Raw genomic sequence first — 111,716 nt, forward strand, 5'->3', positions numbered from 1 at the left:
CTGATTGAAGGGACTTGTTGGAAAGAGTATTGCAACTTGAGTAGAGGCAAAAGAGTATGGATAGGTCTAGAGAAGCTAGAGTATAATAAGGAGAATGCTCATGCTATTTGCTATGTTTCTTTAGGATATTAAGTTGAGTGCTAGGAAGTGTTACTTTTGGCTATGAGTTCCCACCTTCAAACTTCTTTCCCTCATGAGTTCTTATAAAGTCACTTGAGGACAAGTAAAGAACAAGTTTGGGGGAGTTGATATCTTGCATATTTTCATTGCTTTAACCATTCATATTGTACATAATGATCATATAGATTAGGAATTTAGCAACGTTAGGATCCATATTGCATTCATGTGTCTTTATCAGGTATTAGAGTGACCTATGGAGTGATTGGAGGTGTTTAGAGGCATGGGAGTTAAAGAAAAGATGAAAATGAAGTTAGTTCGAGTTCAAGCCAGTTCAACTCGAAGAGAACCAGTGCGGGTTAGTTTACCGCGTCGAGATGTCGAGAAGAAGAAATGAAGAACTCCTCGCGGGTTGAGCAACTCGGGAAGCAGTACCCGCTCGCGCCGAAAGCCACATCAACGCCAGTCTCACGCGGGTTGCAACACCCCGAGTCCTTTTACCCGCGTCACGGAAAGACCAAATCGAAGGAGCCACGCGGGAAGAGGCACGCGGGGTCGACTACCCGCTCGCACGAGCTAGAAGGATTGTCGACGTATTCACGTGGGGACGATGACGCGGGTGATATCCATCTTCCCTTACCCGCGTTGCCGAAGAGCTTTGTTCGAGGAGTCACGCAGGTGAAGCAGCGCGGGGACCCTTACCCGCTCGCATGAAGAAGGAGTGTCGTCGAAGGTCCAACGCGGGGAAGGCCACGCGGGTTGGTGCCGATCGTCTTGACCCGAGTCGAGACTTTACCTTAGTCGAATTTTAATGTTTTCAAGGGCTTTTTAGACTTTTTAATGGAAACCATTAGGTTTACCAAAGACATATAAATACTTTATAATCCCAAGAGGAGATCTTATTTTGTTTTCTATCTAATCACAAAGAACTTTTAGGTGAAAAATCTTATCTTGATCATTTTCTCTTGTGATTGCTTGATTATTGGGATCACTAATCATGATTAGCACCAAATCATCATTGATTCTTGGGCTCATCATGAAGAGTAGTGAGTAGTCATCTTTTGATTCATGGGTTAGGGAGACTAAGGGTGATTAAGCTAGATCTAAGGTGTTTTAGTATAGATCTATCTTGTTCCTTGCTAGTAGAGTGCTTTTAATGCAACTCTAGAGTTGGCCTCTCTAAAGTTGAGCTCTAGGCATTTCATGCCTGAAAGGTGTTTGATGAAATGCCTGAACCAACTCTCCTAAGCTTTTAACATTATTTACCAAAAAGATTTGTTGTTAAAGGTGTTAAGATTGCTAGTAGACTTGAGATTAATGATTACTTAGATAACATTCAACCAAAGAGATTTGATGCTTGAGTTATCTTAGTAAATGAACATTCATCTAGAGATAGAATTTGTTTAGGATGGTGTCTAGGTCTAAGGTAGATAGATTGGTTGAAAGTTAACACCTTTAGATTGAAACTTGATCACCCAAGGTCAATTCCTTTAGTCCATGAGTTCTCTTATCTCATAAGAAAGAAAGTTTTGTCCTTTATTGCATTTTAGTAGCATTCTAGTTCAAAAATCATCTCACCAATTGATAGCACTTAGATTAAGCATGGTCTTGCATTCCCTTTGCTGTAGAATAACTTAGAACATGTTTGACATCATTTATTCTACAACATTTGATTGGGAGCCTTGAAACTCCTAACATCAGTTTGTCAACTGATTTAAGGAGCTTATGAAGTTTTACTAAATTAATTGATAAAAAAATAGAATGATGCCCATGTTACCATGAAAGAGAGTTTAGAATACATTAATACAAATGTAGAATGTGGTCAAAAATTTTAAAATAACACTAAAGATTATAGGCTTCAGTATATAAAGCATTTACCGAAAAACTGTATATATTGTAGGGGTTAACACATAGATTTTGAGAAAAAAAAATGGCAATATTGTTTTAATGCATAGATGTATCATGAACTAACATATGATGATGGTCAGAGAGGTTTAGAACATTTTTTGTCTCCGTTTCTTTATAATAGCTATTTTATTGTGGTTTGTCAACTGATTTAGGGAGCATATGAAGTTTTACTAAATTAATTGTAAAAAATAGAACGATGCCTATGTACCATAAAAAGGATTTTAGACTACATTAATACAAAAGTGGAATATGGTTATAAATTTAAAATAACACTAAAGATTATAGGCTTCAGTATATTATCCATTTTCTTAAAAACTGAATATTTTGTAGGGGTTAACACATAGATTTTGAGAAAAATTCAAAAAATATGAAAATATTTTTTTAATCCATATTTGTATCTTGAACTAACATGTGATGATGGTCAGGGAGCTTTGGAATTTTTTTGTCTCCGTTTCTCTATAATAGCGATTTTATTGTGGTTTGTCGACTGATTTAGGGAGCATATGAAGTTTTACTAAACTAATTGTTAAAAAATAGAACGATGCATATGTACCATTAAAGAGAGTTCTGAATACGTTAAAACAAATGTAGAATGTGGTTAGAAATTTTAAAATAACACTATAGATTATAAGCTTCAGTATATAGAGCATTTACCAAAAAACAGAATATTTTGTAGGGGTTAACACATAGATTTTGAGAAAAAATCAAAAAATATGACAATATTATTTTAATGCATAGTTGTATCATGAAGTAACATATGATGATGGTCAGAGAGGTTTGGAACCTTTGTTGTCTCTGTTTCTCTATAATAGCGATTTTACTGTGGTCTGTCAACTGATTTAGGGAGCATATGAATTTTTACTAAATTAATTGTTAAAAAATTGAACGATGCCTATGTACCCTGAAAGAGAGCTTAGAATACATTAATACAAAAGTGGAATGTGGTTAGAAATTTTCAAATAACGCTGAAGATTATAGGCTTCCATATATAGAGCATTTACCGAAAAATAGAATATTTTATAGGGGTTAACACTTAGATTTTGAGAAAAATTCAAAAAAATGACAATATTTTTTTGATGCATAGTTGTATCATGAACTAACATATGATGTTGGTCAGAGAGGTTTTGAACCTTTGTTGTCTCTGTTTCTCCAGAATAGCGATTTTATTGTAGTTTATCAACTGATTTAAAGAGCATATGAAGTTTTACTAAATTAATTGATAAAAAATAGAATGATGCTCATGTATCATGAAAGAGAGTTTAGAATACATTAATACAAATGCAGAATGTGGTTAAAATTTTAAAATAACACTAAGGATTATAGGCTTCAGTATATAAAGCATTTACCGAAAAACTGAATATATTATAGGAGTTAACACATAGATTTTCAGAAAAAAATTAAAAAAATATGACAATATTGTTTTAATGCATAGTTGTATCATGAACTAACATATGATGATGGTCAGAGAAGTTTGGAACCTTTGTTGTCTCTGTTACTCTAGAATAGCGATTTTATTGTGGTTTGTCAACTGATTTTTGGAAAATATGAAGTTTCACTAAATTAATTGATAAAAAAAATGATGCTCATGTACCATGAAAGAGAGTTTAGAATACATTTATACAAATATAGAATGTTGTCAGAAATTTTAATACAACAATAAAAGTTATAGGCTTCAATATATTATCCATTTACCGAAAAACAGAATATTTTAATGCATATTTGTATCTTTAACTAACATATGATGATGGTCAGAGAGGTCTGAAACCTTTGTTGTCTCCGAATCTCTCGGATAGGGATTTTATTGTGGTTTGTCCGGTAATTTAAGGAGCATATGAAGTTTTACTAAATTTATTGATAGAAAAATAGAATGATGCCTATGTACCATGAAAGAGAGTTTAGAATACATTAATACAAATGTGGAATGTGGTTAGAAATTTTAAAATACAACTAAAGATTATAGGTTTCAGTATATAGAGCATTTACCGAAAAATTGTATATTTTTGTAGGGGTTAACACATAGATTTTGAGAAAAAATAAAAAAATATTACAATATTGTTTTAATGCATAGTTGTATCATGAACTAACATATGATGATGGTCATAGAGGTTTGGAACCTTTGTTGTCTCTGTTTTTCTATAATAGCGATTTTATTGTGGTTTGTCAACTAATTTAGGGAGCATATGAAGTTTTACTAAATTAATTGATAAAAAAAAATAGAACGATGCCTATGTACACTACAAGAAAACGTTTCTATAACAACGACGATTTACGAGGAAATTATTTCCTCAAAAATTTACATGGCGTTTACAACGAAATTACGAGGAGTCCAAAATTCGTCGTAAACTCGATGTAACTTTACGACGAAACAGTTGCGTCGTAAAGTCAATGTAAGTTTACGACGAAAGTACGTGGAAAGATAAATTCGTCGTAACCGTTACATTGACATTACAACGAAACATGTTACCATTATATTTAGGTGAAAACGTGTATTCTATGTGCTTTAACTTAACTAATTTCGTTGTAAAGTGGTTGTAAGTTCATGTAAAATCGTTGTTATATTCATGTAAAACATCCCTTGTAAAATCGTTGTTATATTTCACCTATCAAACTCGAAAATTTCTCTATATATATGTCATTTCCCACAACTCTCTTCCTCACAACACACAAACGAAAAAAAAAATCAGGAAAAAAAAATTTTGAAAACAAAATCTAAGAAAAAAATGGTCGGTGGCGGTAGTATTTACGAGTTACGGAATTGGATGTATTTGCACAAATATTCCAATGGGAGGCTGACGAACGCATTTCTTAGCGGGCTAGAGACATTCATGCACCAGGGGGGCTGTACACCGATCACGCAGGAAAGCGGTAAGATGTTCTGCCCCTGTCGGAAATGCAAGAATTCAAAATTTGCACGTAGTGAAACTGTATGGAAGCATTTAGTAAACAGAGGATTTACACCACAGTACTACATTTGGTATCAACATGGAGAGGGTTATGGGGGAAATGAAGCTAGTGGTAGTAATAATAATTTTGAGGATGCTCATCATAATGAAGAACCGAATCATTTGCATAATGAATATAATTATCATCAGGAGGGGCAGATGGTATATCATGATAGGGTTCAAGATATGATTAGTGATGCATTTTTAGAAATAACTACAACAATAGCTGATGGAACTGGAAATGTATAAGAACCTAATTTGGATGCAAAAAGGTTTTATGAAATGCTAGATGCTGCAAATCAACCAATCTACACTGGTTGTAGAGAAGGTTTCTCTAAATTGTCTCTAGCAGCTAGGATGATGAATATTAAAACGGATCATAATTTACCTGAGAATTGCATGGATGCATGGGCGGAGTTGTTTAAAGAGTATTTGCCAGAAGACAACGTGTCTGCTGAATCTTATTATGAGATTCAGAAATTGGTTTATAGTCTTGGGTTGCCTTCGGAGATGATTGATGTTTGCATCGACAACTGCATGATCTACTGGAAGGAAGATGACAGGTTAGAAGAGTGTCGATTCTGCAAAAAACCACGATTCAAACTGCAAGGCCGGGGGAGGAATAGGGTACCGTACCAAAGGATGTGGTACCTACCAATTACAGACAGATTGAGAAGATTATATCAATCTGAGAGGACTGCTGCGTCGATGAGGTGGCATGCTGAACATGTCCAGAGAGATGGCGAGGTTGCACATCCATCAGACGCAAGAGTGTGGAAACATTTCAACAAGGTATACCCAGATTTTGCTACAAATATTCGGAATGTCTATCTTGGGTTATGCACCGATGGATTTAATCCATTTGGAATGTCTGGTAGACAATATTCTTTGTGGCCAATCATTCTTACGCAGTACAATTTACCGTCAGATATGTGCATGGAACAAGAATTTCTATTTTTGACCATATTAATCCATGGGCCGAAGCATCCAAAACGGTCTATTGATGTTTTTCTTCAACCGCTGATAGAAGAGCTAAAGCAATTGTGGTCGGATGGGGTGAGTATGTACGATTGTTCCTTGAAAAACAATTTTACGATGCGAGCAGTTCTGCTGTGGACGATAAGTGATTTCCCTGCTTATGGGATGTTGTCTGGCTGGACAACACATGGAAGATTATCTTGTCCATATTGTCTTGGATCGACGGATGCTTTTCAACTGAAGAATGGTATGAAGAGTTGTTGGTTTGATTGTCATCGTCGCTTTCTTCCAATTTCCCATCCGTACAGAAGAAATAAGACATTGTTTCGGCACAAAAAAAAATTGTCAGAGACAGTCCTCCTCCATATCTCACCGGTCAGCAGATCGAAGCGGATATTGATTATTACGGAGCTCAGGAAACAGTTAAGGTTGGAGGAAACTGGCATGTTCCTGGAAATATGTCTGATGGGTATGGTGTCTCTCACAATTGGCATAAGAAGAGTATATTTTGGGAGCTACCCTATTGGAAGGATCTTCTCTTACGCCACAATCTGGATGTCATGCATATTGAGAAGAACTTTTTTGAGAACATAATGAATATACTACTTAACGTCCCTGGGAAGACAAAAGATAACAAAAAGTCAAGGATATACTTACCTGATATTTGCTCAAGAAGTGAGTTACATATCAAGAACAATGGAAACGTTCCTTTTCCCATCTTCTGGTTGTCATCAGTCGCCAAAACAACTTTGTTTGACTGGGTTGCATCAGAAGTTAAGTTTCCTGATGGTTATGTTTCAAATCTGTCAAGATGTGTTGAACGAAGTCAAAAGTTCTCCGGAACGAAGAGTCATGATTGTCATGTGTTTATGCAACGACTACTTCCATTTGTTTTTGCCGAGCTTTTTCCAGTAAATGTCCACGAAGCACTTGCAGGTAATTATAAATTTATAACATATATACATATGTTATGAAATGTTATTAATTTGATTACTTTTGCAATATACACCCATCGGAGCATATTGTGCAACCTGGAGAAGATATTTCCTCCTTCATTTTTGACGTCATGGAGCATCTAGTTGTCCACCTACCGTATGAAACATTGCTTCGTGGACCTGTTCACAACGGATGGATGTATCCGTATGAGCGACAGATGAAACATTTGAAGGGGAAAGCAAGAAATCTTGCAAAGGTGGAAGGTTCAATAGTTAAGGGGAGTTTGGTTCAATAGTTAAGGGGAGTTTGACAGCAGAAACATCTAACTTCACATCATTCTACTTTGCTCCAACTGTTCGTACGAGAAAAAGAGTTCCTAGAAGATATGATGATGGTGGAGTATCGACATCATATCCAATTGATGGTGTTCCTAACATTTTCTGCCAAATTGGACGGTTTGGTGGTAAAACGAAACAAGTATGGTGGTCATGTGAAGAGGATAAACATAGTGCCCACACTTATATTCTGCTCAACTGCGAGGATGTAGTGACCCGTTACTTTGAAAGGTAAATATTTTTGTGAATGTTAATTATATGAATTGAAGTTAATTATATATGACTTGATCATTTGTTTAATTTGCAGCATGTTTGTATCTCAAGTTGAAGAAGCAATACCAGGAATATCTGCAACTGATGTGGACACACGGAAAGATAAGCACTTTGTCAAGTGGTTAAAATCACAGGTATGTAATATATCTCATACATTGATTAATTAAGCAAGTGTTTTGATACTTCAATAGTAATTAAGAATATCTGTTTTTTCCAGATTGATTATGACGATCCATATTATCCCGTATGGTTTCACGATTTGGTTCAAGGTCCAGTTGCAAAGGTCACCACATCACCTATGTATTTCACACGAGGATTTACCTTTCACACATACGAGTATGGGAGACATCGAGCAACGAGTAACTACGGAATATGTGTGAAAGGTGAAACAGACTTTTACGTGATCTTGCAGGAGATTATTGAAGTGGAATTTCTGGGGTTATTGAAGCTAAAATGCGTCCTCTTCAAATGTGAATGGTTCGATTATGTTGTGAACCGAGGGATTCAGTATAACAAATTTGGTGTTGTGGATGTCAATTTTGGGAGAAAATACAACAAATTTGAGCCTTTCAGTTTAGCTTCACAAGCCGAGCAAGTTAGCTTCCTTCCTTATCCTCGGCTTCGAACTTCCGGGATAAACTGGTTAGCTACTATCAAAATTACACCTCGTGGACGCATTGTCGCTGGAGAAGAACCGCCCTTGCAAGAAGAAGACGCTATCACTGAAGTTGAGGTACCATAACAACAAACTGATGAAATCCTTTTGATCGACCCTGGAAACTTTCAATATGAAGATATTCCCGAAGATGCGACAGATGAAGCACGTGAAGACGAGTTCGAGAGAAGCGACGATGATGATTGTAATGATAGTGATGAGAACGAAAATGATTTAGAGTGATGTAATATTGATGAGAACGAAAACGATTTAGAGTGATGTAATATATGTAACAAATGTTGTATTTCTCTGTTGTAATGTATATCTAAAGAAATATTGTTTTTATATCATCTTAACGTATGTGTAACAAATGTTGTTTTATATAATATGTATTTCTTTAGTTTTTAAAAATTTATTTGGAGTTTTAGAGTTTAAGTTGGAGAAAGAGTAAGAAGAAGTAAAGAAGAAGATGATGATGTTAGATGATATGTGACTTTGGGGTTTAGGGATTTCATTCTCGGGGTTTAGGGTTAAGCGTAGTAAAATCCTTGTAAAAATAACACGGGCCTGGTAACTTCGTCGTAAATGGTTAAATCGATTCCACGTAATTTCGTCGTAAATGAAAAAAGACGAATCCTGGTAACTTCGTCGTAAATGCAAAAAGACGGGACTGGTAACTTCGTCGTATATGAAAAAAGACGGGCCTGGTAGCTTCGTCGTAAATGAAAAAAGACGGGCCTGGTAACTTCGTCGTAAATGAAAAAAGACGGGTCTGGTAACTTCGTCGTAATATTACGTGGAGTTTACGACGAATGCCTTTCCTATATATTGAGACGCCGCAGAGCGAGGCTGCCTCGTTCATTCCTCCCAAACTCCTTTGCTCTCCCTCTAAGGTAAACTTCCTCTCTCTTCTATTTTTTTTTAAGTTAGTTTAGGTGATTAATTAGTTAGATAATTAGTTTAGGTGATTAGTTAGGTGATTAGTTAGGTGACGGAATAATAGTTTAGGTGATTAGTTAGGTGACAGAATAATTTTTTAATTATGTCGTAATTGATTAAATTTATTTTAATTTTTTTTAGATGGCTCCTAGGAGGAAACCAGCAGCACCTACTTATTCTCAGTTGTTTGGCGATGGTTCCGGTACATCTTCTTCCGGTCCATCATCTTCCGATGCAGTTCCAGACTCTCAGACTTCTCAGATGCCTCCACCTCCTCCTCCAGCGGCTGCACCTCAGCCTGTCCCAGAAGGTGCAGTTCATCCAAATTTGCTTGTGCCTTCATATGCACCATTCGCGAGATATACGGTGGAGGATTTGCTTGCCCAACATGGACGGGAGGGTTTGGAAGTTCTAGACCCCGATAGACCCCGAGGAACTTATTGGTAAGTTATTAATTTTTATTACATTAAAATTTAAATTATTTTTTTTTCTAACAATTAAATTGTTTTTTTCAGGTTTGGGGCTAACAACCGTGTTAGCCGGAGCGTTTCGGCGACGATTAAGGGTTACTACGACGAGGCATATCCAAACTGGAGCATGACACCAAATCACGTTAAGATCACTTGATTTAAATGTTTTGCGGTAAGATTTTTAAATTTAATTAAATTTTCACTTTTAAATATTACTTTTTATTTTAAAATATTTATTATTAATTGTAATTTCTTCAAAATTTTGTGTTTCAGCAAAACTGGCATTGGTCTTTGGGAATCACCAAGAGGGTGAAGACGGAATTCGTTGCAAAGGTAAAGATACGCCTTTGCAACACAGTCTCCGATTGGAAGGACAAGTGGGAGATCTACGGGTATGAGGGAAAGCCCACTGAGCTCACGAAGGATGTGTGGGATGGCCTCATCGCCTATTGGAAGCTACCCTCTTCGATCAAAAAGGCCAATTCGTGCTCTGATTCTCGAAGAACGAAGGATAGAGATGGTCATTTGCCCATGCTTCACAGAACCGGACAAAAACCTCATGCAGGAGTCCGTCTAGAAGCTGTAAGTTTTGTTTTTAATATTTATTTTAAATTTTCAATTAATTTAAATTTTAATATTTAATTTAGTTTTTTTTTTTGTAGTTAGAGAAGACGGGAGTCTTACCATCTCTGCCTGATCTATTCAATATGACTCACGCCACATCCGACGGAGTTTTTGTGGATCCTGCATCTGAGAAACTCTTCCATGCAGTGGCTGCTCGGATTAAAGAACGGGAGACGCAACTAACCCAGTAGTCTCCCGATGGATTACCCGTCACATTGACCACCGAAGAGGCCGACAAAATCTTCGAAGAGGTACAACTTAAAAATTTTGTTTGCATTATTTTAACATAATTAACTATATTAATATATGTTTTAATTTTATAGGTGGCTCCTAAAAAGAAGGGACGGACAGTCGGCATAGGCTCTGTTAACGAAGTTGCAAGGCCAACTTCGTCATATACTTCGAGACGGGATGAAGAGACTTCTCAGATGAAAGCTTGAATGGATAGCCAGCAGGTTCGTTTAGACTCTCTTGAGGATCTGCTATACGTGATGGCGGTGGAAAACCCGACTATGCAGAGAATGTTGAGTGAGAGACGAGCCGCTCTTGGGTTGCCAGTACGAGATCCCGAAGAGTCTTATCCAAACCGTCAACAGCCGCGCAACCCCACCGACTACTTCGAGGATATGTAGTTTTTTTTATATTTATGTTTGTATTATGAATTTAAATATTATTGTATGATTTTTAAATGCTTTTTTTAAATTATGTTTTTCATTTTCATATTTCGTTTTAAAATTTAAAATATTTTAAATTCTGAATATTAAATATAAATTCAAATTTATTATATACTAATTAATACTAATATAATAAGAATCGATGTAAACTCCTCGTAAACATTACATGGAGTTTACATCGAATGTTTACGAGTGATTAACATCGAAAGATTTACAAGTGTTTTACATCAAAATGTTTACGAGTGATTTACAACGAAAGTATTTACGTGTGCTTTACATCGAAATCATTACGTGGGTTTTACCACGAAATCTTACGTGTCGTTTACGACGAATTCTTTCCATGCGCTTTACGAGGAATATATTTTGTCGTAAATGTAAAGAGTCGTTTACGACGAAACCTCCGTTACGACGGACGTTTAACAATGAATCGTCTTTCGAGGTTAATTCGTCGTAACACTCCGTTTACGACGAATTTACAACGAATACTGCCCTCGTAAAAAATATGTTTTCTTGTAGTGGTACCATGAAAGAGAGTTTAGAATACAATAATACAAATGTGGAATGTGGTTAGAAATTTAAAAATGACACTAAAGATTATAGGCTTTAGTATATAGAGCATTTACCGAAAAACTAAATATTTTGTAAGGATTAACACTTAGATTTTAAGAAAATTAAAAAAATATGACAATATTGTTTTAATGCATAATTGTTTCATGAAATAACATATGATGATGGTCTGCGAGGTCTGGAACTTTTGTTGTCTCCGTTTCTCTAGAATAGCGATTTTATTGTGGTTTGTCAACTGGTTTAAGTAGCATGTGAAGTTTTACTAAATAATTGATAAAAAATAGAACGATGCAGATGTACCATGAAAATGAGTATATTATACATTAATACAAATGTAGAATGTGGTTAGAAATTTTAAAACAAAAAAAAAGATAATAGATTTCAGTATATTAACAATTTACCGAAAAGCTGAATATTTTGTTGGGGTTAGCACATAGATTTTGAGAAAATTTCAAAAAAATGACAATATTGTTTTGATGCATAGTTGTATCATGAACTAACATATGATGATGGTCAGAGAGGTTTGGAACCTTTGTTGTCTCTGTTTCTCTAGAATAACGATTTTACTGTGGTGTGTGCACTGATTTAAGGAGCTTATGAAGTTATACTAAATTAATTGTAAAAAAAAAAATGATGTCCATGTACCATGAAAGAGAGTTTAGAATACATTAATTAAAATGTAGAATGTGGTTAGATATTTTAAAATAACACTAAAGATTATAGGCTTAGTATATAAAGCATTTACCGAAAAACGGAATAATTTATAGGGTTTAACACATAGATTTTGAGAGAAATTCAAAAAATATGACAATATTGTTTTAATGCATAGTTGTATCATGAACTAACATATGATGATGGTCAGAGAGGTATGGAACCTTTGTTGTCTATGTTTCTCTATAATAGCGATTTTACTGTGGTTTGTTAACTGATTTAGGGAGCATATGAAGTTTTACTAAATTAGTTGTTAAAAAATAGAACGATGCCTATGTACCATGAAAATGAGTTTAGACTACATTAATACAAATGTGGAATGTGGTTAGAAATTTTAAAATAACACTAAAGATTATAGGCTTCAGTATATTATCCATTTACTTAAAAACTGAATATATTACACATAGATTTTGAAAAAAGTTAAAAAAATATGACAATATTGTTTTAATGCATATTTGTATCATGAAATATCAAATGATGATGGTCTGAGAGGTTTGGAACTTTTGTTGTATATGTTTCCCTAGAATAGCGATTTTATTGTAGTTTGTCAACTGATTTAAGCAGCATATGAAGTTTTACTAAATTAATTGATAAAAAAATAGAACGATGCCTATGTACCATGAAAGAGAGTTTCGAATATATTAATACAAATGTGGAATGTGGTTAGAAATTTTAAAATAACACAAAAGATTATAGGCTTCAGTATATATAGCATTTACCGAAAAACGGAATATTTTGTAGGGGTTAACATATAGATTTTGCGAATAATTCAAAAAATATGACAATATTGTTTTAATGCATAGTTGTATCATGAACTAACATATGATGATGGTCAAAGAGGTTTGGAACCTTTGTTGTTTTTGTTTCTCTATAATAGCGATTTTATTGTGGTTTGTCAACTGATTTAGGGAGCATATGAAGTTTTACTAAAGTAATTGTAAAAAAATAGAACGATGCGTATGTACCATGAAAGGAAGTTTAGACTACATTAATACAAATGTGGAATGTGCTTATAAATTTTTAAAATAACACTAAAGATTATAGGTTTCAGTATATTATCCATTTACTTAAAAACTGAAGATTTTGTAGGGGTTAACACATAGATTTTGAGAAAAATTCAAAAAAATGGCAAAATTGTTTTAATGCATATTTTTATCTTGAACTAACATATGATGATGGTCATAGAGGTTTGAAACTTTTGTTGTCTCCGTTTCTCTATAATAGCGATTTTATTGTGGTTTGTCAACTGATTTAAGGAGCATATAAAGTTTTACTAAATTAATCGATGAAAAATAGAACGAAGCCTATGTACCATGAAAAAGAGTTTATAATACATTAATACAAATGTGGAATGTGGTTAGAAATTTTAAAATGACACTAAAGATTATAGGCTTCCGTATATAGAGTATTTACCGAAAAACGGAATATTTTGTAGGGGTTAATACATAGATTTTGAGAAAAGTTCAAAAAATATGAAAATATTGTTTTAATGCATAGTTGTATAATGAACTACATATGATGATGGTCAGAGAGGTTTGGAACTTTTGTTGTCTCCGTTTCTCTATAATAGCGATTTTATTGTGGTTTGTCAATTGATTTAGGGACCATATGAAATTTTACTAAATTAATTGTTAACAAATAGAACGATGCCTATGTACAATGAAAGATAGTTCAGAATAGATTAATACAAATGTGGATTGTGGTTAGAAATTTTAAAATGACACTAAATATTATAGGCTTCAGTATATAGAGCATTTACCGAAAAACTAAATATTTTGTAAGGGTTAACACATAGATTTTGAGAAAAATTCAAAAAATATGAAAATATTGTTTCAATGCATTTTTGTATCATGAACTAATATATGATGATGGTAGAGAGGTTTAGAACCTTTGTTGTCTCCGTTTCTCTAGAATAGCGATTTTATTGTCGTTTGTCAACTGATTTAGGGAGCATATGAAGTTTTACTAAATTAATTGTTAAAAAATTGAGCGATGCCTATGTACCATGAAAGAGATCTTAGAATATATTAATACAAATGTGGAATGTGGTTAGAAATTTTAAAATAACGCTAAAGATTATAGACTTCGGTATATAGAGCATTTACGGAACAGAGCTTCAGATTGCACTAGGCCAAGAAGAACAGGTTTGTTTGCCTCAGGTTTTCGTAAGAGGCATCCACATTGGTGGTGTTGAGGAGATCAAGAAACTGAACGATGAAGCTGAATTGGGAAAAAATCTTAATCAAGATTCAAGAATACCTGTATGGTAAGGAATTATGATTTGGAGAAGATTTTGTCTTCGTTGGTGGTGGAATACATAATATAATAAGTTGTTCCAGAACCAACCAAGTTCCTATGTTTGGATCACTCCTTACTTTTATAAGTTAGTTGATTGTGAACCCAGTAAAGCTTACAGGGTTAATATGAGTCAACAAAATTGAATGTTTAGATCATATTTTGATCTTCATACAGTAATTATATATCGAAGTTCGTTGATTGATAATTTATAGACTATTCATTTTCTTACACCTATTTTTTTTTTTTGCCTTAGTTGATCTTTCTTGCCCTGGTTTGATCTTTTTATGGTTTTAATTATTTGGTTTTCTTTATATCAATAACTATGTTTACCTTTCGCTTGATTTTGAACGATCACGTTTAATATTTTTTTATTATTTTTGAACCGATTTTACTTATGGTTTGGTTACAAAATAAGCACAAATCAAATACTTTAAAACCGAATAACCGATTGGGACCCAAATCCGAAAGTACATTGGGTTGTACCGGTTTTTTTGAAGATTTACTAACCCCGATCCGAACTCAATAGAACCCGAACCGGTACCAAACCGAAATTTCATATAATCCGAATGGGACTGATTTTGATAACCTGAAAAACCAAGATCCGATTAGACAAAACCGAAATCCGATTGAGACCCCGAATGTCCATGCCTACTTTCTGCTGTAAATAAATAATAATAATAATATGATGGTAAATTGTAAAGTATCATGTGTTTATGGTGTAATTATATTTTTGATAGTAAAAATAATTCACTGCATGCTGTCCAAAATAAGACAACCTCGCACAAAAGTCACAAATCACTCTTGAAATAATCTTTCAAATGGTTATATTTATAAGTAATTTTGACATTATGGAATTGGTTATTATTTTTCAATTATTGTTTTTTAAAATATATTTTATTGTATTTTTTCAATTGTTACATCTTATTTTCTATTTTCTGGCTAAATATAGTCCTGCAAATGCTTTTATTTGCAATGAAAGCAAAGTATCAAAGAACACTGACCGAAGACACTAGATCGGATTGATTGGGCTCAACATTGTTGTAATGACAATGACACTTCCGTAAATACTGGCTTTTCTACTTTTCATTTGTTTCTCTCCTTTTTCCTTCACATGTATATCTATATCTATATATATGCCCATGTGTCTGGATGTTTTAATATGATCAAAGGTGTTTTGTCATGTAATGTCCCAATCCCACTGTGCTAATCTGTACACGACAAAGGATATGATGTCTCAAATTTGTTATTAGATATGAAAAACTGATTGCTTCCATTCTAAGTCTCCCCATCAATTCACATGATTTTAATTGTTTGTGTTATGAACAACACGTCCGAAATAATAAATAAGTGATGATATCAAGCGATAATAGTCCATGTGGAATTCATTTGCGAATTCCATACGTCGATGGATAACAGCCACACAACATATATATAGAAACTATCTGAACTTTTCAAATGGATGAAAAAAAAAAGAATGATATATTTGTGTTGTGTATATATAATATGGTGATACTCGATAAGACATTGCTGATGCAAATACATACAAGAACTTCAATTAAAAGACAGTTCTCGAATCAAGGATACAACAAAATAATGTGAAATTATTGTCGCGATACCTTTCTGACAATTTTTTTAACCAGACTGAACATCTTTGACTATGTTAATTGTTAAATAAATTTGAAGTGTCTCCAATAAAATTTCTTAATTGGTACACAAAAAGACTTGTAAATAGCAAGAGACTAGGGTAGAAAGATAAGGAATTAACTGATGACAAAATTAATCAAATGACTAATCAATACAACTCTAGAGAACTAGATTAAATAAACCTAAGTCTTTTAATTATATAATGCATGAACTCAAATTCCTTCATGCTACTCTTCTTCGTATGTCCTCAATTTCCATATACAAAAGTATATATAGAAAATATAATAACTAAATTAATAAATATATTTTTGAGTTTTAATGGTCGAGATAGAGACTAAAAGAGAACTAGAAGTGATGCTGATGATACATAGTAGATGGGTCATGATGATGCCGACTCATACCTTCCCTCTGACTGTTATGGTCGTCTCCATGATCCCTACCCGGACCAATCTGACCCGCTCCAAGATTGAGATACACAAATCTTGAATCCAAATTGTTATTACTTCCTCCACTACTTCCACTATTGCGCTCATCGTTCATCTGAGGGTAAATCGCATTGTTGTGATCATTATTGTTGCTATTGTTTCCTTCTTCTCGTGATATCACCATTGCAGCGGATTGAACAAGCTCAAGGCAAAGCCTAAGCTTGTTAGGTTCAATGTGAGTCAAACCAGGTACTGCCCCCTTGAACAAGAAATCCGAAGTTAACGTCCTAAGGATATCAAGAGGAGTGATTCCACCGACCGTCCTTACATTTGGATCAGCATGGTGGTCTAACAGAACAGCCACCATGTCCGGAGAGACCATTTCAGCAGCGATGTGCAACGGTGTTTTCCCCGCGGGACCTGCCGGGTAATTCACATCGGATGCACCGAGTTCAAGCAAAGCCTTCACTACTTCTCTACTACAGCTTTCAACAGCATAGTGCAGTGCTAACGACTCGTCAAGATTGAGTCCTTCTCCCATAACCATTAGCTTCACTAGCTCAACATCTGATGAATCCAAAGCTCGTCTCATCCTCCTAATCTTTTGATCTTCGAGGTCTTGAGCGGCGGTGAGATCATGGTGGTGGTGATGTGGCATTAGAGAACGTCTAGCAATTGAATATTTGAGACGAATCTCTTCAATCTTGGCAACAACATCTATGGTGAGATGTTTGGCAAGAATCTCCGGAGGGAGACCTGATTTTGCTACTAAGTGAGAGCAAGTGGTCCACAACTGATGCATGTCTTGCTTCCTTGATGCTATCAAAACTTTCATCACATCTTCTATTGCGGCTTTCTCCACCATGCTTACTAGTTGTTTCTGCCAATAATACAAATAGTTTATTTGTTAATGTTAAATACAAAGAACCTACATATTTTCAGCAAGTGGGTATAATTTCCTTTTCAGGTTATGTTTGTTTTTTAATTTTCTTGTCATCTCAGATGGATGCTTTGATGGTGGAGTAGGTTTCATTCGTTATGTATGCATGGATTATTATCATAACACACAAATGAGGAAAGTTGAGGGAACAATGAGTTTGTATACGAAATTGAGACTACAAAAGTGAATAGATCCAACTAGATAATATAGCTCTTCAAAGTTTCTCCTTTTGGGAAAATTAAATGCTCATCCGTGCAACTAAAACCAATGTTTTATAATTTTGGAAAAGTTAGGAAGATGGTTTCTTTAAAAAACCTCATTTATACATGAAATGAAGACAACAACAAAGATTATAATATGTATGGATACATATACATATATAATCAAAAAGGATTTTGAAATTAAAACAAATTTAAGCCAAACTCATGAAAAAAAAAACTAAAAGGAGTAGAACAACAACAAATATATTCTTGCCTTAGGATGTGCATGATGAGTGAAGAGAGAGAAAGAAACCTGAGTGAGCAATGCAAGCTGCTCGACGCCAAAGTAACGAGAGGCGGCGAGAGTATCAAGAGCAAGATCGACGGCGGCTGAGCAGTGAATGTGCCAACATCCTCTCTCTCCACAGTTAGGTGTCGGTTCGTGTTTCTGCGGCACGATCGAGACTTGTCCGCTATAAAGAAACTGAAGCAGCAAGAGAAACACCTCGTACCCAACTGAGTTCACTGGTATGACTCCAGCTGGGGCCTGGGAGCCTCTTGTTGAGCTCACGGGTACTGATCCGTGTCGGGTCGGATCTATGCCTGTGCCGGGTTGTGGTGAGTCGGTCCCACAGAAGAATTTTCGGAAGAAAAGACTCCGAGCGGCGAGGATGCAACGGTGAGCGTGGACTAGACGACCATCGACGCTGAAGGTTACGTCGGAGAAAGCTTGACCGTTGATAAGTAGGTTTAGGTAATCTAAGGACAGAGATCTTAGGGATTCCTCGAGGCTGCTCATTTCTTGATTCTTTAAGTTTCTTTAGAAAAAAAGTTAGGGTTTGAGAAGTCTTTGGCAAAAAATAAAAACCAAAAAAAAATAGTTGCCTGCTTTGATTGATTTTGTTGGTTGGTGAGAGGAGGAAGATATGGCTTATCTTTTGTATTTGAAAAAGGAGAAAAAAAAAATTACCAGGGATAAAAGCTGAAGCTTTTATGAACTTTTGAAGTTTCTTGTTTTTCTTTTTTTTTGATCAAATAAGTTTCTTGTTTTTCTATGAGGGAGAGAAAGAAGGATTCTTATGCTTGGTGGTCTTAGATATTTTTGGTCGTGATGAGAGAGAGAGAGAGAGAGAGAGAGAGAGAGAGAGAGAGAGAGAGAGAGAGAGAGAGAGAGAGAGAGAGAGAGAGAGAGAGAGAGAGAGAGAGAGAGGGAGAGAGAGAGAGAGAGAGAGAGATTTTGAATGGATGAACCGGGCGGCTTACATATTTAAACTAAGATGGTTAAAAAGTGTTAAGTGTTAACTGTTTTGTCTTAATAGCCACTAAAAAGAGGGTTAAAGCATTAGTCAATGGGGAGATTTAGTGATTTGGTTACCAAAAGAGGAAAAATAATTATTAAGAAGTAAAGAAGAAAGGGTGGCCAATTCTACTAATAGAAATAAATATATATAATGAACATCATTAGCATCTCACTAATCAAAATCCTACTAACCTTTATCAAACATTAAATTTCCAAAACAAGACGTATTATTGAGTAGGATAATATAATAAAACCAAAACCCTCGGCAATTGTCTTTTTGGCTTGATACAGAACATGTGAAAGCCTGAACAACAACAACACGGGTGGTAATATGTAATGCAAGTGTAAGGATGTGTGCATGGAGATGGGATAAATTGGTAAAACTGGGAGGATAAGAACATAGACCTGTTATTAAAGTAAAAGACAGAAGGAGTAAAATAAATTTCCTCACTGTAGTAAAATATGATTTGATGGTTTTCTGTTTGACCGTTGGACCAATCCTCCCACCCCCTTCTCGACTTTTCTCCTGTTCTTATTTAAATTCGTTTTATTTTTCTGGCCAAGCATTCAATTATAATGAGAGAATTTCAAACCAAAATGAGACTAATCTCCATATTCTATGGAAAAAGCCGACTTCTTTTTTACAATTATTATCGTCAACAGAGTGGTAAACCATGATTGAAATAGTTGTAATACGATTACTTTTGTAACAATCAAAATTTTGATGAATTTACATTCTCGTGTGTGATACTAAAAGGCATATACAATCACTCGTTTTCATGTCCTCATAGCAACGTAGCAAATTTTTATTTGTTTGATTCAAATTTGTAACTATATTTGTATAAGTACGCACCCTACTCTAATGAAAATACCAGTAATCATAAAAGTAAAACACGGGCTGTTTATTATTCGTGTAAAATACCAAGAATCAAATCAATCCGCAGGTAGAGAACCGAATTAATATGAAACATCCAACCACATAAGTCAAAACGTGGCTCTGATAATGGCGCAGTCGTGGTCCGAACCCACATATTCACCAGCTGAGAAAGCTGTATTTCACAAGTGAGACCAATCAAAATAAAATCCATTCTTGTTTGACAAAAAATACTAATATTTTCCAGTAAAAGAAGTTAAAAATGGATGGGAAAGAGCGGGAAGGCCATGGAGAAGCGTGTCGGCCGGATCGATGCGGTCCTTCTGTTGGTTTTACTTCTATTATTATTACCGAACTCAAGTAACCAAACCGGTACAGAACTCTATTGATATTAATCTAATTTATGATTGACCAGAAAAAATTGATTTGTCAGGTTTTGACGAGATGATTGGATGAATTTTTCTACAACTATTCTATCTTGTACGAACTATTTCTCGATGGTATATCCACCTCATGCGCACGAGTGAGAGTTTATTTATTTCTTCCCATTTATTTTTGTTTTGAATATTGCTATTTCTCTTTTTTTTTAACACAAAATATTGCTATTTCTCTCTTTGCTTAATTTAGGGGTAAAAGATAGTGAGGAAAATAAGAGAAAAAAGAATGACAACACAGAAGAGTACTGACAGTCGTATGATAAGGAAGTGGTTCGATCTGACGTTTGACTTGTCTTTTCATTCGCTCTCTTCTTTTCATTTACATTTTCCTCTCTTTTTTCATCAGTCCATCCCCTTGCATCAAAATGTATTTTTTCTATACATGAAAATAGTTTTAAGGTTCAACAATTATTTTCTTACCTTTTAACATTTGCATTATCTTCTTTTTACAGCTATTTTATTTAATAAATTTTAATTTTATATTTCACTAATTAATAGTTATTATTTTATCCAAATAAAATAAAGATAGTTTCCATTTATAAAGAATAAAAATAAATAATTTAATCTATATTAAAATAGTTGATCTTAATAATTAAGATGATGTGAAAAGGTTAAAAAATTAAAAAGGCATGTGGGGTTAGTGATCCCAATTTTATTTACATCATCAAATTTCATTATTTAATATACTCATTATCATTCAAACATCAATTCTTTTATTCAACATTTTCCTTGTAACTAGTCTTAGGTGAATCATAGTATTCAATAAGTGGTCTACTACTAGCTATCAGTAGTGTTTTATAAAGGAAATAAGATGTTGTTATATAGTAATATAGTATGTACTTACTTTAATCTTTAAACAGAATGATTACAGATTTAAAGTGTGTGATTTTTTATCAACTCATAGCTAGTATAATCTGTGCAAATGTAAGAGAGTTTGGAAACTAGTTATCTCGAAACCTAATTTAACTGTGTTTTTGAATCAGCCCTAATGCTTATTTTCTCAAAACCCTAGCATCACTATTGCATCTTAGTTTTGGTTTAAAAAGGCTTTACAGAAATGTCTTTAAATTTTGTATTTCCAACAAAATAAAACCAAATAGCTCAATTTGTTTGAACAAAAAAGCATCTCGTTATGTAACATTCTTAATTTTCACTTTATCTTACAAAATATATAGTATAAAGATTGAGACATCAGCCCTATCTCAAGTTTACTTTAGGTGAGAATGAATAATTACTTTTTGCTTTTCAGTTATATACTTATATATATACCATTCACATACGCACGTTTCCAAGCTAGAGTTGCACACTTTTCGGGCTTTATGAAACTTAGAGGCAAGAGCAACTTTATAGGTAAGAACTCTTATGAAAAGCAAAAATTATTATTTTAAGATTATTTAATTTTCTATGTAATTTAAACACCTTTAGAAAGATTTAAAACACTGAAAATAACATGTTTCATTCGATTATTTTATTATGAAATACTCCATTAGATAATACTAATAGAGTTGCTCTGGTATAGTTTTGCCGAGCAAAACTGTTTTCTTATTATGAAAGCTTTGTTTACAAAAAAAAAAAAAAACTGTTTTCTTATTATTATTAAATTTACATTTAAAAAAACACTGTTACAAATCACTAAATCATAAATCTGTTCGCATATTATTTATAGACTTTTTTTTTTTTGGTAAACTATTATTTATAGACTTGATAATCATGACGGTTATTTCTTTGTACACAGCTAAACATATTCACAATTAAAGATTGTTTTAAATTATCTACAATATGTTGATGCATGCGGATGCTTACGCAAAACATGTAACAAAAGTTTATGATCAGTGTGCATGTTTATTATTCTCTACAATAATAACTAATACAAAAAACTTTGACAAGAAAAATAATTAATTCGTAAACCCTTTCTCAAAAAAAAATGAAATTAATTCGAACATCTTAAGCTAAGTACAAAAAAAAAAAATTCGAACATCGTTTTATCAACAATGGAATGGTACTTTCCTTCAAAAAAAAAACAATGGAATGGTACCGACAACTTGCATTTTATCCCCCACTTCTTTTCTTCTTCTCTCTCTTTTCTTATCGCAAGAAAATATTTTCTGTCATTTACAACAACAAAAATGATTTTCTGTCGATTGCTTACTTTTTGTTTTTCATTTCCAGACAGCTCTATTTTTTTATTAGATATACAAGATTGTGGATTTTTTTTTTAAAATGCCACCTAAACACTTAAATATTAAATAATTAAGATCGATACGTGGAGAAACAGAGATCATTATATTTCTAAACCACTTTTTTTTTTTTTTTTTTGTCAACCAAATTTCACTATAACAGCCCAATGGGCATGTTTACAGAAGTCGGGCTTTAAGACATCGAGGCCTAATAACAAAATTATAATTAGTCCATCATGAACCGACTACTCTAGACCTAAGCAAGGACACGTGTTTAATTTCTGGCATCTTGTGACGCGTAATGGACACGCGGCTTTCATGCGTAGCTTGAAGTCGCCGGCACCGCTCTGCCACTGCTCTGCCGTTTGCAATACTCCTCCGCCTTGATGGTCGTTGGCAACGATCCATACTCAGTTTTAGTGCCTCAGTCTTCCCGATCTTAAGATACTTCCACCACAACCGTGACCTCCTAATCAAAATTGCTCTCTTTCACCGTTGAATTAATAGCAAAGAAGCCTTAGTCTGCTTGAAGAGTTCATTCGTTGGACCGCTATAAGCGCCAACTCTTCTTGAAACTCCTCCGAAGTGACCGCAAAACTCCATCAAACCCAGCCAATTCCCAAACAGAGATGCTTTCTTCAAACGCCATATAAGGCTATAATCAACAAAGAAAGACTGATTCCCTTGAAAATTAGTTAAAGTGAAGCGGTGAAAACAAAGATTCCGATTCGTTGGCCATCGGGATCCAAATAAAACAAGTGGAGAGTAATCTGAACGTTCTTCGTTGAAGAAAGAGGAGTTGATTGAAGATCAACTTCAACGAAGAAACAAGGAAACACAACAAAAAAACATCGCCATAGCGAAGGTATTAGATCCGCAACGGAAGAGAAATTCGGCTAACCGAAAAGCATGGATCTTTATATTACAAAAAACAAAACAAACAAAAGGGGTGGCGACCGGCGGCGAAATTGCTCGCCGGCCACCGAGCACAACTTTAGATTAGCTGAACTTAGAGAGAAGGTAGAGCGTTTAGAGAGAAGTTCTCGATAGTTGTCGCAAATAACACTTAATAATTAAGATGTCTCACTTGGTTTTTTTCTTCTTCTTTAATTATTTTATTGGAAACACTAACATTTATATTATTCGTTTTCCCCACAAATTTGAAAGTAACTCCTCCCGTTTAATTTTATTTATCATTCAAAATTTTTTACACAGATTAAAAAAATCATTAAATTTCATCTTTTTCTCATAATTATACATTATTCGATTTGATTAAATTAATTATCGAACTAAAAATAAAAATAAAATTGGAAAACTATCAATTAAATGCATGAAAACATAAAACAACATTTAAAATAAAACAAATTTTAAACTTTAAAACAACAATTAATCTGAAACAGATGGAGTTTGATTTAAGAGGAGACAAGAGCACATAGAAATATATGTGGATCAGGAATAGTTAGTTAATCGTACTAATTTAATTATATAAATATTAAGAACAAAAGGAACAATTTAAACTATTCACATGACTAGTTAATCCCATATAATTTAGCAATTACCACTGTTATAAACAGTGAACAACTAACGAATGGCTACGACAACATGCCATGTGTTATCTTCTCTAATGGTTTAGATATTTTGTACAGCTCTCCATATCTTTATAATGTTATAGAGCATGATTAACAGGGGATTATTAGAGTAAGATTCTTAACGGATTATAAGAAATTATTTGTTAACTTTTAATTAAAAATAAAAAATAAAAATCGGTTTTTAAATATTATGTAGGCTACAAGTTTTTCCAAATAGATGACGGCCGCTTTGAGTGCAGCCGAAAATACCATATATGAACCCCAATAAGTTCCACTCTTCAAAGTCATCTTCAAGTGGAACTCCTGAAGTTGTAATATCAAATAACTCATGTAATAGGTGTCCACCAAAAATCCTTCTCTATGCTTAGAATGCAAGCCCATTGGCTGAGGTCGATCTAACTTTTTGACTTGTAGCCACAAGTTGTAGGGTTATTTTCTAAATGATATAGGTATGTATAAATGGCTATAAAATGTTTCATATATTCCGGTATTATATATACAATAATAGAGAAAGAGAGAGAGAGATTTAAGTGGAACCCAACTAAAGTTGTGAGCTGGTGATTCGAATGTTGATAGAAAATCCATCGAAAACGAGAAGTGGATGAGCATAAAAATTAGGTTCTTGTGGAAGGATCTTTGGGTCAATACACAACTTAAATTCTCTTTTAAGTGGTTGTGGTGGAAAATGTATATATATATATATTTTTTTTTTTCAACATGGTGGAAAATGTATATCATTGTGATGATATTGTCTCTCTTAATGTGTGTGTTGGGGAAAGTCACCAAATATGCCATCCATCTCTACCATCCATTCGACTCTACTCCAAAGATCAAGACCTAATGGCAGCTGCAAACACCATTATATGCCATTATATGGAACTAATTACTATATAAACAAAAAGTTAAATATCTAAATAAAGTGTAAAATAATTACTGATAATATGGGTCCAAAACAAATATGGAAGTAACATGTCATATCTTGGATTCTTAAAGACATTATGTAGTCTAGTTATATAGCAGTATTTTAGATAAAATAAATAAACAATATGGGGTTTATAGTACTATGACACTTTTCTCTTTTCTTATAATTTAAGACAATCTTAGGGATTCAAAATAAAATAAGCTATGCGTATGTATATGTTAATTTAATCCAATAAAAGGATGGCAAAAATCTGACTTTGTTATAAATCATTACGTGGATTGCCCATAACCAAGACCAAGACAAGGCCCAGCCGTGTACAAGAGGAGAGAGAGTCGGCGGCCAAGTTCCTAGTCGGCCAAGACTTAAGATGTTTTCCATTTATCTATTTTAGATCTTTTCCTATTTCATGTTGTATTAGTTTTTGGATAATTTTCTTTTTCCTATATTTTGTAATCCTTATATGAGGAACCTCTATTACTCATTAATAAGACACACGAAATATTCAGTCTCAAACCCTTCGTTTACAACACATTATTAGCACGATAGACTCCAAAACCCTGAGACAAAATCTAACCTAAAATCCGTCACACATAAACCCTAATCCAGGCGTAACTTAAAATCGATCTATCTCTCAAACCCCGAGGAACCAGACGACGAGCTACATATCAAATTGAAGCTCTGGACGAGACGAATCTATCAACGAAAACCGTTTGTCAATCCGATCTCAGACGCCCCCACACTCGCAGAAACAATAGACAGCGCCGCCTTGGTCTTTTGGAACCCTAATCCCGAAGAACCCTAATTCGTTCTTGATTCCGTTCCAGCAAGCATTACCGTCTCAGCTTCATCCCGATCTCAGCTCAGACGAACCCTTGAACTCAATCCTGTCTCGCGTTCCCGTCTCTGCCTCAGCTCGATCCGACGATCAGCCTCAACCCGTTCGCGAGAGACAACCAATGCGATCGCGACCTAACAAACCTAACCCGATCGCATCCTCTCAGCTCCGATCCCGAAGCAGCCAGCTCGCGTCCGTTCGAGGTTCAGCTTGGTGGTCCGGTTTCTACAATCTGCAAAACAAAGGTAATCCTAATTCTGAGAACATGAATTGAACCTGGTTGTCTTGTAAAGATTGAAACCCTAAAAGATAATCTCTAAAACTAAAAGCCATAGGATAATAGATCAATACCCTATGAGTAAATCGAAGCTCTATAAGTTCGATCTAAACCTAAGAAAGAGATTGATCCATTGATCAATTAAAATCAGAGCCTTAAAGGTTTTTGAATCTCAATTCAAATCCCCTTGATCAAAGATCAAAGTTTTCGAAATCCCCTAAAACCCTAATTAGAAAATCGGTTTTAAATTTTGATTTGAAACTTGAGTGTTTTTGATTGATCACCTAGAGCTGTAATTAGGATTGTTTCAAAACTTGAATCTGAATCTTGTTTAAACTGAAACCCTAATTTCAAAGTTAAAGATCCTAAGGCCTTGAAACCCTTAATCGGTCACTTGAATGTTTTAAAACCCTAATCTCGATTTTAAAATTCTAAAAGCCTTGAAACCTTAATCTTATTTTGCTAAATCGATTTCTACTAAAGTTTAAATTAAAACCCTATATTTTATAAAGTAGAATCCAATTGATTAAGGTTGCTTGCATAAATGAGAGTTAGGTTGCTAGATTACTTGATACTAAAATCTAGTTGAATATTACCAAACCTTGAAATTAGTAAACCTAATAGAGATGCAACTATGCAATAGGATTAAATACATTTAGATTAATAATCCCCTATTGTATATAGTCGTATGGCCTAAAACATTGTACACACTTGCGGCCTTGTGCCCTTGATTGATTAAAAGCCGTGTTGCTTAGTGTACATCTAAGAGGCCGTGTGGCCTAGCATCCGGATAGTCATATGACCCGGACTGCAACATGATCCGATCCTTAAGATCGTTGTATCACATAATAATCGTGAAAGTCTAAGGCAAAGCCGTATGGCCTTATATCCGGATTGATATATAAACCGGATTATATCATGAACCAATCTCTAGGATTGTTGTATCACACTAACATGGCCGTGTGACCTAATTGGCACCATGATCGATTGTTTTCATAGATGCGTAAGACTTGTTTGTGGCTGAGCTTGATAAATACCATGCGGCCACATGATCACATTGTGAACCTAAATTTTAAATGACAATATGACTCAGATATCGAAAAGGAACTTGGTGATACAATCACCAAGGAAAACAATGAGAATGAATCGGTACAGGGCTATAAGCATTATATTCCATCATCTCATTGAAAGTCTAAAAGATCAGTACATCACTATAGAAAATCCACTAGACTTTTGGGATACTTTACATCATAGAAATTACCACCAGAAAACGGTGTTGCTTCCAAAGGCTAGAAATGACTAGAAGAATCTAAGATTCTTGGATTACAAAGTCATGGATGAGTACAACTCAGTCTTGTTTAAGACAGTCTCGATGCTGAGACTTTGTGGTGAAGTAGTAACCAAGGAAGAGTTACTAGAGAAGTCATATTCCACATTCCATGTGTTTTAAGTCATACTGTAATAACAATATAGAATAAAAGGCTTTGCCACTTATACTGATCTGATTTTCAAAAGGACCAAATTTCGATACGACTAGTCTTATTGCTTTATGATTACATTCGTGTTTACTTTAACCTAAGGATCATTCACGATTTATATGGAATTGGTTTTAAGTTTATTAAATCTTGCCTGATCTTACTTAAACATATGAATGTTTTAAAGAGTTGCCTAAAGGGCATAAAACCAAGTAAGAAATCATGAATGGTATAGAAAGCCTAGTAGGAAACTATGGCTAAGGCATTTGCCTATAAGGCATTATATACACCCAAAGAAATGTGGTCCATTGAAGTTATAATGAATGGTTTCCAAATAAGAAACAATGGGCAAGAAAGGTAACAAAGTTCCTTCAGATCTTTAAGAATAAAAACGCCTAAGACCTTTGAAAGAAAGTGGTCGAGACTATACCAATGATCTCTACTGATTTATACTATGCTAAGGATCAGTATGATAAGAGGCAAGAGATGTGGTGACCATATTGAGAAACACCACAAAATTTTACACTATATGACATGATAGAATTAGCCATCCTAGTATAGAACTTGATGCAAAAGATTAATATTGAAAAGGCACAGAGTTATCCCGTAAAGATCTCACGTTGTGAAACATGTACACATAGGGAAACTCATTAGGCTTAATTATCCCAAAGCACCACGACCTTATAGTATGGTCATGAGGGGGAGAGAGGATAAACCCATGATCAATACTACAAGTTCGTGTACTATGGTCTAAACACCATGATATATGGCTCGGCCATTACTAGACCATAAAGGGCCATTACCCGGCCAAAGAAGCCGAAGAGACCATGAGAGACAACGGTCTGGCCGCAAAGGCCATAACCGGCCGGAAAGGCCATTACCTATATGCTTGGGGACATTATGAATATACATGTACAAAATGATAATAAGCATCAGGCCATATAAGTGAGCATAGATATTCCCATCTAAAGAATGAATACGGGTCATTAAAACCAGACAAACCATCTTAAGAGATTCTGAGATAAAACCACCACATACATATATGTGCCGTCTAAGATGGAACCTCAGAAGAGGATTGGGAATATATGTTGGATAGGAGTATTACTTTCTCCCCGAATTCAAAGAAAGCTTGAGCCAAAACATGGGTGATTAAAATAGTGGCCAAGTACGGATTGCATGATCAAATGAATCCGACTATCCAAACATTAAAGGAAAAAAATTATAAGATGGATAAAGAAAGAGTAAAGGAATGATAAGAATGGTTTTAACCATCATTGTCTTGGCAAGATCCTCGGACTATACATTATGATATAAGACGTCCAAAGAAAGATAATATAAAGATAGCCAATTGAGAAGCTAATCGAAATGCCAGACACTGACCCGAAAAAGAATGACTAACCAGCTTAGCACCAAACGAAATTTAAAGCCCTAGAAGAGACATAATCAAGTTGCTATAGAGTCTATGCAAGATAGACCAAGTGTTCCATAAGAGTAAAGAAACTCGGATAGAAAGAAAAGGTGCATAGACAGATCCGAAGTCATGATAAGAGAAACCATACCAGACATAGAGATAAAGGCTGGCCAGCTACACATCTAAGGTACCAAACCAAGTAGTCTTGGGGCGCCAAGCTGCTAGGTAACAAAGGTCCTGGATAATGAAATCTCAAAGTGATCAGATCATGTCTGGAACATAGTGGAATCACATGAAAGTGTCGACACACACATTTGTATAAAGATACATAAGAGAATAGCACTTGAACATAAGCGAGGATCATGTACCCACGAATGAGTACTCATCATACAATCATAGAATCATAAAGATTATAAAGAATAGAAAGATAAATGTGGAGGTTCAAAGTATCTAAAGAGAGATGAGCGTATTGGCCATGTACATATACAGAAACGCCATCTGATAAACCAGTGAAATAGATGGATCTTGTGAGATAAAGAAACCGTGAGAGAGGACACATGATCACGTGGCCTAGAGTGTCTATGTCTTCATATTAACAGCATTAGATCATAGCTTGTTTACACAAGGTACTCACAGAGATCAAAGGAACAGATTATAAGGAGATGAACTCCTATGTGGTGATTGCTGCTACAGATTTTTCGATATTAAACCAAGTCTGGTCATAAGAAAGAAAATAGATACACTAAATGTAGTAAGCAGCATATGGATCACTGGATAAGATAAGATAAGAGAACAGCTTTGTTCCTAAGCTGATTCATGGACTGAAGCAAAAGCAGCTGCATAAAGTATATAAAACAAATTGATCACACATGATCATTAATCTTGGAGTTGTGTAAAAGACAATCCAATAACAGTCCATATACATATGAGAATTTATAAAGAAATTCCTTGTGCTTATACTAAACCTAAAAGAGGTTAGAAGAATGATACAAAACATATCTGTAGGCGTCCAGCACATTGGCTGAGAGCGTCCGGTCCTTCAAACTAGAGACGTCCGACTCTGTCCGTCCAAGGGCGTCCAGCTCTTCAGCAAAGAGCGTCCAGATTTTCTAGACACGTCCGGCTTTAGACCTAAAAGGCGTCTGACCTTTCTTCTTGGTCACGGGCTAATAGAAACTAAAGATCAACCATCAGGTTGCAATCCGACATTAGATCCCTTAAGGATCCAGCATAGCAGAATGGTCTGCTGCTATATGAACTCCATAAAGCTTTGTCATAAGATTAAAAGGAGACATCTAATCTGTCGGATACCAAAGAAGTATTGTAGCCCATAAAGCTTATGAGATATATGACCTAAGGTCATTAGGCGTCATTAAAATATGAACGCAAGGAATAAGATATTACTTAAAACAAAGGAATTGATGTCCACATGTGAGATACATGAGAGTGTGTTCGGCCGAAGAGCCATGATAAGAGATTATAAAACCTCAAAGCAATAATCATTGAACACTCATAAGATTAATAAGTGGACATGTATGGACGTGGTCTATGGACTGTACATTGATCGACCAGATTGAAACATGGCAGAATGGTTATCATAGTTAACCAAAAGTAAAGAGTATAGAAGTAGATGATCACGTCTGAATCATGAATACATGCAAACACGTTTTGCAAAGACCAACATGTGATTCTCGAGGACAATGTGGTTCACATTGCTTAGCACACATGCTTTAAACGGGATACTCAATGTCAAAGGATATGAGAAACGACCTAAGAGGTCTAAGTGGTCTTAATTAAGGTGCAGTAATGAAATTGGCGGATTACTCTCTTCCTACACAGACAGGATAGATCACGCATCAAGATGCGTAGTATGTAGAACCTACACCGAGGTTCACATCAGGGAGAGTAGTGCGTGCTGTACTCTTTTTCCTTCATCATGGTTTTGTCCCACTGGGTTTTCCTGATAAGGTTTTAATGAGGCAACATTAAGCGTACTACAAATCCTGTATGCGCCAGTTGAAGGATCTTCGGTGATGCCTTCATCAGGGGGAGTGTCATGTGTTGTGCTCTTTTTCCTGTCTACGGTTTCCATTTTTTCCCACCTTGGGTTTTTGGTTTTCCCAGAGAGGTTTTAATGAGGCAACGTCGTGCATGATACAAATCCATATGGTTATGGCATCCAAGGGGGAGTGTTATAAATCATTATGTGGATGGCCCATAACCAAGACCAAGACAAGGCCCAGCCGTGTACAAGAGGAGAGAGAGTCGGCGGCCAAGTTCCTAGTCGGCCAAGACTTAGGATGTTTTCCATTTATCTGTTTTAGATCTTTTCCTATTTCATGTTGTATTAGGTTTTAGATAATTTCTTTTTTCCTATATTTTGTAATCCTTATGTAAGGAACTTCTATTACTCATTAATAAGACACACGAAATATTCAGTCTTAAACCCTTCGTTTACAACAGACTTTATATTTTGGTGATATAAGATATTAGATTTCTCGAGGGAACTTTTAAAGTTGACAAACGTCACTTTGAAACATTTGACCAAAATATTTATATTGGCCGCATGATATATAACAGGGATTTTTGGATTTTGTAAGAAAGTCCAATACGCTTCTATTGTGCAATTAGGAATGTCAAAGGAAGGCTTGGCCCGCGGGATAAGCCTGTTTAAACCTGTGGCAGAGCGGGATTGGGCCTAAGATCTGTTATTCCGCAATGTCGCGGGCCTCACGGGAATAGACCTGTGCGGAATGGGCTTTGTGTGGGATGGACCGAAGAAGACCGCGGTTAACCCTAATGTCCCACAGCTTTTTCTCTCTTCATTTCATCCGCCACCTGAAAAACAAAAGAGAGAGAGCTAGAGTGAAAGAGGAGTCGCCGCCACAAGAAATGGAGCTCCGGCCATGGTTTCTTCATCGATGATGTTTCCTGTCTACCCTTCGCCTTCTATCTCCTCCAGTGAAGCTTCTTGGAAACATAACAAGAAGTTTGCGAAGTAACTCTCCATCGAAGAAGAAGATCCAGCTCCGGCCATGGTTTCTTCATCGACGGTGCTCCTGGGCTCTCATGCAGTCCATGCATGTACGTCTTCTTCTCTTTCTCTCAAGTTTCAACCTTTTGTTTCTCTCAGATTTCATCATAAAAAAAAAGACTTTTTTTATAGTTGGAATCCGTGAGAAACAGAGGATATTAGCGATTATGGGTTCCATCACTCTGCCCATAACGAGACTTCCACTACTCAACCTGACTTCTTCATCATTTTCACTTCCTCCTCCTCTCTCTAATCCTCGTCGTCGCTCCAATTTTTGACCGTTGGTCATCACCGCATCTGCCGTCTTCGCAGCTCCTTCTGATGTTAATAACTATGTTCCGGTTAGTGCGCTTGTTCACCCTTTTCATCTTTAAAGTTTGAAACTTTGCTTGTTTGATCGTGTGAGATTTGTTTCAGGCTAAAAACAGAGGTTACACAGTTGGTGATTTCATGACAGGGAGACAACATCTGCATGTTGTTAATCCCTCAACATCGGTTGATGATGGTAATATTGCTAAACATGACAACAATCTTCCTTGTAATAAATTAATAATATCTACCGAACATGTAGTCCCTATGATTTGTATTTATCCTTGAAATTGTAACAACATTGGAACTTCTGGTGGAGAAGAAAGTCACAGGATTGCATGTAATTGATGATGATTGGAATCTGGTATTGCTTTTCTCTTTTTCTCTTTCTCTGCTTATTTATTTGAAGTATGCTTTACCGGTTTGATCACATATTTTTCAATAGGGATTATCTGTATGAGATCTTACTTATTCCTCTGTTGTGATTTCCCCTTGCAGGTTGGCGTTGTTTCTGATTACAACTTACTTGCACTCGACTCCATCTCTGGTAATGTTTACAAGTTTTTTTTTAATCTTCTGTTGGTTTTCTTTTGTGAGATGAATCACCAAAGTATATGGTTTCTGTATAATTTTACCAGACAATGAATATTTTAATCAGTTAGTAAGAGGAGATAGGACTCATAGTTCGTTTTGTATGATCTCAGTTCTGGACTATAGTTGGATCTTAGTACTGTTTGCACATAGTTTTCTTGCTTAGTTCGGTTTATGGATATGTTTGAATTCAGTCACTGCTTGTCTTAACTCGATTCAGTCACTGCTTGTCTTAATTCGGTTCAGTTTGTTCTTGTATTTGTGTTCAGTCTTTGATTAGTATTTTGTTTTTGTAGGTGAACAAGGAGCCGGCTGGTAATTACTGTGAACGCAGAAGTATGCTCAAAACGATATAAAATGTTAAATTGTTGACTTGATGTATGGGTTGAGCGCACACCTGCGTGTCTAGTAATTACCAGCCGAGTTTAACTTGTTCAAGAAAAGAGTATACAAGACAGATTTGAAACTTGAAAGTCTTGTAAGTTGTTAGTACTTTGAAAATTGCAAGTGTATGCTTTTGTAATCTGAAATCAAGTCTCTTATATGTTTTTTATTTATGTAGATGGAGAAGGAGGCGGATGGTACTCACTGTGAAAGCTGGTGTAGGCTCAAAACGATATAAGCACACCAGCTTGTTCATTGATAACCAGCCGCCTCCTTGTTCAAGAGAAGAAGATACAAGACCCAACTAAACATGTATGGTCTTACTTTATTTTATCCCTGCTTGTCGAATCACTTTGATAACCAGCCGCTTATAATTTTCTTCTTTGCATTGTGTACGTGGATCATACTGTTTACACGTCTTCTTTTTTTTGTTTTCTGTCTTGAGGTATTGGATTTATCACAAGGAGAACAAGAGTCCGTAGAGCAGCTGCTCCAGTAGTTACCAGCTTCGTCCGATGTAGGTGCTTTAATGACCTCAGGTTAGTAAGTTGTCCATAGAACACATTCGAGATTATATGGCTTTGCGTAGGTTATCGAATCACTGACTTGTTTAGGTTGCTTTCGTAGATGATAGAACATTGACTTGTTTAGATGGCTTTGCGTAGGTTATCGGATCACTTGATGTTTACGTTGCTTTGCTTGTTTACGTTGCTTTACTTGTCGAATCACATTGAGTTGTTTAGAACGTGATTTTAAACCAGAGATTTGTTTTTGTGTACTTGTATAATAAAATTTGGAAATTTGAAAATAAACAATTGTAACAGATTTTTAAAAATATATTAACAATTTTTTTAAAAAATAGAAAAAATTTAGGAAACCCTAAAAAGGTTATTTCATTCCACGGCGTGAAAAAAAAAACACAAAACTTGAGAGCGAGAGAAACCATGGGATCAAGGAGCGAGTCCGAAGATCAGTCGACGTTTGATCCGCATTACTCCCCACCAAATACCGTGGACTTTGCCACTCAGGAAGTCTAAGCTACTCTTGCTGCAGCAGCTGAGGTTGCTGATCAGATCACTTCTCAGGAAGCTGGTGTAACTCGTGCTGATGGGAAGCAGCAAGGAAGCAGAAAAAGGCTTATCAGTCTTGTCGATGATACTGATGATTCTGATGTTGAAATCAGTCAACCAACCCAAAAAACCAAGCCTTGCAGACATACCAGTTTCGGAACAGCCACGAGGAAACCCATGTTGCAATCCACTATAGATGGTGGTGTTGGCTCGTCTGCATAGGCGTGTAGTAAGGGAAAGTCTGTTCCTATGAAGTCTGTGATTCGTGGAGGGAGAAGAAAGTCGCCTACTAAGTCGAAAAAGAAGAAGGTTTCGCCTACTCAGTCGCAAAAGAAGAAGTAGAAGGTCGCAGAGGACATACCGGAGCTTGGTGATGAACTGGATGAAGAAGAGGTTGATGAGGATGAAATCGGTGAAGAGGAAAGGGAAGAAATTATGAAGTGTTCTGGAACGGCCTGCAGTGTCAAGCATTATCGGACACACTGCATTGACGTATGTCCCGCGGGACAGCCCGCAAAAAAGTGTGCATTTGGCGGTACGGGCTTGGGACGATCTTTAGAAGACCGCAGCCCGCGCGGGCCTGACCCACCCTGACCTGCAAAGAGATGAGCCCGATGCGGTACGGGACGGGACGGGACGGATCAATCCGTTTGACATCTCTATGTGCAATGAATGACTCGCATTGTATTTGCCCTAAATCATTGGGATTTGATAACAAGTAATTTCCATTCTCAATTTGTCTTTTAGTCCAGCTATCACATCGACCGGTCTATATATGATATACACCCTCCTCCGCATATACGAAGAATTGATTATATGTAAATTTGTTTTTCCTAATGCGTTTTGGAAGGAATGCAGTCTTTGTGGAATAAAAATAGTTTACCTAATAATCTCCAAGACATTTCGAATCAAATCCTTTGTAATCAACTTGTCTGGTAGTCATACGAACCGGAAAAACTGTGTACACATAGTTGATTCCCTGTTATAGCATTCTTGCAAAATTCCCATGAAACTAGCCATTAGAGAGGAAAAAAACCAGATGTATAAAAAACCGCAAAGATATTTGTCCACATTATATTGTCCAATATGATAAAGATTTGTATAATATTTTTTCTTCCACATTTAAATATTCGGTAAGTTTCTATTCAAATTTAGATACATTTTCTACTTGGAATCTACAAATAACATTGACTTTCAAACTTCAATCGGTTTCAGTTTTTGAGGGCAGGAAATTGACCCCATTCAAATATTTTTAAGTTTTATTCGGATTCGATTCAGTATGTATTGAATCCATAAGTAATTCTGCCTCTTTCTTTCCAAAATCTTGAGTTGCTAATAAATTGACATTGATCGATTTAGAACATCCAAACACATATAACAGATAGTATATGCATTATGCACTAGTTCATGATGTGCAAACGACAAAGTAGTGATACATATGTTATTATGGGGCACAAGAAGAGGCCCCTCTCTCAATGTCATCCAGAAGAAGGATAAGGACAAATTAATCCATCATTTCTTTCTTCTTTTTTTTGATCAAAATTTAATCCATCATTTCTACCCTCTCTTTTTTGTCATATAAATTTTTATAAAGTACTTACTCTTTATCGATGAATATAGCCAACCGTAAAACATTATAAAAACGATAGGATCAACAACAATAACAATAAACACGGAGAAATTCTTTATTAAAAAACACATTCATAGATTAAGCGTATCTTTCTTATAATGGAAAAGGGACTTGACAAGAGAAAGCAAATGTAACTAGAGAAAAAAAGTCAAATCTAAACTATTAAAACCTAAGTAGATTTAGTAATTATCCCTGATTTTTTCTTAATATTTACAATTGATTGCTACTGACCTTTTTGTCATTTAACTACATTCCTAATCCATCCAAATTAGATTTCCTTTATAAAATTAAATATCTTCTTACCAATTAAGAAACTAATCTGTATATGGGATTTTAAATATGAGGATATTCCTTTTATTATAACACAATCTTCATCGTAAGCTTTCTTATAATTAAATACAAATCTAAAAATATAATCGCAACTAACCAAATAAGTTTAGTTATTAAATTAAATGTTTATTAATAACTTCAAAATACGTACATATATTATTTATTCAAAACAAGATAATCATGTCAATAGATCAGTTACGATTTATATAAAGCTCAAAGAAAATGCATATATAATTAAAAATGACAAGAAATTAACCAATTTTATATAATATAGTTTAAAATATAACATATTGCACAAAGTACTTATTTATAAGAAAATATATATGATAAATGTGTATAAGTTTATAATAAAGATATCATCTAATATTTATTTATCTAATCTATTAAGAACTAAAATGTATATTTGACATAAATAATGAATTATTGTAATAAATAAATAATACATAAACAACCAAATAAATGATAATTGTTATATATTTATATTTCAATTATTTTTATATACTTTTATTTATTTAGAAACAAGCAAAACGAATGACAATTTAAAACAGCTAATAAAATTGATGCATATAAATTATAAAATCATATTAAACATCTATTAAATATTGGTAAGAGGTAAAAAAAAATATTTACAATCAATAATGTATTAAAAATTTTGAACAAATATAAAAGATTTAAAAAAATACCGGTACGGATGTGCGGGTAAGAATCTAGTATGTGTTTAAAAAAAACCAGAGAAGAGCACGTGTTCAAAAAAAATTAGAGAAGTGCATTTAATTATTTAAACTTGATGAAAAGAAGAAAACATTTAATTATTTAAACTATATTAGTACGTATTAGAGTCAAGTGGAAATTCTTTTGTGTTAATTTGATAATTTGGTCCATGCGTCACAAAAATAAAGTTTTTGGTCCATGAGTTAAATATGTTAAATAAAGTTTTTTTTTTAGAAAGGGCTAGTTAAATAAAGTTGTAACTGAGAGTTAAATCTTCTTATATTCATAATTAGTTCACAATCGATCACTAATTTTTTTGTTTCATGGATCCCACATTATATTTTCTCTCAAATCATCCAAAAGGAAAATCTTTGGCAAATGTAGAGAATCAGATGCAAATAACGAAGACAGAAGACAACATTAGAAAGAGCAACCAATTTTTTTAAAAAAAATAATACTAATAAATAACGAAGACAGAAGAAATGAAGCATCATACCTTACATATTTGTTTGTACCAATGTACATGTCTTAATTATATAAACCTACGTATATTTATCTATATTAATAAAGTAAAACATACGGAAGAACATATAACTTATAGAAACACGGAATTTTACTCGATGTGAATCAGCATTGCATTCGGAGATACAAGGACTGCGATGAGCGATGGAAAATATGCTTCAACACTCGCCGTGCTATAGCTTTGGAACTGACTGCAAAGAACTGATTACAATAATAAAGGAGCCCCATGAGTGGCCAAGCTTCGCGACAGAGTTGTAGAAGATAGAAACGCTTCAGATTTGTTTTCCGGAATTCAAAATCACCCATGTGCCACGAGTGCGCAACCAGATTTCTGATTTTTTAGGTAAAACTGCTAGGACCTTTCGCAGAGAGTTACTTTTCATTGATTGTTCTATTCCGGTCTGGGTAACCAGACCACCTCAAGATTGAGTAATAGAATGGTCGTTCGAGGTAAAAAAAAAAAAAGTAAAACATACACTTTTTGAGAAATAATATATAATATAAAACTAAACACTAAAAACTAAAAACAAATATAAATTAAAAACTTAACCAAAACAAATTCTTGGCACGAAACGCAGACTAATCCCTAATTTAGACGAGACAACAACAATAGGCGCTTTTTTTTTTGTCAACAAACAATAGGCGCTTAAATGATCATATTGCAGGCCTTTGGGAGACCACTAACGCAATTGTATAAATTAACCCAAAATTGTTCTTACTGCTTTCTTAACTACATTAGTTATGTATAATAGAATAACTAGAAGCTTGATTATTTAAATGTAAATGTCGTGTTATTTTAGTGTTATACTAATTTAACTTCTTAAGAAAAATTGCATAAAAAAGATGTAAACCTTATTGAGTTTGTTTAACAATTGGAATACACCTCTTAATAAAATTTTAACATAATATTAAGGCATGTAAACATGAACCAGCAAATATACTAAATTCTAGTGCCCAAATGATGGGTAAAGTTTTCATTTGTTTACCGTTTCACTGTATACATGGAATTTGAACTTAATCTATATGTAGCCCTTTGCAAGCTGTTAATTAAGAATAGATTAGCAAAAACCCCATCGGGTTTTACATAACGGTCTCAAAAGTCTTTTTCGTTTTGCGTTCAAAGATCTAAAGGTACCCACATGAATTCTCAAGACCATAACTAAAATAAATTAAAAACGAGAGCAAGTAGATGAAAACATGTATTAAAAATTTAGATAATTTAATTTTAAGTATATGATTAAAATTTTGCCGGGATGCAAAATGATACTTGACAAGACAAGACAATGGTGTGTGTATGTTATTGCATGTGAAGAGATGTGATGTTGACTTCAATGACTTGACCCCTCAATCTCTTGCTCTCTCTGTCTCTCTGCTCCTCCTCTCTTATTTCTCTTCTTCTTACATGTATTTATACTTCTCACCAATTATAAAATTATAAATAACGCTTGCAGAAAGTTATTTCCTTAACTTTTTTTTGTTGGCAACCTTTATTTTTATTTTTTGGACAACCCTTAATATACATAACTGTTTTTGGTGTAAATAATATACATAACTTATACGCATGAAATTAAACTGCAGTTTATATTATGTTCGTTTCTTTGGTTGAAAATGTATAATACAGCGGATAATTTGAAATGCCATTGACTTTATTCCCTAAATTTATTGACAATAATATCATTATTTCGCTATTATTCTAATTTCAGTATTATTGTTTTTTGTAGGTAATCAATCTATCGCATGAGAGGTCTCTTCATAGTTATAAAGGCCATGCCAAAATAGCGGCCTTCAGTATAACGGTACGGCAGCAGCGTTTTTTTAAACAGACTCCGTTTCCCTTCAGTTTATTCCATCTTGGCATTAGAGACGTGTACTAATTCACTATCACTTGACTAGCTTCTACTGCCACATTTCCCTGAAAGAAGTCTGGGAAGAAAAAGTAAAACCTCAAAATATATTAAGTATGAAATCCAAAAAAAAAACAATATTATTGTTAACTTTTTTTTTTTTTTTTTTATCATCAACAATACAGATTCATATTGACTCTGTAAACCAAACCGGGTGATCTGCATCCATGTGAACGACGAAAGACGGCTGTTTTCTAACACTCCGTGTTAGACTATCCGCCTTTAAATTTGCGTCTGTAGTACATAGATGATCTCTGATCGGGTGAAACTCTCTTTCAGGGTCTTGATATCTTCCAAATATGTTGCAAAAGCTGATCATTCTTCTGGTTCCGAAACCATCTTTACCAATTGAGAACAATCTGTTGCAAACGTAATCTGAAATTGACGTAAGTTCCTCATGCATTCCATTGCCCATAAAAGTGATTCCATCTCCGCATGAAGAGGCGAAAAACTAGCCCTTACATTCCTCGCCCCCAGTAATCCATCGAAACCTTCCAAAGTACTAAGCCAACCTTGTCCTGAAAACCTAACACCCTCCTTCCACGAGCCATCCGTAAAACACCATCTTCCTGAGATCGACGGCAATACCGTGTCTATTCTTGGTGTTGGCGTCCTCTGGTCATTTACTACTTGTGCCTCAGCCCATAATGTTGATTATGTTTCCGCCAATTTAATCGTATCCATAAGATCTATATCCAAGTTGCTGAAAACTTTATTATTCCTACATTTCCAGATATACCATAGAATCCATGCAAACTGGTGATCCTTCATCTGCGGGAAAACTCTCCAGAATAGATGATCCATATTTGTGAATAGGGAACTTGTTGGAAAATATACTGGATATTATTGTTAACTAAAAACAATATTATTGTTAACTAAAAAAAAACAATATTATTTTTTGGACAACCCTTAATATACATTAGGCGTATGAACATTGATTATTTCTCCATAAGTATTTCACCACAAAATAATTCAATAAAAAATAAAAAGTAAATTAAAATTTCATTTTTGTCTATAAAAAAATTTCGGGTAAAATTTTCAATTTTTTTTTTTGAGAAACTAATGTGCTATATGTTTATTTTTGGGTGGTCTATCTATTTTGTAAGATTCAAAATTTCTTAGAAAATTAACTAATTTAAAATACTAATATGTTAATGTTTAGAAATCCTCTACGAGTGATGATGCTCTTAGTCACAAAAATGTATTTAAACAGTAAAAGTTTGATTTGTTCATAATTTTTTTATTGTTGCATATAAGAACAACAAAAAATATCATGGTAGGTTATCTCATGATAAAAATAATTAATTAATCTCATGGGCTCCATTGACATCAGACCTTGCAATGACCTAAGAAACCAAGTCGAACTTTAAGTTGTGTTTTGAAAATGTTCATGTTCACTGGTTTGGTGCTTAAAGTTAAAGCTCTCTTAAATTTGAGTTAACTAAAAGTAGATTTGCATTATATATGATTCAGTTCGGAATGTGTTATGGTGTTGAGCACTGATTTCCACATGCCATGATTATGGTCTAGCTAGAGCTTAAGTCTCAGTCTCGTTTTGATGCGTCTCTCACAGTCGATGTAAATATTCAGTAGTATTAAATGCATAATGATGCGTGCCTTTGCATAAAACCAGAGTAAGAGACCTCTGGGTTGAACCAAAAGCCCTTACAAAATTCCTTTTGTTTCAGGATATATAGGGAATTCAGAAGACAGCAATTGAAACTTGGAAGCTGGAGTTGAGAGATACCTGAAACTCTCTGTTTCTGTGATGACTGTGACCATTGAGCTTTGCTGTTCTCTATCATCTTTGTCCTCAGGGTTATTCTGGACTTTTCTTTATCTTGAATATAAATGTTCATTCAACTATTTATTTGCTTGTTGTCATCATTTACACTGTGCATTTGCACGAAACAAGATTTGGATTCGACTTAAAATCTACAGTAAAACTAAGTGCTCTAATGTAACATCTCATTTTCATTATACATATAATATAGTATATACTGTTATTCTTTGTCAACTTATTTTTGTTTATTAATTCCTCACTGGATTTGTTTTTATTTCGTATCTTCGGCTTCTTTCTTTGACAAGACGTATACTTGTCTGAATAGAAATCATAACAAGAAACACGTACTTGTGTGATTGATCACTCCGTAATAGTTTTTTGGATCATATCATCCATATGCAAAGACATTCTTGTAGCTACTGTGCTTTATAAATGAAAATGGTCTAAAATAAAATAACTAGACAATGGCCAGAGACTATTCAGACAGAAATTAAATTGTTCGCATTGCTATATATCAAAACGAAGAAAGCTTTGTATTATAAAGTTGAGGGAGTTATGTAATCAGCAAATATCGAATGTGGAATTAACTAATTGCATGCAAAGAGTCATCTAGCCCAAAAGTAGAAATTTGTAAAAGGGGAAAGCATATTTCCATTGATGCAAAGATAATTACTGCATGCAAACAAATTGCTAACATTTCAGAGGAATTAAAATGCTGTGTAATTTCCCAGCAGGGAGACTAAATATATACTTTTGTAAAGAAACAGATTAGTGAAGATTAAAAATTTCTCTAAATCTACATGTATATTCGACTGGTTATGCATTTTATATTTTCATGTATATCCTAAAGTTTCACCCAAACTTTGGTAACAAATGAACTAGACAATGGCTAAACGATATTTTTAATATTCAAGTTATATAGAAGATAAATACCAAATTGTATAGGTGCCATAGAAGATGTATTTACCATTAACAAATATGTTTCACCTAATTTGGATTTTTTTTAATTAGATATCATTTCCAAATAAACCCAAAAGGGAAATGTTTACATCATTATACAGCTAAATCGGAGGTAATCTATATATAAAAGATGAAACTCATGTGAAGCAGTTTGTTACCGCAGAGAAAAAGGATATTCTTTTCAAGCTTGGTATCGATCAAACCAGGTAGAATTAATGAAGGACTCGTGTCTACGCAATGGAACCTGAATAGCAGAAGGTTTTTCCCTATCAAGACCAAAAAGTATATATGCAATGCAAAAAGAATACCCCCACCCAGTTCTTATTTAGTTCTGATTCAGCAATAATATCAATTTTTTTGATAATTACTATCTTTAACTTTTTTCGTGGAAACTGAACAACTTGTGCTAAGTCTAGGATATAATGTTAAATAAACATTCTTATAGATTAATAATTTAAGCTATATGTAATGTTAAAACTTACTGGACGCGAGCAGAAAATAATGTTTCGATAAGTAAAAATCAAATAATTGAGTCAATGGTGAAACAAGTTGGCTATGATTAGCCATATTTAATCGAGGGACCAACAAAAGGTGAAATAATAATGGTCCGACAAAGGAAACTCGACATGCTTTTAATGAGGATTTACCATTAAATTTGTTTGTCACTTTCATAGACATTTCACCAATTTCTGGATCGCTCACTTTCTTTTCTTTTGAGCAACCAGATCGCTCACTTTACCCTTCAATTTCGAGGAATTTCATTATTCTATTTTTAAGCGTTAATCATCCCTGCCAGGAATATCATTTTTTTTCCGGGGTTTTTTTTAATTGATAAAACGGGTCAAACCCAGAGTACACAGCTCAAAGTCCAACTACATAATCAAAAGGCCAGAGGCCCAAAAGCCAAAAGACAACAAACGGACCCATTAACCGGGCTGTCGGCCCAAACATTAAAAGCCCGTGCGACGTCGACCGAGTCACGCGTTAAGGAAGCTGGCTGCTAGACACGTGGGAGCATCTATGCCATCAGAACGACACGCGTCGCACCCGCCTCGACTTGACCGTCCCCGCCTCGACTCACCGCGGGAACCACATCACCGCAACTTCATTTCGTCGGAGCTCATAACCCGCAGAGCCTCCGCCGAAACCATCTCTATTATTCCAACTCAGGGGGCGACTGGTTTTCCCGCTACCACCCGCAAACGCAGCTTTTGCGGTTGGTAGCGGTTGGTAGCGGTTTGCAACAATCACTCAAATCGCTCTAAACCGCTTCAAACCGCTCCGAATCTCATAAATTCAAAAGCTGGCTCCAGCTAGCGTTTGCGGTTGCAGGCGGTTGCGGGAAGGTAAAATTTTTTTCTTTTTTTGAAAACAATATATATACAAAAGTAAAAATATTTAATAAAAAATTTAAAATTGAAATTATGAAAATATTAAAATATATCTATTATATTTTAATTAATATTATAAAATTTTATAATAAAAACAATTTCAATAAATTTTCAAAAATTAAAATTATAACTTTTTAAATATAAATTTTATATTTATTATAATTTTATGATTTTTGATATTTTTATAATTATATTAAATTTAAATATTGTTTAATTTATTATTTGACTGTTACCGCATTTGGTAGTTAACCAGTCATAAGTCACCCGCAAACGCACCAATTTTTAACCGCAGTACCAGTCGTACAAATCTCTTAAAACCGCTAGAAACCGCAACCGCCCGCATCCACAAACTCCCGCAACCACAACCGCAACCGCTGCGTTTGAACCAGTCAGACCCTCAGTCTACCCGTCAGAGAGCTTCATCGCTCTTCGAGATCTCATCCGACAAGGCCAAAGCTCCAACACTAGAGAGACAAACAAGACCCACTTGATCCATAATCGAAACCCAAACTCTAAGAACCGCAACGAAATACCTAAAGCCGGCGACGCAAAGCTGTTGTTAGCCTTCACCCCCCGGAGACTAGAGCCGACGACGGCGAAGCTGAAGAAACTATCACCTCCCAGAAACAAAAGCCGGCGGCGACGGAGCTGTGGAAACCTCCATCTCCCGGAATCAAAACCCACACTACGAGCGTCTTTACCACGCCATAACCTCTAAGCAACCGCGTCTTCATTCCAAGAACAGAGACACCACGGGTGGTGGTTGGCCAGAGCTTAGACAAGGCGGACGCCGAAGACGACGAAGAGGAGACAAAGGCCGAACAATTTATGCTGAAAAACAACGGGCTCCGGCGACGTTGTTTTCATATGCCTAACAAAAGGATTTCTACCAAAAGGACTAAACTCAACCATCTTAGCGCTGATTCCAAAGAAGGAGGAAGCAAGAATGATGAAGGATTATAGACCAATTTCTTTATGCAATGTGCTCTATAAGGTAATTTCCAAAATCATTGCAAATCGTTTGAAGGGTATTATGCCGAAATGTATTACTCTTAATCAGTCTGCATTCGTTAAAGGAAGATTATTGATGGAGAATGTCCTTCTAGCATCAGAGTTAGTGAAAGATTACCATAGAGAAGATATATCCCTTCGTTGTGCTATGCAGATTGATATATCAAAAGCATTTGATTCGGTCCAATGGCCTTTTCTATTGAATACACTGCAAGCTATGGGATTCCCGGGGAAGTTTATTCAGTGGATTTCTCTGTGTATCACATCACCGTCCTTTTCTGTGCAAGTCAATGGCGAGTTAGCCGGCTATTTTCAGAGCAAACGAGGTTTTAGGCAAGGCTGCTCTCTATCTCCATGCCTCTTCGTCATATGTATGAGTGTGTTGTCAAGAATGATTGATGAAGCTGCGGGTAGAGGAGAGATTGGTTATCACCCGAAATGCAAACACATAGACATTACACATCTATGTTTTGCAGATGATTTAATGGTGTTTACTGATGGCACAGGAAAATCAATAGAAGGGATACTGAAGGTCTTTGACAGATTTGATAGAATGAGTGGGTTGCAGATAAGTATGGAGAAATCGATCTTATTCATGGCGGGTGGTACGGATCAAAAGAGAGAGGAAGTTCAGAACCAGTTTCAATTTGCATCAGGGACGCTTCCGGTACGTTATTTGGGGCTCCCTTTGTTAACTAAACGCATGACTGTCAATGATTACTTGCCATTGATAGAGAAGATTAGGAAAAGAATAAGCTCATGGACAGGGCGTTTTCTTTCCTATGCGGGAAGATCACAGTTGATACAATCAGTTATAATGAGCCTAACCAATTTTTGGATGGCTTCTTTTCGACTTCCTAGTAGTTGTATTAAGGAGATTGAGAGAATCTGCTCTGCATACCTCTGCTCTGGTCCGGAACTTAATGGCAGGAAGAATAAGATTGCTTGGAAGGATATTTGTAAGACAAAGCAAGAAGGTGGGCTGGGGATTAGGCCGTTAAAGGAAGTAAATTTGGTGTGTTGTATCAAACTGATTTGGAGGATATTATCATCTCATTCTCTTTGGGTAAATTGGGTTCAAAGCTATCTTATCAGGAAGGGGTCTATCTGGATGGTGAAGGAAAATAATCAGTCTGGGACTTGGATGTGGCGGAAGATATTGAAATGTCGGGATATTGCGAAAATGCTCTATAAGGTGGAGGTAAAGGATGGTAATAAAGCTTCTTTCTGGTTTGAAAGGTGGTCTTCTTTGGGTTGTCTGCAAGATGTCTTAAGTGGAAGAGGTCACATTGATTTGGGAATACTTGCTAATGGAAAGGTTGCGGCTTGTAGGAACCATAGAAGAAGACAACATCGCATCCCACTCTTGAATAGAGTAGAGATGGAGATCGAGCATTATAAAGCAAATTGGGTTCAAGAAGAAGATGTCTCACTGTGGAAAACGGAAAAGGGCAAATACGAAAGAGTTTTCTCTACAAGAGAAACTTGGAATATAATCCGAGAGAAGAATATCTTATGTGGCTGGCACAAAGCTGTGTGGTTTAAACATGCAACTCCTCGATACTCTTTTATTCTCTGGACTGCGATTCATGGAAGACTCTCTACTGGTGATCGCCTGAGAAGTTGGAATTTAAATGTGGATGTATCTTGTGGGTTCTGTAGTGAGCCAATAGAGACGAGGAAGCATCTGTTTTTTGAGTGCTCTTACTCTAGGGAGATCTGGGAAACACTTGTAAGAAGGGTGATGAGGAGTTTGTATACGACGAATTGGGATAATCTCATTAGGCTACTGTCAACTAATTCCACATGGGACGATCTCAGTCTGTTTATAGTGAGGCATGTGTTTCAATCTGCAGTACATGCTATTTGGATGGAGAGAAATAGAAGAAGACATGGAGAGAAACCTGTTCCTGCAGTGCTTATTACCAAGAGGATTGATAAAGAGATGAGAAACAAGTTTACAGTGATAAGAAGGAAGGGTGATAAGAAGTATGAAGGAGGAATGGTACAGTGGTTTAGCACAAGATAGAAGTTTTTTCTTTTCGTTTGATGCAATTTGGGAGAGATAGAAGTAGAAGTTCTTTTTTCTTTACAAGTTTGAAAAGCTAAAATAGGTTGCACTTGTTGTAATAAGGGTTTTTTCTTTTGAATTAAATTTAACATTCAATTCAAAAAAAAAAAAAAAAAAAAAAAAAAGGACTTCAAATATTTTACAACTCCTACTTAAAAGATAAATGGACAAACAAATAAATGTAATAAGAATGAATCATTGTGATGTAAAAAAAAAAGAGAATGAATTATTGACTTCGACCAACCAAATTATCTGCTTTATAATATGTTTATGCATCTCTCTGAGGTCGACACTTGTTTTCATATGCCTAACAAAAGGACTTATGTCTTAAGAAACGACAAACAAGTTTATATGTTTTTTTCAAGCATAATTTGGATTCGGGAATCCTTATCGAGCTATTATCTCATTTACCATGTGAATTAATATGTCAAGTATTTTGAACATCTCTCTAGACGAAACGCTCCATATATCTTCTCTCTAGTTCTCCGATTAGAGCTTGTGTAATCTGTGTGTGTGTGTGGCTTGTTGGATGAGATCTCGACGTTCAGTCGATTGAAGCTCTCCAAGAAATAGTATTCAGGCGATGAAGACGTAGGCCTGAAGTGGTGTTGCCTTAGTGCTGGTTCTGTTTCCCGATTATTTTCGAAGATGCCCTGTGCAGTTACGGTGGCGATTTGCATGCTGGTGAAGACGTTGGCGATTTACGCCGTCGAGGCGGTTCTCCGGCGTAAAACTCTGATCGGTGGAAGCATGGAGGCGGTGTCTTGATGTTCGACGTGTGTCTCTTCTTCCCTTCCACTGCGTACATGTGTTGTTTACGTGTTTTTCGTCCGGTGTGGTTTGGCTGGAATTTTTCTGGACCTTGCCCTTGTGTTTATATGTTGCCCGCTTGTGGGCTTTGGCTTGTAGTTTTTGTCGTTTGGGCTTTTTTCGGCTTTTGCTTGTAATATATGTTGTTTGCTTAATATAAATATCGGATGGAAAAAAAACAAGAAATAGAAGCTAGGAGGAAAAGCATTAGAAGAGAAAAAAAAATCTCATTTACCATGTGAAGTGCCATAATTCGACTAGATAAAAAGTACAATTTGTGGTATTTCAAAAAAAATATAGAATCTCATCAAAACTTTATAACAGAACTCAAGCTGCTTTCAAATTATTCATGTCATCTGTAACATTAATAATAACTTGATATAGTATATCACTTTAGCTAGAAAGCATTTATACTTCCGGCACAGTTTTTGATTCTTTAGCACAATCATTCGTCTGCACGTTGCTTATAATATAGTATGTAATACATTAATATAGTCCATTTACCAACCAACTAATATGTAGAAAATCTTATGCTGGTCCAAATATTCCACGCCTCTATGTGTGGTTACGACTTGAGAAGCGGCGCAAATGCCTTTGTTTATCTCACGCAAATTCAACTGAGACTCGGCTTTGTTGTGGACCTTTATGGTGCATGTATCTTTCGTTTACTTCCAAATTTAGAGTTCGGCGGAATCTAATTTTATTGAGTAAAAACTCGTAAAGGGTAAATAGATTTACATTTTATAAAAAAAGTGAAAAGAAGAAGAAACATTGGAGATGGGGAGGGTCCATGTTCCATAGGCCTCGGTTCGAGTGGAGGACAGTTGGTCGGCTCACGTTCTTGACAATGCTTGTGGACACAGTTCCTCGAATATGTTCATTCTTTTTAGTCTTTAATTTCATATCATTAATTTTATCGATTAGTCTAAACATCATTAGCAATATGCAATTTTTGCGGCGGTTATATACATGTAGTTAGAATGGTTAACAAAATAAAATTTGACGGTTATATACATGTAGTTAGAATGGTTAACAAAATAAAATTTGATGTAATTAATTAGAACATTGACCAACATGTATAATGCATTTATACTAGTTTAACCAAATACAGTACATATAGTTAATGGTTAACAAAACTTTTAAATTTTTTTTTTTTGTAACTACTATTATTTTTTACTTTTTTATTTTAAAAACATAATATAACTTGACAATATAATTTTTTTGAACATAAATAATAGAATTTATAACTTGACAATATTTTGTTTTCTTTTCTAAAAATTATCGAATTTAAAATAACAAAATTCTATTAGCAGGTGAACCCAAAAATAACTCATAAAAGACCCGCTCAAAAATCGGTAATATAGAGCCTACCAGTAAATTTTAAGTGGTTGCGATCTTTTCATGTGGCATTATTAGCAGAAACCGAGTTTTTAGCTATTTTCAAAACAACCGTTAATGCATTAAACTAAACCGTAAATTTAAGTTTTGGCTGGATGCATAGCAAACACAGTCAACACACAAGTTTAGTAAACGGTTTTACAACCTCTTAACATTGAACTAAACTAAATAACTAATGTTATTGAGATTTTTAAGACTTTAAATGTTAATTATACTATTAGCTAGTTTGAATTCTGTCGCAACCAATACAAAAACGGATAGGTTGTTTTGTAATCCTTGGTATCGCATTATCTCTTGCACAAAAAGTTTTTAAAATGGATAAGTTAACACATTATGCTATGCTTTGATACAACCATTGCATTTTTTTTTTTGTAGTTTTGAGATATCCTAATTATTTTTAAGTTTTTAATTCAGTTTGCTGATAGAAAAAGAATGAACTAGTTGGATGAAAAAGAAAGGTAAGGGTTAGTTGGATGAAAAAGTAAGGTAAGGGTTGTGCAAGGGAGATTGAAGAGGGATTGGTTGTTTGGTTTGGAGCGAGAATGCAAGGGAGTTCTTGATTGATGATAGAGATATTTTTTCATTTTATGATTTTGTAATTAAACAAAGATGATGCACTTGATGTAAAACAGTTTTGATTGAATAAATTTTACATTTATTCAAAAAAAAAAAAAAGTAAGGTAAGGGTCGTGCAATTTTTATCATATCTTAAATTCAATAGTTTTTGAGTACACAAAAGATTATCAATGGTATATGATAAGTAAACTTTTTTAATCCAACCGGAGAGTGACACATGTGCATGAGTAAAATTTTAGAGAAACCGACGGTTAACTTGCTTTCCGTCACGAAATTAAAACCCACCGCAAAATAGAAATTACAAGTAATATTAAGGCAAAAAGAAAAAGAGAGAGAGAGAGCATGGCACGATGTCATTATCATTTCAATCATACAACATGACTCAATGATGATCATTCATCGCTGGAGCCTGAAGCTCCATCATGCGGCAAAAGTCATCGAACCGAACAAAACCATCACCGTTCCTATCAACAGTCGCTATCATACGCACACAGTCCTCTAACGTGCAACGCTCGTCTCCGATAACTCCAAAAACTCTATGCAACTCCTCCGCCGAGATTCTCCCGTCGCGGTCCGCGTCGAAAAACTCAAACACCTCTCTCATCTCCTCCGTCTCTACACACCCTTCCCCCGAGGTTGAACCAGCCACGCGGCTAGCAAGCTCCTCGAGGCTGATACAGCCGTCAGCGTCTACTTCTCTGAGCATCATACTCACCTCTTCTTGACTCGGCGGTTCAGGGCTGAGCCTGCTAAGAAGCGCCGCGAGTTCTTTTCTTGAAACCACACCGTCGTCGTCTCGGTCTATCAACTTAAACGCTTCGACCAGCTCGGAGTAGAAATCACCGGAGCTTTGCGGGAGAACACTGACGGGTGTAGCGGCGGGGCCTGGCTTGAGGTTACCGTAGGAGCCACCGTCGGAGGAGGAGGAAGAAGCGGCGGAGCTGAAGGAAGACGGTTCGGATCTTGAGACAGAACCTTTGGACTTGGAGCGGAACACACGCTTGAGGCTAGCGGCGAGCTTCATGTCGGAGAAGAAGATAAAAGGAGGAGGAGATGTTGTTGTTGAGTATCTTGTTGGTGTGAGAGGAAAGAGCGAGGAAGGAAGGTATTAAATGGGGAGAGAAAGAGAGAAGCCATGGCAGCTTCCACGAAGCTTCGTGGATAGAGTGGTTCGATGATTTTGATACTTAAATATCCTAAAACACTATCATATCATATTTCATTCATTCCTCTATTTTCTTCCTTTTTTGCTTTTATTATTTTAAATTTTCCTTATTTCTAGATTTTCATTTATTATTACGATGAGTCGATGACTAACCAATTCAAGTTTTATTTCTTCTTGTATAACGTACACATGCAACGTATCTACTGGGAGAAAAACACAAACGTATCTATCTATCTACTGTTTTTAATCTAATACTAGGGGTTAAAGAGTTTAAGTTAAGAAACAACTACGTACTTGTCTCGTTACATAGGACTTTGTTTGTGTCTGGATTCGGTTTATATCTATGGTCTGACATCGTCAGAGACACATGCAGGCCCAGAGTGGTCGTCTAGTCATGAGTCATTTACCTAATTTTTCTTTTTTTTTACTTATCGATTGGTTGGGAATTACGAAAATGTTTTTCCTTTATAGCGATCAGTTTCCTTTTTGATTTATTTTTAATGAGTTTATTTACTTTAGGCAATTAGCGTTAAGATTGGTTCAGAATCTTTTTTCCATACCACGTGAAAGAAAATCGGTAAGAAAAAAGGTTGTTGTTACTTTTATTGTCAATTTGAACTCGATACTTTTCTCAGCATTTGCATGAGATAGGCTTTAAAACAATAACAAATAATATTGGATGACTTTGTATAACATTCTTTTAGTGCTAAAGTAAACATCGGCGTGGCCAAACACGTTGCTTGTTTATGTTTTTCTTTGTTAAGGATTTATGAACCAGAAAGTGTCAAATATCATTAGCAAGACGTATTCAATATTTCCGGCTACATAAAAATAGTAGAATTTCTTCACAGAACGTAAGACGCACTACTTGGTACGGCCGACTCTGGTCTTATAAAATAATTTGTGTAGAACTGATGACATAAGTTGATATAACCGAATAGTTTTAACATTATCTATTGACATTCAAAAATATTATTTTAAGATTGCAGTAATCATTCTAGAACGAATACGAGGCAATATCGATAGTGTTTATGTTGTTGTTGCCTTCTCAGTACCTGAAGAAACTTTTACAAATCTATAACTAGGAGCAGTCTTATTACCGTTACGTAACGGATGCAATAACGAATGACAATTCCCCAAAAGACGAAAACACCTATACAGATCACATCATCGATGGTCATAAAAACACTTTCACCACTAACCCCAACCTCAACCCCAACGTCATCTTCAGATCTCATATTTCAAGAATCATTATTCATTAATGGTCATAAAAACACTTTCACCACTAACCCCAACCTCAACCCCAACGTCATCTTCAGATCTCATATTTCAAGAATCATTATTCATTAACTGAGCACACCACATGCATAATCCCGAAACAGAGCCAAATGCGCACACATTGTCCTGGTCAGAGTCAGAGCTTATATGTGTTATTTCACCGGAGTATGGGCTCTAAATGGTATCTAGTTTAACTATAATGGGCTTGTAATATACTACCCCGTTCCCGAAAGGAAGATGTTTTAGGTTTTTTTCTTGTTTCACAAAGATATATTTTCTATATTGTTAAGATACTTTTTTATATTTTTGAGCAACATTAATTGAGAATATTTGAATTGATTAAATTTCATTGGTGGAAAGTTATTGGAAAGTGTATAATAAAGTAAAAAATAAATTAAATTATAAACATTTATTAAATTCTTAATAAACATGCATACTCTAGAAAATCTTACTTTCAAGAACAGAGGGAATATGTATTATAGCCCCATAGGAGTGAGTACAAGTATCAGATCCATGCATGATCCAAAGGGCGATATGGAAACTTGTAAAACACTGGTATGGAAAGTATCCATAAATAAACAAATAGTAATATGGAAATCATGTGTTCAAAAGTAATATGGAAAGAAAAATTCTTGGGTTGAACCTCTAGATTCACCAACCATTAGTGTTTGAGTATTTAATATTTGATATTTTTTTAAAAAGGAAACAAAATTGAATTTCCAAATAAAATTATATTTTTAAAATAAAACAACAAAAATACATAAAAATAGTTACAAAAAATAAATAAATAAATATTGTTAAACCGTTAGCAAAATACTAAATCCTATACCCTAAATCCTAAACTCCAAACCCTAAATTATAAATCTTAAATCTTGGATAAACCGTAAACCATTGAAAAATTTTAAACCCTAAATCATACATTAAAAACTAAATCTTAATAACACTAAACCCTAAACCCTAATCACTAAACCCTAAACCCTTGGATAAACCCTGAATCCTTGGATAAATCATAAACTCTAAATCAAAAATATTTAAAATTAAACCCTAGAGTTTATGATTTATCCAAGGGTTCAGAGTTTATCCAAGAGTTTAGTGATTAGGATTTAGGGTTTAGTGTTATTAAAATTTAGTTTTTAATGTATGATTTAGGGTTTAAGATTTTTCAACGGTTTAGAGTTTATCCAAAGTTTAAGGTTTAACGTTTAGGGTTTAGGGTTTAGGATTTAGGGTATAGGGTTTAGTATTTTGCTGAAGACTTAACAATATTAATTAATTTATTTTTTGTAACTATTTTTATATATTTTTATTATTTTATTTTAAAAATATAATCTTATTTGGAATTCAATTTTGTTTTCTTTTTAAAAGATATCAAATATCAAATACTCAAACACTATTGGTCAGTGAATCTAATAATTTCTCATTTGGAAATCATTGTTCTAGTAGTTAAGAATATACCTGCCATACTTCTAGACGAGTTTTAAAGTCAAAACGTCAAAGGCAGAACAAAGACTCTTCAGACCCTAACCAACATAGACTTGTTCGTCAAGTAAAACTCGTAGAGCCCAAGAACCAATGTTCCAAAACCGCTCCTTATTTCCATTATTCCTCTATAAATAAAGCAGATACGTTAACACACGACAACTATCTCTGGTCACAAACGTACTTTGAGTTTTCGATTTGATTGGAAAAGAAATACAATGTCCGGTCTTCTTCAGTTCTATTTTTTCCCAACAGATTTCTATTATCCGAAGCCAGGTAGTGTAGAAACCGCTGACAAGTCCCCCAAACCTTGTGTTCAGTCATTGTCTTCACACGGATTCAAGAAAGAGATGGCGATCGTTGTTGGAGAAAAGAACCAAAGTGGTTTGGTTCGTTATGTCAACGGCGAAACAAAACGGCGTGGATCATCTGATGCTGCTGCTACGTTTCTTGAGTATTGTGACTCTACCAATTAGGCTTTCTCTCTTTTTTTAAATAGTTTTGACTGAATAAGATCTTGCTATTTTTATTTTAATACTTGTACTGGAATATTATCACACATAATTTGTAATGAATATTCTAATATTTGAAATTTCATGCCCTGGCTACTAGTTTCATCTAGGGGCCTTTCATCCGTAGCATTGATATGTTTGAACTTTGAAGAGTGTTTTGTTCTCTCCCAGATTACAACAGTTACCTAACAACATTAATGGAAGAATCAATCCATGTGGGCCATGTGGATTGGTTTGCAGAGAACATGGCCACTTGAAAACGAAACTACATTTTTTGCAATAATATTATATATGAATTAATGAAGAATCAATGATATACGGAAGTAACTAAAATCATTGAAGATTTGATAATACGAATTATGAACACATGTAGAGAGAAAGCAATAGACTGAGGCAAAGGAATAGTGCATTCATTCATACCAAGCAATTTACATTCCCATTAGTCTTAAATCCAAACCTGAGCTAGAACGTGGATAGAAACATAATTTATGAACTCAAGAAGACAAAAACATAACGAAAGATAGCGAATAGACAAGAGATTATAGTATCAGCAATTCATCATTTTTATATCCCATAAGTTACTTAAGGTTCTTGTGTTGCTAAACAGTTTTCTTGCAAATAAATCAAAAGCTCTGAGAGCACATACTCCAATCAGAAGCAAGCATCCAAGAGACAGCAACAGCACAGAGCAGCAAGACTGCAAAAATAAAACAAAACATTTGTTAACAACAGTAGCTATAAGTATGTCTAGTTTCAATTAAGCGGGCAATGTAGTAACCGGTAATATTTAAATGGTTGATGCAAATTAACAAGATGGCAAGCATGTTCATCCTAAACATACGCAATATGGATGCAATTTCACACTCTTTAATTAGGATGCTAGCTATACAGAGAAATATTCTAGGTGTAACCACATTAGACTTTTTTTTTCCAAAGAATCTGAACGTTAAATAATCAAACAGTGAAAATAATTAATAATATAGCCAGTCTACATAGATATGATTAGATCGAGTGTATTTTTGGACATACCATCCTTCTAGACATCCAGGACCGGACTTTTGTGGCTGATGCTGCTGCGGCGGTGGCGGAGGATATTGAGGCGCATACGGAGGAGGATAACCTTGCGGAGGATATCCCTGCTGTGGTGGATATCCTTGCTGCGGTGGATAGCCTTGTGGTGGATAGCCTTGCGGCGGATATCCCTGCTGCGGAGGGTAGCCTTGTGGCGGATATCCCTGCTGAGGAGGATATCCTTGCGGTGGATAAGCATCTTTTGAATATCCCTCCGGCGGATAACCTGATTATCAGATCTCATCAAAAGCTAAGCACGGAGATGATCAGATCTAAAAGAAATATAAGGATGGAATGGGCGAGAGAGAACCTTGAGGAGGAGGAACACCGACGGGAGGTTGGCTCATTGTTAGGTTTCTGGTAACCTGTAGAAACGTGTACGTCAAGAAACAAATGTAGACGATAGATAGGAGGAGGAGATGATGAAGCACAGTGCACACCCCTAAGATCCACAAAAGTGAGAGTAGTTATAGGAGGCGTTAGAGAAAGTGAAGGAGATGGAAACGAGGAGGAGAGTGTTTTAAGTAACACGCGTTTTTATCCCAATCGTTAATAATAACCATGTAACCAACCACGTATAGTTAGTTATATGTTAAGTATCACAACAACTTTCACGAGGTTTCTGCCCTTTCCAGATATTATCTCTCTGTTTGTTTTAAGTTAAATTAAAAAAACAATAATACCAATTTCGTTGGTTGTTTCTTCTTAGTGCTAAAAGATGATTTTTTTTTTTTTTTTTTGTTTAACCTGGGGTATCCCGGACCTATGGAAGGGCCCAGACTAATCTCCAAGGGGAGGTGCAGCCCACAGATAGACCCTCTCTCCGGGTATGCAAATGGACCCTAAAGCATGAACCCATATCCGTGTGGGGTGTCCAGAGACATCATGAGGTAGTTCCCTCCGGCAGGATTCGAACTCGCAACCTGGGTGCAGGAAAGAGCCCGTCCTTACCATTGGGCCACGATGTTCCGGACGTTAAAAGATGATTTTCCATGATTAAATGTACATAATAACCATAATTAATAGTCTGCATTATAACATAAACATCTTATTTATTCTCTCAATTCTTGATATTGACGTCTTAGCTACTTTTCTGTTTCCATAATCAACAGTCACAGACTACTACTGGTTGGTGGGTAAGAAAAAGATGTTGAATACATTCTACTTAAATAATTACTAAACCTAGTGCGGGTATGAATTTTCAGTTTTTAATTATTTATTTTATTAAATGATGTATTTGTAATATTCGTTCATATTATATTCATTAAGTAAATATTTTTTTTTTGCATCTTAAACTATCTATTTTTTTACGAATGTGTGATATCATATAAAAAATATAAAAAAAATAAGTATAAAGTTAATTAGATAATTTTAAAAACAAAAATTTTTCTTTCGTGTGCGATATCATATAAATAATGATCCGTCCAGTTAACAAAAATCATGATTATTTTATGTGTAGTTTTTTTATTTTGACCATTTCCTTAAAACTATATTAAATTTTACATATTTTAATTAGAATATTTTTAATATCTTTATCTTTTTATTTGAAATACAATTCAATATTTTTTTTAACAATTATAACAAAATATATAAAAAATCTTTTTAGAATTTGTTTGAAAAATATGAAAATTTAAATTTAAATTAAAATCATCCTAAAATATGATAAGTTTTGATGTAAACGAAAACTCAATTTACGTCAAAAATAATGATATTAAATGATAATAACAATTTTAATTGATTATTTTTAAAAAATACATTTACAAAAATATTGTTTGAAAAAAAATTCATTTATCTTTCAAATATAAAATGAAATATTATAATTAAATAATAAAAAATATAAATAAAAACCATAAATTTAGCAAATGACAACTGAGTTATATTATGCTAAAATTTTCTTTCTAACAATTTATCAAATGACAAATGAGTTATGAGCAAATAATACCATATAATTTTTACAAACATAGCCATTCTTAAATATTTTTTGAATAAATAATTATTTTTAAATTTAATCAACTGAAAATAATATCCGTACAATTGTGTGAGTCAAATTCTAGTTTTATTGATGCATGTTATATATTAGTGCTGCATGTTTTAGATAACATTTTAATGATGCACGTTTTTAAAAATCTCCATTATTAAAATTATGCACGTAAGGATAACTCATGAGTTTTTTTGGTTGATTAAATGACATTATATCCAAATTTATTTAAGGATATTTCATTAAGGTAACTGAAAAATACAAGCAATAAAATAGAAAGTTTAAATTCATTTAAGCATATTTCATTAATGTAACTGAAAAGATAAATAATAAATTAGACAATTTTATTCGTTTTAGGATATTTCATAAATGCAACTGAAAAAGACAAAAAAAAAAAGAATTTAATTAATGAAGTAAAAAAAATTTCAAATGGGTACTTCTCTTTTAATAATATAGATGCCCTGTTGTATTCATACCAAACCAGGATTCTAACCCAGCCTAAGTGTACAGAACGTTAAGTGTACAGAACGTCCGGTGTCTGCATGTTGAATTGCCTTCAAACACTGTCCAAGTTTATTAGCTCCTTCTCTCATTCGAATCATATCAATGTCTATCATCATCATCAGCATCAATTCATACTAGAAAAAACCTAATCTTCAAACAGCAAACTCAATCTTCCAAGTGGGTTATGAGAACCCACAAACCAGACCAGAAGAACATGTCCCGAATTTAAACCGGAATTAGTAAAAGTTACCCAAGAAGAAAAAACAAATGAAACTCTGGTTTTGGGCCTTTTAGAAGATGGGCCTTGAATGCACTTGGTAGGCATATTTAATAGCCTCGACGTATCATTTCCATTAATATTTATTTTTCTTACTAAAAAACTTTCAAAATGGCGCCGAAGAGAGCACCGCCGCCGATGCAGTCGTCACTCCACCGTATCGGTGAGAAAGCTCGAACCTTTACTGATTTCTCCGGTCAAATAGAATGAAATCTTCGGGTGTTTTTGACTGATCTCTCGATAATTGATTGTGCAGAGAAGGAGACAATCGTTTCTCCTTCTTCTTCAGCTTATCCGAAACAACACATGTTTCTTCTTCTCAATCCTCGAGACGAAGATGATTTCACCAAAACCCATCTCGAGGTTAGTCTTCTCTCACCAAACCCACTTGAAAGTTTTGATCTTTACTCGTTGTTTTTCTCGATTCAGCAAGTGCTCAAGTTGTATAGTAAAGAGCTACCTGACATGAACTACGCTTCCAACACTCGAAAGCAATCTGCTTTCCTTGAGAGATGCGTCTCTAAAGGGTAATATTCTCCAGCTTAGCACTCTCTCTTACCGATTCAAAACCAAATGTTATAAGTTTATTTAGCCAATTAGGCTTATAGAAATGGTTCCAATCTTCAAATATTTTATTTGTTCCGTTACATGCAGCAAGTATTGTTCATTGGTTTTGAAGTCCGGAGTCTCAGATAAGGTAAAATAAGCTTTTAGCCTCTGATCAAAAGCAGCCTATGCCTTGGATGAATCTTAAATAACTACGTGGCTTTATTTTTTTTTTCACAATTTGATTGAAGATTATTTGCATTCAAGAGTTTGCTCTTTTTGTTCCAGTACGAGAACAGATTATGGTCTTAGTTTGTGTGCAACTGTAAAATTTGATTACTATTGGTGTGTGCTTTTTGTAGATCTTTGCTGCAATCACCTATCAGATAGTCCCTTCTGATACTCAGTATGCTGAGATACCTCTTGCTGCTGTAACATCTACACACCAGAAAAAGGTTCGTTTTTTTCTTTCTCTTATTCATTTTAAATAGTAATGGCTTTTATTGCTAAATGCTTTACCAAAGGTCTTGTGTTCAATAGTTGCATACTGGCTTTCAAGTGTTTAGTAGAGTTGTAAAGTTTATCTTCTTCTTTTTGCAACTGGTTTTTCTAAAGATAGCAACCTAATCAAAAACTAAACAGATTGCGGTTTAATTGATACATTTACAGGGTTTTGGTAAACTCGTCTATGAAGAATTAATGAAGAGGCTTCATAATGTTGGCATTCGGACTATATACTGTTGGGCAGACAAAGAATCTGAAGGCTTCTGGGTTAAACAGGTGATTATGTTTGCTTTCTCTTCCATTGTTTATTGGATTCAAACTAAGCTATATTTTTGAAGTGCTTTGGCTGTGGGCTCTCTGTAATTCTACTGAGTACATTTTCAGGGGTTTACAACATTAGCAGAGGTAGACCAGAAGGGAAAAGCAAAGAGGTTACTCATTAAGTCTAACATTCGAAAAGCCTTGTGTTTCCCCGGCGGTTCAACTCTCATGCTTTCTCATCTCAAAAAGGAACTTTCTGTTAGTCCTGTGCCTGGAGATTCAGTTAAACTTGGAGAGAGCTTTGGTGAAAGCGTTTATGTTGACTGTAAGTCTTTTAATGACATATCACAAAGCATTTTTATTTTATTGAGAAGCCTTACATTTTTGTTACAATGTTCCATACACAGGTCTCTCTACTATCAGAAGTCCAATGGACTCAACCACCACAGGAAAAGAACAAGAGAAAGTGGTCTCTGATCAAGCTACCACAGCTGACAGTGATTCCACACCTGGCTTGAAGAGATCTTGGGAGGAAGCTTCACTGTCTTCTCTACAATCCAAAAGGATCAGAGCAAACCGCAATAATGACACTAAGATAGCTAAACAAGATCTGGCTATCACTTCTTCCTTCCAAGTGGATTCAACCAAGAACCCTCTGCCCACAATTTGCAAAAGAAACAATGGTGAAAACTACAGAATCTTGTTGATGGACATTGGAGATGAAAACAAACGAGCTTGGTTAACAGAGGTACTTGGATAAATATAATTTACTCAGATGTGTTTTTCTATTCGCCTTATGTTGTCTTCTGATTCCTCATTACAGGTAATAAGAAAACTAGGTGGGGATGTGACCTTGGACGGCAACATGAGCACACATATCGTCACCGGAAAACTCAGGAAAACGCTTAACTTCTGCACTGCTCTTTGCTCTGGGTTAGTCTCTAAACTTACTAGCATCATGTTTGACTGTTACCAAACTATGTGTTTATCATAAGAATGGTTGCAGGGCTTGGATCGTGTCTCCAAGTTGGTTAAAAGAAAGCTTCCGGCAAGGCAGCTTTGCTAGTAAGATGAACTCTCTCTCTCTCTCTCTCTCTCTCTCTCTCTCTCTCTCTCTCTCTCTCTCTCTCTCTCTCTCTCTCTCTCTCTCTCTCTCTCTCTCTCTGGTGTGTTGTTATTAATATAATATTATTGTCTGAACTCTTCTGCTGATGACACTATTTGTTGCATTAGATGAAGCCTCACACATACTGCACGACGAAGACTACCAGTTGAAGTATGAAACCGATCTGAAAAGCACAGTTCTTAGAGCAAAAACTAGACCAAACTCGTTGCTCAAAGGATACGACGTGTGCGTTGGACCTCACGTTCGGTTGCCTATTGAAACTTCATCTGCTATCATAAAATCTGCTGGTGGAAATGTAAGTTCTCTCTAAGTGTCTTCTTTCACAAGAAGCTTCCACATTCTAATCCACCTTTTGGAACTTTTTCAGGTGATTAGAGGAGTTGATAAGGTAAAAGAGGCATCTAAAACGATATACATAGGGTGCGAAGAAGACACAGCAGAGGCTTTAAGGGCAGCAAAGAAGAGGGTTTGGACATTCAGCAGTGAATGGTTAATGAACTGCGTCTTGAAGCAACAACTTGAGCTTCAAGTTACTCAGTTTGTAGAGTCCTTGTGATTTCGAACTCGAGACCTCTCTCTCTTTGCCTTAGGAAATCTCACAATCTTTTACTTTTAAGTTTGTCTTCTGAGACATTTGAGTGGCTCAAGTTATATAGTAAAGAGCTACCATAATAATATAAATTATTTAAAGGGCTCAAATAATATTTTTTAAGTTTTTGTCACAAAAATAGTTCTCCGAAAAAAATTATCAAAATAGATTTTTTTTATTTTAAAATTTTTAATTTTTAATATTTATTTTTTACTCAGTAAAATTTGAAATCTTATTCCTAAAACTCTATCCCTCAACTCTAAATCCTAAGTCTAGATTACTTAACCCTAGAATAAAAATGTATATTTATTTTTTAATAAAACTTATTTTGATCATTTTCTCAATTGAGGACTATTTTTGTGAAAATAAACTAAAAAAACATCATTGAGAAATTTTCATAATAAACTAAAAAGAGTTATCCCGAAGAATTTCTCATATTTAAATCAAGGCATTATATAACATGCATGTTTTTCTCACAAATACACATTGCAATTCCACAGATAATCAACCATTTGTTTTTTTTTAAATAATCTTTATATAGCTGCAATGGAGGCTATGATGGGTTGAGAAGACTTATCATTGGCATTGGCAATGCCGTTGCAGACGTTGAAGCCGTACCAAACGGAGTTAGGCAAGAAGAGGTTATAGTAGAAAGTGACTGATCTGATGTATGAGCCATAGATCTTGACGTTCTCTGGTTTCCAGCCGTCGTATCCTTGTCTGAGTAGGTAGAGATAACATACGTCGCGCATACACGGTCCTGTTATCCTGTATGTGTCGGAAGAACACCTTTCAAATGCCCTTGAGTGTGGATCGTCTAGTCTCTTCACGTATACCTTAAGCAAAAAAAAAAGGATATCTAAAAGAAAAGGTATATTGTAACTATCAAAATGCAAGTTAATACTTAAAGTATACTATACTTTTATTTCATTTCTGTATGGTTTGAAAACATGAAAAAGATAAATAAATAAACAAAACCCTACGCTTAATTTTTACGTTCCTGACGTCACATGAGAAAATATAATCGTTGACCAAGAAAATAGAAACTTTTAGATCTAATTTTCTCAAATTAGCTGTTTTATCTGATAATCTGTGATCGGAACTTAAACCTAAGCCAGTTTGTTTGCATCTTAAGATAGCACTACAGAAACTTTGTGAACTTTGTTTGAAGGTTAAGGAACAATGAAACAGAAAGAAAAAACAGTTTACCTCGTTGCCGTACACATCACCAAAGGCAATACTGATCTTATCTCTGGTGTAAGACACCGAGGAACAGCTTGTCTTAATGATCACCGTGTAAGAACACACACCCGCATTCTGATTTATTTATTTTTTGGAGCCAAAATGCACAAAGAAAACGAATCAATCGACCATCAGTTGTAGCTAGGTTGTTTTCTTAGCTCCTGGATCAAGAATCTTACAAATGATTCATGATTTGTTATTACCTCTAGCTTTGGTTTAGGGAGAAACGAATCAACCGGCCTAGGTTTTGTGGTGACGAAGGATCTCGCAGAGGAAGACGTTGTGAGAAAGCATAATACAAATAGAAACAAAGCTAACCTGAGCATCTTTAGTGAGTTGAAAAGGTTTGGAGATGAACAAAAAGTTCAGATCTCAGTGGTTTGGACCAAGTGGTTATTCTAGAGAGACCGACACGAGGATCACGTTCACTTAAATAATTGAGACAAGTTTTATTCTAGTTTTATTTTACTGTCCTGTCTTTTTCTGTCTTTATGCATAGTTTTCCTCAACCACTATATAAACAAAAAACACACATTGATGAAAATAGAATTTAGTAAAATTAGGTCGTACTTCGTCCGTTTCATATTAGTTGTCGTTTTAGAGTTCAAATTTTGTTTCATTAAGTGTCATTTTATGTTTTCAATACAAAATTTATCAACAATATTTTCTATTTTATTTTTCTATTAGTTAAAATATGGTTAGATGTATAGGTAATGATGATTTTTTTTGGAAATATATAAAATTAAATATTTTTTAATCTGTGTGCATAAACCTAAAATGACAATTAAAATGAAACGTAAGGAGTATATTAGTAATATTGTAAACTATTATTTTCTGAAATCATTTCCTAAAATTATATTATCTTCCTAATTTTGGTAGCCTTGTAAATATCAGTATCATTTCAAAGCAAAGTTCATTTTGGATTATAATTTTTCTGGTTTTGTTTCTATTGTTGTGTTTCAAATCAGGTTCTTATTAGTGTGTTGGGTTACTTGGCCACTGGGCCTTAGGCTCTGTAACTCTACTGTAATTTATATCAAATTCTTAATCCAAAGCAAAAAACATTATTTTTTTTCCTAAGCAAAATTTCTCTTAAATTCATTATTTTTACCAATTCTGTTTTTCTATATTTTTAAACTCAAAGCCTAAAATTCACTGTCTTCATCACAATGTAATATCATCAAAAAACTTGTATTGATGTTTCCCTTAAGGTTAAATCAAAGAGGTTATTTGCTAGATAGCCAAAAAAAAAGAAGGGAAATTAGATTTAGAGAGAGAGTAGAGAGAGATAGGAAGAGAAAGTAAGAGAGAGGGGGTGTTTTTAGTTAGGTAGTGAATTTTGTTTTCTTTTGTGTCTATTGGGTGCAATTTCCCTAGATCAAATAACCTCTGAGTTGGTATTTGTGTGACTTTTAAATCGTAAAATCATACGTGGATGACACGGTGTCGTATTACACCAAACGGCAGATTCCTATTGGTTCCGTGACGCCTGAAGAGCACCAAATCTTTCAGCGAAACGTGCTTAGAAGCAGACGCGGGGAAAGTAAACGAATTCAACCGAACAGATCCGCCATGGCAGCTCGTAAGCGACCTTCTCCAACCTCAATCTCCACTAAACCCGACCCATCGGATCAGAAGACAACCCGGAACACTCCCGACAACAACGCATTCAATCTATCCCCTCCCAAACTGGGATCAATCTTCGTGATCTCAACTCTCCTCTGCTCGCTCCACCTCTACCTCCTCTGTTTCCACTACACCGTCGACACCGAGCTGAAACGCTCCATCCTCATCAACGCCGCGCTTAGCTTGGTGGGTTTCTTCGTCACGCTCAAGATGATCCCCGTAGCTGCTAGATACGTTCTGAGGCGTAACATGTTCGGTTTCGATATCAATAAGAGAGGCACGCCTCAGGGAGAGGTTAAAGTGTGAGTCTTTGATCGAAAGTTTCTTCCTTTCAATATGTATTCTGGAGATTAAAGTGTGAGTCTTTTTTCGTTATTACAGGCCTGAGTCGTTGGGTATTGTCGTTGGTGTTGTGTTCTTGATCGTGGCGATTATATTTCAGTACTTCAATTTCACTGAAGATTCGAATGTAAGTGTGCTTGACCTTGTCCTGATTTGCCTTATCCAATGGTTAGGCGATAACTAGGCGCTCAGAGGACTAACGAGTTTATATAAGATATGTTAGTTTGTATGTTTAATTATAAAATTATTCGGATGAATCATCAAATTCGATATACAAAACAAAAGAAATTTGACAAATTTGTGGATTTATATAATATTTTTGTTTAATTTATCAGATTTAAACTAATTTAGATCGATTTAAACTGATTTAGAACACTTATAACCAAGTTAAGTCGTATAAATCGGATTTTAAAAAAAAAATTGTTTGTAGGACCGTGTTGCTGCCTGGTGTGAATCCATTTGGAAGGAAGAACTGTCTTTCGATTGTTTGTAGCTGATAGAGAGGTCCTCTTTCGGAGTAACTAGGCGCTTAGAGGACTAATGACTAGACAGATTATTTGGGTCTATTCATTTTATAAGATATTTTTGTTTTTAGGTTTACTTATAAAATTATTCGGATAAAAGAAATTTGACAAATTTGTGGAGTTGTATAACATTATTGTTTAATTTAACAGATTTAAACTAATTTAACCGATTTAGAATATAACCAAGTTAAGTTGTATAAATTGGATTTTTAAAAAATTGTTTCGGGTAGGACCGTGTTGCCGCCTAGACTGATTTTTAGAATCATGGTCTTATCAATGTTCTTGAATGTGGTTGGTGATTCTGTGTAGTGGCTTGTGGAGTATAATGCAGCACTAGCATCTATCTGCTTCATGATTTTGCTTGGGTTTGTAGATGATGTTCTTGATGTTCCTTGGAGAGTGTAAGTTCAATTTTTTTTTCTCTTTCTGTATTTGGTTTTGATGATATTTACTTGACTCTTTGTTAATTTTAAACAACAGGAAACTTGTGTTGCCGTCTTTTGCTACTCTTCCACTGTTGATGGCTTATGCTGGACATACAACAATTGTTATACCGAAACCTCTAGTTGCTTATGTTGGCTTGGAAGTGCTTGATCTAGGTACTGATTCTTGTTGCATGTTACCATGTTAAGGTATAATGATTCATGATTAGCTCAATAGATGTTTCAATGTTGCAGGAAGGATATATAAGTTATATATGGGGTTACTTGCCGTCTTTTGTACAAACTCTATAAACATTCACGCTGGTTTGAATGGCCTTGAGATTGGTCAAACTGTTGTTACTGCCGCTGCGGTGAGTCTTTTGTCTCTGAGTTTCTCTCTTTCTGTTTCCTTTTTGGGTTTGAGATGTGATGCGTCCCTGTTACTTGTAGATCTTGATACACAACGTTATGCAAATCGGATCATCTACTGATCCTGAGTATCACCAGGCTCATGCCTTTTCGATATACCTTACTCAACCGCTGATGGCAACTTCCTTGGCATTGCTTGCTTTCAATTGGTAAAGAAACTTTTTTAAACTTATTTTTTCTTTTTGTTGGAGTATTGCTTTTTGTCTGACCAGTTATTGGTATCTTATGTTGTTAGGTATCCTTCTTCAGTTTTTGTTGGAGACACTTACACAGTGTTTGCCGGAATGACTATGGCAGTTGTTGGCATTTTGGGTCACTTCAGGTATATTTCCAAATCTATGGCCTTTTCATAGAAAATATTTTCCTTTTAGATTCTTATTATTTATGCTCAGATTCATCATTTGCATCATGTATCTAGTTAGTGTATGATCCTGCAACTAATTACTATGCCATCTTACTCTTCTGAATGCAGTGAAACCCTCCTTATATTCTTTCTTCCTCAAGTTCTGAACTTTCTGTTGTCGCTTCCTCAGGTTCATATCTAAGTACACACTTCTCCAGCATACTTATAATCTTGTGAACTCATGTGTTTAACCATCTAACATACTACATATAACTCTTCAGCTTGCTGGCATTGTGAAATGTCCACGCCATCGTCTCCCAAGGTAACCATCTTTGTGGATTGATTAAAGAACAGACACATAAACTCAACTTGTCTTTTTTGGAACATACAGGTTTGATCCTGCAACCGGATTACTGACCGGAACAAAGGACGGGACGCTAGTCAACGTTTACTTGAGGTTGTTTGGCCCTAGATCAGAAAAGTCTCTGTGCATCCATCTTCTCGCTTTCCAGGTAGCTCTCAAGATACATGTGCATCACCATTTTTATAGAATGAAAATAATGGCTACTGGTTTTGTGATACTCTGTTTGTTTCTACTACAGGCTCTAGCGTGTGCCTTCTGTTTCTTACTTCGACACTTTCTAGCTGGCTGGTACAAGTAAACTTGCATCCCGAAGAGTCTTCGGAAGATCCTGTCTCTCTGTTCCTGAGACAAATCACACATACAGAACATAACTTATGTTCCTTGTACAATCTAATATTGCAATGTAACTTGTTTTGTTAACATGTGTCAAGTAATAGTATCTCAGAGAATCAAAGTTCAGACAATGTATCATAATCCTGAGTTTGGATAATCCTCAACAAGATTACAAATCAATACCCTTTCAAAGATTCTCTGTAAAAAATTAATCTCTAAATCCTTCTTGCGAAATATGATGAATAAAGAAGTTAGAGATCTATGTCCATTGTTTCTCCGCCTTGGTCTTCTTCTTCGTTGCTACTGCTTGTCCAGAGCTTGATAGTACGGTCATGTGATACAGTTGCGATACACGAGCTGTCTGCAGTGATATCTAGAGAGGCGACTTTTGACTCGTGTCCTGCTAAGCTTTTAACAAGCGAGAAATCTCTCCCTGACCATATCTGGTTATAGAAAACAGAATCAAACTATAAGCAAATGAAACAAAAAGACTGATTTTTAAGGAAAACTTAGGCAAAGGAGTAGAGAAGGACTTACATTGACTTTCATATCGTATGAGGCAGTGGCCAGGAAGTAGCCTTCTTGTGGTTCATACTTCACTTGAGACACGAGGTTAGCATGAGCTGGTATAATGTACAATGACTTTCTCATTCTTAAATCCCATATACGGCATTGACTATCCTCACCACCAGATGCTAAGTGATACCCATTCGGAGAGAAGTTCACTGAAAGAACCTGTAAAAGCATAAATAACAGAGGAGATTAACAAAAAGTTTAATAAATAATAAATGATCAAAAGGAACAAAACTTGGTTCTTACCGGTTTGATGTGTCCTTGGAAGGCCAGAATACTCCTACCAGTGCGTAGATCCCAAACCCGTGCAAGCGAATCAAGCCCAGAGGATGCTGCTAATGCCCCCTCCTGCTGAAACGCAATTCCGTAGACGCTGCGACTGTGACCTTCTTGCAAAAGCAGCTCTGCTCCTGTGTTTACATCCCACAGTCTCCATGTTTTGTCAAAGCTCGTCGTCCCGAGGTACTTCCCAGATGGGTGGAAGGCAACGCGTGCAAGACGGTCCCAATGACCTTCAAAAGTTTGTAGGAGCGTTCCATCGGTTTTCCACAGCTTTGCAGTTCTGTCAGCAGAAGCGGTTGCTAGGCAATCGTCCACAGGGGAGAAGACTACGTCAGTTACACGCTCTTTGTGATCTTTCAAGATAGCGATCGTGTTTGTCACTTGAGGCATCTCCCATAACGTAGTAACTCCACTTAGAGAACTAGCCAAAGAAAAACAAACAAAAATTTACTAAACAATTGTGAAACTATATAAAAAGTATATGCTTGAGAGTGAGAATGAGACATTACCACGTGGCAAGTATTGTTCCATCTCTTGAGAAGGAGCAGCCAGTAAGAGGACGATCATCTCCAAAGCTACTGCAATCAAGGACCATGCCTTTAGCCTGCTTCAAAGCCCACTTAGTCTCTGCATCCACATCTTCATCAGGATCATCCCTCCTCCTCTTCGCACGCTGAACCCTCACAGCAGCTCTCTTGATAGAATATTTAGCAATGTCTATTCTAGCCTCTCTAAGCTCCTTTGGCCCCTCAGTGAAAAAAAGGTACTGAACTTCTTCTTCTTCATCTTCCACTTCCTCTTCGTAAGCTCGAAGCAGTCTATCCAACTGCCCGCCGATATCGAGCCTGGCCATAAGCTGAGCCAGCCTAGCTCTCCTCTCCATCTCCCGTTCCCCAAATAGAGTAATGGCATCCCCAAGCCGTCTAAGCCGGCCTCTAACGGATTTGTCGTTCGTCGGCACTGCCATAGCAGCAGCGCGGCGCTTTCTCAGCAACTCCTGCATTGCCCTTTCTTGTCTTTCTCTGACTTGCCTGCTCTCTTCAGATATCACGTAACGCTCATCATCTGCTTTGGCTCCACCGTTTTGTGGTGGCCTGAAAGCAGGTGGGCGTGCAAGTGGAGGGTGTCGAACCATCGGTATTGGAGCCACTGGTAGTATAGCAGAGACGCCTGCAGTTATAGTAAAGGTGAAGAATTTATCAGCGTTAGGGATTGAGATCACCAAAGCTCCTTAGATTAATAATCAAGATATAAAACGTATCCTCCTCACAAGAGTCAAGGGATCGTTTGTTTATATAGCTAACTAATAAAAACCCTATTCCTTGTAAGAAAAGGAATTATAACTAAATTAAGATAAACATGAAAAAAAAAAAAGGATATCACCAAAAGGAAAAGGAAAACCAAAGCCAACAAAAAAAAGGAAAGTTCCATATTCAGTTTCTCAAGGAAGTGCATTGTACAATACGTCCACTAAATATTCTCTTGGGAATTTAAACGAACAGTTAACAGGCATAGGCATCAAGCTTCACTGTCACCAACTTATATCTATAAAGGATAGATTTTTTTACCAGGAATCTTCGAATTATGTTACTATCTTCGAGACCTAAACACGAAAAGAGGCTTCGCAGATGATCTGAGCTTTGTGTTTCCTGAGGAAGAAAACGATAACCTAATCAACAAACGAGCGATTAGAACTCTGAATTGCTGAGAAACAGAGAGAAGCGAAAAGAGGGAGACTTTTGGAATCGGAAGAAGCTTTCTTCTTCTTACCTTCTTCTCGCCGGAGAGAGTAGCAAAACGGAAGAGAAGCGAAGAAGCCGAACTTTACAAAAACTAACTTCTCTGAAAACCCGGTGGATCCGGGTTAAACACGCCTTTTCATTAAATTGGGCCTTAATGGGCTTTATATTTTCGGTTAGCGGATGGCCTTCGTATATTAACAAAATATTTAGAAAGCCCCATAATAATAAAGTAAAAAAGAGTAAAAAGAATAGAAATTTGGCAATGTAATTTTCCGTCTTAAAACCCCGGTCTTAATAAATATTACCGTTAGGACAATGTACCCCGGTCTTAATAAAACCCCGGTCTTAATAAATATTACCGTTAGGACACTGTACTTCCGTGTTAAAACGCTGGTATTAATAAAAAACTCAATTTTTTTTCCAAAAAAACTTACTGTTAAGACAATGTACTTCTGTATTAAAACGCCGGTCTTATTAAATAGATTCAATTTTTTTAAAAAAAATTTACCGTTAAGACAATGTACTTCTGTGTTAAAACGCCGGTCTTAATAAATAGATTCAATTTTCCATAAAAAACCAACCGTTATGAGAAACGCACGCTTGTTGTCAAATCGAATGGACTCGAAACTTGAGAAATATTACCGTTAGGAACGAGTTTGTTTACTCACGCAACATTAACAGTGTCTATAAATACACTTCTCAGTTCCACCCTCACTCTTACACTCACTAACTCTACTCTGTAAAAATATAACACGCAGAAACACCAAAACTCCAACAAGAACCAAAGCCTTCTTTCATTATTTTGTTGATCCATGTCCGATCAACTCCAAATCAGTGATCGATTACTTGGCGCACCATTCCTAAACCCGTACGATCCCAACGTCAACACTAAGCCGTATCTTATTTCTTCGCAGCAACAAACCTCCACGTACCGGCAACAAGTACTCATCCTTCTTCGTTGATGGTATATGTTTCATCCGCATGTCTTGGCTCTTCTTCTTTGGATTTGATTTTGCATATTCCGGTTCATGGTTTAGTGTTGACGCGTGTTGTCGAATCGAAACGGAATCGAAACTTGAGAAATTTTATCGTTACGAACGAATTTGTTTACTCACGCAACATTAACAGTGTCTATAAATACACTTCTCACTCCCACTCTCGCTCTCACTCACTCTACTCTGTAAATATACAACACACACAAACACCAAAACTCAAACAACAACCAAAGCCTTCTTTCATTATTTTGTCGATCCATGTCCGATCAACTCCAAATCCATGATCGATTACTTGGCGCACTATTCCTTAACCCGTACGAGCCCAACGTCAACACTAAGCCGTATCTTATTTCTTCGCAGCAACAAACCTCCACGTACCGGCAACAAGTACTCATCCTTCTTCGTTGATGGTATATGTTTCATCCGCGTGTCTTGGCTCTTCTTCTTCGGATTTGATTTTGCATATTCCGGTTCAAGGTTTAGTGTTGACGCGTGTTGTCGAATCGAGACGGACTCGAAACTTGAGAAATTTTACCGTTACGAACGAGTTTGTTTACTCACGCAACATTAACAGTGTCTATAAATACACTTCTCACTCTCACTCACTCTACTTTGTAAATATACAACACACACAAACACCAAAACTCAAACAACAACCAAAGCCTTCTTTCATTATTTTGTCGATCCATGTCCGATCAACTCCAAATCCATGATCGATTACTTGGCGCACCATTCCTAAACCCGTACGAGCCCAACGTCAACACTAAGCCGTATCTTATTTATTCGGAGCAACAAACCTCCACGTACCGGCAACAAGTACTCATCCTTCTTCGTTGATGGTATATGTTTCATCCGCGTGTCTTGGCTCTTCTTCTTCGGATTTGATTTTGCATATTCCGGTTCAAGGTTTAGTGTTGACGCGTGTTGTCGAATCGAGACGGACTCGAAACTTGAGAAATTTTACCGTTACGAACGAGTTTGTTTACTCACGCAACATTAACAGTGTCTATAAATACACTTCTCACTCCCACTCTCACTCTCACTCACTCTACTTTGAAAATATACAACACACACAAACACCAAAACTCAAACAAAAACCAAAGCCTTCTTTCATTATTTTGTCAATCCATGTCTGATCAACTCCAAATCCATGATCGATTACTTGGCGCACCATTCCTAAACCCGTATGAGCCTAACGTCAACACTAAGCCGTATATTATTTCTTCGCAGCAACAAACCTCCACGTACCGGCAACAAGTACTCATCCTTCTTTGTTGATGGTATCTGTTTCATCCGCGTGTCTTGGCTCTTCTTCTTCGGATTTGATTTTGCATATTCCGGTTCAAGGTTATCTTCTTCTTCATCTTCAATTCTTTATCAACGAGTGAGGCGCCACGATGATGCAATCACGAACGACTCACCTTCTTCTGGTATGTGCCTTGAGCAAAATTTAAAAATATGCATTTTCTTATCTATTTACCTAATGTCTTAGTAATAGAAAAATATAAGTTTACAAAAATAGAGGCTGATTTTTTGGATTTTTAAAACTAGTTTTTGGTTTTTGATTTTTTAAAATATAATCTACCGAATCATGATTTTGGTAAAGTAGATTTCCTATTTTACTAAGGAAACTAGTTTTTAATTCTTCTAACTCTTTTCTACCTAAAAGCCAAAATCCCATTTTCTTATATTTAAAAAATATTATTAAATTTATATAAATAAAGTAGTATATAAAAACCTACACTTATCACTCTATAACAGCGACACACAAAAAAAACATAATACAACATTACTTTTCTAAGAAATTGGAAGCTTTATTAAGGTAAATTAATTTATTAATGTTTTAATAAATATTTGGTACACAAATGTTATAGCAAATTAGTTAAAGTTTTTAATTATAAGTATAATAATTTGTAGTAATTTATATAAACTATTATAATAAAGTTTGTTCTTTTCCTATTGTTTAAAAAATGTAATTAAGTTTTAGTTTAGTAAAAATAAATAACTAATATTATGTACTATACCATATGTACTTATATTTGCCACAGTTTTAGAAATAGTTGTCAGTTTTTTGAACTGGTTTTGGTTTATGATTTTTAAAAATATAATCTACCCAATCATGATTTTGGTAAAGTAGATTTCTTATTTATTAAGGAAACTAGTTTTTAATTCTCCTTACTCTTTTCTACCTAAAAGCCAAAATCCATTTTTCTTATATTTAAAAATATTATTAGATTTATATAAATAAAGTAGTATATAAAAACATACCCTTATCAATCTATAACAGCACATAAAAAACATAACACAACATTATTTTTCTAAGCAATTGGAAGCTTTATTAAGGTAAATTAATTTATTAATGTTTTAATAAATATTTTGCACCATAAATTTTAAAGCAAATTGGTTAAAGTTTTAAATTATAAGTATAATAATTTTATTTGTATAAAATATTATAATAAAGTTTATTCTTTTCCTATTGTTTAAAAATGTAATTAAGTTTTAGTTTATTATAAATAAATAAATAATATTATGTACTATACCATATGTACTTATCTTTGCCATAGTTTTAGAAATAGTTGTCAATTTTTTGAACTAGTTTTGGTTTTTGATTTTTTAAAATATTATCTACCCAATCATGATTTTGGTAAAGTAGATTTCCTATTTATTAAGGAAACTAGTTTTTAATTCTCCTTACTCTTTTCTACCTAAAAGCCAAAAAAAAAATTCTTATATTTAAAAATTATTATTAAATTTATATCAATAAAGTAGTATATAAAAAAACCTACACTTATCAATCTATAACAGGACATAAAAAAACATAACACAACATTATTTTTCTAAGCAATTGGAAGCTTTATTAAGGTAAATTAATTTATTAATGTTTTAATAAATATTTTGTACCATAAATTTTATAGAAAATTAGTTAAAGTTTTAAATTATAAGTATAATAATTTTGTAGTAATTTATATAAAATATTATAATAAAGTTTATTCTTTTCCTATTGTTTGAAAAATGTAATTAAGTTTTAGTTTATTAAAAATTAATAACTAATAATATTTACTTATATTTGCCACAATTTTAGAAATAGTTGTTAATTTTTTGACCTAGTTTTTTGGTTTTTGATTTTCTAAAATATAATATACCCAATCATGATTTTCGTAAAGTAGATTTCCTATTTATTAAGGAAACTAGTTTTTAATTCTTCTTACTCTTTCCTACCTAAAAGCCAAAATCTCTTTTTCTTATATTTAAAAAAAATTATTAAATTTATATAAATAAAGTAGTATATAAAAACTTACACTTATCAATCTATAACACCACACACAAAAACCATAATACAACATTACTTTTCTAAGCAATTGGAAGCTTTATTAAGGTAAATTAATTTATTAATGTTTTAATAAATACTTTGTACCATAAATTTTATAGCAAATTAGTTAAAGTTTTTAATTATAAGTATAATAATTTGTAGTAATTTATATAAAATATTATAATAAAGTTTGTTCTTTTCCTATTGTTTAAAAAATGTAATTAAGTTTTAGTTTATTAAAAATAAATAACTAATATTATGTACTTATATTTGCCACAATTTTAGAAATAGTTGTTAATTTTTCTTTACACTTTTAATTTAAATTTGTAAATATTTTTTATCTACATTTATTTAATTCTAAGTTTTTACATAAAATTTAGTTAATTCTACACTCATTCTTCATCGTTCATGGTTTATGTCTCATGTACGTGTCTTGGCTCTTCTTCTTCAGATTTGATTTCACATATTCCGGTTCAAGGTTTTCTTCTTCTTCATCCTAAACAACTGTAGTCATCATCATCATCATCAACGAGGGAGCCACCACGATGATGCAATCACCAACGTTCCTCCTTCTATTGGTATCATCTCTTATTAGAATGAATAATAAGAAGGCACATTTTTTTCTTATAATTTTTTTTAAAAATTTGTGTGTTTTTTTACGTTGTACTTTCAAACTTTTTTGGGGAAAATAATTGTATTACATGATTAATATGGAGGATTAAGTGTTAGTATATAATGTGAAAACTCATCAAACATAGTATTCTGTCAATTTTTCATTGATCGTTAGAGGTAATATGTTTGTTTTGTTTTGTCTTTACATTTATCTTCTCTTAGTTTTCTAATTGATATATTAGTACCAATTTTTTTTATCAATTTTTTTTTGGAGAAATTTTGTATTATATGTGATTGATTATGGACGTTTAAGTGTTTTATATAATGTGAAAACTCATCGAATATGTTGTCCAGTCAATTTTTATTTATCGTTAGAGGCAATATGTTTGTTTCTCTTCACATTTATCTTCACTTAGTTTTCTAATTGATCTATTAGTACCAAATTTCTTCTTTTTAATATTTTTTCAATTTTTTGGGGAGAAATTTTATATTATATGATTGATTATGGAAGCTTAAGTGTTAAACTGTTTTATAATGTGAAAACTCGTCGAATATGTTGTCCAGTCAATTGTTTGTGATCGTTAGAGATAAAATGTTTGTTTTGTCTTCACATTTATCTTCATTTAGTTTTCTAATTGATCTATTAGTACCAAGTTTCTCTCTTTTTTTAAAAAAAATTGTTGTCTTCACATTTATTTTCCTTGTTATGATATAAGATGATTGTTTGTAATCTATTTTAAAATGTTATAATATAAGATTTGGATTTTGATATGATTGTTATGGTTTGTAAGATTATAAGATTTACAAGTGTGTGAGAACAACCTAAACAAAATTGATGAATGAAAATGTTTTGTTAATATGATGATTGTTTGTAATCTACTTTAAAAAGTGTTATAATATAACATTTGGATCTCGATATGATTGTTATGGTTTGTAGCATTATTATATGTACAAATTTTGTAACCGAAAGTGACCTCAGTTTTGACATATACTTGTTAAAAATTAAAATTTTGCCAATTAATTTGTAATAACATTTAGTAACTTCAATTTTTGCAACTTCATCGTATCATAGAAGGGGAGAGAAGAAAAATCGGGGATTGGGAAGAAGATTATCTGTGAAATTAGGATTTCAAGATTAGTTTTGAGAATTTTGTTAAGGGGAAGTGTATTTATTATGTTAGCAGGAGCGTATTTATTAAGAGAAAAAAAGATATATCCGTTGTAATATCTCGAGACGCATATTAACCACGACGAATTATTTGCCAATCTCAAGACCAATTTTAACTATTTTTTTTTTTAAATTATATTTCTTTTAACTTGAATTATTTGCCAATCTCTAATTATTTTCATTTGTTACAATGAAGTTGAGGAACCATGATAAAAAATATAAATATAAAAATTTCGAAAAAATTATGGTTTTCCAAATAGAATAGTTATATTATTAATAAACGAATGTAAACAAATAAGTAATGCAATCATCTTTAATTTTCTTTTAGTTTTATATTTACTTCTTTTGTTGCATTACATTTACAATATTTTTTCCTTGTTAATCTTTTCTTCTAACTTTTTTCCCTGAGATGGATTTATATTTGCATATTCTGTAATTTCATCTTCACATGTATCATTCATGTGCTGTTAAAATTCCATGTTACCTCTTTTCTTAACATCTTTTTCATCATTTTCTCTGTTTGTCTTCAAAATTAAATATTTAAGTTAAATATATAACTCTTTCTGTTTGAATGAATGTCTTATATCTCTTCACAGAAAACAATACAAAAGAAGAAAAATCAATATAATTATCGATGAGTAGAAGACAAGAAGTAGCTATCTTGAAGGTGCACACAAGTGGTGATTTTTAAAATTAAAGAATTTCCTAAGTTAAAAAAGACTTTTGATGATTTTTTTTAGATTTTTATAAAATTAGTTGAGGAGTTTTGTAGATTTTATTTCACAAAAGAAAATTATGTTGTTATATTTGTTGTTATCCAAAATCCTTATGCTATCGACAAACTTATTATAGATAAACTTTATGAAACTATATATTTGTATGTTTATGTCAATTTGAGCACTATTTTTTTAAAAAAATATATATAATTTTTTGTATGTTTATGTCAATTTGAGCACTATTTTTTTTTTTAAATATATATAATTTTTTGTATGTTTATGTCAATTTGAGCACTATTGGTTTTATATCATTGAACTTGTGAGTCTTTCAGATGAATCATGAAATATTTGGTCTCATTTGTTTCCTTTCTTTATAAGTAAGTCTTGAACATTGAACTGTGAAGTGTTTCGATGTACCTCAAGCCTCAGCCTCAGCCTCAGATTTAAAACCAAGTTTCACTCTCCAAGCACATCACAAACCAGCCACCTGCGTCTCATACAACATTTCAGCGCCTAAGGTAATAAGTAAACGATTAGTAATATCCCTTATTTATCAGATGGCAACCAAGGCTTACATAAGAATTTAATGGTATCAAAGTCAGTGTAATAGTTTTATGACAAACGCCATCGCAGTATGAGCCATCCGGGCATCTCTCTCCGCCACCAATCCGCCTCCGTTCAGTATCATCGCCGCCGTCATCCCTTCCGATTTACTCGGCCACTCTCTCTGTCTTTTTACAGATGAAGTGAAGACTAAACAAATCTCCGTTGACTATCCAAGTATAAATGATTACAAGACACAACACAAAGTCAACATTATACATGCACATTATCTTTCTTGTAAGTACCACAGTTGTATTGATTTTTTTCAGTTTATGTCTCTTTGAACTGTCCTTATGTAGATAATTCTGCGCAAATAGCACATATCACCTACTCGTGAAGGAAAATCATGACAAGGACTTACTTGGTATGTCATGTACCACCAATAGAACAGAATAAGAATCTTTTCTTTTTTTTGATAAAATTTATTAGAATCTTTTATATGCCCACTTTATAATATGTCATTCTGGAACCTGTGGCAACAGAAGATACACGTGAATAGTATCGGTCACGCTGTGATGGAAACATTTATATGGCAACAAATTATTATTTTCTCCAAAGAATCTGGAAAATTAATTCTTGGCCACATCATGTGTTTCAGACAGCTTTCCATCCATCCTGCAAAGAATAATAGCCAATGATGATGTGTGGTCCTAAGAGGGTGTGACGTAGTTCCAAGCTTAACAGTCAAACTCAAATGCTGCAAGAAACTGACAAGATAAACTGATGCAACAATGGTCAAGCTTCACTTTCCTCAACCTGAGCTCAAGTACCATGAGACACAAGTAAGGGCCCTACTGTATACATGCTCTAACAGTAAGTAGAACTTAAGTAACAACAAGAGACAAAACAAAGTAATGACAAGTAACCAGAACACAAGTAATATGACTGTACCGCCCAAAACCTTTCCTATAAGTTCCCTTCTCTACTAAGTTTACCTCTACTTCCTTCCTCTCAGTCTTTTCAATATCTCTCAAGAAAGTAAAAATGAGATTGACCTCATCCTTACGGTTCCACAGACAAAACAACAAGACTTTCCTCGGAATCTTCATGATCTTGGTTCTTAGTTGTATACCAGGTAGAACCAATCTTTGTTCCAATCATTCAGATACTCGTTCCTCATTAGATTCACTCGATTTAGAGGGTTACATAACCTTTGATGATGTCCACAATGCGTCCAAGGACTTTGGCAACAGATACCAGTTCCCACCTTTGGCAATTCTCCATCCCAAGTCAGTTTCTGATATCTCAACAGTGGTGAGACATATCTTACACCTGGGATCCACCTCAAATCTTACAGTAGCAGCCAGAGGCCATGGTCACTCGCTTCAAGGACAAGCTCTAGCTCATCAAGGGGTTGTCATCAACATGGAGTCGCTTCAAAATCCTGATATCAAGATTTATAGAGAGAAACAACCGTATGTAGATGTCTCAGGTGGTGAACTATGGATCAACATTCTAAAGGAGACTCTAAAACACGGTCTTTCGCCAAAGTCATGGACAGACTACCTTCATCTGACTGTTGGAGGTACTCTATCTAACGCTGGAATCAGTGGCCAAGCGTTTAAGCATGGACCGCAAATCAATAATGTCTACCAACTAGAGATTGTCACAGGTAACTTCATTTATACTATATATATGCACCTGCAAAGTATATGCATCTCTGAACACTTAAAATATGTTTTGACATTAAAATAAATAAGAGTGTGTAGTCACCAATGTGTAAACATGCAGCACACACTTGTAACTTTTAGAAAAGAAAGATTAGATAATATTATTTCACATATTGAATCAGGCAAAGGAGAAGTTGTGACCTGTTCTGAGAAGCTGAATCCTGAACTTTTCCACAGTGTTCTTGGGGGGCTTGGACAGTTTGGCATTATCACACGGGCACGGATCTCTCTTGGACCAGCACCACATATGGTAAAGTCCTAGCCATAACATATACACAATATGATTATAAGTACTAGTTTCCTGACATAGTGAAATGATTTTTTAAATAGGTTAAATGGATCAGGGTACTCTATTCAAACTTCTCTACATTTTCAAGTGACCAAGAACACTTAATTTCTAAAAAGAAAGGTTTCGACTACGTGGAAGGTTTTGTGTCAATAAATAGAACAGATCTTCTCAATAACTGGAGGTCATCATTTAGTCCCAATGACTCCACAGAGGCAAGCCAGTTTAAGTCTGATGGTAAAACTCTGTATTGTCTAGAAGCGGTGAAATATTTCAACAAGGAAGAAGCTAACTCTATGAATCAGGTGAGATGTGAAAGCAATCACTACACTCTCTTAGATCAGATTATAACATAGAAAGAGTGGTTGCTTTGTAGGAAACTGAGAAGTTACTTTCAGAGTTGAGCTATATACCATCTACTTTGTTCTCATCTGTTGTGCCATACATAGAGTTTCTGGACCGTGTGCATCTTGGGGAGATAAAACTAAGAGCTAAGGGTTTATGGGAGGTTCCACATCCCTGGCTGAATCTCCTGGTTCCCAAGAGCAGCATAATTGAATTTGCTACAGAAGTTTTTAACAACATTCTCACAAGCAACAACAATGGACCTATCCTTATTTATCCAGTTAATCAATCCAAGTAAGTGAGCAAAACTACTTGCAGTGAGTCTGAAAAAAAAAAAATTACTAACAGTTTTTATGTGTGTTTTCAGATGGAACAAGCAAACATCTTTGATCACTCCTAGTGAAGATATATTCTATCTTGTGGCCTTTCTCCCCTCTGCTGTGCAAAATGATCTGGAGCACCTTCTGAGACAAAACCAAAGAGTGCTTAACTTCTGTGCAGAGGCAAACATGGATGTGAAGCAGTATTTGCCTCACTACGAGACTCAAAGAGAGTGGAGATCACACTTTGGAAACAGATGGGAAACATTTGCAAAGATGAAACATGAGTATGACCCTCTAGCGATTCTAGCACCTGGTCACAGAATTTTCCAAAACGCAACACAGTTATATCCTATTCAACTTCAATAAGCCAAGAGGGAAAACATACATACATTCAAAGGTATCATAAAAAAATAAGCAGCAAGAGAGTGAAATTGAATTTTTTTTTTTTTAATTCTTCAACAAATGAAATAAACTGGGACACTGCTGTATAGGATCCATGAAAGCCTACAAAAAATGTTTCTAGTTTCCCAACAAGTAAAAGATCACGTGTTTTGCTACATTATAGCATGTTGTCTTGTCTATGATGTCCTGAATGAAATGTCTGGATCCTATGTCTTTAGTTCTAACCAAACAATAGAAAAGCTATTTGTAATCTATATTATTAAAAGATAATTACCCATTAAAAAATACCCCTAAGTTTTTTAACTTATTTACACTTCCATGCTACTGAGAATTAAATTAAACTACCTATTTTAATGCTTATCTTTTCCAGTTAAATTAATAAGTTTTCCTTAATCAAATTTAAATTTAATGTCATTAAATGAACCTACCTATTTTAATGCTTGTCTTTTCCAGTTAAATTAATGAGTTTTCGTTAATGAAATTTAAATTTAATGTCATTAAATGAACCTAAAAATACATCATATTTAACGTAGCTTATTACGGACGAGTACAACCCAATAATGAACTTGAATTTTATTTTTACGAAAACGTAAATCACTTGACTTATGTAATATTTAAAATATATTAACTACAATATAACAAATGCATATAACCTACCTATACTTTAGTTTGAAATGATCATGCTCAAGTTTTATATAATCAACTTACATCATGCATCGATCGATGTACAATAGTCAAACCACCTATAGTTTTCGTTTTCTTTATAGGATGTATCAACCAACCAATCATCCCACTGATTTTCTAAGCTTTATAAAAAAAAATCAATAAATACAAACTCAAAATCCAATATTTTCTATTAATCAAAACAAAATATTTTCAAAGTCGTATCTTTAATGTACCTATTAAATATAAAAACTGTAACCATAATTACACTAATTATAAGAATAGATTTGATTCCAACCAATTGATCTATTACTTCGGTAATTGATTTGCTTGCAGAAGAGGAAACAATAAATTTAAAATTTATAAGAATATAAAGATATAGAGATTCCAACGAATTGCTTATATTTGCGTATGATTTTCGCATAATAAGCTTCAAATTGAACATTGAAAAAGATAGAGAGATTTTTTTTAATCTTTTACCGACACAGAACTTAAACAAAACGAAGAGTTAAAGGTAATTTTTTTTGGTTACATTTCCCTGAAAAAACGGTTACAACATGAGCTTTCATAATATGATCTTTTAACATATTAATGTTATGGACATTTAATAATTATCTTGACGAAAAAAGACTATAAATAATTTATTATTAACAAAAGTATGAAATTATTTACAATTTGATGACTAATTCATCACCTTTTTTTATATGTTAAATTTTTCATAGAAGTTTAAAAATCATTTTATTTTCTTTAAACATGTATAACTAATTTATAATCTTTTATGCCATACTAAGTCATGATATAATATTTCTTCATATTTTACATTAATAACCATTATTTTTATATATCGTCTACAATTCTCTAATTACGTCTATTTGTTCAATTTTGTATATGATATCGAATATTCATCATAAATAGATGGTTTAAGATGCCAAAAAAATTATTTACTTGGTGAATATAATACATCAAATATTACAAATACATCATTTAGTTAAATAAATAACCATAAACCGAAAATTCATATCCGCGCGGATCAGTGTCTAGTTCTCTTAAAAAAAAAACCACTCACGTGTGAAGTAACAACACATACGACACACACGTGCGTATAATAAATATTATATTATACTTTTATTTATTTTTTCCAGGGCGGTCCGGTCCTCAGGCGAAGCAAAGACGCTCCTGGTTAATGGCGAGGAAGCAAGTTTGGTAATAAGCAACCCTCACCCACAAAACCCTAAACACACACAACTACTTCAAATCAAAAGGAGATTCGTTTTCCAGATTGATTCCTTTCTAAAGCTCAAAACTTTGCACTTCGATTTTCGAAAGTTTCGAACTTTTACTTTTTTTGTTGGGGGATGTCTCCGGCGGCGGCAGTAGAGATTGGGTCTCCTCCTGTTGAAAAGGTCTCTTCTTTCTTCAACCCTTCTTCCTCCTCTGCATTTTTCCCGGAGAGTGATCAACGAAGCATGGACCCTTCCTCTTCCTTCCACTTCGGATTTGAAGCTGGTTCAGGGCAGAAGACGAAGAGCCGGCAAAAGCCGAGGCTTGTCAAAGTGAGGAAGAACGGTAGAAAGGTGAAAGGTGCCTCCTTTTCCGGCGAGTCTCCACCTGGTTTCAATCCATTTGCGCCGCCGCCAAGTAGAGGTGAGTTTCTGTAACGTTTCTGCAGTGTTTGGTTGCCTTAAAGATTCAATTTTGATAGTTTCTCTTTTGTAGTTTCTGTAGGTAGTCTCCATATGAATGGCGAGTCACCTGGGGATAAAGATAAGTCTTTTGTTTTTGGGGCTTATAGGAACAGTTCTAGTGCAAAAGCTACTACAAGTCCAGCTTATGCTGCAGTGTCTGATGAGGAGGAATTTAGCACACCTGTAGGCGACTTTGTCTTTGGTTCGGAGTCCACACCGTGTAGTGAAAGCAGACGTTCAGATGCGGAGAGTGGTAAGACTGGAAGGGAAGCTTGTCCTGAGCCTTGTAGAGAGCCTGACATTGCGCAAAATGGTGATGGTGAAACTAGAGATGATGATTCTGAAGCGAACCTGTTTGCTGAGATGAACAAGCTTAACATCAATGAGGAAGCAAGGGAATTTAGTAACGCGCCTCCTGCATTTATCTTTGGCAGCTCTGGAAAAGGCGATGCTGCGGCAGCATCAGGGCCATGTTCTTTTAGTTCCAATGGTTTTCGCCAAAGTGATAATGCAGCTGATGATCAAATACCAGCTTTTCATCCCGGTGCCACCAACATAAACAACTTCACAAGCACTACCTTTGGTACAGAAACATCCTGTGATGGTTTCAAAGTACCATTGTGTGATCCTTCTTCGCTTAAGAGCAGTCTGTTTCCGGAAATAGGCAGGACTCCAGTACATGTGAGAAGTAAGCGTTCATCCAAGGACCAGAGATCAAACAAAGTCAAGGGGAAAAAGAAACAGCATGAGCCGAATCTATGCAAGGAGCAGACTTCCAAGGGGAATGATCCTCAAGAAAAGCTCAGCTCCCCTGGATACTCCTCACCCATGGATTTTTCTCCTTATGAAGGCGACAAATCCAGCAATCAGTTTCCTACAGAAACTCCTCTTCATCCTTCACATTGCTCTACCAATGCCAGGGATCCACCTGTCTTCACGGCAGAGGATCCTGGAAGTATTCGGATGCCGCAGTTTTCTTTCTCAGCGTCCACCCCTCAGGGAGAAACATCAACTAAAAAGCTTCATGCTGTGAAGAAATATAGGAGGAAAGTTAATAACCTTTTTCCTAAGAAAAATCTTAACACTACCATGCGAAACAATCAAGATAAGCAGGAGCCAGCTTCTACATCTGTGATGCCTGGTGAATGTGAGGTTTGGCGACTAAGGTATTATATTCTAACTCTAGAGCTTCAACATTGTTGCCTTTTGAATACTTATGTTTCCGAGATTTGAGAGAAGTAATGTTTTGTTTCAGGGGAAATCAAGCCTACAAAAATGGTGATATGCGTAAAGCCGAGGAATGTTACACTCATGGTATTAATTCCTCCTCGTCGTCAAGTGATAGCTCGCAGAATGATACTGTAAAGCCTCTTGCGCTTTGCTATGGCAACCGCGCAGCAGCAAGGATCTCTCTTGGAAGATTGAGGGAGGCTATAAGTGACTGTGACGTGGCTGCTTTACTCGATCCAAGCTACATTAAAGCATATATGAGAGCTGCAAAGTAAGTTTACTGCATACCTTTCCAGATAGTTGTCTTGTTTTTATTCGTATAAAATAATTTTTTAACAAAGGAACTTAGTATTCATGTTCATGCACATAAACAAGAATGTCTTCATGTCCTTAAGTGGGCAAGGAAGTGTCCATCCTAGCAAATATGATCACACACTGTATCTAGAAAATCAATGATATGTTTTTTAATTGAATTTGATGTATTCATATGTTCTTCTATGTTTGCTTTAGTTGTTATCTTGTGCTGGGGGAACTTGGATCGGCAGTGCAGTACTTTAACAAATGCATCGAATCTGCCTCTAGCATCTGCTTGGATCGACGAACTACTATAGAATCAGCTGAAGGTTTACAGCAGGCCCAAGTATGCTTTCTCTCTTCAGCTAGATCACTTATCTACCAGGCTCCAATCAAAATATAGATTTGTACTATACCAGTTCATAAATGATAAAATTTTTAGGATGTTGGTTTCTTATTGAATACTTTTTTTTATTTTAACTTACCGGCAGAGGGTAGCTGACTATACGAACAGTGCATCCATATTTTTAGAGAAGAGAACACCTGATGGCGCATCTGACGCATTGGTTCCAATAACTAATGCCTTGTCAATTAGTTCATGCTCAGAGAAGCTTCTTCAGATGAAGGCGGAGGCCATGTTAATGGTACGTCGTCTTTCCTTTTTTAGCTCTCATTAATTAAAAATTTGCTGTCACTGAGCATGAGCTTTCCATGTCAATGTTCAGATCCGGCGTTATAAAGAGGTGATCGAGCTCTGTGAGAACACCCTTCAGACGGCTGAGAGGAATTATGTATCAGCAGGGCCTGATGGCATAGGGTCTAAGCATCAATCACTCATAGTTTGGAGATGGAACATGGTTTCCAAGTCGCACTTCTACTTGGGAAACCTTGAGATAGCTCTTGATACATTGGAAAAGCTGCAGCAAATGGGATCTAGCCGCAATGAGTAATCACTTTGTCTCTGTTGTGCAATATTGAACTTTATTTGTGATCCTTGCTGAAAATCTCCTTTTTTTTAATCGCTAGGAATCAGGAAGAGTGTCGTGACTCACCAGCTTCTTTAGTGGCCACCATATCTGAACTTTTACGTTACAAGGTATGCTCTATAATGGCCCTAAGTGATTCTTCATTGTCTTTAACAAAATTGATTTTTTTTTTCCTGTAATTTTAGAACGCTGGCAATGAAGCTGTACGGGCAGGGAAGTATACAGAAGCAGTGGAGCAGTACACTGCTGCACTATCAAGAAACGTGGACTCACGCCCTTTTGCAGCTATTTGTTTTTGCAATCGTGCGGCTGCTAATCAAGCCTTAGTCCAGATTGCTGATGCCATTGCTGACTGTAGCCTTGCCATGGCTCTTGATGAAAACTACACAAAGGTATGTGGACACATGAACCTTTCTCTGAGATAGAACAGAGTCCTTATAAAGCTCATTCCTGTTTGTTTTTTTTTCTTCTGTTTATAGGCAGTTTCCAGGAGAGCCACACTACATGAGATGATTAGAGATTATGATCAAGCAGCTAGTGATCTCAAGAGGCTTATCAGCATCCTTGTAAAACAAAATGGTGAGAAGGCAAAAACGTCAGAGACATCATCTGCTGATCGTTCAAGCACCAGGAAAGAACTAAAGCAGGCCCGTCAACGGTTGTCTGTGATGGAAGAAAAATCTAAAGAGGGCATTGCTCTTGATTTCTTCCTCATCATGTATGTATGCTCACTTTTAGCATTTATTCATGTAGTTCCAATATAATTGTATGCTGATGATATTCATGCTAATCTCTTTTTTCTTGTTTTGCTGATTTGCAGGGGAGTGAAGGTATCCGACACTGCTGCTGATATCAAAAAGGCATACAGGAAAGCAGCTCTTAGGCATCACCCAGACAAGGTAATCTATGGACTATGGTTTGCTTGATGACAATGTTGCAAAGCAGTATTAAGTTGTGCTGATATTCCCTCTTTGATTTATGTATTTAGGCTGCACAGATTCTCGTCAGAAGCGAAAGCGAAGGACCGTGGTTAAAGGAGATATTAGAAGAGGTTCACAAGGGTGCGGATAGGCTCTTCAAAACGATTGGAGAGGCATATTCAGTTCTTTCTGACCCAACTAAGGTTTGCTTTCTCTCTCAGCAAGGCAACAACTTACTAGGAATATAAAACATCCCAAGACTTTAAGGTTTTGTGTTTTTTAACAGAGGTCGGACTATGAACTTGAGGAAGAGATTAGGAAAGCAAAGGCATCTAGAGAAAGCTACAGAAGCAGAAAGGCTGCAGAAGCAAGCACCACCTCTCCATATCAGACAAGTCCAGTCAGGCGATATTGGAGGCACAGCGAGAGGACATACAGAAGCACCTCTCCTTGGTGGTAAAATTACCAGCTTGCATGCAGGAGTGAGAGAATTGTTTGTTCCCAATTTTGAAAAGGGAAAGTGATGTAACTGAACAAATGTTTGTTTGCTTTTTTACGGATTGTACCTTATTTAAAACATTCAAAAATATCAAAGAAATGAAAAACATTCAAAAACATACAAAAGATTTAATGTGTCAAGAAAATGGAGATTTAATTACTTTTACTATCGTAGACAAACACACCACACACAGAGGAGTTATTGAACGAACACAAAACATTACAAATCCACTTGCTTTATTGATATAACTAATATTTGGACAAAGGCAAAGCTGGAGGACGAAGCCTAGCAACATGAGTGAGCTACAACGCAAGGGCTTGAGCATGGTGACTGATGTGGTCTTCGATGAAAGTTGCAATAAAGTAGTAGGAGTGGTCGTATCCTGGCTGAAGACGCACTAAGAGCGGCGCATTCACTTTCTTGCACGCCTCTTCAAACTTGTTGGGCAGTAACTGATCAGGGTAGAACTGGTCGTTTTCTCCCTGCATTGTGATGGACCATGAGTGTTAATAAGCTACAAGTGAAGACTGAAGAAGACCATGCTTTAAGAGGATTTTTTTTATTACCTGATCAATTAGAATTGTGGCAGAGAGATTGTTGAACTTTGAGATAAGACAAGTCGCATCGTATTCCTGAGTTTCATCAATAAAATCAGTATTGTGTGGTGTGGCTATACGCTTATTAAAATCTTGTAAGATTATTATTTTTTATTTACCTCCCAAGCAGCTTTGTTGTCACCTAGATAGTTGGTGAATGCTTTTTGTCCCCATGGGCAATTTATGGGATTGGCAATTGGTGCAAAGGCAGACACAGACTGAAAATGCCAACACATATAAAGTGATTTAAGTTGAAATATAATTATCTTCACGTTCCAAGCATTGTAAATGGGAATTAATACCTTATACTTATCGAGGTTCTTGAGGTAAATAGTAAGAGCACCATGTCCACCCATGGAATGTCCAGAGATAGAAGCCCTTGTCGTGTCAAGCTGAGAAAAGTTCTCACTCAGGAGTTTAGGCAACTCTTTGACAACATAGTCATACATACGCCAGTTCTTCCACTTCTCCTGAGTAGCATTGAGGTAGAATCCAGCTCCTACTCCAAAACCAAACAGGAAAGAAACAACAAATGAATCACCCTTCATTACAACAAGTAACTAAATACTATATTACATACCTACACCGAAGTCGTAACTGTCTGCTTCACCTTCGATATTAAGTCCTCCTACAATATCAAAAACCGTCACAGAATGTTAAAAAGATACAAAGGGTCAAATGCTGTTTTACAAACAAATGTGAAAAAGACTGTGTGGCTCACTTGGAGAAGTATCTGGAACAACGAGAGCAATGCCGTGGGAAGAAGCAGCACGTTGTGCTCCGGACTTGATGATGAAGTTCTCGTCTGTACAGGTGAGCCCAGAAAGCCAGTAAAGAACCTATCAATCAAACAAAACACGTAAAGGTAAACGAGAATAGTGAAAAAGATGATAAAAATCAAAACTTTATATGACAGGTGGATTGATGATGATGAAGATAAAAATCAAAACTTTACATACAGGGGATCTGTGGGAGGAAGGAGGGAAGTAGATGGAGAAGGTCATGGAGCAGCCAAGTGTCTCACTGTTGTGTCTGTATCTTTTGTTGTAGCCATCGAACATCTTCGTGCTTCCGATCTCGCTTAGCCCACTCTCCATTTTCTCACTCACCTGACTCTTTCTCTCACACACGGCAAAATGAATATAGACCAAAAAGACAGATGCAGCTAAGTAGATGGAAGATGAAGAAGACACGTTTGGTCTGTCGCTTTCAACTGTGGAACATAGACCACTAAAATGTTTCCACTTTAGTCCATTAACGTATATGTAACCTTAGGCCCATTAACAGAGTGTCTTCAAAGGCCCAACTTAGTAATAAAGTCCAGATGTTTAGTCAAGACAAGGTTCTAAAAATCCGATTTATATGATTCATATCCGTTTAAATTATTCTAAATCGGTTAAAATCGATTTGAATTGGTTTAAATATATTAAATTAAACAATAATATTAGTATAAATCCACAAAACTTTCTAATTTCTTTTGTTTGTATATTTGTTTTTAATAATTTATCACAATAATTTTATAATTAAATATTAAAACTAAAATATCTCATATAAATATAAAATGTATATAAAATAATTTAATAATTTGTTAATGTTTAGGTCTCGCCTAGACTCCGAATAATTCGCTTAGACGCTAGTACTCTATAAAACGCCTAGTTACCGCATATAGATTTCCTGAACATTGGTCAAGAGCCTCCGCATTGTCTAGAGTTTTGGTTTCATAAAGAGAAAAAGATGTAACATGTACACACAAACGCATACATATGCGTTGTATGTCAGTGTAGCTGAACTTAATTTGTATTTAGAGGAAGATGTGCTGCCAATTTTTTCTCAATACAATGATTTATTAAATGTTTTTTGTCTTTCTTTGTAAGAAAAAAATGAAATATGTTGTTGGAAATAAATTTTATTATGAAAGTGTGTTGTGTAGCTAGGTGCTCAAAAATCATTTATACATATGTGACATATCACAAGATAATGCATGTTTTCTTCTTCTTCATTGCGGCGGACCCATTTATTAACTTGAATCTGGTTGTGATTCGGTGTATGTATTAATAAATGTTGGTATAATAAAAGTATAACTAAAAAGTTCACCAAAAAAAGAGAAGGAAGAACCGAAGAAGAGTAGTGCACATTGTCCGAAGTTAGGCACCTTCCCGTAAATAATACTCAGTCTCTCCCTTTCCTCAACTGTACCCATCAATGCATATGTTCGTTCTTCTCCCTTTGACAAAACCTTGCTTTGCTGTATTAATTTTACTAAACTTATTTTCATGCAAGTTTTATGATTTTTGTGATGAGTAGATAAATATTAATACCAAAAAGAACTTCTCATGCGTTTTCTATTTCTTGAATTGGCAATTCTCACATGAGTTGATTTGGATTTGTTTATGGTTGCCTTACACGAGAGGTTTGTTCTTTGACTTGAGTTGTTTGTTTACGAACTTTCTTCTTCTTCTTCTTCTTTCTTGTTGGGTAGATGAACAACTCTAAGACGGAGCTAACAAAGTTTTGTATTCTACTACTAAAACAATACTTATTTATTTCTTGATTTTTCTTCTCTGTAGCTTGTAACATTACTATTTATAGGTTTTTCGGTATCTATATATTACATTCTCGTCTGGTTTTTTATTTCCTCTTTTGTTATATGGTGAAAAAATCTGAATTAGCAAACCAATAAAATCTTATTCTTTTGGAACACGAAGCTGATTGGTAATGCTCAAATTGATTTCTCTGGTCTTAATGATACAAACCAATATATAAAATCTCTAGTGGGTTATTTATAATCATTGTTTATCACCTTTGGTTTTGTGTTTAAGTTTCTTGCTGTGGAAATAAAGAAAATGGTGGGAAGCATTGAGGCCAAGAGCTACCTAACAAACGGGTCTGTTCAACTTCAACATAATGGTCTTAACTTGGAAGAGAAACTCGACGAGTTTCGTCGTCTTCTTGGAAAATCAGACAAAGATCCGTTAAAGATTGTGAGCATCGGAGCTGGTGCTTGGGGAAGTGTCTTTGCAGCGCTTCTCCAAGAAAGCTACGGAGGTTTCAGAGACAAGTTCCAGATCAGGATATGGAGAAGATCCGGGAGAGCTGTTAGTAGGGCAACAGCAGAACATCTCTTCGAAGTGATCAACTCTCGTGAAGATATCTTGAGGAGACTGATAAGACGCTGCGCTTATCTCAAATACGTTGAGGCAAGACTCGGTGACAGGACGCTCTATGCGGATGAGATATTGAAAGACGGGTTTTGTCTTAACATGGTGGACACGCCTCTTTGTCCCCTCAAGGTCGTGACTAATCTTCAAGAAGCTGTGTGGGATGCTGATATTGTTGTTAATGGATTGCCTTCAACGGAGACACGACAAGTGTTTGAAGAGATTAGTATGTACTGGAAAGAGAGAATCACTGTTCCTGTTATTATCTCTCTTTCAAAAGGTATTGAAACTGCTCTTGAACCAGTTCCACATATCATTACTCCAACAAAGATGATTCATCAAGCAAGTAAGCTTCTTCTTCTTGATCTTTTACCCTTTGTATTGAGTCTATTGACATGAGAAGTACTCTCAAATAACACTAATCATGTTATTATGACAAAACTAGCACACAAGAGAATTTTTTTCTTAAAATAGCATTAATTAAAAATTAAAATATTTGGGGTTGTGTTTAAACTTCCTCTGTTTCATAAGAGAATTCCTTAAAAACTTAAAAAATATATTTTTATTTTATATTTGAGTTTGGGTTTATTGATTAGTATTTATGCTTTAGTATTAAGGAGTATGTGTGGGATTAGGATTTAAGAATTAGAGTAATTTGGTGTATTTTTGTTAAATTTTTGGATAAATTTTTTAAAATTGCTATTTTGGAGATTTGTCTGATTGACATGTCTATGGTGTTTGTGGATTTTAGCTGGTGTGCCAATTGAAAATGTACTGTATCTTGGTGGACCAAACATTGCTGCTGAGATATACAACAAGGAGTATGCTAATGCTAGAATCTGTGGAGCTGAGAAATGGAGGAAACCACTAGCGAAATTCTTAAGACAGCCCCATTTCATTGTTTGGGACAATAGTGATCTTGTTACACATGAAGTAATGGGAGGTCTCAAGAACGTGTACGCCATTGGAGCTGGTAAGTTTCTGCGTGTAACACAAGGATACAACCTTCAGGCTTGATCCTTCTTGTTGTTTTTTTCAGGAATGGTGGCAGCGCTTACTAACGAGAGTGCTACAAGCAAATCAGTGTATTTTGCTCATTGCACATCTGAGATGATATTCATAACTCATTTACTAGCAGAAGAGCCTGAGAAACTTGCAGGGCCTTTGCTAGCTGATACTTATGTGACCTTGTTGAAAGGGCGCAATGCTTGGTATGGTCAGATGCTTGCCAAAGGGGAAATAAATAGAGACATGGGTGATAGCATAAGCGGCAAGGGAATGATTCAGGTACTCTCTCTCTCTCTCTCTCTCAGTCCTACGTGAGAACATAACTTCTGGTGTCTTATCAATGCTTATGTGAATGTTTGAATAGGGTGTTTCTGCAGTGGGAGCGTTTTATCAACTGCTTAGTCAGTCTAGCCTGAGCATAATGCATCCTGAGGAGAAGAAACCTGTGGCTCCGGTTGAGTCATGTCCTATTTTGAAGACACTCTACAAGATACTCATCACAAGGTATAATCAGAATAGTTTACATAGAGTCTATTTAGGTACTTGCTTCTTAGATTCTCTAATGAACTATGTTTGTTCAATGCTGTGTCTGGATATTGTAGAGAACAATCAACACAAGCGATTCTGCAAGCGTTAAGGGATGAAACACTGAATGATCCTAGAGACCGGATTGAGATTGCACAGAGCCATGCATTCTACAGGCCTTCCCTTCTAGACCAGCCTTGATTCGTCAGCTATTACTCATATAATCCAAACTGCAGATTCTGCTGCGTGAAAACATCATGTCTTAAAATGGATTGCTAGTCATTGTATAATCCTTGTACTATATCCTTATCTTTATGATCAATGAGGCTTTTATTTGCTCAAATCATTTACTACAACTTTCTACTCTATAGACTTTTCTGAAATTAACTCCGTGTGATTAATACAAGCTAATGGTTGTACCACTGAGTCCAAGAAACAAAGAGAAGGCCTGTTCTGTAAGGTCTAATGTTAAGTATACCAGTGAGATTGGTTATGACTCCATTCTATGCTTTTTACAGTCAGTTAGCTGAAAATTTAGCTGCATGAAACAGTGTTGAAGCAGATCTTCTTTAATGTGTTATTTTCAGCTCCTTTGCTATGCTTCTTAGTTCCTTACCCGTCTTGTTGTTCAACTGGCTTATTAATATGATCTTCCCACCTCTGTCTAATTCGGCCTATCAAATCCAGTGTTGAATCTAATTGGACTGACCCAGGATTCAGCAATGCCTTGCTCTCTGCCTTTATCCTTGCCTCAGTAAGCATGTTTATGATCATCTCGTCCTTAACAACAGTCTTCAGTCTTCACAGCTTCATGCTTTGATCTTTTGCTTTTCTCATCATATGGACAACCAAAGCTGACCTTCACCAGAACCTCTTCCCCCAAGCAAAAAGTACATACCACTCACTCAAGTTTCTCTGCCTCTGTTGATCCACGTTACTTCTTCAAGACCAAGCTAATAGTCCTCCACCTACAGTAACAGCAGCTTGTGCATAGATAATCTACTGTCACTTGGAGATCTCCATGATGCAGAAACATAGACCCATATTGCCTAATCATACTAAATGCTTCAGCATTAGCATCCATCATTCCCAAACCCTTCAGACAAAACAGAATGATCCACTAGAGAACTAGCTATATGAACAGCATCAATCTTAAACCCTCCGTCTCCTGCTTCTTTTGATAAGTGCATGATAGCAGGAAGTAACTTAACGCTGAGAAGCAAAACATATGGATACACCAAGGGTTCTTTTCCATTTTTTTGAACTATGAAGGCTCAAATTTATTGAGATAAGCCTGAAGATATTCTCAACTGTAAAAGACTTATGAAGCGTGGGGAATAAGAGAGAAGAATAGAAAGACCTCTTTTCTTACTATGAAATTTTAATATTTCTTTAACAAAAGGACTTAAAAAAAAAGAATTGTAAAAAAAAAAAAAAAAACCAAAAGCCTCTCTACTCGAGAGAACAACTGCTTTGTATCCTCGTCGGTAGACAGATATATAATAAGATATAAAGAGTTTCTATTGCATAGAAGAAGAAGAAGAAGAATAAAAAAAATCATTTCAAGGACTTGAGAGGTTCTTAAGATCCTCTTCCTTTGCATACCAACTTGGTGCTATCTTTTGAAGATGAGGATACAAGTCCTTGTATGAGTTTCTTATGGTCCCTTCTGCTACTCCTGTCGCTATCGCTATATCTGCACCAACCCACAAAATATTATTCAGTCTGAGATTATGATATAGTTTGAATATATGTGACCAAACCAAATAAAGCAAACCTTTGAGAGGCTTCTTATCATCAGAAAGCTGGGTTATGATGTAGATAACTACTGCTGCTATTGATATAGGACTCCTCCTGCAAGATATCAGATTAAACATCTGTAAAGGTTCTGCTCTGTCTATCTATAGGTTACCGAACGAATAAATGAAGCAAGTACCTTATATCAAATTCCTCAGATTTCTTCACAGCTTCCTCAGCAGCTCTAACCGCTTGATGAGACATTCCAAGGTTAGAGCAGAACCTTTTCTGTAATATCCAGCAACAAGACCGCAATGTCAAGTACCAAATCAAGTTTAAGGTACTTGTACGAAAGTGCAAACTCACCATGAAATCACCAGCGTGAATAGCGCCCATTTCAACAGAGTGGCCGGTCTCCAGCCCCAATGTCTTAACTATGAAGTCTTTTGCTCTTCCCATTTCCTTCTTTGTCGCTCCATTAGCAACAGAGCAGATTTCTATTCACAAGTTTCCGAGAATTTGATTGACTTATGATGTCAAAGCTTTAATATCAAAGACTCTCTCAAAACGAGAAACCTATCAAAAACCGTACCCTTAATAGTTCGCGGCTTGTCCTCTTGTCTACACGAAATGTACAAGCAAGCTGCCAAAAGCGCATCCTGGTTTCTTCCCCTGGTTGACTTCTGATCCTCCAGCCTCTTGAATATCTCATTAGCCCGATCCTACAACATCACCAAAAAAAAAAACCACCAAACCCGTAAATGATAGGCTCCAATAGCACAATACTAAACAAAACACATTAGCGTTCTAGTAAACAAATCCGCAGGCTATGAACATATCAAATCGGATTAACAGAGAGACGAACAAAATTACCTTGATAGTTCCAACAAGCCCCAACCTGCAGAAAACAAAAAAATCAACCAACAAGCAACAAGTGAGTAACTCTCACACGTAATCACAATGAAGCAGGCAACATAAACAAACACTCCACACCCACACCCACACCAACAACAAGGACAAACCTTTCAATGTACAAATCAAAAAGGAACATCCTTTTTGTTATGTTAGTTGACAATGTGATCCCACACCACACGTAACCACAAATGAACACACAGGAAGACATGAATCTGGCTTACATAAACAAAACACTCCACACTCCACAACAACAACATTCATCACCCAACAAGGCAAGAACAAAACTCCCAATTCCCATTAAAAAAGGAACCTCCTTTTTGTTCTTTTAATTGACAATGTGGATGATCTCTCAAACAAATAAAAACAAACTCCCCATTAAAAAAAAAAGAAACCTCCTTCAAATACACTCAACACCCAACAAACTCTCAAAGCCCATTAAAAAAAGTAACCTCCTTATGATCCGACCCGATCCAATCCGATCCGATCCAAATCAATTCAATTCAAAATCCTGAGCTGCCTTTACCTGTCAGACATGGTAGCAATCGTTTTAAACGCCTGCATCAACCCACGCTCAGGATTCCCGTTACGATTCTGCCACCTCCCCAGAGAATTCGACAAGAAATCCCCCGAGGAGCCGTTCGTCTTCGCGATGACGGTGGTGAGCGCGCTATCGGCGAGGAGAGGGTTCGTCGGCCCGCCGACACGGTTCGGATCGGCGTTGGAGGACTCGTTCGCGAAGGTTCGCCACTCGGAAGTCTCGTCGATGGAGTGCGACTCCAGAACCAGCCCGCACTCGGAGCAGAGGGTGTCCCCGGCGGAGTGGTCCACCACCAGCTCCGTCTCCTTCTTGCAATCCGTACAATATGCGTCAGACATCGAAACCTAATTTGATCTTAACCGGGTGCGAATTCCTCCGGTTTAGCTTAACCGGCTTCTTCTCCGGTAAGAGACAAATTAAGGAGAGAGAGAGAGATAACTCATCCGTAGGTTTGTTTTGCTTTTTATAGACAAATTAGATGTAGGGGAATATTTTGAGGTGCATCTTAAGGAAAAGATCTTGATCGTCGAATTTAGTGGGACCCGTTGATTATTAATCGGACGGTTATTTAGTTTTGTAGCGATCGACGTTTTTTTTTTAGTTTCCTTTTTGTAGCTTGGTTGTTGTCCGTTTTAGGAGGACGGAGAAAAAAAGGAAATAAGTGACTTGTTAGGGAAGTCATACATACCATACCGGTCGCATGTGTTGGGTTTAGTTAGAAGATTTTTTATTTTTTTGGGTAAATTTTAGATTGCTACTAACAAAACACTATAGAAGTTTATTTCTAGGCAAGTATCCAAACACTCGGTTAAAAAATCTTCTAACTACTGAAAGATTTAATATATATATATATATATATATATAAATTTTATGTTTCTCAAATTGTACAAAAAAATATGAAAAAAAATTAAGATTTGTCTTTAAATGTTTATAGCCGTTAAAAACTGGTCTGATCAGGTCTAAATTTATAAGATTTTAAATAATTACAGTTTAAAAGGCAAATATTATACATGATGATTTAAAATCAGATAATCAATACTCCCTCCGTTTCATATTAAGTGTCGTTTTAAAGAATTTTTTTCGTTACAAAATAAGTGTCGTTTTCGATTTTCAATGCAAAATTTATTAATTTTATGCAAAATTTATTTTTCTATTGGTTGAAATATGGTTAGGTGTATAGGTAATAGTGTTTTTTATAGGAAATGTACAAAATTAATTGTTTCTTTAATCCGTGTACCGAAACCTAAGACGACACTTATAATGAAACATAGGAAGTACATCTTAATGATTTAAATTTGAAAGCTAAGGTGAATATTACGTTCCGATGTTTTTAAACCGGTCGTGCTAGTAGTGTAATTGAACTTTGCTCAATACACATTCAAGCTACAGAAACCAAATAAATACTTGGTGGGGAAAAGTTATTCCTCGAATAGCCAAGCATTAAAACGTGAGACACATTGATATTTCGCTTTGAAGTTGACATGTCACCCCTTTTTATACGTGTCTTCACTGAATAATTAAAGTTTGAAAATATAAATGAATTCAATGCGTCTAGATTTATTACCATAATATACGGATTCGCAACTTCTTTGAAAAAATAAAGAATCTGTTATAATGCTCAAGATAAGTTTTACATTTATGACTAGAATCATTTATAGTATTTAAGATATTAATGTATGAATCACGTTAAATCATTTTGAGCACTTCATCTATGGTTTCTATCTTGTTTTTTTTTTTGTATTACACGTAAACATTGTGTATCTCAGCTTATAGTTTAGTTAGTTTTGAATCTTTGCCGTGCGAGTTATACAAGATACATATAAGTCAACTTGAGCATTGCATCAGTGACCGACAACAACAAAACAATTGGTTATATTGTATATATGTATTGTATCGTTTTCTGTTTTTCTTCTACCAAATAATTAAATCATTCGGCCAGGACACTCCCACTTTGTACATGCTTTGAAAGTGGTTCGTTATTTAAAAGGCACAATGGGTCAAGGTATTCTTCTTCGTGCTGAATCATCCAGACATGCGAGTGGATGGTGTGATTTCGACTGGGTTGCATGTCCGTTAACTAGAAGATCGCTCTCAGGTTGGCTCGTTCAGCTTGGGTAATCACCTATTGCTTGGAAAAGTAAGAAACATGACACTGTCTCTCGGTCATCGGCTGAGGCGGAATTCGAGCAATGGCAGAAGTTACTTCGGAACTTCGTTGGCTTAAGATGTTGCTGTGTGAGCTTGGAGTGGATCATGTTGGACCGATGTCATTATTATGTGATAGCAAACCAGCGAGAATCCTGTCTTTCATGAACGGACTAAACATGTTGAGCTTGATTGCCATTTTGTTCGTGACGATATATAGAGGGTTTATCGAATCAATACTTACTAAGGCGTTGGGGAAGAAAAAATTTGATACATTTCTTCTCAAGTTGGCCATAGCAAACTTGTATGCTCCAACTTGAAGGGAGGTATTGAAATATTTCCATATCTTTAGCATATCGTATATCTTGTGTATATTCTCATATCTAAATGCTTTGTACATGTATAAATATAAGGTCTAAGGATCAAAGGCAATACAAGAACATATTTTACCGATCTTAGTTTGTCACAAATGAAGCATTTGCTTCAAGCCACAACAATATATTTCTATATTAAAAGGCCACATGTTAGAAAATACACTGTGATCAATTGGCTACATATGTATTTTTAGACCATAAGCTCTCTCTAGATTCAGCCTTTCTACAACTTATTTGTTTCTATTTACTTTTGGCGTGTAACTTATATTGTGTTACTTTAACAGTGTTAGAGCAACATTAAACGTGAATGTGCACAAAAGAGGTTCTAACTAGCATAACAATAGTATTTTAATATTTTTTAGTTATGTCATTAAAATTTATTTTGTTAAAAAAATATAAACCACTAGAAATTAAACACTTGTCACTTTAATTAGATAAATTATCTCGACCGGTTCTAAACTGTTCACATATTTTTTCTGAATTATTATTTTTCTCTAGAACTTATATATCTACAACCCATGGTTAGAGGTGCTCTTAGATCATTTTCTTTTTCTTTAATGCATAATTTTCTGTAACTCATTTCGGTTTTTAGAATGCAACATTTTTAAATGCTTTAAACCACTTAAAACTATGGCCCGCCATTGCATTCGGCCATGGTTAACCAGGAAAAACCACTAGGCTAAGAAGATTAAGGGTCTGATAAGATTGACTCATGTCAACTATGAGTGCTTTGCCGAATACATACTTCTTATGTTTTTTTTTAAATTCTAACTATTCTAACTTTTTCATATTCTCTGATGGACGGAGCCATATTAAAAAAGCTTTTAAATTTGTCTAATAAACATGTTTTTCAAGTAATTTTATCATCTTGTAGCAGAAGAGCTAAAAAAAAAACATTTGTAGAACACAGTGCTAAAATGTTAAATTCGCTTCTAAATGTTCTTATATATATATATATATATATATACTCACTTCTAAAATCGTTTATTGTGTGTGTTTAAATGTGCAATGACAAGATCACACTATATATCACTCACATATTTTAGGGTTGTTATATATTCACACCACCACCACCAATGGCATAGCCTTGTGCCAAGGTCATTACAAATTTTACAACTAAATCTAATTTTTAAAGTTTACTATAATGTTCGAAATATAATGATATTTATATTTTAGCGTGACCTAGATCATATAGGCTAATATTGAAGTAGCCGGTTTAGACATTAGGCGTTGTTAATAAAAAATCCAAACACGAAACTCTAAATAACATAAATCCTATAATTAACATTGGATACTCTGTTTTCTCTATGCATAAAAACAAATTGTATCCGACAACATTCAGCTAGAATACTAAAACTAGAACAGAAGAACCTAACAATCTATCGTATGAGTTTTCGGAAATCATTGGAACTTGGATGAGCTGAGATGTCACGCGTTGTATAGTCTTATTAAAGAGATTACAACTCATTGTTTTGTAAAGTAGCTGGACAAAATATTCGTCTTGTCTCCAAATTTTAAAGAGGTGATATACATGGTTTTGGACCTTTGGTGGCCCTTAAATTATCAAAAATGTATTAAAAGTTGTAGTAAAATGTTTATAGAACTGTAGAATTTCATGGCGGTTCCTGTTAGGCGATAACCTACGCTCAAAACATGAATCACCACATAACATAAATCTTAATAACATTGGATACTCTCTTCTCTATATATAAGAACAATCTGTACCCGGCAACATTCAGGTAAAAATTTCACCAAAAACATTCAGGTAAAAAATTACTAAAAATGGAACAAAAGAACCTAACAATCTATCATATGAGCAGTACCGGCCCAGCTTCATATCATGCCTAAAGCAAAGAAAAAATAATTGTCCTAAAAATAGGTGAGCCAGATTCGAACTCGGGTTCATAGGATTATTTGATAACACCTTTCGCCACTGTACTAAGGACAATTTTGACAAATTTTGGCGCCTTTAAATGTGTGATATAATTTGGCGCCCAAAGTCCTTGTTTGCTGGGCTTTAGGTCAGGGCCTGCATATGAGTTTTCAGAAATTATTGGAACTTGGATGGGATGATGAGATGTCGCGCGTTGTAGTTTTATTAAATAATTCACTTTTTCAAAGAGATAATACAACTCATTGCCTTTTGTAAAGTAGCGTATATTACGTGAATGTAATTATCAAAAGCAGATGTTCGGCGGCATTCACATGCCACATGCTCAACAAGAATCTATCAGAACTTTTAAAACATCACGCAGTTTTAGATAACCGATACCACACACTGTGCCGTTTCTCTTCTTCTGGATAACCCCTCCCTTACGTAACTTAGCTTCCAGTTCCAAGCGAATAAGTCAGCCACTACCTTTTTCACCATTATACTTTCCTTTTGGCTATTAATTATTCTTCACGTTTTTACATTCTTGCGAATTTTGACAAAGTGTATATATATATATATATATATTAAGCTAATTAACTCTAATTTCAAGTGCATTTTTGAGGGATGCAAGAAAATAAAATAAAATAAAAAACAAGTGTACGATGTACTAATAAAATAAAAAATGAGGAAAATTAATTAAAGGCCAATGTATTTGACTTTGACCAGACACTTGACAGCCATCTTCTCTCTGTTGTTTCCGTGTTCTTACCCAAAACCAGAGGAAAGTCCACTAAACACCATACATTAAAAACCATATAATAAAAATTATTATTTTAAAGCCAGTTGATCTCTTCCATATAGTTTCACTCGTTAATATACTTGTATGTATATATGCGTGTGTATCTAAAAGTCTCTTTAAATCATTCTCAAGACACCCACCTCTCTTATCCTTCCTCCCCAAGAAAAGTTTCCTCTGAATTTTCTCTGTGATTGCCTGAAAACGTCACCTTATTGATCAAACCTTTCATCAAAATCAAAACTTTGGTTCTGGGTTTTGCTTTGTTGAGCAGAGATGGTGCAGTATCATAGATTAATCATCCACCATGGAAGAAAAGAAGAGAGGTTTAGAGTTTCTGTAGAGGAAGTTGGTAGCTTGAAGAAAGCTAAACAAAAGTTCCTCTCTTTTCTCTTCCTTACTATCCTCTCTTGCTGTTTCATCATGTCTCCTTATCTCTTTGGCTTCTCAACTCTCTCTCTATTAGGTATGTTCATCATCTCTCTCTCTCTTTTCACACAACCTTATGTTTTGTATTTCTGATTCATCACTCATCTCTCTGTGTTTTTCTTCCTTTTATGCAGATTCTTTTAGCAGAGAAAACGAAGCTCTTAGTTCTTATGAGCCAGTCCTTGCCCCTGTCTGCTTAGAAGTCTCCAATGGTTAGTACCCTAATCTCTTTTTCAGACAGAAGTTTGATCTCTTTGTCTTATCTTGTTATTTGTTAATACCTCTGTTTCACAAAAATTATCATTGCACAAAAAGATCATTATAGAATTTAATGTAATTTTTGAACAAAAAAGAATTTAGTGTAATTTATACTTATTATAAGCTTATTCGGTAATTACAAAATGCATTAATTTTATAAATAATTTTATTTATTTCGATGAGTTATAATTAATAAAAATATAAATGCATTTTAGTCATTTTTTTAATAAGTATGAAGTGACAATAATTGCGAAATATAGAGAGAATGAGTAATAACTCACTGATATTGATTTTCAACTATGTTGTGTAGGAACCATATGTTGTGACAGAACCGGTTTGAGATCAGACATCTGTGTAATGAAAGGCGATATTCGGACGGACTCTGCTTCTTCATCACTCTTCCTCTTCACCTCCACCAATAACACCACAAACCCTCAAAAGATCAAACCCTACACCAGAAAATGGGAGACTAGCGTGATGGACACGGTACAAGAACTCAACCTCATCACCAAACATTCAAACAAATCATCAGACCGTGTCTGCGATGTCTACCACGATGTCCCCGCAGTGTTCTTCTCCACGGGTGGATACACAGGAAACGTGTATCACGAGTTCAACGACGGCATCATCCCTTTGTTTATTACTTCGCAACATTACAACAAGAAGGTTGTGTTTGTGATCGTCGAGTATCATGACTGGTGGGAGATGAAGTACGGAGACATCGTCTCGCAGCTCTCTGATTATCCATTGGTTGACTTTAGTGGAGATTCAAGAACGCATTGTTTCAAGGAAGCAACGGTTGGGTTACGTATACACGACGAGTTAACAGTGAACTCTACGCTGATGAGTCATGGTAACAAAACCATTGTTGACTTCAGAAACGTTTTGGACCGTGCTTACACGCATCGTATCCAAAGCCTGGTTCAAGAGGAAACAAAAACAACGCTTGACGTCAAGAAGCCGAAGCTGGTGATATTGTCGAGAAACGGTTCAAGAGCGATACTAAACGAGGACCTTCTTGTCAAGCTAGCGGAAGAGACAGGGTTCAGTGTCGAGGTTCTAAGACCTAACAAAAGAACAGAGATGGCTAAGATCTATCGTTCGATGAACACAAGCGATGTAATGATCGGTGTGCATGGAGCTGCGATGACTCACTTCCTTTTCTTGAAACCTAAAAGTGTTTTTATTCAGATAGTTCCTTTAGGGACTGATTGGGCGGCTGAGACATACTATGGAGAGCCAGCAAAGAAGCTAGGGTTGAAGTACATTGGTTACAAGATTATGCCGCAAGAAAGCTCTTTATACGGTGAGTATGGCAAAGATGATCCTGTCATCAGAGATCCGGATAGTCTCAATGATAAAGGATGGGAATATACTAAGAAAATCTATCTACAAGGACAGAACGTGAAGCTTGACTTGAGAAGATTTAGAGAAACGTTAGCTCGTTCTTATGGTTTCTCTATTAGAAGGAGAGTTAGAGAGGAAGTTCCTCGTTTGTTTGTTTCATAGAGAAGAGTAAGAAGAAAGTATAACATTCTTTTGTAAAGTTTTTTAAAAACATTTTATTCATTTTTTTTTAAGTATTTGGTGTATGACATAATTATTATTTCACTCATCAGCATATAGTTTAACTTCATACTAGCAATTAGTCAAAATATGAAATGCAATAAAGCCTGTAAGGGTTATCTTATACTCCCTGATCCATGTTTAGAAAGAAAAAAACCTGTTTTAAAAAGCTACACTTTTACATTTTTTATGTATTTTTATTAGGAATTGATAGTAAATTGTAAATTTCGAAGAAATTAATTGTGATTACTGAATATTAATTGACTAAAAATTGAGAAAAATAATTAATCAAAAAAGTAAAAAATAATAATGCATTGTAATCAAAATTAAATTTTTTTATTTTAATATGTGTGAAAACTCCAAAACATCTAGTAAAGGGAGGGAATACTATTTATTTGCAAAACAGATAAAAATGTTCACCATTTAATAATCAAAACAGAGTCAGCTCTGATACTAATCTGAGAGATGAGTGCCGACGACCTGCTTAATGGAACTAATGGGTTTCTAGCTGGAGCTAAATGTTGTTTCAATTTTTCAGTATTATTTGATCTAGAGATAAGAGGTACCAGTCAAGCTCAATAAGGCAGCCTATAACCCAAGAGTATCGTCTTGATCAGTGCAGAATGCAAATATTCAATAAAACAAATTATTATATTCAGATTTTTGGAAAAAAATCTGAAGGTTGCCCAAGGAAATTAAGTTTTTCGGTAAATACTTTATATAATTAAATTTACAACTCTTTAGTGGTGTTTAAAAATTTATAACCACATTATAGATTTGTATTAATGTATTCTAAACTCTCTTTCATGGTACATTAGTATTGTCTCTCATTTTTAACTGTTAATTTAATAAAACTTCATATATTGCTTAAATCAGTAGACTAACCACTATGAAATCTCTACTCTCTAGAGAAATAGACACAAAAAATTCCAAACCTTTTTGAAAATCATCATACGCCAGCGCAGGATGCAACTATGCAATAAAACAAGATTTTCATATTTTTGAAGTTTTCTCAAAATCTGAAGGTTAACCCCTACGAAATTAAGTTTTTCGGTAATTAAGTGCTCTTTATATTGATGTTTACACTCTTTAGTATTGATTAAAATTCTATAGACACATTCTACATTTGTAATAATGCATGCTAGATTTCTTTCAAGGTACATAGACATCGCTCTAATTTTTTTAACAATTAATTTAATAAAATTTTATATACTGCTTAAATCATTGGACTAGCCACTATAAATATATATTCTCTAGAGAAATGGACACAAAAAATATTTCAAACCTTTTTGACAATCATCCTATGTCAGTGCATGATGCAATTATGCAATAAAACAAGATTGTCATAATTTTTAAATATTTATCAAAATCTGAAGGTTAACAACACCCATATTGTAGAAACCCGTTATAAAAAAAAAGGAGAATGGTCGAGTATTTTTGTGGTGGTCGAGTCGCGGACAATAAGGATCGATCGAGAAGTTTTAAAGTACGAGGTGGGCGAAGAAATGATCGTGAGTGAACTATGAGTCGAATAAGTTGCTCGACCATAGTTAGAAGATGTCCTAGATTAATGAGACGAATGTTTTGGAAGCATAACAATTTTGGAAGCACGACGGTCTAGAAGCTCGACGTTTTAGAAGAACGACGTTTCTTCAGTACAAAGTTTTTTGCGGAACTTCGTGTCAGCGGAATATTATTTCGAAGACATTGGAAGCAGGACGGAAATTAAGCAGGACAGGAATCAAGCACGACGGGAAAACCCGAAATTGAACGAAACCCTGATTTCGGTATTCTGCAATATTTTTCGGAGAGGCCGGAGGCTCGGGAAATATTACCGTCAAGGTCATAATGGAGTCTGGAGTTTATTAAATATATTCAGAACATCAGAATGGGAGTAGAAAAATATTCGGGATTGATCGCGGGTCAGAAATTTGCCGGAAGGACCGAAATTAGACGAATGGACCGAGAAGCACGAGGTGGCTTGGTGTGAGTGTTCAGAACGTGGTGTCAACTGTCCAGCAAGCTGAGTGTCTACAGAAGCTCGAGGTGTCGCCATGCATGGAAGCAGTACATGCCGCCTGACATGTAGAAGCACGAGGTGGATCGACCAAGCACGAGGTGTCTCCGCGCATGCTGATCGACATGTGTGAGATGGTGTGTCGCCTTGCATGAGTTCAAGTCATGCAGCCTGACATCTGGGAGGAGTGGTGGCATCCTGCATGTGTCTTGGCCATGCTGAAAGACATGTGGAGCACGAGGTGTCGCCGCACATGCGTCTGAAGCCATGTGAAGCGACACACGGGTTGCCACCAACCTGAAGCTGATTGGTTGATGTCTCCTATAAATACCCCATGACCCCAGCTCATTTTTACACATCCAAACCTGTCCAAACTAAGTTAAAAACGTGAGAGAAAAGTAGAAAAAGAAAGCAAGTGATTCCGAGTTATTTCGAGAGTTTTAGAGAGTTTTCGAGGTTAGTTCTCTACTGATTTCGAATCAGCGCCTAGGGAAGGTTATGTCCAAATGAATTCATCCAGGCCAGTCAGTTCCTTTGATTATCAAGCAAAAGTGCTGTCCGGAGTTAGTTCAGGTCTACGGGTTCAGATCAGTCGAAGTTCTGCTCGATACTCCCGGAAAGTCCGAAGAACTGTCCAAAAGCTAAAGGAGATTCTGTCCGAGTCCAGATCAGTATGTCGAGGCCTGTCAGTTTCTTCATGGTGAAACCGAGGTTCTGTCCAAGTCGAGATCAGTCCAGTCCTGTCCAGTCAAGTCGTCCTTGGGTTTTGGCCAAGTCCTCTCCGATCAACCAGCTGCTTCTCGCCTAGAACACTGTGAGTTGGTTTTGTGTGAATTCCATTTGGAATTTAGGGTAGATCGAGTCGCATATAGATTAGAATGATCACGCTATTGAATGGTAGAGTCTTTAGGGTTATTTTATTTATGGAACCGGACTCAGTTTAGCACGGGCTAAGCTGAGATGAATAGAATTAAGACTGAGTTAATAACCTGACTAGGACTAGGGCTAGGATGCATCATGTTTTCTATTCTTGCGTGTTGATATGGTTGAGTGCAGGTTCCCGTTATCTTTAAAGATAGTTTCATAGTAGGAGGCTGAACTATCTGGGTAACGGTTTGATTGAATTGTTTACTATTGATATTGTTGTTTAGTAGTTGGTACTAAGGTCTTAGGCCATATAGGCCGGACTACTGGTAATATTGGTTAGTCTTGTTGAGTCAAGAGTCTAGTTAGGATCTGAAACTTTATCTTTAGGTTAGGTTCCAGATTGAGTTTGTGTTGTGTGAGTGTGCCGACAGTATGCGCGTAACCCGCCCATACTAGGCTTGTTTAGGGGTGATTGGTGTTTCCTCGACCTCGTACCCAGCGGGTTCAAGGAAACCCCTTATTCGCTGGATCGGGAAGACTCAGATGAACGGGGTCATGTCCTATGGCTGAGTATTACACAACGGTGTAATGTGGCAGTGACCCGAAGGACTGTGGGCTGTCGCGCGGTGACCCGAAGGACTGTGGGCCGCGGTCGGTTGAAAGTTCCTTCTTCTGGCCTTTGTGGTAGGGAGATAGGATATTGCCGATAGAGAGGAGGAACACGAAGTCACCAGGGCCCAGGTTAGAGTGTTGTGTTAGTGTGTCGTAGAGGGTTATGGAACCCTCGAGTTAATGTAGCACCGATATACGGTGTTATGAATTAGATTGAGTTTTGGTAGTTACTATCTTATTATTATTGTGATTGTGGTTGATTGATTTGCTTTCAGGTTTCTGACATTAAGTCCTAATTCTGGCTCAGGTACCGGATTAGGCTTGGTGTGTATTTCGTTAGTGTAGGCCTGACGTTGGCATGTATGTGTTTGAGTGATTGCTTGTGAAAGGTGGTGGATATTAAAGCTATGTGGTATCATTGGTTGGCCGATCATATTCTTGTCTGATTGTTGGTCGACCAGTTAATGATACTTGTATAGTCTAAGTGTCTAACACTACATGAGTATTGAACTCAAGCGTATATATGGTTAACTAGGGATTGGTTGTTGACTTGTTTTAATGCAGGTTCCCGTTACTTGAAGTTAGATCATGGCAGGAGGCCAACTCTAACTTAGTAACGGTTTGCTTAGCCTTAGCTTTTATTGCATGCTAGGGCTAAATTGATTGTTTTTGGGTTGTCTGGGTTAGAGTCTAGGTTGCGGGTAGAGGCCGCCAGCTCACTGAGTAACATTAGGTTACTCATCCAACTCTGTTGTCCTTTTTGCAGGTCGCTTTAGGTAAGGATGATTGGATAGCTTGGTGATGGACGGTAGGACCGCTGGATTAGATTTCATGCCTTTTGTAAACAGTATTGTGAATTGTGTTATGTTGACTCGATTTGGCAGTAGGCCGGCCCCAATCTTGAATTATTCATTGTATGAATATTTCCTAAATTAATAAAAGTATTTGTTTTATATGCTCTTCATGAGTACTTTGATATTTTACTAGTCCGGTCTAACACAACGTTAGGTCGTAGTACGGGTTGAAAAGCCTTAGGCCTCGATCTAACGGAAAACGCTAACTCTAGGTGTGGGTTGCAAAGCCTTGTGCCTTGATGCAGCGGGACGAGTTAGTGGATGAACTGGTCTAGGTCGTGGAATAAATTATGTGACTCTGACCGGATCGTCCCTAACCCGTCACGTAGCGCTTCCGGACCATGGTGTTGGGTTGGACGGTCAGTCATGTTCTTGTTTGATTGTTGGCTGGCCGGTTGGCTCATTCATCTCTAACCCTGGGTGTTGGGCGGTCGATCGGTCATGCTCTTGTTTGATTGTTGGCCGGTTGATCGACCATATGTCTAGGACGGTTCGGGGGTTTTACACATACAAAATTTGATTTTCGGTGAATGCTCTACATAATGGAGTTTACACTCTGTTTAGTGGTGTTTAAAAATTTCTAACCACATTTTAAATTTGTCTTAATGTATTATAAACTCATGGTATATGAGTATTGTCATTATTTTTTTTACTTTTAATTTAATAAAACTTCATATATTGTCTAAATGAGTGGACTAACATGAAATCTCTATTCTCTAGAGAAACATACACAATAAAGATTCCAAACCTCTTTGAACATCATCCTAAGTCATTTTAAGATGCAATTATTCCATAAAGCAAGATTTTCATATTTTTGATTTTTTATCAAAATCTGAAGGTTAACCCCCTACGAAATTTAGTTTTTTCGGCAAGTGCTCTATATATTAAAGTTTACACTCTTTAGTGTTGTTTAAAAATTTCTAACCGCCTTATAAATTAATGTATGCTAAACTATCTTTCATGGTACATAGACATTGCTTGAATATTTTAACAACTAATTTAATAAAAAATTTTATACTCCTTAAATTAGTGGAATAATCGTTATAAAATATCTATTCTCTAGAGAAACGGACAAAAAAATTATTTCAAACCTTTTTGAACATCGTCATTTGTCAATGCAGAATGAAAATATGCAATAAAATAAGTTTTTCATATTTTTGATTTTTTCTCAAAATCTAAAAGTTAAAACCCCTACGAAATTGGGTTGTCGGTCAAAGCTCTATAAAATAAAATTTACACTCTTTATTGTTGTTTACAAAATTCTAACCACATTCTACATTTGTATTAAAATATTCCAAACATTTTTTCATGGTATATGAGCATCCTCTGTAATTTTTAAACAACTAATTTAGTAAAACTTCATATATTGCCTAATTTAGTGGACTAACCACTATGAAATGTCTATTCTCTAAAGAAACGGGCACAAAAAGATTCCAAACATCTTTGACTATCGCCCTATGTCAGTGCAAGATACAACTATGCAATAAAACAATATTTTCATATTTTTGATTTTTTTTCTTAAAATCTAAAGGTTAACACCTACAAAATTGAGTTTTTTCGGTAAATGATCTATATATTGAAGTTTACACCCTTTAGTGTTGCTTAATATTTTCTAACCACATTCTAAATTTGTACTAATGTATTCTAAACTCTCTTTTATGATAAGTAGACATCTCTCTATTTTTTTAAGAATTAATTTAATAAAACTTTATATACTTCTTAAATCAGTGGACTAACCACTATAAAAATATATATTCTCTAGAGAAATGGACACAACAAAGATTTCAAAACTCTTTAACCACCATCCTATTTCAGTTCAGAATGCACTTATGCAATAAAACAAGACTGTCATATTTTTTGATTTTTTCTCAAAATCTGAAGGGTTAACCCCTACGAAATTGAGTTTTAGGTAAATGCTCTATATAATGAAGTTTACGCTCTTTAGTGTTGTTTGAAAAGTTCTAACCACATTCTACATTTGTCTTAATGTATTACAAACTCTCTTTCAATGTACATGAGTATAGTATCTAACTTTTAACTATTAATTTAATAAAACTTTATATATTGCCTAAATTAGTGGACTAACCATTATGAAATTTCTACTCTCTAGAGAACTGGACACAAAAAATATTTCAAACCTCTTTGACTATCATACTATATCAGTGCAGGATGAAACAATTCAATAAATAAATATTGTCATATTTTGATTTTTTTCCCAAAATTTGAAGGTTACCCCTACGAAATTGAGTTTTTCGGTAAATACTTTATATAATGAAATTTACACTCCTTAGTGGTGTTTAAAATTTTATAACCACATTATATATTTGTATTAATTTATTCTAAACTCTCTTTCATGGTACATTGGTATTGTCTCTAATTTTTATCTATTAATTTAATAAAACTTCATATATTGCTTAAATAAGTGAACTAACCACTATGAAATCTCCATTCTCTAGAGAAACAGACACAAATAAATTCCAAAACTCTTTGAAAATCATCATATGCCACTGAAGGATGCAACTATGCAATAAAGCAAGATTTGCATATTTTTGATTTTTTTCTCAAAATCTGAAAGTTAATTCCTATGAAATTAAGTTTTTCGTCAATTAAGTGCTCTTTATATTGATGTTTACACTCTTTAGTGTTGCTTAAAATTTTCTAGACACATTCTACATTTGTAATAATGTATGTTAAATCTCTTTCATGGTACATAAACATCGTTCTAATTTTTTAAACAATTAATTTAATAAAAATCTAAATATTTTGCTTAAATCATTGGAGTAAGCACTATAAATATATATTCTCTAGAGAAACGGACACAAAAAATATTTCAAAACTTTTTGAAAATCATCCTATGTCAGTGCAAAATACAATTATGCAATAAAACAAATTGCCATATTTTTTGAATTTTTCTAAAAATCTGAAGGTTAACAACACCCATACGAAATGTGATTTTCGGTAAATGCTCTATATAATGAAATTTTCTCTGTTTAGTGGTGTTTAAAAATTTCTAACCACATTATAAATTTGTATTAATGTATTATAAACTCTTTTTCATGGTACATGAGTATTGTCTTTAACTTTTTAACTTTTAATTTAATAAAACTTCATATATTGTCTACATTAGTGGACTAACATGAAATCTCTATTCTCTAGAGAAACGGACAAAATAAAGATTTCAAACCTCTTTGAACATCATCCTAAATCACTTTAAAATGCAATTATTCCATAAAGCAAGATTTTCATATTTTTGATTTTTTATCAAAATCTGAAGGTTAACCCCCTACGAAATTTAGTTTTTCGGCAAGTGCTCTATATATTAAAGTTTACACACTTTAGTGTCGTTTAAAAATTTCTAACCACATTATACATTAATGTATGCTGAAACTATCTTTTATGGTACATAGACATCGCTTGAATATTTTAACAACTAATTTAATAAAACTTTATATACTGCTTAAATTAGTGGAATAACCGTTATAAAATGTATATTCTCTAGAGAAATGGACACAAAAATATTTCAAACATTTTTGACCATAGTCATTTGTCAGTGAAGAATGCAAATATGCAATAAAATAAGTTTTTCGTATATTTGAATTTTTCAATGCTCTATAAAATGAAATTTAGACTCGTTATTGTTTTTACAATTTTCTAACCACATTCTACATTTGTCTTAATATATTCTAAACACTTTTTCATGGTACATGAGCATCCTCTCTAATTTTTAAACAATTAATTTAATAAAACTTCATATATTGCCTAAATTAGTGGACTAACCACTATGAAATGTCTATTCTCTAAAGAAACGGGCACAAAAAGATTGCAAACATCTTCGACTATCGTCCTATGTCAGTGCAAGATACAACTATGAAATAAAACAATATTGTCATATTTTTGATTTTTTCTCAAAATCTAAAGGTTAACACCTACGAAATTGAGCTTTTCGGTAAATTTTCTATATATTGAAGTTTACACCCTTTAGTGTTGCTTAAAATTTTCTAACCACATTATAAATTTGCACTAATGTATTCTAAACTCTCTTTCATAGTAAGTAGACATCTCTCTATTTTTATAGGAATTAATTTAATAAAACTTTATATACTGCTTAAATCAGTGGACTAACCACTATAAAATATATATTCTCTAGAGAAATTGACACAACAAAGATTTCAAAACTCTTTAACCATCATCCTATTTCAGTTCAGGATGCACTTATGCAAGAAACCAAGACTGTCATATTTTTTGATTTTTTCTCAAAATCTGAAGGTTAACCCCTACGAAATTGAGTTTTAGGTAAATGCTCTATAAATGAAGTTTACACTCTTTAGTGTTGTTTGAAAAGTTCTAACCACATTATACATTTATCTTAATGTATTATAAACTCTCTTTCATGGTACATGAGTATAGTATATAACTTTTAACAATTAATTTAATAAAACTTCATATATTACCTAAATTAGTGGACTAACCATTATGAAATTTCTACTTTCTAGAGAACTGGACACAAAAAAGATTTCAAACCTCTTTGACCATCATCTTATATCAGTGCATGATTCAACTATTCAATAAACAAAGATTGTCATATTTTGATTTTTTTTTCCCAAAATCTGAATGTTACTCTACGAATTTGAGTTTTTCGGTAAATACTCTATATAATGAAATTTACACACCTTAGTGGTGTTTAAAAATTTATAACCACATTATATATTTGTATTAATGTATTCTAAACTCTCTTTCATGGTACATTGGTATTTTCTGTAATTTGTATCTATTAATTTAATAACAATTCATATATTGCCTAAATATGTGGACTAACCACTATGAAATCTCTATTCTCTAGAGAAACAGACATAAATAATTTCCAAACCTCTTTGAAAATCATCCTATGCCAGTTCAGTATGCAACTATACAATAAAGCAAGATTTTCATATTTTTTATTTTTTCTTAAAATCTGAAGGTTAAAATCCGACGAAATTAATTTTTTCTATAATTAAGTGCTCTTTATATTGATGTTTACACTCTTTAATGTTGCTTAAAATTTTCTAGACACATTCTAAATTTGTAATAATATAAGCTAATGTATGCTAAATCTCTTTAATGGTACATAGACATCTCTTATACTGCTTAAATCATTGGACTAACCACAATAAATATCTTCCCTAGAGAAACAGACAAAAAAAATATTTGAAACCTATTTGACCATCATCCTATGTCAGTGCATAATGCAATTATGCAATAAAACAAGATTTTCATAATTTTTGATTTTTCTCAAAATTTGAAGGTTAACATCCATACGAAATTTGATTTTCGGTAAATGCTATGTTTAGTATTGTTTAAAAATTTCTAACCACTTTAAAATTTTGTATTAATGTATTATAAACTCTCTTTCATGGTACGTCAGCATTGTTTTTAATTTTTTTTAATTTTAATGTAATAAAACTTCATATATTTTCTAAATCAGTGGACTAACATGAAATCTCTATTCTCTAGAGAAACGGACACAATAAAGATTCTAAACCTCTTTGACCATCATCCTATGTCAATTTAGGATGCAACTCTTCCATAAAGAAATATTTACATATTTTTGATTTTTTATCAAATTCTGAAAGTTAACCCCTACAAAATTTAATTTTTCGGTAAGTGATCTATATATTGAAGTTTACACTCTTTAGTGTTGTTTAAAAATTTCTAACCACTTTATACATTAATGTATGATAAACTCTTTTTCATGGTACATAGACATCGCTTAAATATTTTAACAATTAATTTCATAAAACTTTTTACACTGCTTAAATCAGTAGACTAACCGTT

The 111,716-nt window shown here is 35.0% G+C and overlaps 13 protein-coding genes and 1 long non-coding RNA gene across 16 annotated transcripts; 7 read left to right on the forward strand and 7 right to left on the reverse strand.

Annotated features, from left to right (window-relative positions):
• Positions 1–16,342: 16,342 nt before the first annotated feature.
• LOC106395996 (regulatory protein NPR5) lies at positions 16,343–18,771 on the reverse strand. Its single transcript, XM_013836296.3, has 2 exons — positions 17,950–18,771; positions 16,343–17,376 (listed from the first exon to the last, which is right to left on the reverse strand). The coding sequence occupies exons 1-2, from the start codon at positions 18,433–18,435 to the stop codon at positions 16,417–16,419; spliced, it is 1,446 nt and encodes a 481-aa protein (XP_013691750.1). The 5' UTR covers positions 18,436–18,771; the 3' UTR covers positions 16,343–16,416.
• An 11,993-nt stretch (positions 18,772–30,764) lies between these two features.
• Positions 30,765–34,524, forward strand: LOC106392477. Its single transcript, XR_007322326.1, has 3 exons — positions 30,765–32,640; positions 32,775–32,823; positions 33,430–34,524. It is a non-coding gene; the product is annotated as an uncharacterized LOC106392477 (long non-coding RNA).
• Positions 34,525–49,589: 15,065 nt separating this feature from the next.
• On the reverse strand, positions 49,590–50,757 carry LOC106396729 (probable calcium-binding protein CML35). Its single transcript, XM_013837203.3, has one exon. The coding sequence runs from the start codon at positions 50,440–50,442 to the stop codon at positions 49,801–49,803; it is 642 nt and encodes a 213-aa protein (XP_013692657.2). The 5' UTR covers positions 50,443–50,757; the 3' UTR covers positions 49,590–49,800.
• Positions 50,758–54,241: 3,484 nt separating this feature from the next.
• Positions 54,242–55,491, reverse strand: LOC106454511 (cysteine-rich and transmembrane domain-containing protein WIH2-like). The gene is made up of 3 exons (XM_013896630.3): positions 55,234–55,491; positions 54,882–55,149; positions 54,242–54,549 (listed from the first exon to the last, which is right to left on the reverse strand). The coding sequence occupies exons 1-3, from the start codon at positions 55,268–55,270 to the stop codon at positions 54,504–54,506; spliced, it is 351 nt and encodes a 116-aa protein (XP_013752084.2). The 5' UTR covers positions 55,271–55,491; the 3' UTR covers positions 54,242–54,503.
• A 2,255-nt stretch (positions 55,492–57,746) lies between these two features.
• On the forward strand, positions 57,747–60,847 carry LOC125585418. Its single transcript, XM_048754439.1, has 12 exons — positions 57,747–57,845; positions 57,939–58,045; positions 58,112–58,209; positions 58,337–58,379; positions 58,591–58,683; positions 58,898–59,008; positions 59,117–59,318; positions 59,401–59,741; positions 59,817–59,926; positions 60,000–60,058; positions 60,227–60,414; positions 60,487–60,847. The coding sequence occupies exons 1-12, from the start codon at positions 57,794–57,796 to the stop codon at positions 60,673–60,675; spliced, it is 1,593 nt and encodes a 530-aa protein (XP_048610396.1). The 5' UTR covers positions 57,747–57,793; the 3' UTR covers positions 60,676–60,847.
• A 276-nt stretch (positions 60,848–61,123) lies between these two features.
• Positions 61,124–62,427, reverse strand: LOC125585420 (embryo-specific protein ATS3A-like). Its single transcript, XM_048754443.1, has 3 exons — positions 62,154–62,427; positions 61,918–62,025; positions 61,124–61,544 (listed from the first exon to the last, which is right to left on the reverse strand). The coding sequence occupies exons 1-3, from the start codon at positions 62,274–62,276 to the stop codon at positions 61,242–61,244; spliced, it is 534 nt and encodes a 177-aa protein (XP_048610400.1). The 5' UTR covers positions 62,277–62,427; the 3' UTR covers positions 61,124–61,241.
• A 995-nt stretch (positions 62,428–63,422) lies between these two features.
• Positions 63,423–66,513, forward strand: LOC125585419 (UDP-N-acetylglucosamine--dolichyl-phosphate N-acetylglucosaminephosphotransferase-like). Its single transcript, XM_048754442.1, has 11 exons — positions 63,423–63,878; positions 63,958–64,045; positions 64,752–64,843; positions 64,923–65,041; positions 65,120–65,235; positions 65,315–65,442; positions 65,529–65,615; positions 65,766–65,826; positions 65,918–65,958; positions 66,028–66,148; positions 66,239–66,513. The coding sequence occupies exons 1-11, from the start codon at positions 63,523–63,525 to the stop codon at positions 66,296–66,298; spliced, it is 1,269 nt and encodes a 422-aa protein (XP_048610399.1). The 5' UTR covers positions 63,423–63,522; the 3' UTR covers positions 66,299–66,513.
• On the reverse strand, positions 66,397–69,062 carry LOC106396653 (U4/U6 small nuclear ribonucleoprotein PRP4-like protein). 2 transcript variants are annotated; one of them, XM_048754440.1, is made up of 6 exons: positions 68,959–69,062; positions 68,757–68,857; positions 67,698–68,358; positions 67,153–67,609; positions 66,871–67,068; positions 66,397–66,776 (listed from the first exon to the last, which is right to left on the reverse strand). In XM_048754440.1, exons 3-6 carry the CDS (start codon positions 68,321–68,323, stop codon positions 66,585–66,587), a joined length of 1,473 nt encoding a protein of 490 aa, XP_048610397.1. In that variant the 5' UTR covers positions 68,324–68,358; positions 68,757–68,857; positions 68,959–69,062; the 3' UTR covers positions 66,397–66,584. The 2 variants fall into 2 exon arrangements, with proteins under 2 accessions (XP_048610397.1, XP_048610398.1); XM_048754441.1 differs by having other exon boundaries at positions 68,757–68,837; positions 68,959–69,047.
• Positions 69,063–74,894: 5,832 nt separating this feature from the next.
• LOC106450662 (cytokinin dehydrogenase 1-like) lies at positions 74,895–79,619 on the forward strand. The gene is made up of 5 exons (XM_022720235.2): positions 74,895–77,946; positions 78,127–78,254; positions 78,335–78,595; positions 78,667–78,929; positions 79,003–79,619. The coding sequence occupies exons 1-5, from the start codon at positions 77,319–77,321 to the stop codon at positions 79,322–79,324; spliced, it is 1,602 nt and encodes a 533-aa protein (XP_022575956.2). The 5' UTR covers positions 74,895–77,318; the 3' UTR covers positions 79,325–79,619.
• Positions 79,620–81,166: 1,547 nt separating this feature from the next.
• On the forward strand, positions 81,167–85,762 carry LOC106396213. 2 transcript variants are annotated; one of them, XM_013836548.3, is made up of 12 exons: positions 81,167–81,667; positions 81,740–82,874; positions 82,964–83,209; positions 83,449–83,578; positions 83,724–83,876; positions 83,958–84,178; positions 84,259–84,328; positions 84,404–84,610; positions 84,698–84,936; positions 85,039–85,117; positions 85,207–85,341; positions 85,425–85,762. In XM_013836548.3, the coding sequence occupies exons 1-12, from the start codon at positions 81,379–81,381 to the stop codon at positions 85,596–85,598; spliced, it is 3,078 nt and encodes a 1,025-aa protein (XP_013692002.2). In that variant the 5' UTR covers positions 81,167–81,378; the 3' UTR covers positions 85,599–85,762. The 2 variants fall into 2 exon arrangements, with proteins under 2 accessions (XP_013692002.2, XP_013692004.2); XM_013836550.3 differs by having other exon boundaries at positions 81,749–82,874.
• A 2-nt stretch (positions 85,763–85,764) lies between these two features.
• On the reverse strand, positions 85,765–87,448 carry LOC106396216 (S-formylglutathione hydrolase-like). Its single transcript, XM_013836553.3, has 7 exons — positions 87,193–87,448; positions 86,955–87,072; positions 86,814–86,861; positions 86,536–86,732; positions 86,353–86,451; positions 86,204–86,269; positions 85,765–86,119 (listed from the first exon to the last, which is right to left on the reverse strand). The coding sequence occupies exons 1-7, from the start codon at positions 87,328–87,330 to the stop codon at positions 85,940–85,942; spliced, it is 846 nt and encodes a 281-aa protein (XP_013692007.2). The 5' UTR covers positions 87,331–87,448; the 3' UTR covers positions 85,765–85,939.
• Positions 87,449–88,674: 1,226 nt separating this feature from the next.
• LOC106396766 (glycerol-3-phosphate dehydrogenase [NAD(+)] GPDHC1, cytosolic-like) lies at positions 88,675–91,346 on the forward strand. The gene is made up of 6 exons (XM_013837244.3): positions 88,675–88,945; positions 89,053–89,737; positions 90,143–90,364; positions 90,431–90,678; positions 90,764–90,903; positions 91,002–91,346. Exons 2-6 carry the CDS (start codon positions 89,077–89,079, stop codon positions 91,123–91,125), a joined length of 1,395 nt encoding a protein of 464 aa, XP_013692698.2. The 5' UTR covers positions 88,675–88,945; positions 89,053–89,076; the 3' UTR covers positions 91,126–91,346.
• Positions 91,347–92,273: 927 nt separating this feature from the next.
• On the reverse strand, positions 92,274–94,684 carry LOC125585421 (transcription initiation factor IIB-1-like). Its single transcript, XM_048754444.1, has 7 exons — positions 94,100–94,684; positions 93,535–93,559; positions 93,254–93,383; positions 93,028–93,158; positions 92,861–92,949; positions 92,702–92,778; positions 92,274–92,620 (listed from the first exon to the last, which is right to left on the reverse strand). The coding sequence occupies exons 1-7, from the start codon at positions 94,450–94,452 to the stop codon at positions 92,487–92,489; spliced, it is 939 nt and encodes a 312-aa protein (XP_048610401.1). The 5' UTR covers positions 94,453–94,684; the 3' UTR covers positions 92,274–92,486.
• A 4,634-nt stretch (positions 94,685–99,318) lies between these two features.
• On the forward strand, positions 99,319–101,572 carry LOC106396862 (xylan glycosyltransferase MUCI21). Its single transcript, XM_013837365.3, has 3 exons — positions 99,319–99,768; positions 99,866–99,943; positions 100,300–101,572. Exons 1-3 carry the CDS (start codon positions 99,579–99,581, stop codon positions 101,496–101,498), a joined length of 1,467 nt encoding a protein of 488 aa, XP_013692819.1. The 5' UTR covers positions 99,319–99,578; the 3' UTR covers positions 101,499–101,572.
• The last annotated feature ends 10,144 nt before the right edge of the window (positions 101,573–111,716 follow it).

Source organism: Brassica napus, chromosome C4 (assembly GCF_020379485.1).
Source record: "Brassica napus cultivar Da-Ae chromosome C4, Da-Ae, whole genome shotgun sequence".
In the NCBI taxonomy this organism is placed as follows: Eukaryota; Viridiplantae; Streptophyta; class Magnoliopsida; order Brassicales; family Brassicaceae; genus Brassica; species Brassica napus.

Coding starts and splice junctions, on each gene's coding strand:
- LOC106395996 (XM_013836296.3), bottom strand. CDS start 18,435: ATGAGCAGCCTCGAGGAATCCCTAAGATCTCTGTCCTTAGATTACCTA. Junction 17,377..17,949: donor AGCTTGCATTGCTCACTCAG/GTTTCTTTCTCT, acceptor TATTATTGGCAG/AAACAACTAGTAAGCATGGT.
- LOC106396729 (XM_013837203.3), bottom strand. CDS start 50,442: ATGAAGCTCGCCGCTAGCCTCAAGCGTGTGTTCCGCTCCAAGTCCAAA.
- LOC106454511 (XM_013896630.3), bottom strand. CDS start 55,270: ATGAGCCAACCTCCCGTCGGTGTTCCTCCTCCTCAAG. Junction 55,150..55,233: donor CGGTGTTCCTCCTCCTCAAG/GTTCTCTCTCGC, acceptor TCTGATAATCAG/GTTATCCGCCGGAGGGATAT. Junction 54,550..54,881: donor CCTGGATGTCTAGAAGGATG/GTATGTCCAAAA, acceptor TTATTTTTGCAG/TCTTGCTGCTCTGTGCTGTT.
- LOC125585418 (XM_048754439.1), top strand. CDS start 57,794: ATGGCGCCGAAGAGAGCACCGCCGCCGATGCAGTCGTCACTCCACCGT. Junction 59,319..59,400: donor TGAAAGCGTTTATGTTGACT/GTAAGTCTTTTA, acceptor TTCCATACACAG/GTCTCTCTACTATCAGAAGT. Junction 60,415..60,486: donor TAAAATCTGCTGGTGGAAAT/GTAAGTTCTCTC, acceptor GAACTTTTTCAG/GTGATTAGAGGAGTTGATAA.
- LOC125585420 (XM_048754443.1), bottom strand. CDS start 62,276: ATGCTCAGGTTAGCTTTGTTTCTATTTGTATTATGCTTTCTCACAACG. Junction 62,026..62,153: donor TCCCTAAACCAAAGCTAGAG/GTAATAACAAAT, acceptor TAAATAAATCAG/AATGCGGGTGTGTGTTCTTA. Junction 61,545..61,917: donor GTGATGTGTACGGCAACGAG/GTAAACTGTTTT, acceptor TTTTTGCTTAAG/GTATACGTGAAGAGACTAGA.
- LOC125585419 (XM_048754442.1), top strand. CDS start 63,523: ATGGCAGCTCGTAAGCGACCTTCTCCAACCTCAATCTCCACTAAACCC. Junction 65,236..65,314: donor CTGTTGTTACTGCCGCTGCG/GTGAGTCTTTTG, acceptor TGTTACTTGTAG/ATCTTGATACACAACGTTAT. Junction 65,616..65,765: donor GGCATTTTGGGTCACTTCAG/GTATATTTCCAA, acceptor TTCTGAATGCAG/TGAAACCCTCCTTATATTCT.
- LOC106396653 (XM_048754440.1), bottom strand. CDS start 68,323: ATGGTTCGACACCCTCCACTTGCACGCCCACCTGCTTTCAGGCCACCA. Junction 67,069..67,152: donor TCCAAGGACACATCAAACCG/GTAAGAACCAAG, acceptor ATGCTTTTACAG/GTTCTTTCAGTGAACTTCTC. Junction 66,777..66,870: donor CATACGATATGAAAGTCAAT/GTAAGTCCTTCT, acceptor TTCTATAACCAG/ATATGGTCAGGGAGAGATTT.
- LOC106450662 (XM_022720235.2), top strand. CDS start 77,319: ATGAGATTGACCTCATCCTTACGGTTCCACAGACAAAACAACAAGACT. Junction 77,947..78,126: donor CCAACTAGAGATTGTCACAG/GTAACTTCATTT, acceptor ATATTGAATCAG/GCAAAGGAGAAGTTGTGACC. Junction 78,930..79,002: donor TATCCAGTTAATCAATCCAA/GTAAGTGAGCAA, acceptor GTGTGTTTTCAG/ATGGAACAAGCAAACATCTT.
- LOC106396213 (XM_013836548.3), top strand. CDS start 81,379: ATGTCTCCGGCGGCGGCAGTAGAGATTGGGTCTCCTCCTGTTGAAAAG. Junction 83,579..83,723: donor AAGGTTTACAGCAGGCCCAA/GTATGCTTTCTC, acceptor ACTTACCGGCAG/AGGGTAGCTGACTATACGAA. Junction 84,179..84,258: donor ATGGGATCTAGCCGCAATGA/GTAATCACTTTG, acceptor TTTAATCGCTAG/GAATCAGGAAGAGTGTCGTG.
- LOC106396216 (XM_013836553.3), bottom strand. CDS start 87,330: ATGGAGAGTGGGCTAAGCGAGATCGGAAGCACGAAGATGTTCGATGGC. Junction 86,733..86,813: donor CAGTTACGACTTCGGTGTAG/GTATGTAATATA, acceptor GTTTTGGAGTAG/GAGCTGGATTCTACCTCAAT. Junction 86,452..86,535: donor AGAACCTCGATAAGTATAAG/GTATTAATTCCC, acceptor TGGCATTTTCAG/TCTGTGTCTGCCTTTGCACC.
- LOC106396766 (XM_013837244.3), top strand. CDS start 89,077: ATGGTGGGAAGCATTGAGGCCAAGAGCTACCTAACAAACGGGTCTGTT. Junction 89,738..90,142: donor AAAGATGATTCATCAAGCAA/GTAAGCTTCTTC, acceptor TGTGGATTTTAG/CTGGTGTGCCAATTGAAAAT. Junction 90,679..90,763: donor GCGGCAAGGGAATGATTCAG/GTACTCTCTCTC, acceptor ATGTTTGAATAG/GGTGTTTCTGCAGTGGGAGC.
- LOC125585421 (XM_048754444.1), bottom strand. CDS start 94,452: ATGTCTGACGCATATTGTACGGATTGCAAGAAGGAGACGGAGCTGGTG. Junction 93,560..94,099: donor ATTGCTACCATGTCTGACAG/GTAAAGGCAGCT, acceptor TGTTTTCTGCAG/GTTGGGGCTTGTTGGAACTA. Junction 92,621..92,701: donor TGATAAGAAGCCTCTCAAAG/GTTTGCTTTATT, acceptor GGGTTGGTGCAG/ATATAGCGATAGCGACAGGA.
- LOC106396862 (XM_013837365.3), top strand. CDS start 99,579: ATGGTGCAGTATCATAGATTAATCATCCACCATGGAAGAAAAGAAGAG. Junction 99,769..99,865: donor CTCAACTCTCTCTCTATTAG/GTATGTTCATCA, acceptor CCTTTTATGCAG/ATTCTTTTAGCAGAGAAAAC. Junction 99,944..100,299: donor CTGCTTAGAAGTCTCCAATG/GTTAGTACCCTA, acceptor TATGTTGTGTAG/GAACCATATGTTGTGACAGA.